This window comes from Oryzias latipes, chromosome 14, assembly GCF_002234675.1.
Source record: "Oryzias latipes chromosome 14, ASM223467v1".
NCBI classification, from domain to species: Eukaryota; Metazoa; Chordata; class Actinopteri; order Beloniformes; family Adrianichthyidae; genus Oryzias; species Oryzias latipes.
The window spans coordinates 6,041,960-6,177,948 of NC_019872.2; the positions used below are offsets into that span (position 1 = coordinate 6,041,960).

Consider the following 135,989-nt stretch of genomic DNA (forward strand, 5'->3'; position numbering starts at 1 on the left):
GAGCAGAGCTGGCTGCTCTGAAGACTATTTTCAGCAACATGAGAGCTCTGCACGCTAGTGGCCATCTCCACGCACAGCAAAGCTCTGAATGAGTGAGCAGATGTGGGGATGAGGGCCGTTTGCTGAGGTAAGGCCCGTGTGGGGGTCCCACAGCGACCCCTTCATCTAAAGGGACATGATTTAGACCATCCCACAGAGGGGAAGTTTTTACTCTGCTTTAAATTTCTTTGTTGAACCCATTGTTCATGTGGGGAATAAACCACCACTTTATAACACACTTAGATGAACATAACTATCGCACCTGAAGGTGGCGCTGTATTTCAAATATGTATAAATAAAGGTTTACACAATCAAACTCTAAACATACTTTACATCATATTTATTACTCCTATTTAAAAAAATGACAACCAAATTTCTTTTAATTTTTTTTAAATCATTTATTTTAATTTGTGATGCTATTATACTTTTGCAGTGACTCAAAAACAAAGGGGTGGGATCAGACAAGATTTCTCTTCAAGCACACTGTTTTGCTTTCTCTATTTATTTTAAACAATGTTTATTTTTCATTTTTGTTTTAAATAAATAAACTGAAACTGAAGTATTCTATAGTATTTACAAAACATACAATAAAAAAAAAACTTTGCAATGTAAATCCCAATGGATATATGGGCAATTTTAGACACTGCAGATCCATTGTGCTCCTTTTTTGCTGTAAGACATCAAGGAATGCTGTATGTATAGGTTCTACAATTTTTGCAGAAAAGGAATTAATAAAAAATGTCCTTATTTACGGCTTATACAGGTGCTCCACAAACCATTTCAGGTTTAGATTAAATCATTTATTTTATTTTTTATTTTTTCAATTATTTTTTGCTGTTTTGTTATACATGTTGTATGACCTAACTGTATATGATTAGCACATTTTTCTATTGGTTTCCAACAAATTCTAGTGTTTAAATGTTTTCATTGTTATTTTATTAAATGCAAGATGACCAGGTCTGCTAAAATCAGCCTTCACCATCTCTGACAATTTCATACTTCAGGAGAAGAAAGAATATTGAACTCCTGTGATGTTTTTCCTTGAGGGACACCCCACTGCAAACAAGGCAATAGTATTAACTCTATTATAGTACAGTTGGAGGTAGAGCCTTTAAACACCAAGCCCCTGTCTTATGGAATAAGCTCGCAGCTCATGTAAGAGAGGCCGACACAGTTTCTACATTCAAAGTTAGGCTCAAAACATTCCTTTGTGGACAGGCTTGTTGTCAGACTAGCTAGTATTCAGAGATTATTTAACTTACTGTTAACATGTTTGAATTCAACTTAATAACAATAACAGTTGTTTGTAGGCTGCTATAAGTTTGGAGATGGGGAAAGTATGGTGCACCGGGGTTCTATTCTCAACTTTCATCTCCTTCTCTCCTCCTCTATTCTTGATCATTAATTTATCATTCGGGGCGACAGTGGCTCAGGCGGTTGAGCAGGTTGTCCAATGATTAAACGGTTGGCAGTTCGATCCCTGCTCCCCCCAGCCAACTGTCGTTGTGTCCTTGGGCAAGACACTTCGTCCTCCTTGCCTCCAGTGTGGCTCCACTGGTGTGTGAATGTGCATGAATGATCCCAGTGATGGTCAGAGGGGCCGTAGGCCTGAACTGGCAGCCACGCCTCTGTCAGTCTGCCCCAGGGCAGCTGTGGCTACATCTGTGGCTTACCATCACCAAGTATAAATGAGGAGTGAATGAATAATGGACACAATGTAAGCGCTTTGAGTGACTTGAAAAGCGCAGATAAATCGAATCCATTATTATTATTATTATTATTATTATCATTCAGTTCTCCGTGTCTCTGCTTGGTGCGGTTCAATTTATGTGTTGTCCCCCAGAGGGAAGTGGGAGTGATTCCAGGCTGTGGACCTCTCCTCTGGCTCGTCTGTGCTCCCAGCCATCCCCCAACTCATCTGGATTGGCCCATCATTTGCTGGACTTTAAATATGTAGTTGTAGAGTTAGATAAGCTAATTCTTCTCTAAGAGTTCTGGTACATCACCTGTCTGTCCTGGGGAGGATCCGTCCTCATGTGGACACCCCTGAGGTTTCTACTTCTTTTTCCGGAATCCGTTTTATTTTAGGATTTTTTCCTGAACAAGAAGGAAGGTCTAAGCCTTCCATCTTAGCCTAGTCTGTTTAGTTTAGTTTAGTTTAGCCAATAACTTTTGGATTTTATGACCTTATGCTCTTTATGATTTCACGTTTATCATACAATTACTGCCATAGCCCCAAATTGTTGTAAAATTGGGCTATATGAATAAAATGGAATTGAATTGAATTTTAGTGAAAGAAAAAAAGATAAAGCATAGGGACTTTGACAGAATGTATGTTTTTTAAGGTTAATTAGTCTTGCTCCCTCACCATGCAGCCTTCAGTAACCCTTTTGTGTCTCCACCTCCTGGAGATGCAATCAGGTTCATTTGTTTACCTGCTTTTCCCTGCATACATGGCCTTTAATGTCTCCAATGCCAGTGTTCCAGTGGTTTACCTGCTAGCTATCCTATGTCCCAGTTCAAGCTCTTGACCCCAGTCTAAGCCAAAAGTCACATTCCAGGTCCTCAACCACACTCTTCTAACAAGTTACATGAAATTCCATTTTAATAAACTGGAGGGAAAACAACTACCTGGGAAAGTTTTCTACTGATCTAGTTAAAACTATTGAAAACTATAGCAAAAAACATTTTCTGTGCCTCAACTATCACAAAAAAATGCATGCAGGATTGTGGAGACTGTACATCAATACAAGCTATAGGGTTTCATTTTATTTATTTATTTTTTTTTTTTTTTTTAACTTGTCCTGTCCAACAGCTAGGCAAACAGATGAGAGCTGAGGGCCTCTTGTGTTGGACATATTTTATTTTAACAAGAGGGGTTATTCATCTTCAGACAAACCAAAGGTATGTCTGAATAAACCCCTTTTGTAATTGAGGCCAAAATTTATTAATTTCAATCATGTTTGAAAATCTTTGGTGTTGGACCGGACGGAAAAGGAAAGAGGGGAAGAAGAGAGAGGGACGTTAGAGAGAGGGGGGGGGGGGGTAGGAGGGTGATAATAGGAGGGGAAGGGGGGTAAGACCATGAAGCAGCATAGAGCAGACAGGTTTACTGGTTGTTTATCGTTACGGTACGGTTCAAATGAAGTACAAAAAGGGCGGGGCCTGTTCACACACACTCAAATATTATCAACACACCTGCTAGCCGCAAAAATGTCCACATGTCAACATGCACACAAAACAGATAGTGTTCACGAACGCATACCTATGCCTTTAAACCAACTAGTGTGAAATCTTTCATTCATTCAATCATGCAAACTATTAGTGCAAAGGTGAGCTAACACCTGTGCTCAGGTGAGTGTTTATGTTCTTCTAAAATAGATGGTGGAATGTGAAAAGAAGGAGGAGGAGCGCCCAGCCACCCCCACACCCATACCCCCGCCGCAGCAGCAGCGGCAGCCGGAATTCCCCCAACGCCACACGGGAACAGGCAGGGAACAACCGCCCCCCGGGCGACCAAGACCGCCACCCAGGCCAGGGCCAGCCGGACCGCCGCGAGGCCCCCAGAGCCAGAGAGCAGGGAGGCGCAGAGGGAAAGAGAGCGCCGCCCCAGCCCAGCCAGGAAAGCAGCCCCCCGCCGCGCCAGAAGAGCCCAACGCAGGGCCCCACCGGAGAGGGACGCCCACAGCCCCAGACGAGCACCCCACCACCACCCAGGAGTTCCGGGCATCCCCCCGCCCCGACCCCAGGTACGAGCCAGGACCCCCCAAGGGAGACCCGCTCCGCACTCCAGGCAGCCACCCACCCGGCCCACGGTTGGTCCAGGTAGGAGCAAGGGTTTCATTTTATTTATTCATTTTTGGTTGCTGGTGTGCCTTCTGATTTTTGTCAAGGAAAAAGTGTACCAAGGCTCAAAAAAGGTTGAAAAACATTTATTTAGTACATCGATTGTTGTTGTGATTTGGGATCATCCATCCATCCATCCATCCATCCATCCATCCATCCATCCATCCATCCATCCATCCATCCACTTAACCCACAATTTCTCTTTTATGGTCACAGTGCTGCCAGAGCTTAACCGAGCAACTGCTGGGCGAAGATACAAGATATAACCCCATTTTGGGGCTGTATCAGTTTTGTATCTGCTGGAAAACCTGAGAATTCATGTTAAGTCAGACGATGCCACACTTTCTTTTGTCCCAGTCATTTGTGTTTATTAGTTTAAACTTAATATAATGCTGCCATTTTTTTAACCATCCCGGTTTCTAAATTCTTTGTTACTTATTCTTCTCCTTTTTCATCGATCAGGGAAGTGAAAGATAACAATTGCGTCACCATGAAGAGTTCCAGCAGCCAATGGTAGAGAGACTGCTTATAGTTACTCTGCCATCCATTTGTAGATCATATTTCTTCCTACAACTTGATTTACTTCAAGACATTATAAAATCCAACAAATGAATATTGTTGTTTATGTTAAGCACAAACTTTACCATTTACTGCAAGTCAGATTCTTACATGAACCAACCTGTTTTTTATATTATTACATAAGTTGGTGTGTTGCTTGTACAAGCAGTTCCAGTAAGTATTATTGTCCCAGGTTTCGAGGCATAAAATCACTTTGCTCATTCCACTTCTTTTCATTTTTCCTTAATATTCATCAAAGCAAGAACAGATGGTGGAGTTGTGTGTTATTATGATGTAGGACTTTGTCAATGACATTGGTACAAAAGAAGGCCCAGTTGTTCCATAACCTTCAAATGTCAGTGTGTGGGATTGTTAACATCAATTAAAAACTGGGACTGAGGCAAGAAAAGAATTGTTTTGACCTGCTCAGCTGTTAATGTCTGATTTGCTAAACAGTTTAACATTCCCAAAGGGGCTGCAGCTCTTTCATTTTTTCTCTGCATCTATTTCCCTTGCTTCTTTACACTAAAGGAAAAATAATGACTGCTTTTTGACCCCTTTTACCCAGCTCTGCATTTCTGCCTGAGCTGTGTTAATGATTTCCCATTCTAATGAATAAAAATTGTTGTCTCCAATGTCTGTCAAAGGATGCCTTTTGCTGTTTATTTTGGCTGGATTGTTGGAGTATCTACAGAATGCTAAAAAAACAGGAAGCACCTGCTGATCTTGATTTATGCATTTGTTTGTGCATACGTGAGACACACAGATGCTACATCTCAATATCAGCTGCTATGACCTTGACATTTGATTTTTATCACATTTTTAAAATTTCTATCATGACAAGAGGGTAACTACATGGTTTAGATGGAAATAAACTCAGTTTTAAAGTGGCTTTATTCTTTAAAGCCCAAAGAGACGACCTTTACAACCCTAAACCTTGGGATGACATGAACATTAGTTCACTGTCACAAGTTTTTGAATGACTTTTGCCTCCACTTCCCTTGTAAAAAAAACAAATTCACATTTCAAGCATGTGGTTTATGTCCGCATTCTCTATATGCTCAATATTTTCTTGATTTGATATCTCTTTTATTAAATCCACCAAAAAATCCTTCTAAATCTAATGCATTTTTGCACATTTGAAATACCCTTTCATTCTTTTTGCACATTGCTGTTGTTCTTCTTTTTCTTTCTCTTTTTTTTCTCTATTTTGCACTGAACTGCTGTAACAATTGAATTTCCCCAACGTGGGATCAATAAAGAATAAAGAAAGAAAGAATATTGACCCAATTTTTAAAGACAACATTTTTTTTACTCATTCTAACATCTAAAGCAAGATTAGTGTGGATCAGCATTTGAGGCCTGATAACATTCTCCTGCTTGTGGTTTCACTGTGGAGTCTGCACCTGGTCTGTTCCCAGCAGGGAACACCTCCTGTGGATTGACAACCTGATGTCCAGCCATCCCTGCAGTGACGCATTGGAAATTTACCAAAGTACATGGTGGTTCCTTGAAGCGTGGTGGTTGCAACGTCTTGCATCTCCCTTAGTGCTAAATAATCTGCAAGATTAAGAAGAAATGACCCAGAACTTCATATATTTAGACATACATACAATCTGTTAGCCAGCATTGTTAAATGCACTCCACCTTACCCACATACGTTTGTCTCTTGTTTTTATTTTAGGAAGACTAACTCATCAGCCTAGGCTGTAGAAGTTCTGTTAGAGACGTTTATTTTAAACTTAAGTGGAGCTTAAAAAAGTTACCTATTGTAAACAGCAACAGTTAAAAAAAAGATGAAATGTTATTTCCTGATTAAAACTAGAAGAAGAAGAAAACAGGTTACTTTAATGCAGGGTTCACCAACCTTTTTGAGACCGAGGGCTATTTCATGGGCACCAAGTGGTATGAAGGGCACCACTAAAAACCTCCTAGCCCCCCCCCCCCAAAAAAAAAAAACAACACAATTTGAGGACTTCCTTTTGTGTGCCCTATTTTTATTTGCTCATTTTACACACAAAAACATGCATGAATTTTCTAGACTCGTATTACAGGGGGGGGTCAAACTCAGTTGCAGAGGGAGCCTAATTTTCAAAACAGACTTTAGGTTGCAGCCGAACAAGATAAATATTTATTGAACACACTAAAGCTAAACTTTTAAACCTTTAAAACTTTAACTTAATTTTAACTTTTTAAACATAAATGTAAATAAAAACAGACAGGAATATTAATCCTCACATTAATGGATTACTCAACCACCTCAACCTATTCTCAAAATCTTTACATTACATGAATCATAAGAATGTCCAGAAATTGTGTAATTTATTTGATCTATTTAAACTTTTGTAATAGACCCTTACTTTTAGTGATTATTTTTTAAGTTATATTTGTTTACATATTTGGGTTTTCTTTGTCTACCTTTATCTCAGAATTGATATTGTTGTCATTGACAGACATGCCGTGGTTGTTTGTTGAATATTTGCTTCAATAAAAAAAAAAAAAAAGATTTTTTTTGGGTGCATTCCCTGCGGGCGCCACAAGGGGTGCTCGCGGGCGCACTGGCGCCCGCGGGCACAGGGTTGGTGACCCCTGCTTTAATGGAACTGATGGTGTTTCTCTATTTGTCTGTGATGGCTGGATTTCCATTTTTCCTGTTTTTCTTTACTATATACTAGTTGTATCTGAAAGAAATTATGATTTCAGCAACTGTCTCCTCAGTGATATGAACCATTGAGAATTAAATGTCTAAAATGGTCAATTCCGTGCTAAAGACACATTATTGTCAATGTTTGGTTTAGTCTCTATCTGAACGCTGCATGGTTGACTGCTTTACTGTAGCAAATTATTCAATGGTTTAAAAATAACTGTGCCAATTTTAACTCATTTTATTCATCTAGCTTTCATTATTTGTTTTGAGAATGGATGAGAAGGCTTTTTTTATTTAATATTGTTTTGCCTGCTTTTTTACTATCCATTGGCTGGCATTGAACTTTCCAAACACTTCATCCAAACACAAATATATAAATATAAACACAAAATTAAGAGTATGATAGGTCCTAATAGGATGCATTTTTCCTTTCATTCCCAGCCGTGACCCGACAGAGGGCATTAAACCCATTAGAACAGCTCTGGCATTTCTCTAGACGTTTCATGGAATGCAGACTTTCATTGCAAACCTCAGTACAATGCAAGTGCACCTTTTTCAAGCAATATATCTTGGCAGTGGGTTTTGACCTGTGAAGTTTAGATAACCACGACAAACGGAGTACATCAGGCAACCTTTATGCCTCATTACATTGCTGCTACCAGAGGAGGCGCCACCTGCTCCCCCTTCAAGGTTGCAGTGTCCTTCTCTGCCTGTTTAACACCAAAACAGCAGATAGTTGGCCCATTGCATGCTGACCTCCACACTCTGCTCCTCTTCATCTCATTCTCAGTGTTTCAACCTGCCCCTGACAGAAGTTTGTCATCGCTGCCAGAACTGCTGACAGGAGTCCAGGGTAGGAGTCAGCTTTAGCTACAGTTGGATGAGTGGAACGATGGAGAGAGGGATGGAAGGAGAGAAGGAAAGAGTGATTACTTGACACGCTCTGCCAAAACCCCTTTTTCTTTGAGTCTTGGCATCAAAAGTAGTGATTATACTGTAACATGGGATGATAACACAGCAGTTATCCTCTGGTTTTGCAGCTCTACCAAGCCACCTGCAGATTAAAAAGATCAAGAGGTTTGCACAGCGCTGAAGCTGGATGTCATCTAAAAGGCACACCTTTTGTAACAGCATACAAACACCAAAGTCTTGCTTCATAATACAGATACACGACATAAAATAAAGGAAAAGCTATTCCTATAAATCCTTTACTGCACAAGTTCAAACAACATATAGCAAAACAAGAGAATAGAAATAAATGAAAATCTGATAAAAAAAATACCTAACTGTTTGGTGAAACCATCCAAAAATCCAAAGAATTTTTTAGAACTTTAAATATTGTGAGTTGAATACTTTTTGCTGTTATTTTTAGGACATTTGGTTTTACAGAGCATACATTTGTGTTCACTATGTGTTGAATCCAAAATAGCTGCTCTCTGACTCTAAAGAAAATAAAAAAGGGAAACATTAGAGGACATAAGGTCTTTAGATTTAATTTTACCTAAATAACACAGGGCCTACAGGACGTTTGGGAGGATTAATAAAGAACAGGTGACCATAACATTTTTATAAAAAAGAAGAAACCTAAAACATTAATTCCCTTCTGTGATCAATTTTAAAATGTATCCCAATGGTCAAATAGAGGCATTGTCTTTTCCTTTTTTTTCACACCTAAACTTTTTGTGCAAAATCCATTCTGACTTGGAAATATATATATATACGTATATATATATATATATATATATATATATATATATATATATATATATATATATATATATATATATATATATGTATATATGTGTATATATATATATATGTATATATGTATATATGTGTATATACATATATATGTATATATGTATATATGTATATATATATATATATGTATATATGTGTATATATATATATATATATATATGTATATATGTATATATGTGTATATATATATATATATATATATATGTATATATATATATATATATATATGTATATATGTGTATATATATATATATATATATATATATATATATATATATATATATATATATATATATATATATATATATATATATATATGTATATATATATATATGTATGTATATATGTGTGTGTGTATATATGTGTGTATATATATATATGTGTGTATATATATGTATATATATATATATATACACACATCAGACCTCAGACCTCTCAGTCCAGAAAAGCGCAGTGCTAGGAACAGCTATACTGCGCATGATCTTCAAGCTCCCAGGCCTCTGGTAGAGGACCCGAGCTTGGGTGACAAGCCACCCGCGGAGGGTGAGAGGGGCATTTTCTTTTGTTTTTTGTATATATTAGGGAATCAGTTGATTGAAAAGTGTGAATCTGCATGTGTTACATATGTTTGGAACATCATGTCATGTACATGGTTCCATGTGTAAAGAAAGTGTGAGGATGAATGAACTTGATTCCACTGTTTTTAATTTTTCTTTACACTAACAAAACGTCAGGCCTTGTGGTTCAGTGTCCGCCCCGAGTCTGAGAGGTTGTGAGTTCAAAACCATGGTCAAGTCATACCAAAGACTCTAAAAAATTGGACCAAATACCTCCGTGCTTGACACTCAGCCTTAAGGGATTGATTTTGAGGGTTAAACTAGTTTCCCATGTCATGATTCCCAAGAGTGTGTGTGTCTGTAGCTCACAGCTCCCCCTGGGGGAGCAGTTGACACTCCTAAAGGCAATTGTAACTAAGGCTTTAATGAGCAATGAAGTGAAAAGACGTGAACCAGAGGGCAGAATGAACGCAATGTGCTGTCCAAAAATGAGCCACTGCTTATGACTGGCTTTGCCAGCACTTTCAAGAAAATCCAGGACTTCTGTCATCAGCTGGCGTGAGGGAAGCCTTAATCAAAAATGCAGAATGTGAGGTCAGGCAGCGTGTAGATTAGGGGTGTGCCAAAATATCGATATGGCGATATATCGTGATATTTAGTCCCGCGATAGATTCTCGATACGTCTTCATCAAGTATCGAACTTTTATTTACGTTTAAAGACCCTGTAAAATGTTATATTAACCATCCTTTGGTAAGACAATTCTTCGGAGGGTCGATAGGGGGCGCTCGTTGCGGGCGGACGAAGAAGAATACACATTCAAACAAAGATGGCGGAGGGGAAAAACGATAAGAAGCGAGAGCTGCAACTTAAAAGACGCGCCGACAGCATTGAAGCTGCATCACCCGGAGTTGTGTGAGAAGTGAGCTGTTGCTGGCCTGAAGCCGACACTGCTTCATAATAACCATAACATAACAATAATAAAAGTACATTTAAAAGATCATCTTGTATATTACGGAGCTGCTAATAGATGGGCTAGTGTCACTATGACTCTGAGATAAATTCACTCCTGAGCATGCGCTGTTCTGTCCGTCATGCAGCTGACCGGCTTTTCCAAACCCGTTGGTGATGGTAGATTTTTTCACGCTGCTTTTATGATTGTTTTTAACTTGACAGCTGCATCATATTGTAGTGGCAATCACGTGCACGTTGAGTCTAATGGCACCAAAGGATTCTGGGATGCAGCTGGGCATGCGTGTTTCTTTTTGTTGAACCATGATTGAAGTGTCTAATACCTGAATTGAGGTGCATGCTGTTTGGCTGCTTAGAGGTGTATTGAAAAATAGTTGGCTAGTTGCTTGGAGTTGGATTACGCAATCAACCCATGCACTAAGACCGGAAGCAAGTTCAAGGCGGCCGCCAAATAAATCCACAAATTAGCCGCGTCACTGAATAAGCCGCAGGACTGTACGCGCTAAACAAAAGTAGCGGCTTACAGTCCGGAAAGTACGGTATTCATTTTTATCCTGTTTACAGCAATTTTGTACTAAATAATGGCTGCTGTTCATATTCACTATTGTTTAAACCAAATTTTACAAATATTTCCAAATGAAAATTGTCATTGTTGGTCAAAGACAGAGTATTACTGATTTCAGCAATGTTACACAAAAGTCTGTTATTCATTACACCAAATAGGACACAAGTTGTTTATTATCATGGTGTTTAAAAAATAATTGGGTAAATATTTTCCAAAAAACAGTTTTTCAAGTTCTTCTTTCTTAAAGTTTGATATATCGAGAGTTGTTAGAGACGAGATATATAGATTATTATAATATCGCCATATCGTGATAGTATCGTTATCGTGAGCAATGTATCGCAAATCGTATTGTATCGTGAGGTACCCAGTGATTCCCAGCCCTAGTGCAGATCCTTGCTGGGCCTCCTACAGGAACATACATGATATGGTGCCTCTGTCAGACTCCTCCCCCCTTCCTCTCCGCTTGGTTCCTGATTCAGCCCAGCTGCGACCACTTACCTCATCGTCTCTTCTGCCTTCATAAGGAACTCCAGGATCATCACTCCTCGCCTGTCCGTTGCCCCTGATGGTGCATAGTTGGTCCTCAAGTCTAGTTCATGCTCTCACTCTACGTTTGTTCCACGTCTAATACCTATTTGTACTTACCCTCGGGAATCCATTGCCGCAAGTGGTCGCCTGAAGCTGTCTCAGCTGAAGAACCTTCCTCCTGACTTCACTCCTTGGTTACACCTCGAGCCTCTGCCGTTTCCTCTGTCCCCCCGGGACCCCCGCCGACGACAACTCACTCTGTAAGCCTGCGAAGGGATCCACCAGTGACGCCACCGAAGACTACGTTCCGCATTCTGGAAGCCACGTATCCTGCTCTCCCTCCATTGCAGACCTCCTTATTAAAACTTCTGACCTGCCACTCTCGTCCTCCTCTGTTTCTTCCGGGTTTCAGCGTCTGGGTCGAAAAGGGTTCTGTAGCCATCCATGACAATACACACCCACTCCAGCTCAAACACAAGAACAATGTTCGAAGCAGGAGGCCTTTAACAACCAATCAGAAGAGACCTCAACTCTGACGGGCATCACTTGAAACGTCACAGGGAGTTTTCCTGTGACGTCATTTCCGGGTGAGCCTTTCCTAGTTCTAGTCGTGTGTGACTGCTGTCCTCTTGTTTGGCATTAGCCTGACTACTATTGCTTACTCTAAGGGTTATCTGGGTTAATATTCACATTTAGCACCTTTTAGTAGCGAATTCACTACTGTTAAACCGCTTGCTGTTCACTTTTCTCATTTTGATAAATAAACCACTTCTCTTTACCTAAACACCGCTAGCCTTAGCTTAGAACCTAGCATGGCCACCACTGCTTCCGCCTTTTCCCCTTTCTCCTGCCCCATGTGCCATATGTTTAGTGACGATCCTGCCTCCTTTAGTAAAGATAGCGGTAGGTGTGTTAAGTGTAGTCTTGTGTTAGACTTGGAACAGGCTGAAGCGGTAGAAATGGAGGCATCCATAGAAACCTCTGTAACATTAGACTGCTTCACTATTGTGGATCAAGTGGAAATAGCATCAATTATTACGTCCTCCAAATCTTCAACGTGTCTGTTAGACCCAATTCCCACTAGACTTTTTAAAGAAACTTTTCCCCTAATTAATGATCCCATATTAACAATGATAAATACCTCTCTGGAAACGGGTTACGTGCCACAGTCTTTTAAATATGCAGTTGTTAAACCTCTTCTGAAAAAGCCCAGTTTGGATCCTCGCATCTTGGCCAACTATAGACCGATATCAAACCTGCCCTTTATTTCTAAAATCCTAGAAAGAGTTGTAGTTAAGCAGCTTTACTGCCACCTACAGGACAACAGCCACTTTGAAGACTTTCAGTCGGGGTTTAGACCCCACCACAGTACGGAAACTGCACTAGTTAGAGTCTCTAATGACTTGTTATTGGCCTCAGAAAAGGGTCTACTTTCTATTCTGGTCCTGTTAGACCTCAGTGCTGCCTTTGACAGTATCGACCACAGTATTTTACTCCATAGACTAGAGCAGGACATAGGGATCAGAGGATCTGCTCTCCACTGGTTTAAATCCTATCTGTCCGATAGGTATCAGATCGTTAATGTAAATGGCCATTCCTCTCAGTGCACTCGAGTCAACTATGGAGTCCCACAGGGCTCAGTCTTGGGACCGATCCTGTTTACGCTTTATATGCTACCCCAAGGAAACATAATCAGGAAACACAGCATTAATTTCCATTGTTATGCCGACAATACGCAGTTGTATTTATCCATGAAGCCTGACCAGAATGACCAGATAGAGAAAGTGAACGCCTGCATCAGTGACATCAAGACCTGGATGACAATCAATTACCTCCTCTTGAACCCAGAAAAAACTGAGGTCATTATACTTGGTCCTAAAAACCTCAGAGATGCTCTGTCTGCTCAGATAGTCTCCTTGGATGGCATAAGCATAGCCCCCAATTCCACAGTTAGAAACCTTGGGGTTTTACTTGACCAGGATTTATCATTTAAGGCTCATATATCTCAGGCGTGTAGAACTGCCTTTTTTCACCTGGGAAATATTGCTAAGATCAGAAATATACTTTCTAAGAGTGATGCTGAAAAACTCATCCATGCATTTGTTACGTCGAGGCTGGATTACTGTAACTCCTTGTTAGCAGCGTGTCCTAAGAGTTCCTTAAGAAGTCTCCAGCTTGTTCAGAACGCAGCAGCTAGATTGTTAGCTGGAACTAGCAGAAGAGATCACATCACTCCTGTGTTAGTTTCGCTGCATTGGCTCCCAGTTGATTATAGAATCAAGTTCAAGATCCTCCTGTTAACCTATAAGGCCTTACATGGTATGGCCCCGTCCTATATTAAGGACTTCATAGTCCCTTACCATCCAATAAGAACACTTCGTTCGCAAAACGCAGGACTGCTTGTGGTTCCTAGAATTAGTAAAAGTACGGTTGGAGGTAGAGCGTTTAGCCACCAAGCCCCTGTTTTATGGAATAAGCTCCCAGCTCATGTAAGAGAGGCCGATTCAGTTTCTACATTCAAAGTTAGACTTAAAACATTCCTCTTTGGACAGGCTTATTGTCAGACTACTTAGCATTCAGAGATTATTTAAATTAATGTTAATTTGTTTAAATTAAACTTAATAACTATTTCTTTTAAAAGGCTGCTAGAAGTTGAAGCTGGGGTAACTATGGTGCACTGGGGTTCTGTCCTCTTTCCTGTTTTTACTTCTACCCTTCCTCTTCTCTATTCTTGATCATAATTTATCATTTAGTTCTCCATGCCTCTGTTTGGTGCAGTGCGATTCATGTATTGTCCCTCTTTTCCTTTACCCTCCTGGGGAGTGGGAGTGCTTCCAGACTCCTGTTGTTTCATCCGTGCTCCAGTTCCTGACCGTTTACCTCGCCTTTGCTCCCGCTCCTACACCTGGCTGTGGATCCTGCCTCTGGCTCATCTCTGGCTCGTCTCTGCTCTGTACCTGACCGAGTACTTCGTCTCTACTCCTGCTCCTACACCTGGCTGTGGTTCCTGTCTCCGGCTCGACCCGCGCCTTTGACTGTCCCCCCAACCACGGCTGGATGAAGCTCGTCTGCTGGACTTTAAATGTGTAGTTGTAGATTTAGATAAGTAAATTCTTCTCTTTGAGTTCTGGTAAATCGCCTGTCCGTCCTGGGGGAGGATCCCTCCTTCATGTGGGCACCCCTGAGGTTTCTTGATAGGTGATAGATCCCCTGTTTCCAAGCACTTCCTCTATGTTCCTGTCAAGTTATGTCATGCATCCAAGATTGTTGAGTCCCAGGCCCTCATTGACTCTGGAGCTGAACAGAGTCTCATAGACCAAAGCCTTGTTTCTCGGCTGTCTCTGCCCACAGAAGAACTTCAAGTCCCGGTCAAAACCGCTGGTTTGGGTGGTCAGCATCTGTCTATCATCACTCACCGTACCAAACCCGTTCTTCTCGTCACCTCCGGCAACCATCGTGAGTCCACCCGGTTTTTTGTTACCCACTCCCCTCAGAACCCAGTCGTATTGGGGTTTTCGTGGTTACATCGTCATAATCCTCAGTTTGATTGGAGTAATCACCGGCTTACTGATTGGAGCAAATTCTGCCTCGCTAACTGTATGCTCTCTGCCATTCCTTCAGTGGACGTCACCCCGGTGATTACTCCTGAGCAGATTGATCTTTCTAACGTCCCTGAATGTTACCACGATTTACGCACTGTCTTTAGCAAATCCAAAGCCAGTTCGCTTCCCCCCCACAGGCCGTATGACTGTACCATCAACTTACTGGAAGGCGCCCCCCTTCCTAAGGGTCGACTATTTAATCTTTCCGGGCCCGAAAAGGCCGCCATGGAGAGTTACATACAGGAGGCCCTCACCTCCGGTCACATTCGTCCCTCATCTTCCCCCGTCGGTGCCGGGTTTTTTTTCGTACAGAAAAAAGACAAATCTCTCAGGCCCTGTATCGACTATCGCGAACTTAATCAAATAACCATCAAAGACAAGTACTCTCTCCCTCTCATTAGTTCCGTTTTCGACTCCATCCAGGAGGCCCGCATCTTTTCCAAACTTGACTTACGTAACGCTTATCATCTGGTCCGGACACTGGGGTTGGGGCGGTCCTTCCCCAGCGGGAGGAGAAAACCGGGAAGCTCAAACCCTGTGCTTTTTATTCTAAGAAACTCACTCCCACAGAAAGAAATTACGACGTGGGAAACCGTGAACTACTCGCCATCAAACTTGCTCTGGAGGAGTGGCGGCACTGGCTGGAGGGAGCGGCACAACCATTTATAGTCTGGACGGATCACAAGAACCTTGCATACCTCCGTACTGCTAAAAGATTGAACTCTCGTCAAGCCCGCTGGTGTTTGTTTTTTGACCGTTTTAATTTTTCCATTACCTACAGACCAGGCAGTCGCAACATAAAACCAGACGCCCTTTCCCGCCAATACAGCTCCTCCGACGATCCTGACTCCGCTACCAACATCATCCCCTCCACATGCATAATTGGGGCACTCACCTGGGACATCGAGACTAAAGTCATTCAGGCTCAAGGTGAGGACACCGACCATCCTGATCCTCCTCCTGGTACCTTGTATGTGCCTCGATCTTTAAGGTGAGACGCTATTACCTGGGCTCATGCGTCTCGCATCGCCTGTCATGGTGGTGTAGCCAGAACTCTACATCTTCTCCGTCGACGCTTCTACTGGCCTTCGATGGCCAAAGACGTCAAAGAGTACGTGGCTGCCTGTTCGACCTGCGCCCGCTCCAAAACTTCCAACCGTCCTCCATCCGGTTTGCTCCATCCACTGTCCACTCCCAGCCGTCCTTGGTCTCACATAGCTGTCGACTTTGTCACTGGCCTTCCCGTCTCTCAGGGTAACACTGTAATCTTGACTGTCATTGATCGTTTCTCCAAGTTCGTGCATTTCATTCCCCTCCCTCAGTTGCCTACAGCCACTGAAACTGCTGACGCTCTGGTTCACAACGTGTTTCGCCATCACGGGCTGCCATCGGACATCGTCTCAGTTTTAATCAATGTAAAAGTAAATATATGTAAATAGTGCATTGGAAAGCCATAAAAACAACACAGAACGGGTGTCATGGTGCCTCTGTCAGACTCCTCCCCCTCCAGCTTGGCTCCACTCTGCTCCTGATTATTCTCCAGCTGCCGTCACTCAACTCATCAACCTCTACTGCTTAAAAGGAGACCCAATGCCAATAATCAGCGCCAGATCGTTGCCCATTTTGGTGACTAGCCTGGTCTTGTCTAGCTCTAGCACATCTTGTTGAATTTCTAGTTCTAGCACTAAATCTTGTTTCCTTGTCCCAGGAAACCGGTCCAAGAGTGACGTCAGCACAGTCTCCAGCCTGCTGTCGGGAGGGATCAGTGAACTGCCGCGTCCGCACCTCCAGCCGTGCCACAGACTATCCATCTGGATCACCTCTCGCCAACCCTCTTTGCCAGCCTCAAAGAAAATAATAAATCCTTCTTACCTGCCACGTCCCGGACCTCTTACTGGGTTCCAGCATCTGGGTTCGCCCTGCCTTGAAATCATGACAACGGGCTCTCTAATGTTATGTGTTTATTTTAAGTTTTTTGTTGTTATTTTTTTTTTTTTTACCCTGTATTTGCAATTTTTAAATAGAAAAATGTCATGGTGCCTCTGTCAGCTCTTCCCTCCTTCCCCTCTCTGCCTGGTTCCTGATTCGTCTCAGCTGTGTCCACTCACCTCATCAACCACCAGACCTTCATAAAGAGATCCTGAACCAGTGTTCATCGCCAGGTCGTTGCCCCAGATGGTGCATAGTCTGGTCTCATGTATTTTCTAGTCCATGTATTCAAGTTCTTGGCTAATGTCTTTTATGCCTCGCCTTCAGGACATTCCTGCCACGAGTGAACATCCGAGTCTCCCGTTTACCGGCTCCGAAGATCCTCTTGGGAACCCAAGAACCCTCAAGCCATGCCACGAGCCAACTCAGACCTCCAGCCACGCCACGAGGCATTGCAACCTCCAGCGACGTCACCTGTCCCTCTCCAGCCTCCAGCCACATCAAGATCTCAAGGAACTCTGAATAAGATTAAAACATTACTTACCATCTTACTCCCCTGCGTTTTCCTTCCGGGTTCCAGCGCCTGGGTCTGTCTCGCTAGCTTGCCATGACAAAAAAAATCCAGAAAACCGTTTTTTTTAACACTTGTGCTTTTACTCTTAATCAATGAAAATGAACCCGTGTGTTTTCATTTTATTTATTGGCTCCACAGATGGTGTTTGGTGCTTGTCCAGCTCTGCTGTGAAGAATTTGGCAGCAATCAAGCAAGAGGTCAACACTTTTTCTCCGAAAATCATATTTAATCCTACTATGGTATGGTTTGGTTTCCATGGAAACTGCAGTTATTTTTTTTGTGTTTTTTTTCTGGTGTTGCATCCACTTAAGATGCTGCAGCACATCATGTCTCAGGATTTTAGAGTAAAAGGAAGACGATTCAGTAGGTATGCGTCCTTAAGTTCTCAAACAACCGACTTCAGCTTATGCTATACGACAAACACTTTTAACTAACTAGTGCAAACATTAATTTTTGATGCCTAACATTAAACTGACTCTTTAAATAAGTTCAGAAGTTTTTGACTTTGTACCTTTCTGGCACCAAATGCTGATTAAAACTGTAAGTTACATGAACTTTACTCCAACTTTGAACTGAATCTATGCAGACACTGTTACCTTTGTACAATATGACAAGAAATGCCATCGCTCTCCTCAAAATGAAGCACATTTAGCTCTCAATTGCCTCTGAACACACATACACTGACATTGTTCTGCACATGCTGAGTTTCTTCTACTCTAAGTGGTTACCATAGATACCACATGGTGAGGATCATGAAGTACAGTGGGTCCATCTCACGTGGGAGAAATTCATATATTTATAGAAACATTGTGGTGTGGCCAGAAATTACTTTAAACAATGCACTTTTTAATTACTAAGAGATGAAGTGAAGCGTTAAAGAGGGACTGCAAGGGAGAGTGTGCAAATGTGGCTATGACTTTGGATTTGTACTTTTGTTTAATAAAACATGCTCAGAGGGAGAACTGACTACTGCGTGGAACAAAAGTACAGTGGCAGTGCGTTCTTATCTTGAAGTAGATCTGGATTCCTGTCTTTTTATTGTCTTTGTCTATATGCTCTGATTTCTTTATATATATATATATATATATTAAGGGAAAGTCACCAGGTTTACTTTTTAAGAACATATTTGACAAAGATAAGAATACCACCTAACCAAATGGTTCTGGTTCTAATCTGTGAGCTCACAGAGGGTCAACATGTCTGTGGGATCTGCTGTCACTGCATTCAGCTCTTTGTTACAAACTCTTCACAGGACGTAAAAGTGCATATCATGACACACTTAATTGAATCCTATTTTGTTGAATAATGAACTCATTAACAAACTCCAACTGCGTTTTTTTTTTGTTTTTTTTAACTTCTCATCAAGAGACACTGGATTTTGAAGCATGTTCGCTTATCTTCCAAGTAATTGTACTTCCTAAACTGGCATAATTGAATTTGCTTCCCACCAAAGCGTTGAGATGCATTGTTCTCATGGAACGAAGCATACCTAATTGCAATCCATCAAACTCACTGCGTCTTTATCATCTCCGTATAAAGCGGGAGTCTAACAAATTTGGAAGTGATTATATTTGGTTGAAATTTTGTCTGATAGATATAATTACTTCCTATTATTTAAGATTGTTCAGTTGACATTCGCTTTAATAGGAAATGACAAAAAAAACTATTGATTTTCGAACACTTTGGCGTCATACCGAGGTGTTTCTAACCACTATTAACCTTCATGTTCTACAACAAACATCTGTGTTGTACTGTGGGGTTTAGAGTGGAGCTTTCAGTTAGTAATCCAAGGCTGACGGTTCATTTTGTGTTTGCAAGTCAGTGTTTGTTTTGTTTTTTTTGGTCAATTACAAAACACATTTTTCAAATCAATCTACCAGTCAGCTTCTAAAAGCCAGTGTAACACTTAACCAGCCAGCGGGCTATGATGTGCATTAAAATGACTGCTCTAATAGCAGAGGAAACAATAACGACTAATAGGCTCATATGTACAGCATATATCACATAAGTGAGTGCTGATTTCCCATACAGATCCAGTTCATGACAGTTGTCTCTTCTGAGATTAATGGATCTGTGCACCTACATCATCTTGTGCTAAACTTGTGCTGCTTATAATATGTAAGAAATAGAGATTAGCTGTGCCTGCCTGGCTATATCTCGTGCTACTTATATCAACCATCTGCACAGTTGGATTAAATAACTGTGATAGGTCTGTGCCCTGCAAGTATGTGTTTGTTTGCAACATGCATGTGAGCTGGGAGCTCCACCCAAATTCACTCCAACGAGAAACTGAATCCTTTCCCCTTCGTCCGGGCTCATCCAGAGTCGTGGCCTGTGCCAACAAATCAAATGAGGTCAGAAGCCTCTCATGGTCATTGCACCACAGTTGGTCAGATGACTCGATGGGATCAAGTTGATCATGACACTAGGGTGAGATGACATTGTGTACGAGACAACTGAACTGGGATTGCTTGTGAGATTGCCTCCAATACAGTTCTACTATGGTGCGTCTCCTGCTTTTGCACTCCTACTCTGTAAATGTTCATAGGACCAACAAGGAGTCCAGTTTCCAGATGGCCAGCACATGTTTGTTTCCTTACAGCATTGTCCTCACAAAGATCTCTAATCAAATGCCTTCTGTAGAGACAGGGTTTCTTTGAAGATCTGAACAATCTTTTTTTTTTTTCACAGAAAACAATATTTCCTTTGTTTTCTTTGACTACAAAGCAAAATCCAGTGATGATGATTAGATGCATTTTAACAAAATCTAATCTTCATAAAAAAAAAGACAACTGAAAATGCCATTGATCTCCGAGCTACCTTTCTTCTTTGCATATGTTTTAAATCATATTTTGAGGTCATTATATAACTGTTTTTTTAAGCACAAAGAGACCAGGGTTGAAGAGATTATGTTGCGCAATCAGACTTCACATTAAATGCTGTCAGAAGCAAATCCTATATTTTTTCCCTCTCATGCATGAATTATTGATACTGTGAGTATGATACCACTTATAATGAAAAAGTAATACTACTCTTGAATAAAGCATTTTAGCGCATTGATCACAAGACCTAAAACTACAGACACTTGCTGATGCTGGTCAGAACACTTTAGATATTTTTTTTTCCCTTACAGGATGGAATTTTTATCAAGGTTCAACTCCTGCTGGTTTGCCTGCAGAATTTATGATTAACCTTTTTTTTTTTTTAACAGTGTGGGATCTGTTACAGTAAATACAGTTTCGCCCCTGGATAGCCTTTGCCTTTTGAATCATTTACCTTTTTAAAGATTAATAAGGTTGTTTCAATGATTGGAAAGTTGGGTTTTGCACTTGATTTGCTAAAAATCGCAGTTGAGCACAATCTAAACCACCTCCTGCTCCAGCACACATTTTCTTTTCCCTCCTTTTTGTCTGTTTATGCAGCTAAGAGAAAATGAAAAAAAAGGGCAAAAGTGTTTTGAAAGGCATAACTGACTGACCGGCAGTGTTTTATCCCCCTCTTGCTCTTTGTCTATGGAGTCTGAAGGTACACTAAATGTGCCTTCCACCCACTCCACTCAACCACCGAACCACTATGTGAATCATGCTTTATCTTTAGTACCAATTTTCATTTTTTTGTTTGCCTGTGCCCCGTTGGCTTCACACATGCAAACACACACATGCAGCAACAGCTGAGTGGGAAGTATTTGATGCATTTGCTAGAATTTCCACGGCACGCAGAAGAATCCCTGACTACACTGTCCATTAATGTGATGTATTTGTGCAAGCTCTTGTCGACTTCTCCCTTCCCCTCTGTTTCTATTCTTGCTGTCTTAGACAAATCAGCCCCGTAATCGTTGTTATTCCCATTCCACAGAATCACATGAAGTTGTTCCAATCGCACTTCAAATATTTGTTTTCTAAAAGAAAAAGAAAAAAGAAAAAAAATGTTTATAAAGCCAACATTGAAGCCCCCCTACCCCCTCCCGCCTCCTCTTCACTCTCTTGAAAACTCTTTAGGCTTTTCCAGCTGAGCGATTCAGGCTGAGGCGGGCGCAACCGCACTAGAGTGGAAGTCAAGTCGTGCTGGACTGGCGTGATAACCGGTTGCAACTAAAGGAACACCTGATTTGCACTAAATCATGCGTCTCCATGATGGAATATGTTGATCGCTAAAGTTGACTCTGGATTGTTAGTTTTCGGCTCTTTGCGAGGCATGGCTTTCCTTTTAACTTGCTCATTCCTGTTTTGGTGAGTAACTCTTCTTCTCTGCACGCGCTCGCACTTTACGCACGGCAAAAGCGGCTCGCGCACATAGAACCATTTATGGAAAACTCTGCCTTTCTTTTAACCATTTGTTTTGTTGAAAAAAGAAACAAACAAAACATGTGACTGGTGTTTGTGTGATTAGTTACAGCACGATCAGTGTTTGGGGAAATCAGAACAGTGACACCAGTATCTACTTGGATAACATCACGCGGATCCTGGATAGACTGCTGGATGGGTATGACAACCGTCTCCGACCTGGATTTGGAGGTATATGTTAATAACTGAGTTTTTGAACATACATTTATCCCCACTTTTTTTAAACAACTATATTTGGAATCCTTTCCGACGGAGAAATAGTTTTCCTCTGGTACATGCGCGCGTCTTTTTTCATGTATTCTCTGCGCTGCAACTGAAAGAAAAAGCATTCAAAATAGATAATTTAAAAAATAAAACACACATTCTTCTTTTCCAAAAATCCTCAGCTAACTAAAGTCATTTTTATTTGTTTTTAGTAATCTAGTTACATGATCATTTAGTGCATTATTGCATTAAATGGATTACATCTTTTTTATATATATATTTTTTGAGCACACTGCCTTTCATAATCCATTTTTTGATTATAGAAAATGTACTTATTGCTCTCCTGCAGGGCCTGTCACAGAGGTTAAAACAGACATATTTGTCACCAGCTTTGGACCTGTATCAGATGTGGAGATGGTATGTTGTCCATGCTTTATAACTGGCTTGAGAAATGATGCAATGATGAGGAAAAATAATGTATGATTTCCCAGGAAAGCAGTGCAAACATAGTATTTAACTCATGCTTCTCTTTGCCTTCATTATTCCAACGTTTGGGCAGGATGTCATTAGTACAGCTTAGGACTTTAATCTGGTTGACAATCCTCGACCATGAGAGAGAGAGGAATAAGGATGATGTTGGGATGGGCTGGTTATTCCTGCCATGGGATAGGCTGATTGATGTATGCCTTTTGAGCTCTGCACTGTGAAGGCTTTAGATATTGTTTGACAGCCTGCAAAAACTCTGTTATACTGATTGCAGTTGTGTTGATAAGCATGTAAACAGCCCTTAAAGTCCATCAGTTTGATGAGAAGTCAGAGTTGAAGCATGACAGGCTTTATTTTAAACCGTAAAAAAAAATCAGCTTTAGTTGAATTCACTTATTTCTTTGTCTTTTAGCTGTTGTGTGAATTTATAACATATTCAGGCTTGATGGTGGAATTACTTTATTTTTCTCTTGTGATCAATAAAAGTAGAACTTCTGTGCAGTGAAAGCCATTGTGGAATAGTCGGCAGAGAAACTTGGGGAAAAAAATTACAAACACAAACAAACCCAAAATACCCACAGAACACCTTGTATTGGCCAAACACAACAATGTTCCATCAAAATCATAGCTCAAAAACCCATCTGCTGGTCTCTCCAGGGGTACTAGATGATGAAGGCAGATCAGGAGCAGAGACATCTGATAGATTCAGTAAGTCGACTTTTGACCAAAGCTTCTCTTTGCAGGAATATACCATGGATGTGTTCTTTCGTCAAACATGGATCGATGAACGGCTAAAATTTGATGGTCCAATCGAGATCTTGCGGCTCAACAACCTGATGGTCAGCAAGATCTGGACCCCTGACACCTTTTTCCGGAATGGCAAGAGGTCGATTTCTCACAACATGACCACCCCCAACAAGCTGTTTCGCATTATGCAGAACGGAACAATCCTCTACACCATGAGGTAACACTGCTGGACACACAGGTCCAAACCCAGCCAAGACGAGAATAGAGCACAGACCTGGAAAGCAAATCTGATAAATATCCATCCAAGATTGTGCACAGACGTGAAAAGAAATGCAGAGAACCATTCCAGAAACATAGAAAAATGCCATGTGTTGTTGAAAAAAGGCCTTGAAAAGAATTCAAACCAACTGTACTCCTGCTCTGTTCCAAAATAAGACAATGAGGAAAAAAGAGGAAACACATAAATCATTAATTTTTAATACAAGATTCTATACACTCAAAAAACGTTCACTTTGAATGAACATAAAAAAATTATGGAAAGGATTTCCACATGATTAGATTGCGTTACGTGAACAAAAATGAATCATGTTGGTCCTACTTAATTTATTTAGGTTGGCTCAACTTAATGTAATTAGGTTGGGTCAACTTAATGTATTTAGGTTCAAACTAATAAATTTAAGTTGATTCAATTTAAATAGAGCAGTTGCACCCAACTTTAAATTGATATTGTTGCTCACTCTAAAAAGAAAAAAGTTGATCCAATTTAATTGAATCACTTCAATTGGTCACACCTAAGTAAATTAAGTTTATTTAAGTTGAATTTCTATTTATTTCTTTAATTTTATTTATTCATCTGTAATTGATATGTTGTTCCAAAGTTACAACCAATGGGTCTTTTAATTTTCACATCAAAGACATGAATTACCCAGCAAAGTCCATCACAAGACAGGAGCTCAATTACCGCGAACTCTGTGTTAAGTATTGGAACATTAACAGTTTGCCACACAAGGGGGTTGGTCATCATCCTCTACCAAACTTTAACTCATGGTGCAAAAAAAAATAAACATAACAGGTTAAATCACTAGTTAAAACAGAGTAAAACAGCTAGACAATAAAACCCATGGACAAAAACTCACACTTAGACCCCAATCTGCCCAGATAGACAAAGAAAATGGTATCCCACAATTCCTTGCGATTACTAATGCATCCAATGTAATGGTATCATGTTGGATCAACGTGATTGAAATTAGTAACTTTTAAATGGATTATTTTTATGTACAATCGACATGATTCATTCACGTAAGATTTACAAACATAAAATTTTCTGGTTGAAATGACAAGTTACTTTTTCGTTAACTTAATTGGCTGGTAATTTCCTTTTTTTGAGTGTAGGTGGATCACGTTTTTGAGACTCCCCCCCAAACAAAAACAATTTTTTTTTAAATAACTTATAAATGATATATGTACACCAATATATTTAAGAATATTTAGATTATACAGAATGTTGGTGGGGGTCCAATTTTAAAAAAAAAAGCAGTGATAGAACTTTAAAGAGAAATTTATCATAGGTTTAACACAGCTAAATTAAATCAATATTTACTTTTTTTTAAACAAATAAAAACATCAGTACATAAACTAAATACACTCGCTGTTAAAGATCTGCTCTGATCAACTTTTGATCTATTTTAAGTGTTTACAGTGGTCTTTTCAATTCAATTAAATTCAATTTTATTTGTATAGCCCAAAATCACAACAACAGTCGTCTCGATGGGCTTTGTGTGGATAAATATAGGGTAAACATAAAATAAAAATGATCATGAATACATACAATTCAATAGAAAAATTCTAAACTGAACTAACTAAACTAAACTGGGCATCCCTGCCCTTAGACCCCCCTTCGCGGTAAGAAAAAACTAAAAAAAAAACGGATACCGGAAAAAACAAAGAAACCTCAGGGGTGTCCACATGAAGGAGGGATCCTCCCCCAGGATGGACAGGCGATGCAAGAACTCATAGGCTACGTTCACACTGCAGGGCTTAATGCTCAATTCGGAATTTTTGAAAAAATCCGATTTTTTTGCAAGAACTTTTGTGATCTACAGTGTGACCGTGAAACGACGCAGAGTTGACCCGCATGCGCAGAAGAGTACTCAACAGTGAACGACGTCACTCGTTGTTTGCGGAAATAGCTAACATTAACATGGATGTCAACAACAGTGTTGTCAACAGCGGAGCTCTTTTTTCATTAATAAATTTATTTCACAAAGGAGCCAGCACAATAACAATCTTCTCATTTTTAAGAAGGCATTGGAGCCGGGATCATCTGTACCCACTGTTGTGGAATGGGAATGTGTATGTGTTAGGGCCACGCGCACGCGCGTTTGTGTAAGAGAGAGAAGAGCGCGTGCAGCGGGAGAGAATGGGGGGGGGGGGGGGGAGTGTGGGCGCGCATTCATGTTGTGTGTTACGGAGGAAGGACAACGGTAATAAAAGAAGGTTTCCCCCAAAATAAATGCTATGGACTCTTTATTAACCCGTTCTGGAGAATCCTGGAGAATCTAAGGATCAGAACAAGGAGGGGGAGGCGGAGGATCCGCCTTGAGCCCCCCGCGCTTCTGACCACGGTCGGAAAGGGGAGAAAGAAAAAAAAAAGTAATCGCGGGAAATGTTCAACACCATGCTCGGCCATTTAGCTGGAAATTTTTTCAAAAACCGCCTGGTTGCGATAAGAGCCCTGGAGTTTGGCCTGAATAGAGCTGTCACCCCAAATAATAATCCAATCGGTGAGCTCGCTTCCCTTCCACTGACTGATCTCAGCAGCCTCGTCCGCCATGGTTGCTGTTTATGTTCTCGTTCCCGCCTATTTCAACGCAGAATGATGACGTCTGTTGCGTATCGATGACGTACGATTCGGATTCAGGTGGCCTGGCCGGTCAGACGGCGGTCGCAATTGAAAAGATCGGATACGTTTCGGATTCAGGATGGCATACCCAAGTGGCCCTGGTCGCATTTGAAAAGATTGGATCTGTGTTGTTAAGACTGTCATGAAAAGATCGGATTTGGGTTGCATAGGGGCAAAAAAATCGGAATTGGGTTGTTTCAGCCTGCAGTGTGAACGTAGCCATAGAGAAGAATTACCTTATCAAACTCTACAACTGCATATTTAAAGTCCAGCAGACGAGCTTCATCCAGATGGTCTTTTAATGATGATTATGCCGTTTTAGCCAGAATCAAAACGTTTTTTTTTTTTATTTTAAAGAAATATTACATAAATACATTTTTTCAAACAGCGTTTTTTCATCTGCTCCTGATTCACAGCTATGTGGATTAAAAAATACTCAAAAATGCAATTTTGATCTTAATATTCTTTATTTATATCCTCCATCATCAGAAAAATGCCACAAGAAAGTGTTAAAAAAAAAACACCAAAAGCAATTTCATCAAAGTGGGTCTTTAAGCCTATCCTGCAGTCCTTTTCACCCGGTCACCTGGTCCTATTAAATGGTTTTTACTCCACTAAATGAAGCCACTCCGTCGAGGTTTGTTTACATTGCCGAACCAAGTGATTCGGGCCGCGAGGCGGTCTAGCAATGATCTATCGTGAGAACTGGAGGATAGCGACTGTGACTGCACCTGTGCTTGGATTCTTTGAATCATTAGTCTGTCAATTCTCTGGATCAACTTCAGCTATCGTTGCCACCATCTATCGCCCACCTAAACCCAAAAAGGAGTTTATCTCTAACTTTTAAGATTTTTTGACACACCTCTCCCTACTCTCAACAAACATAACACTTCTGGGTAACTTTAATATCCACATGGACAAAACCAACAATTCAACTACCAAAGATGTCATATCCTGTTTGGACAGTTTTGGTATTCATCAACACATCAATTCCCACCCACACCAAAGGACATATTTTGGACCTTGTCTGCTGCTCTGGTGTCTTGCCAAATGCCTGCAAAGTGGATGCCCTTCCTCTCTCTGACCACTCCCTAGTAACCTTCAATGTCAATATTGCATCCACTGGATCACCCCTCCACACACCTGATGAACTTGTCTCACATTATAATGACAATCTTCAAAGCATCCTGGATATCCATGCTCCACCTGGTTTACCCCCTCCCTCAGACAACTAAAAGTTAAAGGACGTGGACTGGAAAGACTGTACAAAAAACTGGTCTCTCCATACACACGGACATGTACATCAGTCACCTCTCCCACTATAAGGACTCCATCTCTAAACCCAATTCAGCATACTACTCCACTTTAATAAACACATGTGAAGGGAATTCTAAGGCCCTCTTTTCTCTCTTTTCCAAAAATCACACAGCCTACGAACCAACTACCAACCCATCTGTACACCTCGGACTTCTATGACACCTTGGCTTCCTTGTTCAGCGCAAAAATAGAGAACATCCATCAGGAACTATTAGTAAATCCTGGCTCTGATCCAGCTCCCTCATTCCTGTTGGACCCACATCACTCATTTTCATAATTTTCTCTACCATCAGTCAACGAAATTGCTGAGCTAATTAAACATTCTAAATCCTCTACCAGTCAACTTGATCCACTTCCTACAGTTCTGGTCAAAGCTACTCCTCCCTCCCTGTCCCCTCTTATCACCAATGTTATTCAGTCTTCGCTCACCACTGGAATTGTTCCCTCTCCTCTCACAAAGGCTGCTGTCACTCCTATTCTCAAAATAAAAAGGGATTAGACCCCTCCCACCTCAACAATTTCCACCCCATTTCTAGTCTTCCATTCATCTCCCAAATCCTTGAAAAAACTGTTGCAGAACAACTTCGCATGCATCTCTCTCAGAATAACCTATATGAACAATTCCAGTCTGGCTTCCGTCCCCTTCACAGCACAGAAAAACGGCTCTCCTCAAAATCTCCAATGATCCCCTCCTTGCTGCTGACTCCGGCCTACTCTCCATCCTCCACCTACCTGATTTGAGCTCAGCCTTCGATACAATCTCTCACACCATCCTCCTAGACCAGGGGTGGGCAATTCCAGGCCTCGAGGGCCGGTGTGTCTGCATGATTTCCAGATAGTCTTGCCCTACTCATGGCTGATTACCTGGTTCAGGTGTGTCCAGCCAATAATCTTGCCCTACTCATGGCTGATTACCTGGTTCAGGTGTGTCCAGCCAATTAGAACATGCCAGAGCAGGGTATGCTGGAAAACATGCAGGAATGCGGCCCTCAGTGCCCACCTCTGTCCTAGACAGACTGTCCGCCATAGGTGTCAGTAGCATACCCCTCAACTGGTTCCACTCTTACCTATCTGGTTGCACCCAATGTATTCAATTAAAAATATTCACTTCCCACACAGCTCCTGTCAACACAGGTGTGCCCCAGGGCAGTGTCCTTGGACCCCTGTTATTTATCATTTACCTTCTCCCTCTTGGTCAGATCCTCCGTAAATACAAGATTCACTTGCATTGTTATGCAGACGACACTAAATGCATTGTTTAGTTTCCTAAAACTAAACAATGATAAAACTAAACTACTCCTGATTGGCACTAAATCCATTTTAAATAAGCGTCCAGAACTTCTCCATTCATTCCCTTTGAAAACTCCTCCATTTCCCCCTCCCCTCATCTTCGACAGCACCCTCTCCTTCACATCATACATCAATAACATCATCCGATCTGCCTATTTTCACCTTCGCAGCATCCGTTGTCTTCGCCCTTTCCTCAGTCCTCATTCCACAGCCGTCCTGGTGCACAGTCTTGTCACTTCCCACCTGGATTACTGCAACTCCTTCTTTTTGGTTTACCACAACAAACTCCACGAAAACTACAACATCTTCAGAATTCAGCTGCCAGAATTATCTGTCAAACACCTTCCATCCAACACTTCACACCTGTTCTGCAGCAGCTCCATTGGCTACCAATCACAGGCCGAATTACATACAAAATACTTCTCCTGACTTTTAAATCCATCCACAACCTTGCTCCCCTTATATCTATCAGATCTTGTTCATGTCGCCACACCCACCCGTATACCCAAAGAATAAACCAAAAAAGTGTTGAAAATCTACCTAACTAAAACAAAACTAAAACGTTGGATTTAAATGCATAACATGTTTAGTTTAGAGTCTAAACTAGGAGTTGGCAACCTTTACCACTCAAAGAGCCATTTGAATCTGTTTCCCAAAGAAATTAATACACAGGGAGCCGCAACAGCCTTTGGAAAACCCGGTGTTTCCAGTGAATGGCATAATTTCACTCGTTTTTAAAGTTTGTGAATAGATATAAATAAATTATTTAATGGGTTCCGATGAGAACTATTTCCCAAGAGGCCACAAAACTAACAAATATGTCATAATTAATCAGCAGTTAATCCACTTCTCCAAAAGATTTTTTGTCAACAAACATTTTTTTTTCTCATCTGGATCAGGATGTTTTTGGGCAAAGCTGCGTGTTTATTCTGGGATGTCTCGCCACATTTGAGACTTTGTTGTTTGCTAATTCCTCATTACATATTGACGATACTGGTAAAGTTGTTAAAAGCAAACAAATCTGCTCAGTTGCCATTAAACGTACTGTTGTCTTCAGGAACTTCAGTTTTCTCAAAATCCTCAATCGTTGTCCCACCTGGGTCGGAACATTGTTGGAATTACACGCCGTGTCGTGGCGGTGACACAGGTCGACAGTCACATAGAACTTTACTTAGAGAATGTCTACATTTAGATGTTTTTTATTTTTTAAACCTAATACTCAGCCCGTTAGTTTTTTGTTTTGTTTATAATTATTTTTAAGAACCTTTCCTGTTTACTGCTTGCCGACCGTAGTCGTCATCACAGAGGGGCAGCTCCAAGGACGGGCAGCTCGCCTGGTTCAGACCTGCTCCTGGTTCAGACCTGCTCCTGGTTCAGACCTGCTCCTGGTTCAGATCTGCTCCTGGTTCAGACCTGCTCCTGGTTCAGACCTGCTCCTGGTTCAGACCTGCTCCTGGTTCAGACCTGCTCCTGGTTCAGACCTGCTCCTGGTTCAGACCTGCTCCTGGTTCAGACCTGCTCCTGGTTCAGATCTGCTCCTGGTTCAGACCTGCTCCTGGTTCAGACCTGCTCCTGGTTCAGACCTGCTCCTGGTTCAGACCTGCTCACAAAAATATTTGTGTATTTGTTAAAGACCCACTCCGATTATTTATTTATTTTAAAAGTGTTCCCAGTGGTCTTTTCATTATGTTTATGACATTTTTAGACAAAATTAAAATATAACCTTCGTCATTTTCTAGGACTTAGTTTCTGCTGCGTGGCAGGACTTCATTAGAAATTCAACTTTGAATTGTGGGTTGGACTGTTGGCGTGGAATGAGCCCGCTTCCAATTTTCATCATCCCATTAATCACACTCTTTCCCACTAATATACAGCCTCTTACAACTCCAACCCAAAATGGCGAGCAATCTTGGTGCTAACCAGTCGTACAGTTTGGAGCCAGATTCCAGCTAAGAGGAGAAAAACAAAGACGAACACGGATCTATTTGTCTACAAGTGGATGAATCAGAATGGAGCGGAGCGGGGAGCTTATGTCCCGTTGATTGAGATTTAATGTTACAGATACAAGCTTTTCTAAATGGCATTTTTCCATCCACTCCTGATTCACAACAATTTAAATAAAGAAACAGTCAGAAATGCAGTTTTAATCTAAATTTTCTTTGTAAATGTTCTCCAAGAGAAAAATGCAATACATTCATGTTAAAAACACCATTTTAATTGGCGTGGGTTTTTGAGAAAATAGATTTTGTCTGTGCTTTTGGTTTTGCCTTAAATTCAAGAAAGGTTTTCAAAATATTCCCTCTGAAAAAAAAACAAAAAAAACAACAGCATATAAAAATAACTAAAGAATAGCCATGTAAATAAATAGTTTTCAGGTGTGGTAAAGTAGGAGTTTAGCTTTGAAGGCCTTAAAGTTGATATATTGTGCTTTATAAAAGAAGAAATAATATGTCAAAACCTTTGAAACATTGACATTTTGTTTGTTTTAAGAAATCCCCCATATGGATCTTTAAAAAGATAAATGCTATCACTTGCAGCCATTACTAAGCTAGAGTCAGTATCTAAAGCTAGCCCTTATATCTCCTCTTCTTCATTCTGTCAGATTAACTATAAATGCAGAGTGTCCTATGCGTCTGATGAACTTCCCGATGGATGGACATGCCTGCCCACTCAAGTTTGGGAGCTGTGAGTGTGTTTTCTCTTAAGCCGCGCTGCGTTGACAGATGGTGTCACTCTCAAGTCATCACTGTGTCACACTTTAACTGACCATCTGACAAGACATCTTCGACGTGTTTTAAAGCTTGAAATCAAGAATGCAGCACTTTGGGGATTTAAAAATACAGTAAACACGCTGCTTCAACAGCATGTTGACTTATTTATTCGAATGTTTGTTTATTTATTTGGTTTCTTATTTATAAAGCTCGGAAACACATAAAAGTTTAACACGTAGAAGCCTCAAGTGGCAAAATGAATTTCTGAATGTCTATCTAAATTAAATCTGTTTGGAAAATGAGGGGCGTCCACAAAGGTCTTGCTTGTTTGTGTTTAGATGCTTACCCAATCAGCGAGATTGTGTACACATGGAAGAAGGGACCTTCGTCGTCTGTTGAAGTTCCACAGGAGTCTTCCAGTTTGTTACAGTATGACCTAATAGGTCAGACTGTATCGAGTGAGAGATTGAAATCAAACACAGGTAATTAGAAATTTACTAAACTTTTTAACAATTTGTTCAATCCATATTGATAATATATTAATATATTAATAATAATAATATATTTTATTTAATAATTATAACTTTAACTGACTTGATGTTTTATAACTTATGCATTTTGTTAAATGTTGCATTTTAATGCAATATACTTTGTGATTAAAGGTTCCGCTTTTTTCCACTTTTGTTTTTCATTTTGTAAAAGGTTAAGATTTTTCCTTTAAGGAAAGTGACATTTTATGTTGCATCTCTTGCAGGTGAATATGCCATCATGACCGTTCACTTTCATCTCCAAAGAAAAATGGGATTTTTCCTGATTCAGACGTACATTCCCTGCATAATGACTGTCATTCTGGCTCAAGTTTCCTTTTGGATTAATAAGGAATCGGTTCCTGCTCGAACTGTTTTCGGTAAGTACTCTTATGAATGTGTAAAACTCATTAAAATTGATTGCTTTCATACTATATTTACTGGTAAACAAAGGGGTTCAAACTGATAAAAAAATGTTTAACATCATTATTTTATCTTGGAAGAAAAATAATTTACAGTATTCAAAAGCAATCTTTGTGCCTTTTGCCAAAAAATTGCAACCAAATGTTCTTTCAGATAATTACGTTATCATTTATGAAGCACTGCAAAACCATTGATGGAGACTCTGTCATTGGAAAAACACAAATCATTCCACCTAATTGGCTCTAAGAAGATTAAATGTTGACTAAAGAAAAATCAAGATTAGAATCAGAGTAAAAATGAAAGCATTTTTGATTCATTTTTTTCATCATGAACAGCTGAAACTGATGTAGAAAGTTTGGTCTCTGATGTACAAATTAACAGTATTGCTCCAGGTTGGGGTAGTTATTTTATTGGTTGTTGTTCTGGGTGAGTTTATTTATTGTTGCATTTGTGTAAGTTAAGACATAAGTCAAAGTGTGTGCAGAGAGCTTCTAACAGCTAAGAAACAGAGGCTTGAAATAGAAATTCAATTCAATTCAGTTTTATTTATATAGTGCTATATTACAACACAGTTGTCTCAACGGGCTTCACTAACTGTACATAACATAAAATCAGTTAGAAAATACAAAAGCTGATTGCTAAACTAAACCACACAGACTAAACCTCACGGATGGGAATCACAAAGATGATTTTTGGGACAAGTTATATGACTGCATCTGGAGAGCAAGGAAACAACAAAAATGCTCATGGCTGCACAAGCAGACAAAATGGTTATTGAATCTTTCTGCTTAAGAATGAGAAAACTACAAGTAGTTCATGTTTGCACTCGTACTTTCCAGAACTATGAAACCTATGGGGTAAGATATCTGTCAATAAAACACGTATGCATAAATACAAAATTGTGGAAAAAAATGCAACAAAAAAAATTAATACAACATTTAGTTTTACGTTTGACATGTGTGTTTAGAGCAGTGTTTTTCAACCAGTGTGCCGTGGGAAATTGGCCTCATTAACTGATCTAAAAACATTTCCCATCTCCAGGATATCAGCTCTTTGTTCTTTCAAACAGCCCATGATAAAACACTGAGTACTTAGGAATATGAAAGATCGTAAAATACTTTTTTTTGTGTTTATTTGATTCTATTAAAGACATTTTGATAAAAATGACGGTACCACGATTTAGCCGCAGCTTCAGCTGTTTTCGGAAAAGTCCCGCCCCTTTAACTGTCTCCACCAATCATTCTTGGAGGCTTAATCACATGTCATCAGTCTGACCAATCAGAAGTGGTTAAAGTCTTCACTTCCTTGTTCCGATTTAGCTCATAAAGTCTCTCAGTTCCAACAAAAATATCAGCTAAAGCTCGTCTTCAGCGGTGTAGCTTTCAGTGGGATCCGGTATCAGACCGTGGAACAAGTGAACAAAACAATGACATCGTCTCAGCGAACAATGGGCCTTTTTTTGTTAAACGTCTTGAAACCACAACGAACACACAACAAACAGTTTTTAAATCTTCTAACTTAACTTTTATTACATCTTTTAGAAAAAAACAGCTGCAACTTCCAGCTTTTTCTGCCACATTTATCACAAAAATGCATGTGAGATTGCGGAGGGACTGTAGATCACTACAGACTATGAGTTTTTCCTTTTTTAATTTTTGGATGCTGGTGTGCCGCGGGATTTTTGTCAAGGTTAAAGTGTGCCGTGGATAAAATTTTTTTCAAAAACACTGGTTTAGAATACGACTCATTCTAGTCCTGAATACGAAATTTCATGTTACCAAATACATCACAGCGTCGGTCACAGGCAATTTGACTCCCGAAACATTGATTCAACTGAGTGAGCATGCGCTTTGGGCCTCATTTATTAAGCTTTGAAGGAATTTAACTTTTTAGAATGTTATTGATCCCTTGGTAGGGAAATTATCTTGATACCATAGCTCAGTTGAACAAAAAAACACAGATTATAACGATGTCCTGCTTCATTTTCTGTTGTTTAGCGAGAATGAACAATGCACCGGACCCGGAAGTGGTGGATAAAAAGAGCAGCAAACATCTCTCTTAGGTTTAGAAAAGGTCCATGGTCATCAAAAAAATAATAAGAGAATGGTGAAATATAATTAGAAAAACCCGAACAGGCAGCGGGATCCCCGCTTCCCTGCTGCCATTGCTCCCCCGTCTGCCCGCCGGCGGGCAGCGACAGGGTAGCTTGGGGAACTCCCTGCTATGCCAGCCAGTTTGTTCCCAGCAGGCGGGTGCGTTCATTCCAGCCCATCGACCTGTCCAGATTGGCCCAACAGTAGCCGGGACAAGCTCCAGCAGCATCAAGACCCTGAAAGGGAAACGATGGGTTAAGAAAATAGGTGAAAAATAACAAAATCAAGAAATGTAACTCGGAGCTAAAGTAGGCTTACTGGTGGCAGACTGTAGTGAAAGTTAAAAAGAAAACAATTTTTTAAAAAAAGACAGAAATGTAGGTTTTCTGATGCTACTCACGTTTTTAATGTATTTATTTCATTTGATATTTTTTCCTGCAGTAACGGTTGACTGCCATTTAGCCTAATTAGCTCAGAGTTAGCTAAGCTGTTTTTGTTTTTGTATGCTATTAGTGTTAACCAATTTTGACAGACATGCACCTTGTTAAATTATTTATTTATTTTATAGCTAATAAGCAGAGTGGCATTTCTGCTACTGCTTTCAGAGCTATTTTTCGCCACTTTTGAGTCTGAACCTATCAGCTGGTGCGTTGTTTAGACAATCAGCTGTTGATGCCTTGCTTTGACGAAATACAGTGAGTTTGCTGTGTTGGTATCTGTTTTATTCAATTTTCAACAGAGCTATGGACCAAAAGTATTCAACAACAGAAAAGTTAAACATTAAACTAAATGTTGTATTCATATTTTTTTGCAAAGTTGTGCAAGAATTATTAATTTTGTGCACAACTTTTTCTTTATAAATAAGTTTTGGTTTTGACGTGTTCCTCTTTAATCCCGAATCCAATACTGGAGTAGGCTTTTGTGATGTGCATTTCAATAAAAGTTATTTGTAATAAAATACGACTTACCAGGCTAAACACTAACACATGATGTACTTGTGTTGCTTTAATATCCACTTTTTAACTTTGATCCTATTGTAACAAAAAAAAGTAGTCAGTTTGTTTTAACATTCCGAGACTTGTTCCTCTTTCATTTGGGTAAAGTTGCACAGATTACATATATATGTGGTCATGCAAGGACTAAGAGGTTGATGCTATTTACTTGGACCTCTTCCGAGCACTCACAGGTTATGCTTGTTCACATCACATTACGCTACATTTGCCACCAAGCGCTAGCCTCGGGAGAAGAGATGTTTAGAGACAGGAAGAAAGGAATAAGAGGAACTGAGGGAGGCGATGCAGGGAAGCAAAATGACAAGAAAATGTGTGAAAGTGCATGCACATTAATATAATTTCTCATTCTGTTTTCATGAATGTGAAAAGAGAGCTAAAACAGGTTATTGTTTAGACCTTTTTGGTTCAGATGTGAGTCATTGGCCCTACAAGCTTGGAGGAACATGTATTCTAAAATCTATTTCATGAGTTTCTAAGATTCGCGATATCTGATTAGGAAAATATAACCTAGATTCTGTGGAGGATGCATGTAAAGAGAAAAGAAAAAAAAGATGTTCTACATTAAGTTATAGTGTTTTGTGTGCTGGCTTGTCAACAGCCCCTGTAAGAGTTGAGTCCCCTGAGCACAGGTCTTACAAGCTTAATTGAGAGTGGCCTAATTTGTATCTTACTTTTTTCCTATAAAAGCACATGCCCCAAGCATTCAATTTCTGTCCTGTCTTTAGACTTCATCCCCCTCTCTCCTACACTCTTTTCCCATTCTCCTGCCTCTCCTTTTTTACTTTGACAGCTGTTTTTTTCCTACATACCTCCCATCTTTTTGCAATCATTCATCTTGTTCTTGTGACTGTGACAGTCAGTGTCAGTTCGCTGTTGGAGGAGGCTGTAAACGTGGCATCTAAATACTTTTAAGTATTGGAGTGCTTTGGAAAAGCTTTTGAGACTTTATTTGGTGCATTAAATCTCTCTGTAGGCTTCAACATTATCAATGCACAGCTACAAAACACTTTTGACAAAGCGTTGTTCAAGGGCCATTTTTCCTAGAATAGATTGACACTTTGCTAATGGAATACATTGGTTTTTTTACTTCAAGAGTAAGATTTTATCATTTAGAAAAGAAATCTAATGCCAAAGTACATTTTGATGCCTTTATTTGGAGAAAAGAACAGAAAAAAATTGTGCAACACAAGCAAAAAAATATATATTTTTAAATGCTATGTGGGTGTAGGATTTACCTCAAAAACCCACTCCAACTAAACTGGTGTTTTTCTGTGTTTTTAATAGTTTTTTTTAGCATTTTCTGCATGATGGAGGATTATATATATTATATATATTAAATGTGTGTTTTTTAGTATTTCTTTTTTCAAATCTTCATGAATCAGAAGCACGTAATAACTCGTAGTTTGAAAAAAAAGTTCTCAGTTGGGTTGCAGCAACTTTTTCAAAACTGATGCTGAGGAATGGAGCCTCCCATCTCCGTTTTGTTGCATCCACTTAAAGATAAATTGATCCATGTTTGTCTTTTCTTCCATAGTCTGAGCTGGCTTCTGGCTCTAAACTGTACAATTGAATAGCTTTAATATTTCTCGACACTTTTGTTGCACTGCTAATGTTAGGTTGTGGTTGTCAGGGGCTGTAAGCTAGAGTAAGCGAGTATAAATAAAGGGATATCAGCAGAGGGTTACTTCCGTGCCAACGGTCTTGTCTGCAACTTTAAAGCAAATTTTGAATGAATTCCTGCCACTCAGCAGAAACTATGTCCTTGAAAACAACACAGTTTTTGCATAATCATATTTAAAAGACCACCGGGAACGCTTTCACAATAGGTAAAAATAGTGTTGGAGTGGGACTTTAAGTTAAAAACATTGTACTGTAGATATTCTAGTGAGCATGTGATTAATTAGTGGATCATTAGATAGTAGCATTAGCAGGAATTTAAGATTTATGCTTTATGAGACATGAGTTCTGAGGTGTGGGTGGGACTACCCCCGCCTTCCCTGTTGCTGAAAGCTCTCTGTTTACATGCTATCTTGCTAGTTTACAGCCCCTCTCAACCACAACCTGAAATTACAGGTGCAACAAAAATGGTGAGTGATATCAGAGCCATCCAGCTTTTCAGTTTTGAGCCAGATGCCAGTTCAGACGAGGTAAACAAAGACGTATATGGATTCATTTGTCTGCAAGTGGATGCAATGGAATTGGGGCAGAACAGGGAGATTGTGGCACACCCATTGTATCTGCAACATCCCAAGTACAATCTTTTTCAATTGTACTTGAAATCTTTTAATCTTGTTTTTGTCTGCTACCGATTCACAATGATTTGAATACTAAAATAAAATAAAAAAAAATCAAAAATGCAATTTTAGGCTTGAATTTCTTCATAGTCTACATCAGTGTTTTTCAACCAGTGTGCCGCGGCACACTAGTGTGCCGTGGGAGATGGTCAAGTGTGCCGTGGGAAATTGCCCTCATTAACTGAAAAACTAAACATTTCCCATCTCCAGGATTTCAGCTCTCTGTTCATCCAAACAGGCCCTGATAAAACACTGAGGAGTTAGGAATATAAAAGATCGTAAAATACTTTTTCTTTGCGTTTATTTTATTTTATTAAAGACATTTTGATAAGAATGACGTACCGCGATTCAGCTGCAACTCCGGCTGTATTTTGGAAAAGTCCCGTCCTTTTAACTGTCTCCACCAATCATTCTTGGGGAGCTTAATCACATGTCATCAGTCTGACCAATCAGAAGTGGTTAAAGTCTTCACTTCCTTGTCCCGATTTAGCTCGTAAAGTCGCTCAGTTCTAACAAAAATACCAGCTAAAGCTCGTCTTTATCGGTGCAGCTTTCCACAGAATCCGATGTCAGACCGTGGAACAAGTGAACAAAACAAGGAAGCTCAGAGACGCGATCTTTGCCGGCCGTTTAATGCACTACATCTCCCATGATGCATTGGGTTGTGAGAGTGACAGCGCTCAAGGAGATCTGTTGTTAAACGTCTTGAAATCAACGAACACACATCAAACTGTTTTTACATCTTCTAACTTAACTTTTATTGCATCTTTTAGAAAAAAACAGCTGCAGTTTCAAGCTTTTTCTGCCACAATTATCTCAAAAATGCATGTGAGATTGTGGAGGGGCTGTAGATCAATACAGACTGAGTTTCTCCGTTTTTTTTGTTTTTTTAAATTTTTGGATCCTGGTGTGCCGCGGGATTTTTTTTAAGGTTAAAGTGTGCCGTGGCTCAGAAAAGGTTGAAAAACACTGGTCTACATATCCTTCATCAGTAAAATGCCACAAGAACATGTTAAAAAAAATTAAAGAAAATTTCTTTTGGAGTGGGTCTTTAAGCATAGGCAAGGTAAGCAGGTTCACTTAATGGTAGGGTATCTTGTTATAAGGGGAAATGAGGGAAGCACCCAGGCACAAAGAGGAGGAGGAGGCAGGAGGTCCCAGGAAACAGGAGCTTTAATAACTAAACTAAACAAACCAAAGTACCACTGCTGAGCAGGACTGAAACACTCGAAAACTTGAAACACTAGAAAGACACTGAAAACGTGGAACATCAAAACGACAAACTATGGACCAGCACAGGAGGAAGGGAAAGACAAGATTTAAATACACACAGCCAAGACGAGACACAGGTGAACACAATCAGGACAGATGGGGAAAAGGAAAAACTCGCAACCAACAGAAAGCAGGAAATTCTACAAAATAAAACAGGGAGTTAACTCAAAGCATCACAGAGCAAAAAACAACTAGAACACAAAAGCAAAGAAACCAAAAACGTGACATATCTATATCAAAATGTGTGAATGGAGAGAGATTGCATGTGGTTGTTGTGCTAGAGCATAAACACTCACCAGGGTTCATCTTCAGCCTGCTGGAGCTCACCACATGGCCTTCAGAAGATGTCCTAGCTTTTAAAGCATGACATGAAAATATATATCATTTTAAAATAAAATAAAATCAATTCAATCTAGCTTGAAGGATGCTTTTGCCTGCCATTATCTTTTTAATTATTGGAAAGAAAAAGAAAATGGAGAAGCAGAAGCAATGCTGGAACCAGCCCCCTAAATAGTCTTTTACATCTAATGAACATCATGAAAAGGGTCTATGCGTTCTCTGATCTATATTCAGCAGTGGAGTTGGTGTTTTAAGCTCCACCTGAGCTGAAGATGAGAAGGAGAATTAGAAGTATCATTTTTACAACCTCTGCGAGCAGTTGTTGATTTTGACTTCCATTTGGTTGCAGCAAATGGAAGGCTGTGATTTCTGCCACTTTAAAATAATGGTTATCTGTGGGGCTGCACCTTTTTGCAGTGTTCTAGAAAAAATCAGGTTGAATTCTAAATGCAGCAACTTCATATGAGCCTTGAGAGGATCCTCAATGTTATGACTCTGGCTACATTTGGGAGTAAACGCCTAACATGAAGAAAAACGTCCCATTGATTATTCGGAACTTCGTAGTAGAGTTATGAATTACTGGGGCGTTACAGTGTTCTGGTTAAAAATACTTAATACTTGTGAATACTTGATTCTGATTGGCTTCTGGGTGTGGATTAAAAAGAGATAATGGACAGTAATAATGCATACGTTCCGGTCACATAGACAAATGTTCTCTATCACTGCGGTGGCTTCTTTGAAACAAATTTTTGCTTCATCTTCTGGACAAAAACAAGTGATGGGAGGTGAACTTTCTCTCTGAACTGATGCTTTATCTAACCTATCATGACGATCAGCATATATATCACTTTCCTTTGCCGCTGCAGTCGAGGTCAGTGCCTGCTCAGATATTACCATGACAACATGCCCCATAAAATAGTCAGCTTTTTTGAAAAAGTGATTCAAACCAGAAGAATTATCAAGAATAAAGTACTAAAAATTGATTGAATGTTTTTCTTTTGTAAATGACCATGGTATAACCGGGATAATGGCCTTCAACGTGTATGATAACTGACACCTTAGATATCATAAATTAATGGACTTCATGGAAGCAGGCTTCCACGTTGTTCGTTAATTTCTGATAATGGACAACTCGTTGGCCCTTATCCCTTAAATATATACACACCAAAAACTAATTTCATTGTGCCTGCTATTGCTGTATCAACAATTTGGTGATAGCTATCATATTTAATGCACTGCAGGGTGCAATGAAGGTTTTATTTTCAAACTTGTGTCATATATAAGGCACACCAAACTATATAGGATGGCCCGTTTGACACGGACGCTCACCTTCATGAAACAGAGTGGTTCTCGGCACAATGTTTCCGGGCGAGTGTCAACTAGCGCAGATCACATGGTTGATGACGTATGAAGTGCCAAATACATTGTTTAGTCGAACCACGGTTCAGATGTCACTTGTGTTTGAACAGTTGGGCGCGTTATTCTCTATAAGTACAAATGAATCCCGAACGTTTCACGACCAGTTCTATTGTTTCCCCTGTATTGGAATCAGTGTCAGTTCATTGCACTTTACCATGGCTCCTGGTAAAAAACGTACTGTGGCTCAGGATCGTTTCAACTCGGTTTCTCCTAATAAGATAATACACTTTGAATACAACTATGTTTTGGATGATCACACTGTTCCACTATTTGGAAATAGCATGGGTGCTTAAGCACAAATACAAGGTACATGTGCATTGAAATGAAAACCCCAGGTTAAATGTGTCATTCTCCCTGCTTCCAGGTATCACAACCGTCCTGACCATGACGACCCTCAGCATCAGCGCCCGCCACTCCCTTCCAAAAGTTTCTTATGCTACAGCAATGGATTGGTTCATAGCCGTTTGCTTTGCCTTTGTCTTCTCTGCTCTTATTGAGTTTGCGGCTGTCAACTACTTCTCCACGCTTCAGGCCAATCGGGAACTGCGGAAAGCAGCAGCCATGAGGGCGGCAGCTCAAGAGGCAGCAGCTGTGGCCGCAGCTGCGGCCACTGGAAACGATGGCGAGGTTTCATCAGTGAGTCTTTCTCCCTGTGTTAACACACGCCATGCAGTAACATCACATGTGATTCCCATAGTTTAAAATGAACAAGCTGAGGATGGTAGGCGGGTCTTATGGTTGCCTTAATAAATACATTTCTACATACATTTTTACTCATTTGTTTGAATGGCAAAATATTTCTAATCTAAAATACTTACTGTGGAACTACTCAAGATGTAAACACGTTTCTAAATATAGCTGGAAGTTATAAATCCCCAATCCATGTAATGCCTTAAAAATAAAAGTATCCAGAGATTACTGCTGTTGTACTTGGACAGGCCGTATAAACTGCTGAGTTGAGGCAAACAGATTGCATGCAGTCACTCATCACGTAATGGTATGTTGTGTTTTTTTTTCTGAAAAATGACAATTCATTATCTAAAAGGCAGTAAAATTGGATTTACATCTTGTGCTTTCAGGGATTTTTCTTTAGATGCTTAAAACATTTTTTATGTAATGTTAGTTAGAAAACGACTTCGTGGTCTGAAATCTTAGCTAATAAAAGCACCTGAACGTTTTAAGTTTAATGTTTGAAGACCGAGTAAACCAAAAAGACTTGTGTACTCAATAGTTGAAAAAACAGGCTTGACCTTTTGAAACATTATTGTTGTTTTGGGAGCCATCTATAACCCAGAACAATGGTATTTTCAGTAAAAACCTCTTATGTTTAGTTTTTCTTTTCTATTTTGTCAAGATATGTGAATGTTAGCTCAAAACTCACTTAATGCTCGAAAAAAAAAAAGCGTGTGTATATGTAAATTAAAATGGTTGAAGAAAGATAAAACAGGGTGGAAATTGAATATTTGGAAAGTGAATTATAAAATTTAAGAAAAATATTTAAAATGAAAAACAAGATTCCAAAAGTAGGTCATCCGCAACAGGTGAGATTGATTAAACCTGCATCCGCACGCCTGTGCGCGCATGGTGATTTACGTGTCGTGCAAAAGCGGTGATCACTGGTCAGACAGTGAACAGCGAACTGAAGGAAGCAGACGTTTGGGCCAACCATCAGATTAAAGAAAAATCCCGAACAAGGCACCTAAAAAAGTGGAGAGGCAGCCGGTAAGATGCGGAAGTGATCGGGGGTTGATGAGCTGTTTCAGGGGCGCCTTTAGAGATCAGCTGTCTATCGCGTTATCGGTGCGCTTTAGACGTGAATTGTTTGAAATGTATTTTCTATGCCTGTTTGATTAATTGATCACGGTGCATTGTTGTGTGAAACTTGATCATTTGAAATATGATATTTTGGTATTTGAAATTAAATTATAGTTATTTGTAATTTGATTGTAAAACAGAATATATTTTCACAAGTATTATTTCTGTACAGGTTTTTCACCTTGCTTGGTTTCTTCTACTCATTAACACTGGAAAAGGTGTCCGTCTAAAGTCAAATACAAATAAAGAAAAGAGACACGTTCATGGAGTTCTTGATTCATGAGTGGAGTCCTGCTGGCATTTCCTCCATTTGACGATTTCCCCTTCAAGTGGGGCAAAATAACTTGACAGTGAATATAGTCAGCTTCTGTTAAAATCTCACTCCGACCATGTTTTGATTAATTTAAAAAGAATTTCCAGTTTTTTGTCTTTATTGAAAGTTTACGTAGGATAAGAAGCACTGTATGAATGAGTCAAGACTGTGACAACAGTCAGATTAGATGCTCCATATGGCATAGAAGTGTCTATTTACTGCATTTTTTGAGAAGGACAGATGTTTGACAGGTTGTTTGTGTTTTCTGTCAGTTTATTTAATTCAAACAGTCAAAAGAAAGATTTGGAATATTTTTTTTACAGAAGTGAAACATCAGAAATAATAGCACAAACAAAGATTAGATGGTTTGTAAAGGCTGCGTTTATTTTGTTAAGGTTTTCATTCCATCTGTGCATGAAAAATGTTGTTTCTCTGATAGTGGCTTGGTTAGTTTTTGCACTTAAGATACAGACACACAGGACCCGTCCAAGAACCTGCGTTTAGCGGGTATAGCCCATAGTGTTCATTCTGGACGAGGAGGGAGGGGTTTCTTCTTTCACTTGCCAAGTGCTTGCCAATGCATGTCTGCCACCTACAATTGGAAGAGGCTTGGTGCAAAATGTCGAAGCAGAACAAATTTTGCGAATCCTGCTACAGGCTTTTTCTTTTACAGCTCTATTCCATTATATGAAAGGCTTGGTGTCATACTGTATTTCTCTCTGGGAAAAATTTGCAATTATTAATTTCTCCATGATCAATTTTCAAATGGTTTGCACTGCCATCCATGCCCCACTACCAAATCTAAGTCCCTGATTGGTCAAAATTCAACTAGGTTTAACTTTCAACTTGTGTTCAATGATCACTTGTTTTGTACGTACAGCCCAAAAATGGTTGTAAAAACTCGCATAGCTACACGTGAATGCAAGAATTTTGAATGCCCAAAACATGTGTTTACATAGACTTTTCATTGGAAATGGCCGCTTGAACGTGCATTGCTGAAGGCAGTGTGAACATAACTTTAGAGTTTGACTTGTCTGTCACAATCTGACTGTCACAATCAAGTGGTCAAAAATCTGGTGTGTCTACAGTAGAGTTGCCACTATTTCTGGTTTAATTCTCAAACATATAAAAATAAAGAGAGACTCCATGTTGAAGAAGTCTGGTTTTTAAACTGAACCTCCTTCAGTAAGGGTCATTTTCCTTATGCTTAAAATCTCATTAAAAATTCAGAATACTCTTATTTGTTATGATACATTGTTGGGATAAATAACTGTGTATTTTCTTTCACTGGATATACTTATTAATCTTACTTATGCATTGACAGTTGGTCAGTGAAATTCTAAAATGGTGTGGAGTGGCATTCTTAAGTGGAGTGGCACTTACAACACATCCTCTTTGTATTGTTCCGCATATTTACCCAGTAGTAGAATTACAACTCGATGCCAAGTAAAATGTTTATGGGTCAGAAACTATCACCCTACCAACACCTTTTTTTTTTTTTTTACTGTACTTAAAGCATCCTCACACTGCACAGTTTGTTTCATAAACCTTTATGAAATACAAATGCAAACTGTACCTTTGGTCAGGCCCTGCGACAGACTGGCTACCTGTCCAGGATGTCCCCTGCCTTCGTCCACTAGTGGCTGGGATAGGCTCCGGCAGCCTCGTGACCCCGAAAGGGAACAAACAGCTGAATGAATGAATTAATGAATCTGTGGTCAGTCTTGTAGAACAAAACTTAGTTTGCAGCAGGGCCTTCTGCATAAAGAATAGTAAATAGTGCAATATTTTTGATTTATTGCACCACTGCATGTTTATCAATCACATCAGATGTATTTTGGACTAGAGTCCACCTGCTCAGGTCAGCTGTGGTTTCTTGACTGCGCCTAAGTGAGGGTTGCAATGCTTGAAGCTGCCAGTCACACTGGGCTTTGAAAGTCAAATTAACTTTGAGACTTATCTTGCACATTGTGGGGCTTTATTTGTTTCTAAATATGATCAATTATGGCAATCTACATTTGTAAATACTCTCCAAAGTCTCTTCTTGACAAATTATCTAAAGGTAAAGGTTTTACCACTCCGGTTTAGCTGCTTATTGTTGACATGAATTTATATTAAGGATTTTGTCTATTACATGACTTGATGAAACACATATCGGACATTTTGAAGTTTCCCACACGGAATGTCACCCTTAATGCAGACGTTACGCCAAGCTTCACTCTTATCAGACAAGAGCAGGTGTCAGAGGTCGCTGTTGAACCTGATAATTTTACAGAGAGAGGCTGTAAAGCTGATGAATCTGTTTCTGCTGAGGCGGGATGCCAGAGAGATATTTGGCATCACCATTGTGACTCACTACATCCAACCTGCTTTGTCTTAGCGGTCCATACTACTGTTGGTATGGTGAATGTTTGTGTTGCTCACTTTTTAGTAGTGGTTGACCCAGAACAGTTAACACATGTTGCGGTGCTTACTTCTTGGATGGAGTGACGGTCTTTTTCAAAGTGGGATGTGGTAGAATGACACATTCAGGCTGTTAATGAGCAGCTCATGAATATGAAAAATCTATTTGAAGAAGTGACTTCAGTTCGGCTCCCAGAAGGACCATTTCACATGCCATTTTTAAGAAATCCATGTTAACTATACTCCACTACTCATAACAAAAAAACTCAATTCTCCCAGTTTAGTTTAGTTTAGTTTAGTTTAGTTTAGTTTAGTTTAGTTTAGTTTAGTTTAGTTTAGTTTAGTTTAGTTTAGTTTAGTTTTCCACAATATGTCAAAGCAAAAAATCCCCTTACAGTACAGAATGTGGAAAAAATGGAGATCCCTGAAGCAGCTGCTTATTATTAGGGGTCCAGCATTTTATACAAGCATAAAAGTACAGAAGATTAGAGGCGGAAGGAAAAGAAAAAGAAAAAAGAAAAGAAAATAATTAAATAAATAAAATACAATAATAGTATGAGAAAATGATGGTAATATAGTGGAAAGTGTTGTTCAAATTCATTGTCCCTATTGTCCAACATAAACTGAGGCGTGTGGCCATATAAGTATCAACAAAGGAGAAATCACACACGTTAATAGGTGGCTTCGGTCGGAGCAGCATTTGTACAGTATGTTGGCAGTAATAGCAATTCCAGTTTCCTTTTAAACATGTATATTGTAGCAGACTGTTTAACATCATTGTCTAATATATTCCAATTTTGTGGACCTCTAGTACAAACAGAGAAGCTTGTACATTGTAACTTTCTGTTTTTGCCTTTTAGCATATGCTTTCCCCTGGTGTCATGGTGATAAGAGGGCAAAAAAAGTGGCATGAGGTCACACAAACGACTAATTTATTAACTACACTGTACATTGTGCGTGCGTCATGATACGTGTTAAGTTCCGGTAACTTCAGAAGGCTGTATCTGTGGAAGAGTGGATCCGTTGGAGAATTTGGCGTGGACCAGGTTATTGCTCTTATTGCTTTTTTTGTGTAATCTGGAGTTTTGTCGTGTAGGTAGAGAATGTGTTATTCCATATGATGTTACAGTAATTCAGGTGAGGCTCAAACAGGGATCTGTATAATGTTAGCAATGCATCTGATGAGAGCATGTGCCGAATCTTATAGAATAAACCAACAAATTTAGATAATTTTTTAACTAGTTCTTCTATCTGTTTTTTAAAATTTATAAATTGATCTATATGGATTCCAAGAAATTTTATTGAGTCCACCTGTTGTAAAGATCGCCCATCTATATTTATGTTTAATTTCCTGTAGGTGGATTTGTGTCTGGATGTGTGGAATATGATAAAAAAGGTTTTGCTAGTGTTTAATGACAAGTTATTGCATTTGAACCAAGTATCTACTTTTACTATTTTTTCATTTAGGAGTTTTTCTAATAGGTCCATATTTCTATGTGATATGAATAAACTAGTATCGTCTGCAAAAGTATTTTGTGGATGGCGCCGTAACAGTAAACGCAATCATTTATATAAATTATGAAGAGAAGTGGTCCCAATATGGATCCTTGTGGTACACCCGTTTGAATGTTGAGTTTCTGTGATTTTAGTTCATCAACTTTTACATATTGCTCTCTTCCACAGATATAACTCCTGAACCATTGAAGCACTAATCCCCTGACCCCGTAATGCCTTAATTTGCTGAGTAGTATTTCATGATCTAGTGTCAAATGCCTTTGAAAGATCCAGAAAAACCCCAATACCATATTCACCTCTTTCAAAGGCGTCATTAATTTTTTCTACAAGATCTAAGATAGCCATACCCGTGGTGCTGTTTTTCCTAAAGCCATATTGTTGAGACACTAGTACATTGTGTTTTACAAAATAGTCTGATAATCTTGAGTACACAACTCGCTCAAATACTTTGGAAAGAATTGGCAGTATTAATGTGGGTCTATAATTTTTAATATCATATTTGTCCCCAGACTTATATATGGGTATTATTTGAGCTGTTTTAGTCATTTTTGGGACTTTGCTATGTGTTAATGAAAGATTAATGGTGTAAGCGAGAGGTTCTGTTGTGCACATATGAACAAGTATTGCCATTCCTCCATTGCCAATCATTCTTTTGTTTTTGTTTTGGTCTAAATCAGGGGTCGGGAACCTTTTTGGCCAAGAGAGCCATAAACGCCACATATTTTGAAATGTAATTTCGAAAGAGCCATACAATAATGTAGTGTCCTTTTCCCACACTGAGACTTAACCTCTTTTAAGGTTCTTTATTCTGGTTAATGCAGGCTGTAACAAATGCCGTAAATTAATTCAGCAACTCCTGAATCTCTCCCGCCGAGACGAGAGCGCTTCTCCCAACTTTATATTCCCCCCTCCTGCTCCAGCCCTCCCATTTCCCTTATTTGGCCCATGGCTGAACACCATTGGTCCAAACTACCTAATAACAGGCTGAGCGACAGAACTGAGAGCCAATCAGATGCGTTCAATGAACTTCAGAACTTTCAACGCGGCCCAACAGCCGCTCAGTCCGCGACAATATGTTTAAAACTAAAAATACAAATGAATGTGTGCATTTTATTTAATTTCAACATTTTTAAAGGACAATAAGTCTGTGGATTCTTTTTAATAACATTGTTATGCTGTTGCTTATAAATGATGAGTATTTCTCGTGGTAGTTCTGATGGTCTGGTCTGGTTGATACGTGGTGAGTTTCTGCTTCATGCAGGCGTTGAGACTTTAAACGTGATCGTAGGTCTGAATGTTCTGTAGATGTGAGACAGACATGGAACCAAACACACACTCACACACTGCAGTGAGTGACGGGCAGTGGGTTTTACGTTTTTACAATCCCTGCGCGATTCACCTACTGGCCGTGCCCACACACCTCACCCCCACCCTCTGCTTTCTTCCTCACACATCCCGTCCCCGCAACTGCGCGCTCTTTCTCAGAGACGGGAGGGCGCAGTTTTAGGCACGGCAATTCACAGGTTTCCAGGTGGTACAAACTCTGTGAAATAATAGATAATAGTAAACTGATAGCGCTGGCGCAGATTTTTCTCTCTAAGCACCGCTACGACTGCGCGCTTCTGGCATCGCATCGCGCCCGAGAAGGACTGGTCTAATGAAAAAAAAATATAATTAAGGATTTGTCTGCGAGCCACATGTGACCATCAAAAGAGTCATATATGGCTCGCGAGCCATAGGTTCCCGACCCCTGGTCTAAATAAATGAACAATACAATCTCCACTTTATCCACAGCTACCTCCTCACATTAACAAAAAAGACTGAACACAATCAAAGTTTTTACATCTATGTGCCTAATCTGAAGTAAATTATATCTAACCACATCCAGTTTGCTCATCAATTGTAGAAAAAAAGTATTATCCAACCATCTAGTGCCATTATATCATCCATCCATTCCTCTCTCCCAGTCCTCCGCTCATCCCTGTAACTGTGTGATAACCACAGAGACTGACATGAGGGAACAGCCAGTGGCTCTGTGAACGATGTTGCAGCAGATTATGTAAGAGCCATAGATTAAGGGAATAGCCAGCAGATCACTGCAGGCTCACTAAAAGGAGGGCAGGCACCACAATGAAGCAGAGAGGGGCCTGAAAAACCAGGCCACTTTGAAGGAGAAGGTGGATAGATTGATGCGAGGGACAAGCATGTGTTTGCGGTTGTGGTGTGGGAGTGGGTTAAGGGAAAGATGGAAAGGAAGAGATGCATCGGGAGACTCTTCACCACACACAGGACAGAGAAAGGTAGACATTTGGAGCAGGAATAGTCTGCTATGCATGGCTGTAACCTGTAACTGAGGTCAGTTGAGCTGTATTGAAACTATGGGCTTCAGGAGATGAAATATAATATGTGTTAGACATAAAAATAATACATTTACAAAGAAATTAGAAAAGGTGCTTTACTTGCAGTGACTGAGATAGCTATATGAGATTCAGGGAGTCATTAAGAAAACACTATTTCATTACCAGAAAAAAAGGTAAAATAAGTTTATTTGGGCAAAACTGCATATGCCAGTTTGATAGAGGGGGTGTGATGCTTAACTTTTATTCAAAGAGTTTCGTTTGTATTTCATTGACCTTCAACAACCTTTGACAACTTTGGTAGAAGAGTCTATGTCTTGGGACATTTTTGGGGGTTTTCTGTCTCTTTTCTTGAGTCACAGCACCTTGTGACATTGTGCCTGGAATTTGAAGCATGTTCAGAAAACCTACAGTATGTAATTCAACCTACACAATAAATCTTTTTTATGCCATGTTCACACAGGGGATGTGTGTTCAGGAACGCAGATTCTTGAACATGGCTTTTAACATATAGTGTTTAGAATCCAATGTGACCATGTTTACAAATGTCATAGTGGATGTTTTTTCTTCTTCATAATTTTATTATCAACCTCAAAAAGTATATCACCTAGCTTGCTGCAGAATAGCTACAACATGTCTTTCCACATTCTGACTGACTGATCACGCCTGATCCATAGTGTTTGTCATAGGCTATGTCCGAATTCCATTAGTACTCACTACATAGTGCACTACATAATGCACTATATAGTGCGTTCACTATTTTGTAGTGCTGTCCGAAGCTACAATTCCAAAGTCGAGTGCCCTAGAAATTTTCTAGAATTATCTGCGAAAATCCAGTGTTTAATGACACTCAATAGATTGGCGATGCTAGGCCGCAATGCATTGTGCTAGGGTTGGGCGATGTCCCTTAAACTGGCAGTTGACGATGTTTGCAGTAAACCATCGGGATGGACGATGATACCGTCGGGGGGGGGGGTAATTTTTCGTTATTATAAATATTATATAATTATTATTCGTTATTTTACTTTCTATGTTTTATTTCCCAACTAATGACTCATCCGCGATGATCCAGTATAAACTGAGGGAAGTGTCTTTAACAAAAAATAAATAAATAAATAAAAAATAGGAAAGAAGTTGTCCGTTCCCGCACTGAATTAGTCAAGTGTACCGGTGGAGCGCGGACTTACAGCTTTGTGTTTGAGGGGAAGGGGGGATGCTTTGTTACGTGTGCGCTATGTGTGGGAGACTTAGGACTGCGATCCGTCTCACAGCTCTAGGTGAACGAGCTAGGAGAACCGGTCTGAAAGTGTGTATCCGGGCAGAGCTCGGACCGTCAGCACACACAGCGGCTTTGGGACGGTGTGTGAGCTGTTCAAAGCAGAAATGTCGCTCATTCCTTTGAAACCGTAAACAATCACGTGGATTTGTGTTTCCAGTCGTGTCAAGACAAAATAAAGGCTGATGTTATTCCCACATATTTACGTGCAGCCAAGATGCAGATTGCAGAATGTATTTTATGTTCCTCCAAAGCAAATGTTGTTAGCCAGTGTTAGCATACTGCACCCTGGCTTCTTTCCGGCTCCGTTCTTCAACAGAAAAAGCACTGACTACACTGATTAAAATTAAAATGATGAGCTAACAGGCGCTTCATAATAACCGTAACATTAATAAAAGCACGTTTAGAAGATCATCTTGTATATTACCAAGCTGATCTATCTATGTAGATAGCCGCTCGGCCAAAACTAATTTCTTCTTCCTGTATTTCAAACACTACTGCGCATGTGCGAATGATTTATCCCGACCGAAAGTGTGACCCCATGTGAACGTTTGTTAAATTCTGAGCCCATGTACACGGTTGAATTCTAATCCGACCATTGATCCGATCAAGATATTTGCACACGTAAGCGCGGTTTATGTTGGGTACTCGCAGCCTGGCGGGGGCGTGGCATTACGATGGTGTCTCTCCATCGTGAGGTCAGTCACCAATCACGATGGACGATGGTATCGTCGATTTTCACTTCGTGAAATCAGCGATGTCATATTCGCCGTTTAAAGAAGCAGTGATCATTTTGTCGAAATTGTTTTTAAAATTCAGGGCACTAGGTATACACACACTATATAATTTTTTCATAGTTTGGGATTAGGGCAGACATAGCCTACAATTTCAAAATTGAGTGCCCTAGAAGTTTCCCAGAAGTCTCTGCAAAAAACCAGTGCACATCGATGCCCACTAGGGAAATATAGACAACGATGCATTGCTGTTGAACTATTTTGTGACACATATGTGTGTAGATGTGTTTTTTTAATGAAACCATCTACGTTTTCATCTTCAGAACACAGTGGATTCATAAATAGTCATCATTAAATGCTTGTATCAATAAGATTTTCTTTCATGCAATCAGTGTCGTCGTATTTCCTGTTTTAAAAAAATTAAAAAAGTAGTATCCAAATTGCTTTTAAAAACCAGGGCACTAGATAGTCCCACACTGTATAGATTTTTATTAATTAGCTAGTAGGGAGGGAATTTGGACATTGCCATAGGTTTTAAAGGCTGAAAACCAAAAGGGTATGTTGAATAAACTCCTTATCTATGAATATATTATTATATTATACTATGTTATTATCCTATTTATCTACATTTTTTGTCATTGCAGATGTTTTACATCAAAATATACCAAAAGGCTTTCATGTTTTCATTTTATCTTTACTTCAAGCAGCGGGTCAATAAAGAAAAAAGTAGGATCTTGTGAAGCCCCTTTTCATGAAAGTCATTAATTAATGACAACTCTGCTTGACGTCACGTTTCCCACATACTAATGCACAACACACACACGTTTATAAAGATGTCAAATAGAAACTTTTTCTATCCAACTTAGTATTTTAAACTGAGAGTGAATCTTTAGTGAGGAGCATGTTATTCTCATACTTCACAAGTGAAAGAATCCTACTACCTTTTTTTTAACAGCACATACAAAGTAAGTACAGATCTATATCACCAACAACCTCCAAAAGTGATGCACAAACATACGCCGACCAAGCTCCCACATAAATGAACCTCTGTCCACTTAATACGATGTAGTACACACGTGGCATGACCTTATTTCAAATGAACACCTACACATGCGATGAAAAGCAAACAGACACAATGGTGTGCAGCCCTATAGCTGCACATTTATACATGCATCTGTCAATGTTTATCCTCCCTCTGTCAAAGTGATGGAAATTAGAGCAGTAGATGAAAGGAAAGAGAAGCGGATCCCTTTGGGATTTGACCACCAAGAAGCCAAGCAAGCCTGTTGTCATCATCGAAAATAGCTTGTCATTTGGATCAGCTGTGCTTACCGTGCATGCAGCACTCAGTCAGAAGGCAGTACATGTAATCTAAACTTGTGCTGTGATACTCACTCACAGGGGCTTCACCGTGTTATTCAGACCTAATGTAAAATTGAAGTGGAGTGTACAACTATATGTTTCTTACAATGTGTTCCCACTTCATGTGATTCATCAACACATTTTCTCACTCATCTCTAGAAGAAAAGAACAGCTTCGGTTAAAATTAAACCAAACAATCGTTTTCGTCCTGATTGTGTGCCACAGGCACATGTGTGCAAAGCCTGAATACAGCTTAATGCCCAGTATTTGAAAAGCTGAATTATGATGCACATTAAAAGGTCCAGATGGTGTCATTTATTTTTTAAAAGTTTATATGTACATTTACCAACATGGCTTGCTCTCTTATTAAAAGCAAAGCTGATATGGAATAGATAAAGAAAATCTGGTTGATGAATATAAAAGGTCATAAAAATGCTCAGTGCCAGTTGTTAGAAGTTGGTGCTGTGATATTTCATTATGAGACTAAAAGGTCGCATGAAGAGAATTGTTGTAGTTGTTTTTAAGACAACCAATAATTAACTTTTAGGGGGCTTTAAAATAAGTACAACACATTGTTAAATATAGTCACAAAACAACATTGGCATTCTTGAATACAGTATATTTCTAAACTACCTGTAAGGTTTTTCTTTCTGTTTCAGTAACAAAAAGTACCAGAAATGTAGCCATTAAATCATATTTTGATTGAAGACATTGATCATATTCTTGGTGGTCCTGATGCATTAATAGTAGTAATAGTAGAGTAGTAATAGTAGAGTGTCAGGGCTCGGGTAATACCAAAGACTCTAATATGGTACTTTACCTTTGTCTCATTAAATCATTAATGCATGAAGCTAAAGAGCACAGAACTGCATGAGGCTCCAAAGCCTGTGGTCCTGACATACCTAACATTGCTGAAATGATAAGTTTCTAAGAAATAAATATGAGTTGTAATTGTTAACATTGTTGTGATAATTACAGTCTATTTTTTTTAATTATTTCTTGTCTTGAAAAAATGGCATCATGCTACATTTTACACTGGAGAAACTTTGTTTAACCTGCTTATCTCTCCTGTTTGCTTCATGTAGGTGGATGCCAGTAGTGTGCTGAAGAAGAGAATGAACTCCACCCCACTGTTTGAGCGTCCTGCCAAAACATTTCCAAACCCACCTGTCAATGCTCAAGCTTTCCTGCAGCAAGGTTCAGCAGTCCCGGCCAACAATGTTCTGACTGGCACCAGCATCATTGACAAATATTCCCGCATCCTCTTTCCTCTTTCATTTGGCGCCTTCAACCTGGTCTACTGGATTGTATATCTCACCAAGGACACTATGGAGACGTCCAGGTGAACAGATGGCATGACTGTTACAAAACATTCCAGCATTTGTTTTCTCTTCATAGATTTTTGCATGACAAAGAGAGTGGCTGTATTTAATTTTTATTAATTGTTATTCTTTTCTTTACTAAGTATTTTTAGTTCGGGATTTTTTAGTCACAGAGAAAAAGCATAATTCTTAGAATAAATTAACAGTTAAGTGCTAAAGAAAACTTTTAAGACAAAATGATATGATTTCTTTTTGAATATAGATGCTATAGTGGCCTAAGTAAAGGTATATTTTTCCTCGGATGGCAGCATTAACTCAAAACAGTATACTGTCGCTGTGAAAGCAGCATGTGCTGCCTTCAAGGCAACATCTTTTCTTGTGATTTAATGTAGGAAAATGCAAATCTATATTCAGCACGCATACAAAAGCGTGGCTGCAGAAAGGAAGTGGTTACGGGTACTGGAGCAGGTAGCCTGCAGTGCTGACCTGCCCCTGATAGAGATTTGGACTCAACAAATGGGAAGACAACGACCCCTTACTGTTGTAGGAGAAACGCAAAGCGGTCAAAAGGAAATGAGCAATTAAAAAAAAGTCACACATCAATAAAAGTGTTGCATTAGGGATCAAACTCAGAGGTTGTTTTCATGTTTTAAACCCACATGTAATCAAATGAGATACATCATTAAAAATATTGGAATAAATAAGCCATTTAAGCAGTTGCAATGTGCATTTAAAGTCATTGCAAACGTCTTACTGCAGACCAAAATAAAAAAAACATTTTAAAGATACAAGATGCTGTTTCAATAAATAAACAAACAAATAAATAAAATAGATTCTTCCTGGCAAATTTGTTGTAGACTTCCAGTCTAGTTCAGAGAATGTTTATTCAGTGTCATTTAGAGACAACTCCCCCCACCTCCTATTTTAGTGTTATAGAAAAAGTATGAGACCCTAAATGCACCTAACATGTTAAATCGTTGTTTAATGAAACTATTAACACATCAAAACAACACAAACTGATCTTAATTTAAACTTCTTTGTCTTTAAGCAATACTGGATCTGCAAAACATTTTTGTTTCATTCAAAACATTACATAATGAGTATATTATGAAGCAAATCAATAAACTAACAAGCTACCAGTGTTTTCATGGTAATTTAGGGTATTCAAGATTTATAATTACCGTTTTACAAGTGTTGTTTTCAAAATAAGCTTAAAATATAGAAAGATTCCTCTAATTTGTTCATTTCTAATAAACATGAGAATCAAATACGGTTCAGCTCATAAGAAAAGTGCAATTTATGAAGTGTTAAGATAATGTCTGTTGATTTGTTTAGAAGAGCCACTGAACAAAAGTGTATACCTGATTGCACATCACCACACTTTTGAGGGTTGGCTATCATGTGTTCACATCTATTGTACATGCTGCCAAAAATCCAAGAAAACGTGTTGAGAACAAAAACCGTCAAATTGTACTGAGATGTACATTCAAACATTTATGAAGTCTAGTATGACTCTGTTTTCTGAGACGCTTGATGAATTAACATCCAATCTTAGGATAGACAACTAGTGTCAAAAACTATAGAAAATGAGTTTGCGTAAGCCTTCAAAATGGCTCCCTACCAAAAATATTGAGGCCATCTCTCAACACACAGCTTGGCATGTTAGAGCTTTGATATTAGAGGAGAATTTGGCAAGGTGACCCTGGAGTCCAGCATCTTTTATAATCTTTCATCAGATTTCCATCAACATGCTTTTCTATGTGAAAATAAAAGACAAAGACTTTTATTTTTTAATTGATTTTATATTAAATAAGCACATTTTCTAAGCTGTTTTAAATTTATTTGCATTTCTACTTTTGAAGTTTGTATAGTAATTGATGTTCTTTTAATAATCTGAAATATATTGATTTACTTTTTATTCCAGATAAATAACAAATATTGATTTATTCTTCATTTAGCTTTAAGTAAAACAATCTTAGAAGTTTATTTAAATTATTCCGTTGAGGGATTTCTTTATCATAAGTATGCATGAAACAGAAAAAATATATAGATGTATGGTACTAAGCAATCCCACATCATTATCCTTCCACCACCGTGCCTAAAGGGTTTGAGATTATCCAAATGTCTCCTGGAGGTTCTAGTAAGTGAGGTTTATTGTAAATCTTGTGGTAAATCCTTTCTTTTATTTGAAGCACGAGTATCCTTTGTTTTTTTAATGTTGCCAATATAAATTGCATGTTTCAGAGTTGTTTTCCTCTTGCCCCTTCTGAGAATGATGGTTAGCAACAGTTGTTCCTCTAAAATAGTTGACAATCCTTTTTTTCTGCTTGACATTGTATCGTATTAAAAAACTCCTAAAAGTTTTCGCTGAAATGCTGCTAAAAGGTCGGCCCTTACACAATGCTGTTACAAAAGGTGATTTATAGAATTTTTATTGTGCTTTGTTACCTTATTCTTTGCAAGAGAGTAGTTAACATTTAAATTGTTCATTGTGGATTGTGGTGCTTGTTTGCTTAAAGTGTTATATATATTGTAAATTGAAATATTAAGTTTTATTACAGAATGGAAATATCTTTTTGATATGTAGTAACCATTTTAGTATTTATGCTGATGGACATTGCTTATTATACATTGTTTTTTTGGTGGCTGAGCACAAGAAACGCATTGCCATTGCAAAATACTACGTGAACTCATTTATATTAGATGGTCCTCCTTTATAGATGAGCTAAACCAAACAGAATGCTTTGTTTCTTGTCAGTGACAATGAGTATGCCTGTGCATCTGGAAGGCCACGGATACACAAGAGTATAAATGTGCCGTGCCAGCAGAGTCCATTGACTGCAGGTTATTTTAATGAATAGAGCCATTCAGGAACAGACATAAAGGAAACAGATTTGTTAAAAATGTCTCCACCATGAGAGGTCCTAGCTGTTTTGCTGAGTGGTTGCTGGTCGTGTCGCAGGCCGACTGGTGTTAGTGTTTAGGCAGAAGACGATGAGCTTTACTTCGCTCTGTTTGCTATCAGGCTGGTTTTGAAAAACAACTTTGTCTTTGTTCCTCATAAATCAAATTCACCAAATGCAGTTTCCAGCGTGACTCCTGTTTTTGACTGCGGGGCCAAAACAGTAACTTTTGTGTAATGATCATTCAATTACAGGCCACTCAGACAGGGGGTGAAGAAGACCAATTGAAACAGTGATTCCCTATCTATCATATATCCCTCCTGGGCTTTGTGGGGATTGCTACATCTCCCTGTGTCACCTTGTTTGTTTGTGCTTGCATGAATGCATTTAACAAACATCCATCTATGCTCACATCCTGCTTGTGTCCCCACACTATTGAGAAACATTTAAGAAAAAATATGTTGAACCTGGAAAATGGTTTCAGAGTTCTTGTTCCAACTGTGTTCTGTGCAATATTACGCCACCGTTCCATCCTTTTTATATGCCTTCATTAGAGTCTTCTGGGGATGGGGACTGGCTCAAATCTTTTCTGGTGACACCAGAAGTGCAACACAAGAAACTCAAGCTAACACGCTTGTGTTTAAGTTATGCATTCAAACCAAGGCATTCCGTCTGATTGCAAAGTCCTTAACCTTTACCCATTGATTCTGAAAACCATTTTGCTATGAGGTGGAAGTGCAGTCTACCACATCAATGGGCTACCTTTACATACTTGCCCTTATACTAAATTTCCTTATCAAGTCCCTTCCAAATTGCTCTCTCCATGGTGCAATGCATGCTCTCTGTTTCTGTTTGGACAAGGAGGAACAGATCAACAGGCTTAGTGGAGTCTAACTAGCCAAGCTTTTTGTATTAGTCATCCAAATTGTACAGACCAAAGGTTTTGTCCTTCAACAAAGCTGGAAGAAACTACATGGACTCTGTGGATTTCTACAGACACTTGAACAATTGCAGCATTACAGAAATAGGAAACCTGTCCAATAAGAAGGGATGTGACCAATAAAATGTCACATTTGTTCTTTTAGTGAATCATCAGCTTGATAAAACCACAAGCTGTGCATTTAAAGGACTAAATCTTAAATGTCATCATGTCATTGCCAACATAAATATTTTCCCTTAATCTCTCTTGTACTACATCCAAACACAAACACTGATTTGGATACCACACTTTGTCAGTAAAAAGGTCTTGATATTAAATTTTGATTAACACAAATGATAGCCTTGTTTGCATTTCACATGTTTGCACAGTGTCAACTCTCAACCCAAATACCTGCTCACCTTTCTACCATCCAAAATAGAGAAGCACCCTGCATGTTTCTGCCAGCAGCCATGTAAACTCAGTAACAGGAAATGACTGTCAGTGCTGTCAGGAGCGTCTCCTCTTTTAACACATCAGGATGTGGAGGTGTGAACCACCTTGGTGAAGTTCATGCCAGCCTTTTAACTTAGTTCTTTTTTTTGTGTGCATGTGTGTGTGTGGACGGTATTAGCTGTAAACAAAATAAAGCCTGGAAGAGCAACTCTGAAAGTAGCTATATAATAGTAGTTATATCACACAAATGTATGTTTGTTTAAATGAGCTGGCAGATGTTGAAGCCTAAGACATGTAGTAGGTGTGCATGTGTGGGAAGAATACTTTCATATGCATTATGCCTTAAAATAACAAGGGAAATGTGTCTTAACTTTATTTACTAATTAACCTTTTTCTTTTTCTTCTTGCATTGCAGGGACACCATCTAAGAAATTGTCTTCCTGGAAAATGTTTATACGAACTCTTATGAATACAAAAAACACATACAGTCACCTTTATGCTATATATTCACAAATTAAAATAGCAGAGAGGTGTTTGCCAGGCACTATTTTTGTGCTGCCTTGGTGTACTGAATTTCTTTTTAAGTTGTCCCACAAAAGGGAGTAGCTCCTGCTGCCAATTTGACCAGGGAGCTCAAATCCATGCAAGTCTCCAACTTTGGAAGAACTTCAAACAACCAGTACTTTTATTAATTACACTTCTGCACTGTTGAGAAAGAGGACCTACATTTGAGGACCTTCTTATTTTTTATAGCTATTTAAAATTGTGTCTATCTTGTGTTTTCAGTATGTTTTCTTGGTGAATGGGACATTGCCTGTCAGGTTGTATGTTCTCTTTTTCTTTGTTTCCTTCAACTGTAATGTGAGCATGCATTTTCAGGCATTAGTGTGACTTGCATGTGCACTGGACATGGTGCATTCCCTTTTTTTAGGTAGAACATGAATAAGGAAACTGTGTTGCGGCTGCATCTGTTGAAGCTCAGTAACGAAAGGTTCTGCAAAAATGTATTATCAAATTTGTATTTGTTTTTAACCTTTTTTTTATTATTTGTTTAGGCTCTGTAGTAACGTACATTTTGTTTGGAGTTTACAGAGTGGGAATGTGTACATGTTTTTTATAGTAAATTTCACAAAAAACTGTGGCCTGCAGGAACATTTCCTTTCACATGTATATGCAAATATTTACATGTAAAAGCTGAAACATGTGCATACAAGTCTTTAAAGATTGGAGATTTTCATGATGAAGGGATTAACATATATGTCCCAGATGTCCTAAAGACAGAAATAAACTTAAGCCTCTTTCAGACGTGCACTTTTCTACATTGAAACTGACGTCAACTGATCATGTTGGCTTCGTGTCAGTTCATGTTATCAAGTACAACCTGAGCAGAAATACACAAAAGGTAATCCTAAATGGTAAACACTACTTAAAAAATTATTGTTGGCTGAGAATGGACAGGTATGTAGTCGTTAACATCGGAGGACAGACAAAATCTATGTTTTTCTTTCATGGTCTTGGCCCAATAGGGGTGAAACGACTTAATGGATGAATCCAATTAAATTCCCACAATCCAACCAGATCTGTCTGAGGCAAGTTGTTAATCTTGTTTACATGTTTGTTTGTACACATTTAATTTACACTTGTTTATCTTGGAACAAGTACAAGGAATCTGGAAAACTTCACCCCCACTGTTTTATTACCCAGGTATTTATAATAATAATAATAATAAACTTTATTTATATAGCACTTTTCGAAATCCAGATTACAAAGTGCTGTACAGTTAATATGAGACAAAATCAGTGTTAAAAACATTTTCCAGTATGGAGAAATAAAACCAGCACACATATGAGATGGTGATAGTGGTTAGAATCAATAAAATAGATAAATCAGTCAAATCAATAAAATCAAGAAAACAATGAAATCGATAAAATCAATAAAATCAATAAAATACAATGTTTAGATTTAAGAACCAATAAAATCATTAAAAGCACGCCTATAGAGGTAGGTTTTTAAAAGAGATTTAAATACTGGTAGGGACCCAGCGAGCCTGATCTCTTCAGGGAGACTGTTCCAGAGTGTTGGGGCTCTTACAGCAAAGGCCCTATCTCCCCTGGTCTTCAATCTAGATTGTGGGACTGTTAAAAGGCCTTTTGCCAAAGATCTAAGATTGCGACCAGGTACGTAAGGAGTGAGGAGATCGGCTATATATTTAGGGGCCAGACCACAGAGTGCTTTAAAAGCAATCAATAAAATCTTAAAATCTATTCTAAAACGGACTGGGAGCCAGTGCAAAGACGCTAAAACTGGAGTGATATGGTCTCTCATTCTGGTTCCAGTTATGAGTCTGGTGGCAGCATTTTGGACTAACTGGAGTTGATACACACTCTGCTGTGAAAGGCATGTGTAGAGTGCGTTACAATAGTCCAAACGGGAAAAAATGAAAGCATGAATCACCATCTCAAGACATTTTTTTGATAGGAGGGGGGTTATCCTGTATAACCTATGTAGTTGCCAGAAACAAGATTTGACCACTGATTTAACATGTGTCTCCAGATTAAGATCAGTATCAAAAATCACCCCCAGATTTCTGCAGCTTGAAGAAACATTGTTCGATAGAGACTCCAATTTCGAAGCCACACCATGTCGGGCCTCAACTGAACCAAAAATAATCACGTCAGTTTTGTCCATGTTCAACTGCAGAAAATTTTGGGCCATCCAGGTTTTAATATCAGCAATGCGGCTGTTGAGATTATTTAAAAGACCAAGGTCACCAGGTTTAAAAGATAAGTACAGTTGAGTATCATCGGCATAAAAATGAAAATTAAGGTTATGTTGGCGTATTATCTCCCCCAGTGGTAACATGTAAATTGAAAATAGCAGAGGTCCCAGTACCGAACCCTGGGGAACGCCACATGTCATTTTCACCTTGGATGAGCAAGAATTGCCGATGAAAACATTAAAAAACCTGTCCGATAAATAAGAATAAAACCAGTTAAAAACTGTGCCAGAAAAACCAACCCAATATTTTAAACGTTGTAGTAAAATGGAGTGGTCCACTGTATCAAATGCTGCACTGAGATCTAAAAGAACTAAAATCGATATTTTTCCTGAGTCTGCAGCCATTAAAAGGTCATTCATTACTCTCAGCAAGGCAGTCTCTGTGCTGTGGTTGGCCTTAAACCCAGATTGAAGGGTCTCAAATAATTTATTTTTATTTAAAAAGGAAATTACCTGCTCAGCTACTAGCTTTTCCAGGATCTTAGCCAAAAAAGGTAGTTTTGAAATTGTCTGAGTCACACTGGTTGAATTTTTGGCTGAAGATGTCCTGTATCGATTTTAGGTCCGTGAATCGAACCAAATGGGACAGTTTAAAATGAATCAATATTGACTACAACTGGCAACCACAAATTATGATATGTATCAAAATATTATTAGCCATTTTACCTTTGAACCCCTCAAACTCACAGTTGATTGGCGAGTCTAAAAATCCAAGATGGAAACTTTGGAAAATGCTTCAACATTTTATTGAAGCACCACAGCGGAATGGTTGGGTTGGATGATGCTCTTGTCATAGTGTAGCTAGCAATTGGAAAATCATTTGGTTATATGGTTTCAGTTGATGACTTGGTTGATAACCTTATCCAACCATATGCAGCTACTTATCCCTTGTGCTATCCTAGGCACTTTAACATTGGGAGTTGGGTCATCTAGACCAGTGTTTTTCAACTTTTATTGAGCCACGGCACACTTTAACCTTGACAAAAATCCCGCGGCACACCAGCATCCCAAAAAAAAAAGAAGCAGAAATTCATGGTCTGTATTGATCGACAGCCCCCCCCCCCGCCGCAATCTCACGTGGATTTTTATGATAATTGTAGAAGTAGAAGTTGCGGCTGTTTTTTCTAAGACATGAAATAAAAGTTAAATTAGAAAATTTAGAAACTGTTTGTTTGTTGTGGTTTCAAGACGTTTCACAAGGTCGACTCAGTATGCGCTGTCCCTTTAAGCCAATGCATCATGGGAGATGTAGTGTGAAAACGGCAGAAAAAGGGCAGAAAGACTTGCGTCTCTGAGCTTCATTGTTTTGTTCACTTATCCACGGTCTGATACCGGATTCTGTGGAAAGCTACACCGCTAAAGACGAGCTTTAGCTGGTATTTATGTTAGAACTGAGCGACTTTATCAGCAGAATTAAGAACAAGGAAGTGAAGACTTTAAGCACTTCTGATTGGTCAGACTGATGACATGTGATTAAGCCTTCAAGAATGATTGGCGGAGACAATTAAAGGGGCGGGGACTTTTCCGCAAACTGCTATAGCTGCAGGTACATCGCGGTACCGTCATAATTATCAAAATGTCTTTAATAGAATTAAATAAACACAAAGAAAAAGTAATTTTAAGATCTTTTATATTCCTAATTACTCAGTGTTTTATCAGGGCCTGTTTGGATGATCAAAGAGCTGAAATCCTGGAGATGGGAAATGTTGTTAGTGCAGTTAATGAGGGCAATTTCCCACGGCACACTTGACCATCTCCCACGGCACACTAGTGTGCCGCGGCACACTGGTTGAAAAACACTGATCTAGACCCACTAGACAGTGCTCTGAATCTTTTTTCTTCAATGATTTGTGATCTTCACTGGTGTCCATGGATTACATGAAATCTTTCCACCTTTATCCACCTTTGTCATGGTAGGAATAACACGTCAAAGTAAGGGTGGGGTCATCTAAGATAGCACAAGGGTTAAAACAATATTGTAGACAAGAACAAAGAAACATGTTTGTGTTTTTGATAAGTTCCCATGAGTCCTAATTGTGATGAGTTTAACTTATCAAGTGAAAATTGCTTTGTTCAGACTCATTTTTTTTTTATAACATCTTTCCATTTTTGTACTCTTTTTCTAAGTGTTTTAGGGTATAGAGGGCTCCAGTGTAATGGTGACTGGTTCATTTCAAGCAAAAGTCTTATATGTTGAATCACAGAAACAGACAACAAATGTGCTCACCTGACATCGGGACTCAAACCACTGACCTTCCATTTTATAGAAAGACCTGCTTCTACTGCAACCATGAACATCCTATGTTAAAGGAAGGAAGGAAGGGAAGCAACAAAGAAAGCCAGTCACCCCATAAGCTACTTTTTTGCTTCCTTCCACTATATTGAATTTATGAAGCCTGGCAATAACTTCTTTTCTCCAGGGAAGATTTGTCTTTATAGACCAAAATCATTTTTATTGTTTCTATTTATTGTGGCATTTTTAATTGAAGTTAAAGGATTCCTGCGCTGGTTGCCAATTATTTTTTGAGATAACGGGCAATCCTAGCAGTTTTCATTAAAAACCGAAAACCCAAAATTGAATCCATCATTGTCAATAACAAAGAAAGCCAAAATCATTTATAATCCAGTTTGTGCGGATTTGCATAGGATTATAAACAGTTTCCATTTAAGTGAGAAGGATAACATGTGAAGCCCATGTGGTTTCTAAAAATAAGGTAGTGTGTTTACTTCTTGGTGTCATCCATCATAGAGGAGCATGTTCTCATTAAAGGATGTTTTTTTCTATATAAGAAAAGCACCATCTTGAATAGAAAATAGGAACAAGTTCAGAGTAGCTTAGCTGTTGTCTTCGCAACAAAATCATTGTTTAATATATTTACATAGTATATATTTTTAAAGTCTTAACAGAATGGGATACTTTGGTTTAGTTACCATGCAACTAGATACCAAAATGAAACGACTGAATAAATTTAAGAAATATGCAATAAAATCAGAATGCAGTGCAATTAGGGGGAAGCATAGCTTTGACTAACTTTCTGTACATTAGCAGCTGTATAGCATCAGTATATGCAACAATGTTTTAAAACTGATTTCATGTTATCTAAATACAACGTATGTTTTAATATGCATGACAAGAGAGATCCTAGTTGATCTATGTATTAATAAAAAACGTTTTTTTTAAGTTGAAGCTTATTTGAAAACACACAGAACAAAGTCTAAATGCAAATTTAACTTGGGCTTTTGTGCTTCTTCAGTGGACATTGAATTGTGTCACTATAACCTTATGTTGTACAAAAGATTATAGAAGACCACTTGTTGGATGTACTCTTTTTTTTTCTTTAACGTGCATAAAAAAGACCAGAAAGAATGTTGGTATCAAAATAAAGTTTCCAAGTTTCTTGTTTTCTTGCATTGTCATTGAGGTTCTGTATCCTCCTGTGTGACATTAGAAAGCCTATAAACACACACATCTTCTAAGCTGGTGGTTCTACCACAGTCCACCCACAAAGAACTAATGATGGCTCCATGCACTGGAGAAACTGTTTTCTGTTTTCAGACTTGTTATTTTGAAATCTGTTTATGAATGTAAGCAGGTTGTTTGATAAATTAAAAAAAGGATCTCTCAAAATAAGAAAACAGGGCACACAAATGACCAAAAGTGCAGTGCCGGTAATTGTTCATCAATAATTTTTATTATGAAGGGATAATTTTACCAACAAATCTGTCACTTGTTATTTGCCAAAATGTTATGGTTACACTATTTTTCCAGCACTCAGGTGTTTGTTAGAATTTTGATTACATTGGATTTCTATCCAAAGTAAGTTGGTCGGACTGGTTTTAAGGACAAAGTTTCATGTTTGTTGATTTTGCTTTGACTTAATTTATTCTTGCATCCTTTCCTTCCTGTTAAAGTAGAAAGATCTCATGAAATATGGTACGATCTTGAACAATCCACCAATTTCTGATGTTCATACACATTTTGGCAACATAGCAGTAAGAAGGCAAAGATATGGCTGCCAACTTGTTATATGTAATCAAAAAAAGATTCTACCAAAAAATAAATAAATGACTAACTTAAAAATTCTCAACCATCAAGACATGTGCAAAAAAAAAATGCAAAAGCACAAAACAGTTGCAGCTCTGATTGTCATGACTCGCTATTCTGGACAGACCCAGACGCTGGAACCCGGAAGGAACACAGGACATTGAGATGGTGAGTAAAGAGTTGAATTCCTGAATGGCATTCGTAGGTAAGTAGCTGAAGGAGCACAGGTATGGCATCAATGGTGGTTAGGTAGTGAGGCTAAGGCTTGAGGCCAAGGTGAGGTTGAAGTCTTGGCGTGGCTGGAAGCGTGGCTTGGCTGGAGTGTGACGTGGATCAGATTGCTCTTGGTAAATTGAGACTCAGGCGAACACTTGTGGTCTATGGTCCTGTAGGCGAGGCAGAGATACAAGATGAGTAAAAAGTGAGGGTTCACGAACATGGAGACTAAAACTAGAGCGACCAGGTCAAGCACCATACAGGGCAACAAACTGGCAATGAATGCTGGAGCTGGATCTCCATAACCCTTGTGCTATCCTAGGCACTTTAAAAAAAAAAAAAAAAAAATATATATATATATATATATATATATATATATATATATATATATATATATTTAAATATATATATATATATATATATATATATATATATATATATATATATATTTAAATATATTATTGAATAATTTGAATTTTCTTTAAAGTAAGAGTTAATCTCTGATTAACGCGTCTTTAACACATTTGCCACAGAAGCACATTAAACTTGCACCATCTCTTATGCCCAGTGGGGAAGAGAAAACAACTTGGATTTGATTTAGGAGCAAGACCTGGTCTTTGCTGTCTCCAAATTAGGGATTAACTATTCTCTGTCAAATGCAGATCTCCCCAAAAGAAAACTGCAATTTGCACAAGTTATTGTCAAATCTGTTTTCCAGTGCCTGTGTTTTCTGTAAAAATTCAAAAAAATACAAAGCAAATAAAAAAATCTAAATAATACTTTTCAATTATTTTTGTTAGGATTTGTTATTTAGTTAATTTCATTCGCTGCTTAGTTAACTAAATCAATTCTATAGGTAAGAAGGTATCTTTAAAGTTGCAAATTATACTAATACTAATACTAACTATACTAATTAATTGGCCTCTTGCATCACAGAGACGTCAATGCAAGATGTTCAATTTAATTACTTATTTACAGTTTTTTAAGGTATTTTTTAAAATTATTTACAGTGTTTAGCGTACTGTTGGTGTTGCAAGGCAGTGATGGAAAGCATTACCATGTTTACATTCACAGATAAATGCACAGGTGTTCAAATGCAAAGGTGACACCACCTATTTTTTTCTCTTTTTTTTATTTCAAGAGTATGGTAACAGAAAACACAAATGTCTACATAGACATCAGTTTAAATATATTAGGTATTTGTATTAATTTTGTTTAATGGAATTCTGCTAATTAGAATGATATTAGTGTAATAGATCAAGTTCTTTGGTGGTTTTGATATCAGTCTGGAAAAAAAACAATGGACAGTTTTGCCTGCATTTGGGCTGGTGAATTGGGTGGCGGCAGAAGACTGTAAATGTTGCCTCATGTGAGCCACTATAGCCAATCACAAAAGGGTACAGTGCCATCTGTTGGTGCATAATTTGAATCCACTCTCATCCCTGTAGCCTCCTATTGACTACCTCTCCCTCACCCCCACAGATCCACTGGCGCACAACTCCTACACACTGATTTACCATATGGTTTTACACATGTACAGCAACATAGACGGTTTGAGCAGAACACACTGCAAACACAAGACGTCCTGTGACTGAAATCATTTTTTAATTGTATTTTTTAAAAGGCAGACTGATGAGCTTTGACTTATTACATTTTCTGTTGCATTGTGGCATTACCTCCACAGCCTTTTATGGTGTGTTTTTTTTTTCTTTTTCCAAAAATCTAAGGTTTTGTTTATTATCCTGATAGTTAAACTGTAGAACTACTGTGTTCTCCAGCACATGCCAAAATCAACCCCTATTGGGGATGATGATGAAACAGTAAATAAAATATTAAAGTGATGTGCAGAAAATCTTCAACCAATATTTTGTGTGTGCCCAAAGAAATGACTGGAATCCCAGAATCCAGAATATGTGGTCTTTAAAAAAACAATCCTTCTTTGGTGCAGGATGTTGTCTAATAGAATTTTGTATGTCTTAAAAAAGTTTTAATAGTAACAAAAATAAAAAGCACAATTTTCTCAAACAGTCATTTTTATTAGTAATAATAATAGTATATTGGTAATGAAATAAAATCTTCTCAAGGATTATTTCTATTAGTGTTGGATTTGTACAGTTTAACATTTACAGCAGATTCACTTTAACAATACTTTTGTTCTTTTAAAGCATTTTATCCTCTAAAGAAGACATTTAAAAATGAAAACTAAACAAAAAAGTACAAATTCTTTGGATTTGACAAATCTAAAATATAAATGATTAGTAGGGCTGCAAGGTGGAACAGTGGTTAGCGCTCTTGCCTCCCTGCAAGAAGACCTCCGGTTCAGGTTCTGGCATGGGGACCTGAACCTGAACATCAATGGGGGACCTTTCTGTGTGGAGTTTGCATGTTCTCCTGTGCATGCGTAGGTTTTCTCCGGGGACTCTGGCGTCCTCCCACCATCCAAAAACATGCTTTGAAAGTTAATTGGTTACTCTTAATTGTCCCTAGGTGTGAATGTGAGAGTGCATGCGTGGGTGTGTGAATGTGGACACTCTACCCTGCGACAGATTAAGTGGCCGGGATAGACTCCGGCAGCCCCGTGACCCCGAAGGGAATAAATGAAAAAAGATTTAATAAAAAGTTTAATAAAGGTTGCCTTTTTCGTATCTATGATTGATAAACCTTGAGCTTGGGAAATGAGCTATAGCTAATATTTGATTGGTTAATTATGTCACCAATACAATGTCCAATACATCAACAATTTAATTACATTTTGCACCGTGTATCAATCTACCAGTAGTTCACATGGATTGTGAAGGTAAAGAGAGGTTTTTATTTAAAGATGGAATATTTGAGTTTCTGTTAGGTTGAGGTTTGGTCACGCAGTTACAAGCTAATTTCTCACCATTCAGTTGTGGATTCGATTTTTCATTCTTTTCAGCAAAGTTTATGCAGCTTAAACTTTTTGTGCAATTTTTAGTCGTCTCTATTTTTAATAGTATCTTGTTGCTGCTTCAGAAAATAAAAAGTAGAATGACAAAGAGGTTCTTCCTCAGTGTCCTCTGTTGGTTCTGAATGAAATTGTCTCAAATTATCGAAAAACATTTAGGTGCCGAAGACCCTTCTGAGAGTGCCTAAATGTGTTTTAATTACAGTCATAACTGTGATAATGGTTTCACAAATTTCACTTCAAAGCTTCTGTGTAAATTAAATGTACAACTTTGAGAGATCACTTGAGCCTGTAATGTTGCAACCCATGTCATCTGATCCTCCTCCAATTTCAAAGATATGTCCAATATAATGGAATAAGCAACAATAGGTGTACATTCATACACCTATCACTGATAGGGATTCATATGAAGATCATAGTGTCATTTCCTATGTGTTGCAGAATCTGCTGAGAATTTGTTAGGCTCATAAAAACAGTTTTGCTGATTTATTGTGCTAAATGAAATAGCATGAGTGAAACTGTAAAAATAAAGTTTGATTTTTCTAGTAACTAACTGTTCTTTAAAACTAATTTATAATAATTTAGAAATGCACGTGACTTTATCAACAGATGAGAAAACAGAAATCATGTTTTTGTTATGTATCCTAATTCCTGGTATGCTGCAATGTTTTTTTTTCTTTTTCATATAATGATGACTTAAAAAGTTAGGACAGACAGTAAGATTGCTTTGTAGGAAGTAGTGGCATTGTCTTTGAACAATGACATACAGTACAGAACAAAAGTTTGGACCAACCTTCCCATTCATTTGAATGGGAAGGTGTGTCCAAACTTTGAGGGGCTGTAAGCTAGCAGCAGAAAATATACGGGTAATTAGCTGGATAATGCAACTTACTCAGTATTTTTAATTTTGGCTAAAAACAATATAATCATAATTAAAAGACCACTGGTAACTCTTTTACATTGATCAAAAGATGACTGGAGTGGAACTTTCTAAAACGATTTATGCATACAAGGTAGCATTTACATGCGCATTGGAAGTAGCACGAGTGAGCAAATTATTCTAAGATGCGCATCTGTTTAAAATGATCCTCCAATGTGAAGAGTTTCACAATGGAGGATCGAGCGGCAAAGTGTCTAAGTGTGACAAGTAGAAGGATTCATCAACTTTTTACAGAAGTGCATAGACAACCTGGGAAAAGAATAAGTAGGAGAGGGACAAAGGGAGCATATAAAAAAGGAGGAGGAAAGTGAGCAGTCAGCTACAAAGATGGGGAGGTTAGAGGAAAATTAGGTATAAATTGAGAGGTGAATAGTGGGGGAGCCCAGTAGGAGTGAGATATACTGTGGTATGATAAACAGAGAGGAGAAGGTGTCATTGGATTTAGATAAATGATGAATAGATAACAGGAGTACCCGAGCAAAACCTCAGCTTTCTCGTGCTGACATGCCAACCTGGTCCTCAAGAAGAAATATAATGGCACTCTCCAGTCAATAACCCAGGATCATTGAATATCATTCAGAGAAGAAACAGTACCAGGCTCCCTCTTCCTCACCTCATAGAGCCATGGAAACACCTGCAGCTTTGTTTTGTGTGGATGTGGCAGCTGAATCAGATTTTGTTCCATCTCTTTTTTCCCCCTGAAGGATGTAATGTTTCACGCACAAAGATCTCCAGTAAATTATATAAAATAGCTGTTGACAGGAGATACGTGTTGATAGGCTGGCTTTTGGATTGGTTGGTCTTTTCAACTGTTACATAGATTGTCAGGTAACGCTTCCTTTTACAGTACAGTACTTACAGTGTACTTAATTGGTATTTACATGGTACTTATAGTGTAACTACTGGGTACTTTCAGGGTACTTACATGGTACTTTTTATGGAATTTACTGGGTACTTACAGTGTGTTTACATGGTACTTTCTATGGTACTTTACTGGGTACTTTCATGGTACTTTTTGTGTCTACTCTGTACTTACATGGTACATACTGTGTATTTATATGGTACTATTTGGTTCATACCTATGTGGTACATACTGGGTATTTATAATATTCTTACTGGGTATTTACATGTTGTGCAAAGGTGTCTTTTATGGTACTTACCACATGTAAGAACAAGGTAAGTACAAATAAAGTACTTTGACCTTTAGGTCTGCACTCGCTGCATGTTTCATGGTATTTACCATGAATTTACCACAGAAACTACCCCTTAAGTACACTGAAACTGTAACTGTAAAAGAAAGTCAGCCCTACTTCCACTCAACTACATGGTACTTTCATTCCTAAATACTGGGTATGTTCACTTGAATATTACTTGGTACTTACCCCTTAAGTACAATGAAACTGTAACTGTAAAAGAAAGTCAGCCCTATTTCCACTCTATTACATGGTACTTTCAGTAGTAAATGCTGGGTACGTTCACTTGAATATTACTTGGTACATACCCCTTAAGTACAATGAAACTGTAACTGTAAAAGAAAGTCAGCCCTATTTCCACTCTATTACATGGTACATTCAGTAGTAAATGCTGGGTATGTTCACTTGAATATTACTTGGTACTTACCCCTTAAGTACAATGAAACTGTACTGTAAAAGAAAGTCAGCCCTATTTCCACTCTATTACATGGTACTTTCAGTAGTAAATGCTGGGTATGTACACGTATTACCATCCCGTACAGTGTACATACACACTTGGTCTTCTGACCTCACCACATGAGACAATGCTAACCTGTTGGTAAAGGTAAAGTAACTACATTGTAAAAACATATTCTGGCCTGATTACTTCTTGTAACATGAGGCAAGTTTAAAGAGAAACAAGACAGCAGTGAAAACAACAATCTTTAATATGATACATGTCTGCAGCATACAAAGTGTCATCACAATGAAATAGGTTTTAAGTACAAAACAGTGCAAAGGAGAATTCTAAAAAACACATTATTGGCCTGAGGGTCGTGCTTTTTGTCCATCAAAATTCTTTCAGCAGAGTTTGGTAACGGTGCAGGACTTCTTCAGGGTTTGTAACTGCAAGAAAATTCACAATATGAGCTCAAGTGAACATAAAAAGCAGAACGGCTTTGATGAAGTACAAAATATATTTTACTTATTTAATCATTTCTGTAATGAGTTTGATAAATTTCTGTGAATTATTTTTCGCTTTGACTGTAATGCTTGAAATTAATCAATTATCCTCATTTATGAACATGACAATAAATTATTCACAACTTTATATTTTAGTTACATAAACAAGAACAACAAAAAAGAAATCAAAGAAAAAAAATCAAAATTGCCATAAAAAAATCTAATTTGTTTAGACAAAGAATGACAAAAGCAATGTTTTAATTGGCAATTGCTGTGTGTATTTCTTCTTTATAAATATTATTCGCACCTACTATTTGCATTAGCATGAAAAACATTGCAGTGTAAAAGAAAAGGAAAAAAGAAATAAATAGGCAATTTCAAATTCAACACAGTTATTCACAAAAATATGTTTTAATTTTCAAACAGTTACATTCACTGTGTTGGGTGGTATTGTATCTCTCTCATATTTGAAAATAAATAAATAAAAATAAAATAAAAACGGCGAAAGAAAAGAAAATGGGGAAAATGCAGTTAAACTCTTCATTAATGTAAATAATATGTCCACTTGGTGGATTTAACTTACTTTAGCTTACTCTTCTGTGGATTCGTCTGGAATGTCTTCTTCACCATAGCTGATCTAACTAAAGCGGTAAAAAGACGGAAGTACGTCATCATTATTTTAAATAAACGCCTTTCTTTGATTTTCCCAGAAAGACGTGCGCTCAGTCAAACGAGCACAGAACAACAGACTTTATCATTTAGGCTACGTGTTTGTTTTACAGGTGCCTCTCTCCTGGTAAGTAACAACAATGTTTGTAGATTTTCATTACAAACTTTGAAAATGTATACATGAAATAACTGAAATTATTGGAGTAAGGTAGACATGCTCTTACGTCACGTTTCAAACACAGAGATAGTGGCTTGAAATCACGAGGTTAGCTTCTTTATAAAGTTTGATCAGTTTAAATATTTGTATGTAATTTATCCAATATTTTAAAAATACAAAAACACTGGCTTACCTGCCAGATGAAGAGAAATTCAAACTGTTGCGCGCGCCTCGAGGCTCTCCGGATTAATCTGCACGTTCACTTTGGGGGTAGTTGTGCTGCATTCAAGTGCGCTGGGAATTTGCAACGTTACTTGCCCCGACCTAGTTAACAAAAACACACACTCGGGGTGTTTTTAGTATTAAAAGTAAATATTTAGCCTTGTTGTTTTACATATTTTCCTGACATTATATAATATATATTAAAACAAGTTCATTTTTAGAACAATATTTAAAAAAAAGTTAAGTTTTGAATAATTTATTATCATGTTTTTAAATGAGGATAATTGATTAATTTCAAGCATTACAGTCAAAGCGATAAAAAAATCATAGAGATTTATCAAACTCATTACAGAAATGATTAAATAAGTAAAATATATTTTGTACTTCATCAAAGTCGTTCTGCTTTTTATGTTCACTTGAGCTCATATTGTGAATTTTCTTGCAGTTACAAACCCTGAAGAAGTCCTGCACTGTTACCAAACTCTGCTGAAGAAATTTTGACGGACAAAAAGCACGACCCTCAGGCCAATAATGTGTTTTTTAGAATTCTCCTTTGCACTGTTTTGTACTTAAAACCTATTTCATTGTGATGACACTTTGTATGCTGCAGACATGTATCATATTAAAGATTGTTGTTTTCACTGCTGTCTTGTTTCTCTTTAAACTTGCCTCATGTTACAAGAAGTAATCAGGCCAGAATATGTTTTTACAATGTAGTTACTTTACCCTTACCAACAGGTTAGCATTGTCTCATTTGGTGAGGTCAGAAGACCAAGTGTGTATGTACACTGTACGGGAAGGTAATACGTGTACATACCCAGCATTTACTACTGAAAGTACCATGTAATAGAGTGGAAATAGGGCTGACTTTCTTTTACAGTTACAGTTTCATTGTACTTAAGGGGTAAGTACCAAGTAATATTCAAGTGAACATACCCAGCACTTACTACTGAAAGTACCATGTAATAGAGTGGAAATAGGGCTGACTTTCTTTTACAGTTACAGTTTCATTGTACTTAAGGGGTAAGTACCAAGTAATATTCAAGTGAACATACCCAGCACTTACTACTGAAAGTACTATGTAATAGAGTGGAAATAGGGCTGACTTTCTTTTACAGTTACAGTTTCAGTGTACTTAAGGGGTAAGTACCAAGTAATATTCAAGTGAACATACCCAGCACTTACTACTGAAAGTACCATGTAATAGAGTGGAAATAGGGCTGACTTTCTTTTACAGTTACAGTTTCAGTGTACTTAAGGGGTAAGTACCAAGTAATATTCAAGTGAACATACCCGGTATTTAGTAATGAAAGTACCATGTAGCTGAGTGGAAATAGGGCTGACTTTCTTTTACAGTTACAGTTTCAGTGTACTTAAGGGGTAGTTTCTGTGGTAAATTCATGGTAAATACCATGAAACATGCAGCGAGTGCAGACCTAAAGGTCAAAGTACTTTATTTGTACTTACCTTGTTCTTACATGTGGTAAGTACCATAAAAGACACCTTTGCACAACATGTAAATACCCAGTAAGAATATTATAAATGCCCAGTATGTACCACATAGGTATGAACCAAATAGTACCATATAAATACACAGTATGTACCATGTAAGTACAGAGTAGACACAAAAAGTACCATGTAAGTACCTAGTAAAGTCCCAACAAAAAGTACCATGTAAGTACCTAGTAAAGTCCCATAGAAAGTACCATGTAAACACACTGTAAGTACCCAGTAAATTCCATAAAAAGTACCATGTAAGTACCCTGAAAGTACCCAGTAGTTACACTATAAGTACCATGTAAATACCACTTAAGTACACTGTAAGTACTGTACTGTAAAAGGAAGTGTTACCGATTGTCAATATAAGGTCCTCTGTTTTGTTTTGTTTGTTTTATTGTTTTGAGAAACCAGATTTTAGAAGGTTTTATTACTGCTACTATTTAATGCATCATTAACAAACTTGGTATTACATCCAGAGCAATCTGAAAAGTAATAGGATACATTTTGCTGAGCTATGTTGAAAAAAGATTATTGTAAGAAAGAAACAGAGAAAAGAATAATTTAGTGACTAAATAAATACCATCACTGCAATTTGTGCTTTTAAATGGTCATAAAGACTTTAATTTAGTCTTTATAAAAATGTATTCCAAAAACACAAATGAGTCCATTGCTGGTTAGGGATTTTCTGTTACGTTTAGACAAACTTATTTAATACAACCCTTTGCCAATGGCAGTAAAGTAACACTAAGTTTTGGAGTGTTTTGATTATTATTATTATTATAATTCTTCTAAATTAAATCATTGATAAGTGCTTTGGTAAGTCCTCAAACTCCAGTTTAAACCAAACCATCTTCGCCCTCATGCTGCATTCACGCTGGTCTCAGAAACGAGTAACCGCTTCAACGTACATTCACACCGGCTGCATCGACTTGCGTTCAAGTGGCCACTATCAATAAAAAGTTTTATATAAATGTGCATAAACCTGCGTTTCAGGCTTCCGCATATAGAACAGTTGCGTTCATGCACTGGTACGCAAGTTTTTAAGCCCCACGTTTAGTGACACAGATTTCCGGTGTGTACATAGCTTCATTCATTCATCCACAGATCTTACAGCAGTGGCTAAGAAACCCCAACTTGTCATTTCTTCTACTGTAACAAGTATCATTTATCTGGGTGATTCAGGACAGATTAGTGCTAATATTAACTAAATGCGAACACATTGGCTGCAAAATGGGTTCAACATGAGCCATGCTGCAGTCAGCAAATTTAGTAGGCATTAATAAGCCATCTTTGCCAGTGCATATGCAAATTTTAAATAATATATTATTTATTGATGATTATCAATAATGATTTTATCTTCACTCATCCATGATCCTGCACCATCCATGATCCCCACCTCCTATCTGGGTAGGCAGTAGACTTCTCCTGAGATGTTTTCCCACCTATGCAACGTCTCAGCAAGTTCTTCCATACCTCCTTCTCCCCGGCAGCCTCCTCTAGCTTTTCAAAAACAACACCCAGCGGCAGGTCATGTACATGCTTTTACCGCCTTTCCATGATGGGATACAGTTGCCACTTTCTTCAGATGTTCAAACAGAAAAGGAAAGCCATTACAGCCCCCTGATTTTTGTTTTTTATCACGATTGCTTGGCCGCAGTTCACAGCCCATCACCACAGGTGAAGGCATCAAAATAAATTTACTAGTAAATTGAGGAATTTGTGTTGGTAAATGGCATATACTTGTATAGCGCTTTTCTACCTACAAGGACAAAGCGCTTTTACAGTCACAGACGCATTCACCCAGTCACACACACACTCACACACTGGTGGCCGCGCCGCTGCCAAACACAGGCACCCGCCTACCACCAGAGGCAAGGTGGAGTTCAGTGTCTTGCCCAAGGACACTTCGATTCATGGGCATGCAAATCAAATCAAATCAAATCAAACTTTATTTATAAAATAAATGCAAGGCGGGAATCGAACCTGCAACCTTACGATCATGGGTCGACCGCCCTACTGCTTCACCACAGCCACCATCTCTTCCTCTATCACAATGGAGTGCTTCAGGTATTTTCATTTTTAGTTTTAAGTTTAATCACCCTCAACTTTTAAAATTGTGTAACTAAATATAGCAGAAAATTCTGTACTAACAGTGTCTTGTTTACAAAAACAGCACAAAAAAAGATTATGCAGCAGCTGTGCTACAGCTGTGCAATAACATGTTACCAGTGAGAGGTAGAAATTCATACCCAAAAACAGACATCCCATTGCTTGTAAGGTCGAACGTTTCATGCTCAGTGCTTGGAGTAACTCATTAAAAAAGTAATGTGTGACAGTCGCATTGTACTTTGTGCTGTAACTCAGTAGTGTAAGGAATTGCTATTGGATTTTTTGTCCTATTTTATAAATCACATCTTCCATAACTTGAGTAACACAACAGCTCAACTCCCAAAATAATTCCTCGAAGCAGTGAGATTATGAGACATTAACAAAGTAAAAAATAAATAAATGAATAAAAAAGTTAACCTACAAAATCTTTTCCTATCTGTTTTCAGTCACTTTAAGCTTTTTCCTTTTAACCTTAATTGATTTGCTAAATGCACAGTTCCACTTTATAGAGCCAAACATTTTACCTTAAAATGTTCTCCACCTTAATAAGTGTTTTTAGTTTTCTTATTTATCTTTTTTTCTTTTTTAATGCACATTTAGTTGTTGGTTCTGTTGTTGTAAGCCAGCCAGAGGAAGTAATTTTTTCCTTCATTTTTCAGGTTGTTGTTGTTCACCTGTCTGCATATTATCCCCTCAGGGGTCGCCCCAGCGTATCAGCTTTCACTGATGCACACAGGTGGGTTTTTGGCAGAGATTTTTACGCTGGATGCTCTTCCTGACACAACCCTGTATTTTATTCGGGCTGGGGACCAGCACAAGGAGGCTCAAATTTGGCCCCCATGTAGCTGCATAGCAGCACAAGGGTCTTGCCCCAGGACCCACACTGGCATGACAACTCTGAGGCAGTTGTATTGTTAGGTAAGGGATGACTTTTATTTATTGTATTTTTGCATAATGTTACAGTTTGCAAGTAATTACAGTTTACACAACAGCACTTGACACTTTTTAACGCTTGCGCTATCCTAGGCACTTTACCATTGGGAGTTGGGTCATCTAGACCCACTAGACAGTGCTCTGAACCTTTTTTCTTCAATGATTTGTGATCTTCACTGGTGTCCATGGATTACATGAAATCTTTCCACCTTTATCCACCTTTGTCATGGTGGGGAGAACACGTCAATGCAAGGGTGGGGTCATCTAAGATAGCACAAGGGTTACATTGTAAATTTCTAAAATAACTTTTAATAAATTAGCTCATTATAACATTATTTTGTTTAAAAACAGCGAGAAGCTTTTGTTTGTTGCACAATATGTATGTCAAATATTACACAGCAAGAGTTAAAAATTGGTTGTCTTTTGGTGAAGTTCTTGCATTATGGATCTGCCTTTTCAACGCAGCAGTTTCAGACACAGCGTCACACGTTTCGTGTTCCCCCAGAGATCAACCACAGTGAGGAGAGGAGAGAGTGAGGACGTGTTTACCAGCTGTGTTTTGGTGTCTGATGCTTTCGGTGTCTGATGTTGCACAAATAACCAAGAAACAAAGAACTCAAGCTTGGGAGCATTCACTGCTCTCATGATAAGCTAATTAAAACAGCTTCCAATTAAGGTGCTTTAATTATAGTTAAACAATATGTTTGTGGATGAGTGCAAACACAAGCTGCTGTTGATTTTTTACATTTATGTAGCTCCATGGATTGAACTGTTTTGTCCCATTTTAATTTTACATCTTGATTTTTTAGAATATACTAACAGATCATATTTGTTTAACAAAGAACTCATGTGCTTTTGACCTTAAAAACACACACATTTTTGTATTTATGTGTTTTACAACTAATCAACTATAATTCAAAATGATAATGAAGCAGTGCAAAGGTAATTGAACTATACGCACATTGACATAGAAGTGATTTAGAAGACTTCCGTTTGGGATCAGTGCACCACAGAAAATAAATCAACATATTTAAACTCATTTGAATCTATTTAATTAGTGACGATCTTGCAAAAGCAGGCCTTGAACTGCATTTAGCCCCAGTGACCTCTGTCTGAAATTGCACTTGGTTTGCTACATCATGGAAAGGGGAAAATTGTGGAGATGTAGTCTAATTTTATGAAAATATATTTCCTGGGTAATTTGACGAGGAACATCCTGTTCTGATTAGACCCGGACATGGGGGACGGTTAAAAATAACTGCCGAACTGGTGACAAACGACCTCCTTCTGTGGACTCCAGTGCTCACTCACTTATGGATCAAAACATGACACTGGACAAATGAGCAACAGATGCTTAATTTTAATGAACAGTTCAATTTGACGTCAGAAAGAGTCAGTATGTCAGATTTCAATATGATCCTACAATTTGTAAATTGTGTCTCCACAAAAATGGATTTAATTAGTTACACTTTGGAAAGACAAAAAAAAAGTGTTATACTTTGCTAAATATTACATGGAAAAAAAAAAGATAATTTAATGACATTTTAAATAAAGGATTTTTTTCCCCTTTTTTGATGTAGCTCTACATTATCATGTTTGATTTTGCACTTAGAAGAGTATTTTGATAGAGAACAAAACTTGCAACCAAACCAATAATAACCAAATAATAACTAAACCAAAAATTACATTTATGGAAATATTTTATGAATTATTATGGAGAAAAACAAATCTCTAAGCTTAAGCTCATTTGACACTGTTGAACCCTTCTCTGCAGAAAAAGTTTGTACAAGACTCAACAATGCTATAATCATCCCCTTAAGCAGCTTGAATATCCCTTTGCTATTGCAGGCATGGAGGCATGTTGGCCTTTTTTCAGCATTAAAAGGCTTTCATGAAGTCCCCACATAGCAATACCTCCAAGCAAATCATTAAAATTCATCTTGATACCATGGCAACCAAGTTTTCTCGTTGTGAGAAGTAAGTTGGAGTCTGCTGAACAGCTGGGTTTCCCACGCTGACAGGTGAAAGGTCGTCTCATGTTTTCATATATAGTCATATATATAAAAGCACTGATAAAGCCATGCACAGGACAAAATGTAAACATTTATTAAACTAGTCCAGAATAGTTTTGTTCACTTTCACAACTTACATTCAGTGCTTTGAACAAAAGACATCACTTGTGAAAAAACAACAGTGAAAGTGACGGAGTGAGATGAAGTATGAGAAACCATTTGTCCTCTGAAGGGGAAAGTCTATCTGCATACATATTCTGAAGAACCAATACCACTTGTGAATATAAGATATTAGTCTAAATGGTGTGGGAAGTACACATTTCTTTTTCATATGTGCAAGGAGATTAAGATACATAGCTTGTAAAAGCTATGGGTAATTCTCCAACATCCTGTAACCCATCCAATAGAAAGATTTATAATAAACAGTAATGCATCATCCAGCATTACATAAGGTGCATATGATTTTTGCCTTTAATATCTCTATATATCAAAGGGAAGTCTTGGCTCCAAGTACTACATAAGTAAGCTTTATTGGTAGGAAAAATTTCCTATTTAACATATTTGATTTTCTCACTGAGTTTAGCACATTTACTATTCTGCTATTTCTCAACAGAACTCTCACTGCACACAGGTATTTTAGTGTGAGTCAGAGGAAAAAACAAGTCAGGCTTTCAAAAGAAAAATCAGAAGTCTGGTTTATGTAATTTAAAAAAGAAAAACAACAAACATTAAATGTAAAGTCCCCATTATGTGTGAAACCTATTCTGAGCATTTGACCCACCACAGAAGGGAGCGCTGAGCTGCTGCTCCAGCTGTACTTGTGAACCATTTGGTGGTTTAATCTCATATTTCAGACCTAAATTCTGAATGTCAGGCAAAATAATTGGGCAAACGTATTCAATCCTGATGCACCACCTTCTTTATTTGTGTCCCAGAAAACGACTACGGTATAATTTTTGATTCAGCACATTCTTTTAAGCAAAGAACTACAAACAGGCTGGGCAGTAACCTAATCTGCTCATGAAAACTATAAGAAGACCTGAATTAAAAGTTAAAAAGGCACAATATATCCATGTCGTAGACATGATCTGTGTCCGTTTTATACATGTGCTCATCACAATGTCGCCAGTCTGCTTTGTTCTCCCTACTCACTGTATCCAATAGAAATAAGCCACGTTAACGTTGGGAGTGGGGTCATCTGGAACCCACTAGGCAGTGCCCGGAACTCTTTTTTTCCCCCAAAATATTTTGGGTATTTTCACTGGTGTCCATGGCAGACATGAAATCCTGTCCACCTTTGTCATCGGAGGGATAACATGCCAATGTAAGGGTGGGGTCATCTGGACCGCCACACGATGGCACAAGGGATACAGACAAACAATTAACATGAAAAACTCAAAATATTACAATGAAAAACTATTTTTTCAATTATAAGATTCAATGCTTTTCAGTCCGAGGTAAAGATTTTTAAAGGTTATATAAAATATAGTAAAAAAAGTACTTTAGGAAAAAGGATGTTCTTGAAAAAAATGACACGTGTACCTTCAGCCCATGGCAATTCATTGCAAGTGCAGGTGTGCACTGACAAGAAATGTTAAATGATAATGGAATAACCCCCCCCATGTTAGATCTGTTCCCCTTTTTTTGGTTTGCATATGTTAAGTGAAAGATTGATGACAGCGGTCGTGCTGCAGAAAGAACCTATGCTAATGAGAAGCACAGGAGGCCTCCCCTTGGGTTTAGAAGACGGGTTGAATCTAAAGAGACAGCAGTGACTTCTCACACAGCAGGCAACCAGTGATTCTACTGAAAAACTCAGCCGAGATGTTTGACGGACAGGTATTGTGGTTATTTATTTATTTTATTTTTTTCCTACGCAAGTCCACACACAGAGGTACATCTATTTCGGAACTGGTTTAAAATGTTTTGAGATACTGTCAGGAGCAACAGAATTTATTTGACACAAATAAGGTCAAATTCATATTACCATGGTAACCCACCAGAAGAGACCAGCTGGGCCATCTGCTCCTCAGCTAACTTTGAGTTGGTTCTCCCACACCTCACACCAGCTGCCGTTATAAAAGAAACAAGTGTTCACTCAAGCAGCAACATCCTGAGGAAAAGAGCATCTCTAGAATGGGATTCTGAGGGATGCAGTTGTGTAATTTGGGAATTTCAAGCTTCCATGTCTTATTTACTTAGTTCTTCTTCAATTTTACTCCTTTATTGGGGGCTGCAAAAAGTCAATTTAAAGAAGATTAATGTTTTATTATTATTATTTGTCTCGAGGGATCCAAGTAGCAAAAGCTAAATCACAATATTAACAACGACAGAATACATTCAATCCTTAAAAAGGAATGTGAATTTAAAGTGAGAGACTATGAAGTCAATAGATTAATCGTCATCCAAAGAATTGCACTTGCCAAAATCTTTTTTTTTTTTGTCAATCATAATTACAATTGGCAATTTCTGTAAAGTGCTATGTCAAAAAACATCTTTTTAAAAAGAGACAAATGTGATTTAAAGAGTTTTGCATGTTTAACTGAATATTTGAAGTGACAGTTCTATGGTCCTTATTTTAATTACATTTTTGAGTTGATTCCAGTTCAGTGTATTTTCCCTTGTTTTGCTTGTTTCTTTGTGCTTTTAAAAACTATTTGGTTTTGCAGTTGATAATCCATTTTTCTACTGGTAGGTAATTACAAAATGTAATCTGGAATTTGTTTCTCAACAATGAAAGAGCAAAATCTCATTATCAATTATTTAGCATAAAAATCAATTTTGTCAAAACTCAACTTGCAATCTATTAATCCTCTTCTCAAGGGTGGTGATAGGCAGAGGATCGAAAAGTTTTCATACTTAGTTCTGGAGGGAATATAAGGGGACGCTGAAACAACCATCAAAAGTGACAGAATTAAGAGTCCATTAACAAAAAAAATGTTTATTTAATACATTTCGTTGATAAGATAAAAGTTTAAAGGGGTTAAACTGATGTCACACCTCTGTTGTAAACCAGCTTGCTCCTCTTTTCAATGCAAAAGTCTGACAGAAAAACAGTGTTATCCGGTTCTTTGATCGAGCACAACAAATTGATATTTCTCTGAGTATTTTATGACTATATTGTACATTCTGAGTTTCCGGATGAGCTTAGGGGGTTTAGATCCTAAAGAATTGATTACATAAAGTCTTCTGCCAAGGTTGTTGGCTCCTTGAAGATCCCTGGGAAAAAAAAACAAAAAAAAAACCTCACAGCTCACTGGAGCAGTACATTCATAACATGGATGGGCTTTGGAACGGATGAAGTGGGAGGGAAAAGGAAAAAGTGAGGAAGATAACAAATCAGAGGTCAAATAAAGAGGGCTGGCAGAGTGAAAAAAAATCTAAAGACATCACAGATGACCAACTATATTATAGCTATCTGACTCAAAACATGGAATAAAATTAAACACCATGCTGTTAACAGGTTTGTAAATAATAACTCTTATTATCATTGTTCATATATAAAAAAAAGCTTTATAAATTGCTAAAAAGTGAAATCCATGTTAGGTTACCGGTAACCTAAAAAATGCACTATAACCCTTGTGCTATCTTAGATGACCCCACCCTTACATTGATTGACGTGTTCTCCCTACCATGACAAAGGTGGATAAAGGTGGAAAGATTTCATGTAATCCATGGACACCAGTGAAGATCACAAATCATTGAAGAAAAAAGGTTCAGAGCACTGTTTAGTGGGTCTAGATGACCCAACTCCCAATGTTAAAGTGCCTAGGATAGCACAAGGGTTAAGCATTTGTAATCACCACACAAAAGCTGTTTGCTTTTTCAAATGCTTGTGTGTCACGATATACTAGTATTTCTGATAAAAAAATACATAATGTGAGTTAAGAAGAAAAACTGGTTCTCAGGATGTGTATAAAAAAATAGCTTTTCTTTGCAAACATATTGAAATGCACCAAGCATTGGCATAAAGGCCAAAAAACGCCCCTCTCACCCTCCTGCGGGTGGTTTCTCCTCCAAGCTCGGGTCGTCTACCAGAGGCCTGGGAGCTTGAGGGTCCTGCAGTATCTTAGCTGTTCCTAGCACTGCGCTTTTCTGGACTGAGAGGTCTGAGGTCTTTCCAGGTATCTGTTGTAGCCACTCTTCCAGCTTGGGGGTTACTGCCCCGAGTGCTCCAATTACCACAGGCACCACTGTCACCTTCACTTTCCAGGCTTTCTCCAGTTCTTCTCTGAGTCCCTGGTATTTCTCCAGTTTCTCATGTTCCTTCTTCCCGATGTTCCCATCGCTTGGCACTGCCAAGATTTATGTCAAGACATCTTTAAGTTATAAAAGATGGTTGAGCTTATGTAAAAGCCTTATTTTCCCATTAATGGGTGGTCTTAAAGAGCTGAACATGAAAATAAATAAATAAATAAAAAGGGATTTGTTATAAATGGCTAAAGGTTTTATATCTTTTTTTGTTGCTTTGCTTTAATTTTTACATCTTGTATTTTTGTATTGTCTTTCATAATCTTTTCCTGCACTGCAGCAGGGCTGTGTATGCAGGCTTTATATGTAGGCACAGCTGGAACATTTTTGATGGGGTTTCTGCAATTTTCAGCTCCGGTTTCGTAACAGGTCTTTTGTGTTGATTTATGAATCATTCCTCAACTAGGTTGCAGGAAAAATGATTTTTCTGTTTTGGAAGTCATTACATAATGATGAGCATAAACATCACAAGTTTATTTATTTTTTAATAAAAAAAAACTTGTTTAAAATGAGAGTCAAATGTATAAATATTGAACATCTGAATAAAAATTAAACTAATGGTAAAGCTGAACGAGAACATTTATAAAAAAGCACATTCATTAAACAGAAATGATTAAAAAAGCATTTGTCACAGAAGAAAATGACTTCATGCAGGGAATTAAAGTCATTCTAAACATTTTTTTTTATATATAATAGAATATAATGGGCTTCTATTGACATTGTAACATGCACCGTAGATTTACTTTGTTAATAGTTTAGGGCGACATAGGAATTGAAGAAATGAATAAAAAGTTGGCTAAAAAAAGTGTATACTCCTTAAAGCCTTTTGTTGAGCATCGAAAAACACAGATGACTTTTGCAGCTGTGTTCTAGATCAGAGAATTTTGAGTTTGGTCCATTATGCTGACAGTGCTCAGATGAGAACCTGTGCCAGGGAGAGCCTTAACCCTTGTGTTGTCTTAGATGACCCCACCCTTTCATTGACGTGTTCTCCCTACCATGACAAAGGTGGATAAAGGTGGAAAGATTTCATGTAATCCATGGACACCAGTGAAGATCACAAATCATTGAAGAAAAAAGGTACAGCGCACTGTCTAGTGGGTCTAGATGACCCCACTCCCAATGTTAAAGTGTCTAAGAGAAGACAAGGGTTAAGTGCAGTGAAGATTTGATTTTTTTCAAATACAACCAGGATTATTTAAACTTCTAAAACAAACGTTATCCTCACAGAACCCACAGAGGCTCATCTTGATTTCCTCAAAACACTAATATTGTATTTTCTAAAAAAGAAAAAAATTATGCCACGAAGTCAATGAAACATATTTTAAGAAAATAAAACAACTTGCAAAAAAAGGTATACTTATATGGTGCTTTACTCCCTTCTTTGAAGGACCAGAGCTTTTTACCGTCACAGTTCCATTCACCCATGCTCACACACATTCAGACTGTTGGCATCTCCACTGTCGAACACTCTCACCAACTGATAACCTCCAGGACCAATGTGAGGTTTCCCATGGACACTTCTATACATGGGCAAACAAGGCGGGAACCAAACCTGAGATCTTTCAATCAGAGGTCGACTGCTTTGCACCAAGGTCTCCGTGCTTGTTGACAACAACCATGTCAACTAATATATATATGTATTATATATATATATATATTTTTCAGTTGTTCTTCTCACGAAAAAGTCTTAATACTGTGTTTTTCTGTCTTCTTTGCCCTGTACCCACGTCTCTCTCTGCATCTGAACGTCCTCTGGTTTAAAAACGTCTTTTCCAGTTTCCCAGTTTTGCAAAACTTTCCAACCTCTTCCCAATGCTGTGCAACAAAACGTAATTTTGCAACATAAAATTGAGTTTAAAGTGCTGCTTTAAAATTTTAAGTCAAAACGACAAACATGCTGTTTGCATGACCTTTTGTAGTATTGAATTAAAGTTTAATGTTTAACCAAGTTACTAGTTTATCAATCTAATGTAGATTTGAAAGTAATTTTGACTTCGTTTGGTCGTTAGAACTTAAATATGTTTATTAAACTCTTTTAAGTATCTATGTAAAGCAATGGGTTTCAATCAAATGAACTTCCAAATTTTAGTGAAAAGAATTGATTTATTTAATTGATTAGACCTAAAGTAGACTGACATAATTTAAAACACCTTAAATTAGAACTGCGATATTTAAACACAAAAAGATTCCTTAAAAGAGAAAATGAGAAATGTTCAAAACAAGCTGGATTTGAAGAAAAACAATACATTTCAAGTGCAATTCTTTTAATGGTGTAATGAACCAAGCAAGATAACATCAGGAAGGACTTTTCCTGCTTCCACTCCAACTCATTTCTATAAGGTTACGGAAATAAAAAATTACCTCAAAGAGGACTTCAGTAATTAACAACATGAGTTTAAATATTTTGAAAACATCATTATCTGAACCACAAGAGCAGGAAAATAAAATGCCAGAATAAGACAAGAATAAGACAATTCTTACACTGATTGTAATATTGAGCAAAATCTAGATAGTTTTCTGCAGGAATCTGTTTCTCAGACCATTAATCAACGAGAAGCACTGTACCCCACCAATGTTCATGAAGACCTTTTGACTGACTTTAACCCTTGTGCTATCCTAGGCACTTCAACATTGGGAGTTGGGTCATCTAGACCCACTAGACAGTGCTCTGAACCTTTTTTCTTCAATGATTTGTGATCTTCACTGGTGTCCATGGATTACATGAAATCTTTCCACCTTTATCCACCTTTGTCATGGTGGGGAGAACACGTCAATCAATGTAAGGGGGGGTCATCTAAGATAGCACAAGGGTTAAATGTGTATTATAGCTCCTTGGGATAATCTACGTTGACTGCAAAGAGCAGGCCAATCATCAGAGCAATGGCATGTTGGAAACTTCTTCATATCACCCAATATTGGAATGCCACCTCCAAGACAAAATGAATCACTGTTAATATAACCTCCATTTATGGTTTCTTCTTATGAGCAAAACTCAAACATTTTGTCGATTAGCGCAGTTAAAATTGGACAGGCCAAAACAAGATTTTACTCATCATATACCTCATCCCACACGGTAACATTGTCTGTAAATCAGCATCAAATCAACAGATCATGTCCAAAAAAATTTAAATTTAATGGAAAATTTTATTCATTTCCATAATTTCATTAAAAAAAATAAACTTGTAGTTCAGGGCCCACTGCTATGACAAAAAAACTAAACTCTGCACTAAATCAACACTTTTCAAAGTTAAACATTTCTCAGTCAGTATTAAATGTTCCTACCAGGTTGAAGGGTCTTCTCTGGGTGTCATTTCTTATAGCCCTCAATCATTCCAGTCCTAAATCAATAACCTCCCTCTGTCAGCATTTTTCCACCTTCAAAAATTTGCCATCTATTCCCCCCTCTCATCCTCTATTCTGCCTCTATGCCTGTCCACATCCCTGTCACCCCATTGCATCGATTACTGATAATTTATTTAATTACTTATTTATTTATCTATTTATTTATTTATTTAAAAAAACTCAATTTTAAACTCCAGGTGGCCCAGAATGACTCCTTACCACAATCCCATCACCCATTCTAAGAAAAACACAAAAAAAAAACTGCACCGAGTCCCTATTCATTTTTGAATTCAATTCAAAATCCTTCTGCACACTTCCAAGGCTGTTTGCCCCCATGCCATCCATATTTGTTTGTCCTCCTCCAAATTGCAACTTCCACCCACTCCCTCGGATCCTCGTCCTCCATCCACCTCATTCTGCCCTCTGTCCGCCTCGGCACCATGGGGAGCAGAGTTATTTGGGTCTTTCTGCTTCCATACTCAAGAACTCACTCCTTTCTGAAGCACTAATTCACTTCCTGTCTGTATGTCAACTCTCAGAACTCAACTCTTTTGAAAAGATTTGTAAAATGAAAACTCTTCCATTGTTTTGTTTAAACCTGTTTAATCTTATAGTTATTGTCTCTTATGAAGAGTGTACTTGAGTATTTTGATTAAAGTTATTAAGATAAAATAATATTAATATCTATACTGTATGTATTCCAAAAAGCAGACTATTTGTGGAAAATTAATAAAAAATGGTTTAAATGTTGTTGCTGAAACAGCAATAGTAAGTACATTAATAACAGCCATAGAGTAGAAAAAAACTTTTTTTAATACAACAGTCCAGCTCTTCTTTTTTCTTTCCTAAAAAATTCCATACTATAATATACAATCACAACAACCCCTCTGTAATGGTTATGCAATCTTTAAATTGACTCACAACGCCTGGAACATTTTTTCATTAAAATAATAAAACTTTGGTGGTTAAAATGAAAGAAATTGACAAATCAGGTTAATCTTTTACAGAATATATGTTAAGTTGACAGAAGCTCTTAATTAAATATTAGAAATTAAAGGTACCATAACCTCTAGTTTTGTGTTTTTGTTTTTACAAAATTCCGTTCCAACATAGGATTCTTGCTCAAGATTTTGTGAAACCCATTCGGCTGCAAGTGGCATTAACGCATCCACTGCAGCTATCCGGGTCAACATCATGCCTTATTACCTCTATAATTCCCAGTGGTCACCTCTCCCTTGACAGTGTGGTCTGGTGCCGTCCATCAATCATGGTCAACTAGCTGTGCAGAGACTGAATTGAGGTTCCAGGGGACTGAAAGGCGTTTGGGAACAAACTAATGTTTCCTGAACATGCTGCACTTAACAAGTAATGACAGATATGTGACAGCAGAGACAGAAAATTTACAAAAACGCCATAAATGTTTCTTGAAACTACTTTCCCAGAGCTTGTTTCCTTCGTTATTTTTCTTTCTTTGTTTTGTAGACATTCCTTGCGCACGAACACACCCACAAGTTGCATGGTCAATGCTGTCAGTTTAGATCTGCATCAAACCAACATCAATTTTCATTAAGCATCCAACCTTGGGTGTCACCTCTAAAACGTGGATGACACTCGCCAACACAGTGAGCTGAGACTAGTTGTTGAAAGTGGATGTCTTCAGTAGGAGTTGTTTTTCATTACTTAGCACCAAACAAAATCATCTTTTATTATGATCAAATATTGAATTTTCATGTGGAACAGGCAGCATTTATATAAAGGCTTCTTAGATGGCAAATGAACAGATCCCTACTTTGTTTACAAGACACCGATGACAGTGACACACAGAATCAAAAAAGGAAACGATGCTCTGATTATTGGTAACTGTGGCTCAATTGTTTGAGTGGTTTGTTTCCTAATCACAAAGTTTAAACATCTCATTTCCAGCTGACATGAAATTCTGTTGCTGTAGTAATTAACCCAGGAAAGCCCACGATATCAAAGAATGGACAGAAATTTATTTTTTGTTGTTTTTGTTTTTCTTGATTAAATCAACAAAAAATTATTTGCAAATTGTTTTTTCTTTTTTTTCTTTTCAATAATGTTACATTGGGTGAAATGGTGCTGGTTACAATGTCAGTTTAAGATACCAAAATATGTGTGCTCAAGAAAAAAGCACCTTACTTACCCACTGTCTCAAATATGATCCACACATTTTTAACACAGTGTAACTGTATCATAAATAATTGACTATTAACAAATTTTACATTATTTCAATACAAGTAGTCATTTAAAAAGTAAATAACAAAAGATGACTCATTCTTAGTACAAATTTAGCAACTTTAACCACCAAAAGTGTTTTAGGATGATGAACTACGTGGCAGAAAACATGGACCAAGTTATATACAATGGGTTTTTAAAGTAAGTTTGGATCACGTTAATGAGATAGGGGGTCTCGGAAATGTGTGAACCAAATACGACACGAATGGTTCTATAAGGTCAAAGTGTTTCTGTGTGAATGAAGTGAAATTTGAATGAGGTAAAAAGTCTCAAGATCTGTGTAATCCATTCATTTCCTCATTTACATCAGATTACACATAAAAGAAACACTTGTGAGGAGTGAGGAGACTAGTATAAACTAGAATACGAATCTAAAGTTAAGCATCACTCTGGCCTTGGGTTTCTAAGAAATTATATCTCTATGTATCACCTTGAAGGTAGTTTGTGTTTTTTTTTTTTTTTTTTGGGGGGGGGGGGGGGATGTGTGGCACATCAAACTTGTAAACAAGCTCTTCACAGTAAGAGAAACTTAAGTGCCTCCAGATCCTCCAGCTGTTTTCAGACATGCTTGTCACATCAGTCTCTTTTCTCTTGCGCTTCAAGAAAACTCTGCTGTGGGTCACGGATGAAGGCAACTTCTTTGACAGGAAGCAATACTCCTCCTGCCAACTGCTGAGACTTTTCCATGATGTGGCTAAAGATGGAGCCTGTGGCTGCTTTTCATTTCCCTCATACCACCGACATCATTGTTATGGAGTGGCATTGTTGGGAAGCTCTGAACTTTTATCTTTGTTAGTGACTCAAAATTGAAGCGTGTCTATTTTCAACCTTCAAGTCAGACAGGTCTCTTTTTTTTCTTTAAACTTTGTAGGATAGGAATTACGTTTCATAATTGAGTGTTTCTCTACTGACTCACTTTACTATATATAAGTTCTACAACAACAATGCTCATTCTGCGATCAGTGTGTGTGCAGATCACTAACATCTGACTTCTGACCTCCCTTAATGAAAAAGTAACACCAGGGAATTGGAAGCAACAATAAAAACTTCACCTGAGGGAAAAGTCAACACAAAGCCTACAGGTGAAAGCTGGCAAAACCTTTGAATTCTGTATGAGACGAAGCACAAATGAGGGCAGTAAAACTAAGTAAGGAGAGCAGTGTTGACTTTTTTTTTTAACACTAAGCTACGTATAGCAAAAAAAAAAAAAAAATACATGAACAATGGAGTGAACATATGCACCTGCAGTATGATGGCTAAAGTCATTTCTGAGTTAGTTTGAGTGACTGTAATGGTCCACTAATGGCCTTTTTCATGATGATGGGAAGGATGTCTTACTTCACTCCTATGTTTTTCACCAAACACAGGGGTCTGCAACCTTTAACGTTTACAAAGCCGTTTGGGCCTGAAACACGATGAAGGGATGAAAGAGCCACATGTGCCTCCGGACAGTTAACACTTGGGGTAAAGACAGACTTTTTGTGACACTTGTCAACATTAAATTAGGAGCAGGAACCCTTAACTTATTTTCTTGTGTATTAACCCTCGTGCTATCCTAGGCACTTTAACATGGGGAGTTGGGTCATCTAGACCCACCAGACAGTGCTTTGAACCTTTTTTCTTCAATGATTTGTGATCTTCACTGGTGTCCATGGATTACATGAAATCTTTCCACCTTTATCCACATTTGTCATGGTAGGAATAACACGTCAATGTAAGGGTGGGGTCATCTAAGATAGCACAAGGGTTACACTTTATTTTGAAGTTACCTGATTGTGTAATAATAGTGATCTGTTATTTATTGTTTTTTCATTTAGTTCTAATTGTATTACAAATCTAGCTTTCATAAACAGTAAATTAAAATGAGTTGGGCTTTTGTTTATTGCTGTTTTAACCCGAAAAGAAAAATGTATATATAGTGCGAGACAGAACTAAAAAACTGACACAATAAAATATAAGGATATAAAGTCTCCCTTTACTTAAAATAATCAAGAATCCCCCCCCCCCTTTTTTTTTGTTTTTGGTATTGTTTCATTTTCATTACTTTTTAGAACTTTTACAAAATAATAAATATTTTCATTCTTATTATTAGCACTGCTAATTTCAAACTACAGACTTTTTTACCTGTCCTGCCCAACCGCTTGCTTTTATATTTTACTTTTGACAACTATCCTATTTGTTTAATTTTAATATTTTACCTCAGGTTTAATTGATTTGGATTTTGTCATTTTAGTCCTTTGCAAACTAAACTGGAAAGCTATAAAATATATTTTCCAAATGTTTGACCACATTTTTTTCTTCTTTTTTTTGTGGTGGGATTTACATTTTCTGCTAAAAAATGATGCGATGATGCACTGTGCTACCTCACCTCCATAGTACATCAAATGCGTGTTGCATTCAAACCATCCACCTCTAAAAGTCCCTGGTTAACTAAAAATGTTTTTATTACTTACTGACTTTATTACTGGGATTGTAAAAGTTAATTACTCCTGGGCTACAACAGTGTACTGTATGCATCGAAAACCGTAAACTTTAATGTTATTTATGAAAGTTTTGTTTTTTATTTTCAAACAATCTATGGTTGGCTTTTTTTTCCCTCTCTCTCGCTGTATTGGATATTTTTGTGTTGCTGCTTGCAGTCGACTTCGAGCATCACTGCAGTGTTTTTGTTAAGCTTTAAAAATATGCTTTAGTTGATCTCTGACCCTGGAAAAAATGTTGTTGGCAGAAGAAACCCAAAATGTTGAACGGATTTCAATCCAACATTAAACTCTCATGTTTCATGGAGGCACATTTTTAGAGCTTTCTAACATCATGCATATTTTATTTTCAAGGAATTTTAACAGTTTCTTGAACTTTTCGACAAACGCGATATGTTTCTAAGTTTCCAATGAAACAAATTAAATAATGGGGGAAAAAAAGTATTGGTTTTATTGTGGCATCTTGTAGCCACAATAGCGCCTCCATACACATTTACAGTTTTGTTGAATTACTAAATGATGGGCTCTAATGAGTTAGGAGATGTGTGAAGAAAAATCGCTCATTTTTTTTCCATTCCCTCTTTTTACACCAACACTTTATCTCATGCACGGTGGCACATTACAGCACCATCCGTTTCTCTCAATCGCACAGACACACACAAACGTGGACACAAACGCATACACGAATACTCCCACACCTCCAGAAATAGAGGCAGAAACAGTCTCTGTGAATCTCTCAGCCCACGTGTTGATAATGTCACCTTTTTGGTGTTTGATTACCTTGCGCTAACAATCACAGAGCATCTTTCCTTCCCTGTCTGTCTCCATCGCTCTTCTTCGCTTTTATTTTGGGATTAGTGGATGTTTGAGAAAAAAACACCAGTTTGAAATAATTGCTTTAATTGATAGTGCTACGCTGTAATTTCACATCTGGGACATGAAGGGAGTTTTTAGATCGGTGCCGTAAATTGTAAACTTGATCCAGAAAAAAAAAATAGTGGACAAACAGAACTTTAAAAACCGAGGACACATTAAGTATAATCTTATATAATTTGTATGATAACAGGAGAGATTAACATCCTAACAGGATAAAATTTAGGCAAAGACTTTGTTTTTATGTCAGAAAAAACAAAAAAAAACAAGAACCTTAATTTATTATTTTTTTTATAAGGTTAACTCATGGTTCAAAAGATGATGTAGGAATTTAGTTGTCGTACATATACTGAAGCAAAACATCTCAGAAATATTCCATCTATTTGTGACAGATAACCTAATATTATTCACAAAAGCTATTTCTGTTGCCAAGACAACAGGGTGTGTTACAGGGGTATCAGGATGACCCAGATGCAGGACCAGAAGACATGCCACAGTGAGAACTAAAGTATTAAATAACAAAACCCATATTACAAAATCATCAAGAAGAGCTAGAGCTAGAATTGAACAAGCTACACTCCGACACATAGCGCATGTACAAAATCACTTAAATACAGCTCAAACAAATTAACCTAAAGTGCAGGCAGCTGTACACCACTCCATGGAGGGCCACCAGGGAGGGGGCAGAGTCCTCCAGGAGAGCCACAGACAACCTGCACAGAGACACAAGAATGAGGAAGGCAAAAAGCAGACTGACACTGTGTCAGAACTCCCCCCTTACGTCCAGCTACCAGACGGACGACACGGGCGGTCCAGATGATCCTGGTGGAACCGGGAAACCAAGTCCTTGTCCAGGATGTGACGTTCAGGGACCCATTGACGATTACCCGGACTATAACCCTTCCAGTCCACCAGGTACTGAACGACCCGATCCACTCTCCGCGAAGCAAGAAGCTTATTGATAGTGTAGACAGGGTCACCATCAACAAGACAGGGAGGAGGAGGACCCGTAGTGGAGAGTACTCACTCTCTCTGGCTTCAGTTTGCAGACATGGAACACCGGATGAACTCTCAGGGTGCGCGGTAAGTCCAGCTTCACAGCTGCAGGATTGATGATCTTGCTGATGGTGAACGGACCGATGAAGCGAGGATGCTGCTTCCTAGAGCGACCCTTGAGGGGGGTGTCCATGGAGTTGAGCCAGACTCTGTCCCACACCTTATACTCAGGAGCAGGAATCCGTCTACGATTGGCAACAACAGCAACTCTCCTGGTTCCTCAACAGCAGTGTTCTGAAAGTCCTCCAGGTGCGCTGACAACGGCGTACGAATGCCGCTGGACCAGTTGTGGATGCCAGCTGCTCCTGATGGGGGAAGAGAGGAAGCTGGTATCTGTAAGCAGCCTAGAAAGGTGAAAACCCAGAAGAATTAACCAATGAGTAATGGGCGTACTCGGCCCAGGTTAATTGGTTAGACCATGTACTGGGATTCCTGGAGCACATGGTTCGATGAGTGGTTTCCAGATCCTGGTTATAGCGCTCCACCTGGCCATTTGTCTGAGGGTGAAATCCAGAGCTCAGTCTAACTGTGACACCCAACAACGTGTAAAATTCCTTCCAGAATCCGGACACAAACTGAGGATCTCTGTCAGACCCTATGTCCTCTGGTAGACTATGCAGGCTGAAAATGTGTCTGGACACCACAACAGCAAGCTCCTTAGCTGAAGGGAGTCTCTGCAGGGGAATAGCATGGACCAACTTGGAAAACGGATCCACAATAGTCAGGATGACAGTTTTACCTCTGGAGTTAGGCAGGTTATGAAGTCCATTGCAATGTGTGACCAAGGACGAGAGGGCACAGGTAAAGGCCTTAGAAGACCTGCTGGCGGTCTACATGGAACCTTCACACTGGCACATACAGAACATGAGGAGACAAAGGTTCTTATGAAGACATAGAAGGCCACTAAAATCGCTGTGCAATCAAAAAAGCAGTCCGTATAACAACTGGGTGACAAGCCAGACGAGATGAATGTCCCCATTTCAGCACCGGAAGAGTGGAGGGGACAAACAGACAGCCTGCAGGACATCCAGCAGGAATAGCAGAGACATCCTTTACCAATGCCTTAACTTTGCGTTCTAGACCCCAGCATGTGGTACCCAACACTATAGAGTGTGGAATGATGGGGCCACCCACTCCATCCTCCACCTCTTCCTTCTGGTACAAGCGAGAGAGTGCATCAGGCTTAAGGTTCTTACTGCCCGGTCTGTAAGATAGGGGGAACCTGAATCTGTCAAAAAATAGGGACCATCTCACCTGCCGGGAGTTTAGCCTCTTGGCGGTACGGATATATTCCAAGTTCTTGATGTCAGTCCAAACTAGGAGGGGGTGTTCAGCCCCCTCCAGCCAATGTCGCCATTCCTCGAGGACCAATTTTACCGCCAGTAGTTCTCTGTTCCCCATGTCGTAGTTTCCCTCCACAGGAGTGAGCTTGCGGGAGAAGTACGCACAGGGATGGATCTTACTATCAGATGCTCTGCTCTCTGTGACAAACACAGCTCCCACTCCAATGTCAGATGCATCCACCTCCACAGTGAACTGTTTTGAGGTGTCTAGTTGAACCAGAATGGAGCTGTTGAGAACCGTCTACTCTACTGAAAACGCTTTGCTGGCCCCTTCATTCCAGACAAAACGTACCTTTTCAGAAGACAGCCTATGGAGAGGTGCAGCCACGCAACTAAAGCCCTGGATGAAACGCCTGTAGAAATTGGCAAAACCCAGAAAGCGTTGTAGTTGCCTTCTGCCAGTAGGAACACGCCACTCCAGAACTGCCTGAACTTGGAGTCATCCATTCGAATGGCACCCGGAGTTACCACATGCGTTTGTTAAACCAAAGGGCATGACAAGGTATTCAAAGTGTCCACTAGGGGTATTGAAGGCTGTCTTCCACTCATCTCCCTCTCGGATGCGCACCAAATGATATGTACTACGGAGATCCAGCTTAGAAAAAATGTTAGCACCCCTCTGTAAATCAAAAGCAGTGTTCATCAGTGGAAGGGGGTAGGTGTTGCGCACTGTAATACAAAGAAGAACCCTCCCCCAGCAGGAGAAGAGAAGGGTCGAATGATGCCGGCTTGGAGACCTTCCAGTAGGTACTCCTCCATAGCCTTTCGCTCAGGGGAGGACAAAAGGTAAATATGTCCTCTAGGTGGCTGTGTCCCTAGGAGTAGGTCAATAGAACAGTCATACGGCCGATGAGGTGGGAGAGATTTTGCACGAGCCTTACAAAACACCTCTCCAAAATCGTGATACTCAGGAGGAACCCTGCTCAGGTCCGGAAGTGGATGCGGACGAGGAGTAACTGAAGAACGAACAGGAACAGCAATTAAACAGTTCATCAAACAAAAGGGACTCCAGGACAACACTCTCCCTGAGGACCAGTCAACGTGTGGAGAGTGTTTACAAAGCCAAGGAAAACCTAAGATAACAGGAGGATTCATAGTTTCTACAACAAAAAAAGATATAAGTTCAGAATGGTTACCAGACACAGTCACAGTAACTGGTACAGTTCTTGCTGAGACCTTATAAATTGTTGTCCCATTTATAGCATTTATTAGAAGTGTAGATGATAGAGGCTCAACAGGAATTTTAAGTTTGTTAACAACCTCCTGGGAGATGACATTATCATAAGATCCAGAGTCTATAAGAGTCTCAAACTCACCCTTCTCCAGAGCATGAGTCAAAAGGAGTTGGGCTGAAGGACGAGAGGGCAATGAAAAAAGTGAAGAACGACTCACCAAGGGTCCTTTTATTAGAACTTGGAGTTTTACCATACAGTCTCTGATGTAGTGGCCAGATTGACCACAGTAAATGCACAGACCATCTTGCAAACGCCTCTGTCGTTCTGAAGAAGAAAGACGACACATGACGAGCTGCGCAGGACTAGGAGGAAACATGAAAGATGAGGAGCCAGAGCTGCAGAGATGAGATGAAGGACTAGTCCCTGGGATAGGAACGGGGTCGTCCTTACTGTCACAACCTTAACGTATCCGCTCATTCCTCCTGCGATCAATCCGGAAGGATAAATCGATCAGCTCCACCGAATGATCCAAAACGCTGCGTGCTCTTTACTTGAGTTGGAGCAGCCGGGAAGCGGCTGCACGGTGAGGCGTAGAAGAGTCAAACACATGGAGACACTGGGCAGAAAATTCTCTGAAAGAGCGACAGTGAGCTGCTCCTCTGTCCCATTCAGCCAACCCCCACTTTTTTGCTCTTCCAGTCAAGAAGCTGTGAGCAGTGTTTTTCAACCTTTTTTGAGCCACGGCACACTTTAACCTTGACAAAAATCCTGCAGCACACCAGCATCCAAAAAAAAGAAACTCTTAGTCTGTATTGATCTACAGTCCCTCCACAATCTCTTGTGATAATTGTGGCAGAAAAAGCTGGAAGTTGCAGCTGTTTTTTCTAAAAGATGTAATAAAAGTTAAGTTAGAAGATTTAAAAACTGTTTTATGTGTCTTCGTTGTGGTTTCAAGATGTTTAACAAGGACGACTCATTGTGCGCTGAGAAGCTGTCACTTAAACCCAATGCATCATGGGAGATGTAGTGCGAATAGCCGCTGAACGCAGACAGAATCGTTTCTCTGAGCTTCATTGTTTTGTTCACTTGTTCCACAGTCTGATCCCGGATTCTGTGGAAAGCTGCACTGCTAAAGACGAGCTTTAGCTGGTATTTTTGTTAGAACTGAGAGACTTTATGAGCAGAATCTGAACAAGGAAGTGAAGACTTTACCCATTTCTGATTGGTCAGACTGATGACATGTGATCAAGCCTCCAAGAATGATTGGTGGAGACAGTTAAAGGGGCGGGACTTTTCCTGATACACCTGTAGCTGCGGCTAAATCGCGGTACTGTCATTCTTATCAATATGTCTTTAATAGAATCAAAAATCTGTGCACTTCCTCAGCTGGAGGAAGGACCTCGCTAGCACAGTTTTGTCCTGCTGGGTCTGACATGGTCTGAGTTTAATGTTACGGGGGTATCAGGATGACCCAGATGCAGGACCTGAAGACATGCCACAGCGAGAACTAAGGTATTTGATAACAAAACCCATATTACAAAATTATCAAAAAGAGCTAGAGCTAGAATTGAACAAGCTACACTCTGACACAGAGTGCAGAAACAGAATCACTTAAATATAGCTCAAACAAATCACTTAAATACAGCTCAAACAAATTAACCTAAAGCGCAGGCAGCTGTGTACCACTCCACGGAGGGCCACCAGGGAGGGGGCGGAGTCCTCCAGGAGCGCCACAGCCAACCTGCACAGAGAGACAAGAATGAGGAAGGCAAAAAGCAGACTGACACTGTGTCAGGATGAACTATGTCCAGGTCAGAACTTTGAGTTTTCTTTTTTTGTTAAGTAATTCAATTGTTTTAATGACCAAAGCTAGCATCTCTGCTGCATTTTTACAAAACAGTTTGACAGGAAGGGGCCAGGAAGGGGAGATTACCAGCATTTTTATTCCGTTCCTCTGCCTATTTATTCCTATTCATATCATGGGCTGGATTCTAAAACTATTTCAGTCATTTTTCCCTCACTGACAGTTGCTCTAACATCCCACATTGTGAAAATGGTGAACAAACTGTTGCAGGCCCACACACAGGAAGTGAACACACAGTAGCATCTCAGGAGCCAGGATGGTCTGGCAAGAAAAAAAACAAAAACAGGGGACTTTGGCTGACCTTCCTCACTAACATCTCAGATGTTCAAAACAACTTGAGGTGCTGTCAACATCCTTGTGCTTGTGAGGTGTGCCAAACGAAGACTACTTCCATCCTGGGCAAGAAGAGAAGGTGGTGAAATACAGATGCTTGGTTTTGCACAGACAAGTGACTGGAGTGGAAAAGCTACGCTGGAGCTGCATTAAACAAGACAGACTGTTCTTCTTTAGAAAGGGAAAGGTTGTCAATCTACTGTACAGTATGTGCTTTATTTACAGCTGTTGGTCGTCTATAACATTGATTCTTGACGGATGAGGCCAAGATTCTCCTCAGGCCATGATGGTTGCAGTTGCAATAGGTTAGAGCTGCAGTGGAAAACTGCCTAAAGGAAGAATAAGAAGGAAGTTCATGGTGAAGCAGGACACAGGGGTAGTTGGTGTGAGTGGGAGGATGAAGAGGTTGATGGAGGTGGATGATTTGATTTGGCAACCCCTAAAGGTATCGGCAGAAACAATAAGGAGTAGTTCATGTAGTAACAGTGACAATAACTCAAAAAAAAAAAAAAACTATGCTGGTAGGATGCAGCAAGACACAATTAAAGAAACAAACAGTACAGATTTGCTTTGATTAATTTTAATTTTTCTCTTTTTTTAAGTTTAAATGAGCAAAAGCTTTTTAGTAGTGTACAGTCTCCCTTTATCTCAAAAAGATTAATAGTGTAGTTCATTTACTTCATTTTTGTATATAGATTGTTTTTCTGTTAGCTTTTCAATTATCTTAAACTAAATGTTTTATCCAAATCACAAGTGTGATACTTAATCCCACACACTTTCATTCCACATTCTCTTTTTTTTTTTAAACCACAGCACTGACAGTTTCTAAAAGTATCCTTCCACCTACCTTCCATTTTATTCAATACAGATTTCTAATTCCTCATCTTTGACCCTTAATTTGGAAACGCCACTATCCTGTAATACTGGAAATCAAATATGTTGCTTTAATACATTACCAGATATTTTAACATACTGTTACACTGGAGAATGAATCATTCAGTTCACATCCATTCATTTTCTTAACCAGCTATATCCATTTTAGGGTCAGGGGGTCGCCGGAGCCTGTCCAGGCTATTGTTAGGGGAAGGCGCGGAACACCCTGGACAGGTCAGCAGTCTGTCGCAGGGCCGGTTCACATCCTCTGTAAATATAGCTGTTTTTTGTAATTAAATCCACCTGAAATATCTGATGCAACAGGTGTGGCACTAAAACTGAAAATAGTAATGAGAGGCAGAAAAGAAATTGGCAAGAAGTGATTATGAAAATGTTCTAGTTGCAGTTCCTGTCAAAACACTGCTTGTTAATTGGTAGCAAGTGGTTCAGAGGAACAAATAACTAACAAACAAATTGACAAAGTAAAAAAGAAACTAGCTGACTTTAAAAACAAAACATGCCTCTAAAAATAAATAAATGAACTCGGAATGAATACTTAAAAATGTATTTAATAGATACAGTTCTGTCATCACAGTGTATAATTTGATATACACAAGCATGGGTGAAAGGGTCACTGAAGGAGCATCACACTGGTGATTTACTGTAAGACCTTTCTGCATGACATGATTGGCAGCAGTTGCTAAAAACATCATCATCCAAGAAAAGTATTTGAAGAAAGGCAAGGAAGCAGTTGAACAGATGGCCGGTGAAATTTTAATGCCCAGGCCAAACTAAACTGTTGCTGTGCTTGGCTAAATCTGAGGGTTATAATCAGTGTTATGTAAACTGATGAGTGTGAGTGGTGGTGCTGCTGCTGCTGCTGCTGCTGGTCTGCCTCCGCTCCGTGGCATTGCTTGCCTGCTTCCACAGTCCTGCCTGCCTGTATGGGGATTGTTTGTTTTCATGAGCGCGTAAAGGACAGAAAGATGAGAGCCACTGTGGATGTAGACCAAATGAGATGGAATGATGAAAAAAATAAGAGGTAGAAGGTAGAGACGTAATTGTCATTTAATTAATATGTTCACATGTATATTAAAAAAGAAGCAGCGGAGCACTTTACTGCAATAGAATGCAATTCTTTTATTGTCCACCAGAGGCTGGCTAAAGAAAGTTGCATTGGGTGCAGATGAGTGAGACATTGTAGTAACATTTATTTAAGAGATAAGAAATATAACAAAAAAAGAAGCCAATTTTTCTTCAAAAAATACTTTAACTTGGGTATATACATTTATAAAAGAATAATAGTGTGACAATTTATTCCTAATTTAAGAAAATGTTTTTATTGTTGTCTATACATTTTTAACTCTTGTTGCTCTATTGGTTCCGATGCATTTGCAGAAACAATTTTTGTATCCATCTGTGAAGTACTTTTTTTACTCCAGCAGATCTGTGCAAATGGATTTCTTTTGCATTAAGGCTTTCTTTTCCAAAGCACTTGAGAATTCCTGCTCTCATCTTTCACTGACCTCATTATATTTTCTATCAACCTCTCATTGGGAAAAGACAAAGGAAGTAATTTCTTTGACGACTTGAATAAAGCTCTTGGATAAAGTGGGAGGGCGCATTTCAATCAGTTAAACTTGAATACAACATACACTTAAGAAAACTTTGAGACAATCTTCAAAGCTGGCGTCGCATGGCGAAATAAAAAAGGAACCTAAGATTCAAGTTGTTTTTAATATGAATCCAGATAATCATCACATGTGTACATGCTAACCATTGAGCTTCAAAAACTGATGCATACCATAAACGAACAATAATTTGAATATTATTTGTTCAAAATGATCAAAAATGGCAGCTAAAAATGCATCTGGTTCATTAGCTTCATTTGTACATTTCCAGAAGCTACAATAAACTTCATGCCTGCATTTATTGCTATGCATGTCTGACAAAATGGATCTCTAACTGATTTGTAAGAAGGAAATGATGAATGTATTGATGGTGCACAGCAGCAGACTTATAAATTATGTATTTTAGGTGGGTTCACATAGATGATCTAATTTTAAGAACTGAACTCTGTACTTTATATTCACCCTTTTACAGCATGTAAACAAATAATGGTCTCCTTGGAAGGTATGTAATTATATTTGTTTCAAAATCCAATTTTTGCAGCTCAGCTTCTGTGCCGAAATGCCAGGAATAAATTTTCCTAATCAAGAAAATATGGAGACTAATAAGCTTTAATTTAGAATTCATATGTTGTATTATACTGCCATATGAGGACATGTGTAGGACATCATAGGATGCACTTCCATGCATTTGCAAAAGCAGACACTTCTATTTGGTTAATTTCTAAAGATAAATTTATTGTGACCCACTAAATATTAATCTATTCTCTAATTTCCTCTGCCTTGTTGCTCAGTATGCACATTTTTGTGTTGTTGTTTTTTGTTAAAAACTTGCATTGTACAGCTCCACAAATGGATGCTAGTGCTTTGTATGCATTGCTTTACATGACTGTCAATATTTTTCATGCTAACCAGCCTCATTGTACTACAACATAAGTACCAGCTCACACCTCATCTCAGCCTCTTATCTTCTGTGTATATAATATTTTCTAAAAGTAGCTGCATAAATCCCTAAAACACCTTTCAAATAAACAGATTTAAACAAAGCACAAACCAGGCTAATCTTATCAACCTCCTTTTTTTAAGTAGGTCAATGCAGATCAACATTCTCCATGCGGTGGATTTTGAATAAACTGCCATAAGCATGTACGACCTTGGTGTTCACATGCAGTTTGCTTCCTTCTGCACAATAAAGGGGTTTTGACACTATATTTTTGACACACCTATAGAAGTACAGTATATGGACAGCATATGCGCCCTTTATCAGTGTGCATACCATTTTATACAAAGAAGTGTGTATGACTTGGTGTGTACCTTTGCATGCATGCGATACACCGGACTTGACCTCAAAGAGTGAGTCAGAGAAGCTGATTGCAGAGAGCAGCTCGCAGAGGGGGAGCCTGCCTTTGTCTTCTGCAGCAGCAGCCCGATTTCTTCCTCAGGATGACTGATTGAGGCAAGTCACTCCTAATGCTCAGCAGGATGGGAACTACAGACTCCAGTCAAAGTAGCTTTTCGTCCACTAGGAAAACTCAAAACGACAGGTGCCCAGCAGTTTCAAGACATTAACATCTGGCTTGAGCATTCCAGTCCACTTGAACGATTTCTTTATTCATTTACAGGCGCTTTGAGGATTTTAACACTTTGACTGACAGTGTTTTAGAGCTGAAAGATGAAACCAGAGGAGCGTTAGTAAGTGAATTCCACACTGTAGAGTATAGCTGCATAAGCAGTCCATGAACAAGGAACACCAGTGCAATTTCAGTCGTGTGGCACCTAGAAAATATAAAGCCTAGGAGGTGAAAAAGCCAAGTGCGAACCAAGCTTTAGTACTGTAATTAAGCTGAGGTACTGTACTTGGGTTTATCTCTTCCATTCTTTTCTGCTGGAGACACTTGGAAAGTTAATCAGATGGGAGCCATGCATGTTCCTACTGGCTGGACAGAGTTGTGACTTAAGGACTGCAAGAGCAACTGGCTAGAAAAGAAAAAATCTAGGGGAAGAAAAAAAAAAAAAAAATATATATATATATATATATATATATATATATATATATATATATATATATATATATATATATAAATAAATAAATATATATTAAAGTCCCACTCTGATTTTTTTAACAATTTGATTTTAATTTAAAAGTTTTCCCAGAGCTGTTTTATTTAGGTTATGCCATTTTTAGCCCAAAAAAACAGAAACAAAAACCCAAAACAAAACACTGTCCTTTTCTAGGACATAGTTTCTGCAGAGTGGTAGGTGTTCTTTAGAAATTTGCCTCTGAGTTGTGGGCAGAACCAGTGTCGTGGACCTTCACCCATAACTGAGCACTCTGTTTCAATCCTGTCCTGCTGGCTTACAGCCCCTTACAACCCCAATCAAACATTACCGGTGTAACAAAAAAGGCGAGTAATATTGAAGCCAACCAGCACAACAGTTTGGAGCCAGATAAACAAAGACATACATTGATCTAGTCGTCTAACATCAAATTGAAGCAGAGCAGGGAGCTTGTGGCCCGCCCAGCATATACGCCAAATCTTTTCTTTTTAAAATGGCATTTGTATGTCTGCTCCTGATTTACGATTTGAATAAAGAAATATTCAGAAATACAATTTTAAGCTTAATTTTCTTCAGACATGTCCTCCATCATTAGAAAAATGCCACAAGAACATGTTAAAACTCAAATTCTTTTCATTATGTTTATCATTAAAGTAAACTCTGACTGAAACGCCTAGCCCTGAAAAGCTAATTATTTCAAGTAAATCATAACTCCCCTCAGGTTAACAGGCAGATCTGACTGTAGTTCCAAGAACTTCTGAAGACAATTGAAGAACTTGTGAAATAGTTACAAAGGTGGTCTGTGATGTTCAAGTGTGAGCCAAAACTATCCCTGTTTTTAAAAAAAATATATCACAAACCAGGCACACATGAACTTATTCTGTGTGGAATTCAAAAAATGACAAGGTGTACTGCAGGTTGCAGGATCCACTGATGAAAAGCTGCAACGCGTGGCTTCTAAAAGTCAATTTACCCCAGAAGGTCAAGTTCGTGATAAATGAAAAACAAAAAAAAACATCAAGTAGAAATGTGATGCATTCACAATCAGAAAAGGGGAAAACCTATTATTCTATCATATTATTCAAAATTTAGAGGAACCCGTCACAGCGAGTGATAATTTCCCCAAACCTGCTCATTTCCCACCTAAATTATCCTCATACCCACCCACCGACACGCATGCACGTGTAACGAGAAGCGGTTACACACGCACGCAAATTCCTTTCCTTCATCAACCCAGAGATGGAGCTCTGTGCAGGCAAGTCAGCTGTGCTTTGCTGTCTGTATTCACCAGTTTGTCCTTCTGCATTGTTTTTGGAAAAGGAGGTCTGTGGCGCGCGCGGAAAGACTCCAGTTTACCCAAACGCTCGATGTTAGGGACGACCGTCTCTCTTACTTTTTTTTTATTTTTTACTTTGAAACCTCCATTGAAAATTACAAATAAATAAATAAATACACGGGCACGTGTTTGTGCACGGCTGCACGTGCACGCGCGCACGGGCATCAAGTCACATGCAGCGACTGGATTCGAGAGAAAAGAGGCTGACCATACTAATTGCATCTAAACAGCTCTTATCATAAATATTCATATTCAATTGTGAGCGCGCGCCTGCAGCAGCATCAGGTTCATAGAAACTTGACTGCATCAACCGATATCTATATGCACGAACAGTAGATGGACCTCTGTGCATTCCGAAGATACGGGGCACAGAAGTCCGTGACGTCCTCATAACTAATCACGCACATGCGTTACTTTAACCACGCGTGAAGAGGCAGCATACAGGCTCATCCAGGAAACGTTGCACTGCAGACCAGACTGACGTGACTTCACTGCCAGCTCACTCTGCCTCTGCCTGTTCTAATGAAAATTAACCCCCTGCAGTCAAAATTCAGGGCGTAAGAACGACGTTCCCCTCCGTCAAAAGCGTGATGGAAATATTGCGCGCTGACAAACGACCCTTAATTTGACGTGGAAATTGTCAATAAGACTATCCTTATTGCCCACGTCCACCCTCATCCTCAGTCCTTGGTGATTAAAATGTCCCCTGATTTGTAGTTTAAGTTGCAAAACGCAGATGACTACAGAAAAAATTTCCGCCGCGTATCACAGCGCCGGCTTTCCCCCCTCTCTCATTCTTGCAGATGCACGCAGCTCCGCGCTCCTCTCCTCGTCGTTCTGTGCTCAGTCTGGAGCGGCGCGGCTGTGGCAGCACAATATTTGGCTGTAAACAGTGAGACGGGAAGCTGTATTCTCGATGCGAACTGTGGGCTTTTAGGAGACGGTGAGTGTTTACAGAGGGATCTAAGGTTTTCTTCAAATTCAGGAGGTGTCGTTTCCCTTCTCTGAATCCGTTTTTCCTCCTTGTCGCAACTACTTAGTATGCGTTTTATGACTGGTACTCTCGTCCTTATGATGCATTAGATGTCTTGGATGAGATGAAATGACAAATGAAAGGAAGGAGAATTGTATCTGTTTGGTAATCATCACATAGGAGTCGGAGACGCAGACGGATAACGCACGATGGGGGTAAAACAAGGGAACCCGGTTGAAAATCTAAGCGGATTTTTATTTAGCAGCCACTGAATAGAGATTAGGGCGACAGCAGTGGAAGTTAAATTGTGCTGCATATAAAATGGGCGGGCTAGTCTTTGTGTTACGTTGGCACAGCCTATTCTAAAATTAAACAGGCTGCGCTTGGACATGCCCTGTTGGCAATACCTTCATCTAGAGGCACGATCGATGGACAGGAACCTTTAGATTATATAGAGTCCACAATATTATTTTTTTAATATATATATGTATTTTTTCTTTTTAGTTAAGCAGAACATTTCTGTTGCTGACAGACTGAGAGTTTAACTCACCACAGAACCACCAATGAACAGTGAGAGAGACCTGCGCATATCGTCACCAGCCGCTTCTCCAGACTCGAGCTAAAAAAAAAAAATCGCCAGATCTCAGATCACAGTGGATTTTCTTCTCATTCAGCCCGGCCAGAAAGGATATTCGCAAAAGTTTGAGGATATAGTGAGCGGAACCTAACATACCCATCTGCTGTAAGTGCTATTCTCCATTCTCTTACCTATTTTTAATTCTACAGAAGGACAGGGGAGTAACGGTCGCATATTGACAGAGATGGTTTGTGTTGGTGGACAGAATCGAGTTTTACTGGGGGGCTTATGGGAGACAGAAATGATCACCCTCCGTGGGCGTATTTGACGACCGTTCTTGGGATTCAGCACCACGGACAGCGCACCGAACGAACCTGCGTCGGCGCACATTTGCTTAATTACTCAGCTAAGCACGGTTCTTGATCGTCATGGATGCATTTTGACCAGCCTTGCGGGGATGCCAGTTGCATGATACATTTCTGTCGAGTTCAGTTGTGTCCATAGGTTGTAGGGAGGAGGGTGACATTTTCTCTGAATAACTTGGAAAGTGTGCTGGTGCGGGATTTTCTCTCCCCCCTCTTAATCTGCATCATCCTTGCTTTTTTTTAATCCTTGTCATCTACAGGATTTGTTGTATTCATGTTTTATTTGGACAGAACACTTCATGTCAGACTAGTCAAAGAACCACAAACAAGTGTTGGGGGGGATTTTCCTTTGTTGTTCTGAACATTTTACTCATCATATCGTATATTGAAGCAGTGGTCCTACATTGGGAAGACAGATCATGCTTTTCAAATAAGATGGGATTTTTGCATATGTGATGTGCATGCAAAACAGTGCAGGGTGTTGCTTGCATACTTTGTGACCCAGCTGACATAGCTTCTTTTTGGGGAGGAAGCAAGCATCCTTTATTGGGCGGATTTGCTTTTGATCTTGCGGTACCAACGCTCAACTCCGTGGGGAATTAGATGGGAGCGTTCACAGGTGCCATGAGCTTGCACACTGCGCTGCACAGTCCATTATATGTCTTTGCCTTTTCTTCCAAATTGTTATGCGTTTCAGATGCAGCCCCACCATATGCATGTGATCTGGCTGTCTCACACCCCTCTGTCATTATGGAAAGCTGTCGTTTAGATGTGATCTCCCTTATGGTGAGGGTGCCGAAGATCTCTCTGCCAAAGTGACATCTAATTTGAAATGATGATTGTGCAATGATTTATGGTCGTGTTGCCTCAAGTCGGACGTGTGACATGACCATTAGGCTGGAGTCAGTTAGCTGTCAGTCAAGTCTTTGATAAATGTTCAGATCCAGCATCAAATATCTGACATAAAGACCCCCCCCCCTACAAGAACACAGCCAGCCTCCTCATCAACGTTTTGGCATGTCTTGCCTTGATGACACTTTGATCTGATGAAGCATTTCCGATATTGATCCACAACTGCACTTCTGACGATGATATTCGCTTTCTTTGTTCTTAACCTTCTGCAGTAAGAGGTCCTCATATTGCAACTATGTGTGGACGGAGCAGGGTGGTGTGTCTGTATCTGTGGGCTTACTTGTTTGCCACCAACAGCGTACTGGGTGGAAAAAGGTAAGATCCAATTTCCACTTCTATACCAAGCCCTAAATGCATGTTCATATGTACCTGGACATTGCTGAAAACCTTAAACTGAATATTTTTTTTTTGTAGCCCAGGAAATATGTTCAGGTGACATTACCATAGGCATTATTTATGCCTATATAATCGAGCTCTTTCTGAGTACCTCTAGTTATTGAGCTCAGAGGGAGAACTGGATGGCATTGGTGAAACTACTGATGCGGTGTTGTCAAAAAAAAAGGATACTTACCTCTCAGTGCTCCTTGCCAAGTGCTCAGATGGCTAGTAAATTTGACTGTATATCTGAAAGCCCGCCAAGGAGGCAAACAGTTATACACCTGCCGGGCTGATACTTTGTCTTCCTGCCTGGTGCTTTCTTGATTGGGTTATAGTCTTGCAGGCCAACATCCACTGTGGGTTTAAGTGGGGCATCCTCTCAGGAAACTTGCATGCTTGTAATTGCAGAGGTAATAAGTAATGCATCACAGGGAGGAGAAATGACGAGCCACAAAAGCTTTTATCCCCTTCACCGTGTCAGTACCGCTCCCTGTGAGGAGAAGCATCTCAATTCTCAGTTTTCTGACCTGGACCGTGTGCTGTGACAGTGCTGTGCTGATAGATTTGCCATAGATTACTTTGCATGTGTTTTTTGACAGCAGCTGAAGTGATAGCAGGGTCAGTGTGGAGACACTTCTCCTCAGTGTCAACACCGAAATGTCGGATGTCAGCTACCCAGAAGCAGAAAAGCACAGAGAAAAAAAAATACTAGAAAATTGGATTCAAAATGACAGAAAAAAGATCCACTGTCATGTAAAAAGAACTGCTCTCTATTCAAATACAAAATGTTCTTTTCAATTGTTGCACATTTTTGATTCATTTGAAAAATGTAACTTAAGAATCGGTAAGAACAGGTAAATGAAAGGGAAATTATTTTTTTTAAACTTCGACGTCCTGTGGAGCCCAAGCTTTTCGTCCCTCCGGAGGTTCTTGTGGAGAATTCCGAACCCTGAGGAGATTGAACGGATCAGGATTTTCTTCACAGCTGAATAATTCAGCAGAACTGTCACAGGCACTTGACTTAAATGTTGATATCTTGAGAGGATCCAGCTTGTCTTTTTCAGCAGCCTCACTCAGGAAAAAAAAACAAAAAACGCCACAATATATGTCAGATATGAGTCAGATTAACCCTCCCCGTGCATCCTGCATTAAATATACGATCCACTGCTCATTACTGTGGATTGATTGGATCTAACTCATTAATCACAACTGTATCTTTGCTTTGGGGTTTTCTGGCTGCAAATGGAGGCTCTTATTTACTTGGTCTGATGAGCCACACATTAGAGAAAATATGAAGGCATTGAAGTGCTGCAGTGACAGTACTGAGGGACCGTCACCACAAACTGCAAGGCAATTATCACCCAAAGATTTACTGTATAATCCAGTCCCCTCTTTTTGAAGTCAAATATCACACGTTCACGTGTGCACCTTTGGGGATTTCTGCGAGACACAGCCATCAAGGGGACAGAGAACTCGGCTGCAGTACGTTGCCAACAGAAAAAGATGGGCTCATAATTAGATATGTGGCTGAAAGGAGAGCCAGAAAAGAGAGGGGGATGAGATTTACGGTGAAATGGACAGAGGGAGTGGGAGCAAGGCACACAGGCAGCACGAGTGCAAGCAGCACTGTTGCTGTTCAGATGACCTGTAGATGGGGATGGTGTACAGGGTTTTAAAGGAAACTAGCCCCTGGATGATAAGCATACATTCTTCCATATCATCCTCTTTTTTTCACACAAAATGTTTATTTGTGCCTGGTGTACATCCATTGTCTAAACTGCAGTCCTGCACATTTTTCCAGATGTGCTTAGGTCTCTGTTTATTGTGTGCAGGATGTTATCCTCCATGAAACTAGAAATTGGTATGTTATGTCGAAGTCAAATAATTGCAGTGTGTCCATCTTTGGCTGTTATTTGTCTCATTTATTGAAATGTGCAGTTTCTCCACCTATTAAGAATTTTAAAGCATGACTTTTTTTTTACCGACTATTCAACATACTTGTCTTATTAGTTATGACCAGAAACCCTTGCACATAAAGTCTTCTGCAATCTTGCTGCTGGATTTTGACGGATTTTTATCCTACTTTTATTTTCAATTTTAAAATTGCCAACTTAAATTTCCAAAATGGAAATAAAAAGAACTCAAAACTTATACTAGATGTAGCTGGCACCCCATAGATATAATTTGTGTTTTCTGTTTTCATTCATAATTGGCTTCACAGACCCGACTGAGAGAGATTAATTACTGTTTTTGAAAAATTGCTCATCAAAGTTTCTGCTTCTGCAGTTCCGGTTTTAAAGAGTTCCTTTTTTTTATTGTGCTTTGACAGAGGAGAATGTTTATGAAACATGGCAGATGTGCATTAACTCCTTTATGCAAACGATTGCAGTGCATGATTAGAGAGCCCTGCTTTTAAGAGATCATGTTCAGATCTGCAGGATCCCCTTCAGCCCTGTAGCTGCAATATTGAGCCGCTCCTGTCAAAATGGTTAGTCCAAACAGTATGTACACCCATCCCAAACGTTGCCGCCTTTTTCTCTCCCTTTTTCATTTTATACTTTCTTTATCCTGCTTTTTTATTTCGGCATAAACACATTTTTTTCTTCACTCCTCTCCGAGCTGCTAATGTTCCTTCCCTCCAGTTGCAGATCCCTGCTAACTAATCTTGGTGACCTTTCCCTCTCCTTGGAGCTTTTCAGCTAGCAAAGCTTATTTTCCAGAATTTTCTGTTTATTTTGCATCCAATCAAACCAAAATCCACCAGAACGACGATTAGAGAACCAGACAGTTCCTATCCAAGACCATAGCCTCCGAACAGGAAAATGTTCCGATATTCAAACCTGCACGCTGTTTTACTCGTATCACGAGCTGCCTTCATGCTATTCCAACTCATGATTCTTTCCTGTTTAGAATCAATTAAAATCTGTGCTTGTGGAGATGCAACTTTTGTTCTCATAATTACTGATCAGTGTTCATGGCACTGCTTTAAACAATTAGTGTTGTTCAAAGAGCATATTCAACAAGAACCTTGTTGTTTAAAACCATATTAGGCTGTGAATAATGTATTATAACTGCTCAATATGCTCCAAATTGTGTACAAATGTAGGTTTATTTAGTTATTATTTCAAAATAAAACCGCTTCAATTTATGTCATCTCTGACAGGTCAGCACAGCAAAACCTCAGAATACAGAGTATTTTACTTATACATCTCATATCAGTCAATTTTAAAAAGCTCCCTGTCACATTGTCTGAATTGTAAATTAGGACAGAAATTACTCAGTGTCGTGGAATTTACATGTTTTCCAAATGTGATTCATGATGCTACCCATGCGCATCAGCGCACCCTCCCTGCTTCCCCTCTGTGACATATGATTCATTTGCAGGGTTTGTTGTTATTCTCCTGGCACTTTTGGCTGTGGTTTTTGGTCTTTAGCTGTGACTTAAAATCTTCCTCCTTCTTTGCCAGCTCTGGGCAGAACGGCATGACAGATGAGCAAAAGGATAACACTACAGTGTTCACGAAGATCTTGGACAGCCTTCTGGATGGCTATGACAATCGCCTAAGGCCGGGACTGGGAGGTCAGTAAACCGATGCATAGAGATTGTTTGTATAATGACTTTTTGCCCCATTTGGTTAGTTTCCTTTTTCTTTTCTAAAATGCAAAGGCCATCTTATATAAACGCTTTTCTACTCATATGATTGCAAATAGATAATATCCACATCGCTAAATATGAAGGCATTCTTGTTGTCATGCTTCATGTTATCATCTTTTTTTTTAAACGCTTTATACTTCAGTCATTCTTTTGTTGAAAACCCATTGTTTGAGGGAGATGCAAAATGACAAACAGGCTCAAAAGCAAATCCAGGAAATGGAGAATGAGACGAAAAAGATTTTATAAAGATGGAGGATAAGAAAAAAAGAAGGATCCTGGGAAAAAAATCAGTGTGATGGAAGCAGAGGATTTTATGTGGAACGATGCAGAAGGCGTCAAACAGACAAGCAAATAAAATTGGGTTGTCCTTAAGTTCAGCAGCCAAAGGAAAGAAATTATGGATTATGATGGGTATCATTCAGATATCATCAGTTTGACAGTCATGAGAAACTAAACCTGACACTCATGGGCTGACATAAATTCCCCCATTTCCTGTCCTAGCCTTGTTTTTGGAAATATGCTAAATTATTAAAATGATTCAATTTGTGGTTCTGTGACTTACAGACCAAAAAGCTAAAAATGTTTCTTTAACATCCAGAGTGAACATTTTTGTTTGCTTCCTTTTTTCTTCTGTGTTGGAATATAAGAAATGCAAAATAAAGTGATCTGATGGGAGGCTAAGGCCAGGTGTTCTTGTGTTAACCAGCAGTTTGGAGCTAATGAATGGTGCTTATAGTCACTCACTCTGGCAATTTCCTGCTTCAACAGAGCGTGTAACTGAAGTCAAGACTGACATTTTTGTGACTAGCATCGGACCAGTGTCGGACCATGACATGGTAAGACTCTTTCTGCCTCTGTAAATGTCACTCGCCCTTCTCCCCACCTTTCTAACCTGCCAGGCCTTAAAACTGTAAAAAAAATATTTATGGAGTTGATGATTTATTACATCCTCTTGTTTTTCTTAAATATACCGGTCAAATCTCTACTGTATTTGCTAGTGCTCCCCACTGTATATGCAGTAAGTTCCAGCACTGCTATTTCAAGTTATTGTCAAGTTGCACCATAAAAGTATATTCATTAATTGGCTAAATGATTTTTGGGTGAATGTTGCAACAAAAAAAGGCAAGGAAATATATGTTTTCATCTTGCATGTTAAATGTATCAATTAAATTTAAATATTTGTCTGATTCACTTTAAAATATGCTTCTCATGTGTTTTTAAGTACCTAAATGTGAGCGTTAAAATGAAAAATAATATACATAAGAATATTTTAAAGTATAATATTAAGATATGCTTTATATAGATGGAGATTAAATTAGAACAGTCACCAAAACATTTAAAGAGTGACCTATCCTTTTATAACTGGGATTCCATTTACTATGAGTCAGATGTAAACACAGCTTAAAACTCCTTTATAGAAATATTCATTTCATGTTTTGACAAAAATTGTCTTATTAGAAAATGTCAAAAGAACAAACCTTTAAATACTCCATGGTTAACAAATGGACTGGTAAATGCATGCAAAAAGAAAAATCATCTATACAAACAATTTTTGAAATACAGGACCACTGAGGCTGAACTGAAGTATAAGAAATACAAAAAGAAATTAATACATATTTTGTGAGAAAGGAAAAAGAGTACTACTATGAATTACTAAACAGTAACAAAATCAACATTCAGGGTATCTGGAAGACATTGAATAATATAAATGGGTGTAGTAAAAACCCTTAATCCAGAGTATTTTGTGGAAGATGGCATGGTTATTAGTGACCAAGAAGAAATTGCAGATTTCATTGTTTTTATGTGAATATTGGACCTGGACTAGCCAGAAAAATTGAAACTGTTGATGAACCACCATGTGATTTGATTGAGACAAATTCAAATACAATGTCTCTCACACAGAAAGAGGTATTGGAGACCATCAGGACATGTAGGAATAAAAAGTCCCAGGATGCGGATGGTGTTGATATGAGAACAATTCAAAATGTTGCTAAAGCTATTATCAAACCCCTTATTACTGAATAAATCGGTAAAGTATGGAATTAGAGGATTAACACAAAATTAGTAAAAAATATATCTAAAAATAGGAATATTATATGCGGTGTACTTCAAGGTTCAATTCTTGGACCAAAGCTGTTTTTAATTTATATTAATGATATTTGCAAATTATCGCAAATTATGAAATTCATACTTTTTGCAGATTATACTAACATTTTATGTTCAGGGGAAAGCTTAGAGAAACTTCTAAGTGACATAACTCAGGAACTTTACAAGTTAAAATATTATTTTAATAGAAACAAATTATCATTGAATCTAAAAAAGACTAAATGTGTGCTGTTTAGGAGAGAGAGTAAGGACGTGCCAGTGCAAATTAATTATTGATAATACACCAATTGAGAAAGTGCAAAAAATACAGCGGTGGAAAAAACTGTTGGTACCCCTCAGTTAAAGAAAGTCCACAATGCTCACTGAAATTACTTGAAACGTTCAAAAGTAACAATAAATTAAAACTTATTGAAAATTAAAGAATCAAAATCAGCCATTACTTTTGAGTTGTTGATTAACATAAATTTAAAAAAAAAACAACTAATGAAATAGGGCTGGACAAAAATGAATGTGCCTCCATAAAAGACGGAGAACTAATTGTCCAGGGGGTCATGATGAACTCGGGTATGTCCTTTAATTGACATCACAGCTGTTTTCAAACCCATAATCAGTCAGTCTGCCTATTTAAAGGGAGTCAAATAGTCCCGTTGCTGTTTGGTGAAAAGGTGTGAACCACACTGAACATGGACAACAGAAAGCCAAGGACAGAATTGTCCCAGGACATTAGAAACAAAATTATGGAAAAACACGGTAAAGGTAAAGGCTATAAAACAATCTCTAAGCAGCTTGAAGTTCCTGTGACCACAGTGGCACATATTACTCAGAAGTTTAAGACCCACGGGACAGAAGCCAACCTCCCTGGACGTGGCCGGATAAGGAAAATTGATGACAAATTGAGGAGACGGATAGTTGGAACTGTATCCAAAGAGCCCAACCTCCAAAGACATTAAAGGTGAACTCCTAGATCAAGGTACATCAGTGTCAGATCGCACCATTCATTGTTTGAGCCAGAGTGGACTTCATGGGAGACAACCAAGGAGGACACCACCGTTGAAAGGAAATCATCAAAAAGCCAGACTGGAATTTGCAAAAATGCATGTTGACGAGCCACAAAGCTTCTGGGAAAATGTCCTTTGGACAGATGAGACAAAACTGAAGTTTCTGGTAAGGCACATCAGCTCTATGTTGGTAGACTCAAAAATGAAGCATCCAACGAAAAGAACACTGTCCCTACTGTGAAACATGGAGGAGGCTCAGTTCTGTTTTGGGGCTGCTTTGCTGCATCTGCCACAGGGTGTCTTGAAGTTGTTCAAGGTCAAGTGAAATCTCCAGATTATCAAGGCATTCTGGATAGAAATGTGCTGCTTAGTGTCAGAAAGCTTGGTCTCAGTCGCAGGTCATGGGTCTTCCAACAGGACAACCATCCAAAACACACAGCCAAAAACACCAAAGAATGGCTAAGAGAAAAGCGTTGGACTATTCTGAAGTGGCCTTCTATGAGCCCAGATCTGAAACCCAATTGAACATCTGTGGAAGAAGCTGAAACATGCCATTTGGAGAAGACACCCGTCAAACCTGAGAAAACTGGAGCAGTTTGCTCATGAAGAGTGGGCCATAATACCTGTGGACAGGTGCAGAAGGCTCATTGACAAATACAGAAACCGTTTCATTGCAGTGTATTTATTGATGATAAGCTTTGTTGGAAACCCCATGTCCATTATTTGCGTTCAAAAGTGGCTAAATGTGTTGGAGTGATGAAAAGATGTAGCTTGATGCTCAATCAATCTGCTTTATTTATTTTTGATCATTCCTTCAAAATGGCATATTTGAATTACTGTATAGAAGTGTGGGGAAATTGTTACAAAACAAATTTGGATCCAGATTCGTTCATAAAGTTAAATATAATGAGCACACCAATCCACCTTTTATTAATATATTTCATTTAAAATTAAAGGATTTGGTAGATTTTAAAACTCCCCAAATTATGTATAAAGCATCAATAAATCTCTGCCAACTAATATTCAATCTATGTTTCAAAACATAGATGCTGTTAATAAATATAAATTGAGAGGAACCAACAAATTCTATCAACCTAAAGTAAGGACATTCCTAAAATGGATGTTTTATCTCAGTAAAGGGTGTCATACTCTGGAAAAATCTGTCTGATGAAATGAAAACTTGTGAAAATATTGTTCATTTTAAAGGTATGTTTGAAAGATACATAATGAATAAGTACCAAGACACAATGTAACAATGATGAGTGTGTGTATTCTTCTTTTGAGTTTGTTTTGGTTTTTGTTTCTTTTTTTCAGCTGAGGCATCTTGTTTTCTTCTTCCTTTTTTATAAGGGGTGTGGTATGTGGTTGGCGCGTCTGTCTGTCTTTGTCATGTGTTTTCTCGTATGTCAGAATTGCTTAATCTTATTGTGTTGTTGTTACGAGTGTTGCTGAGGGGGGATTGGATTCTTATAACCATAAACTTCTTCCATTCCCCTTCCAATTCCTATAGACTTATTTTTCATTTTACGTATATTTTGATCTGATTTTTAATAAATCTTGTACTTACTTCCTTACTTAAGATCCTTTGGAGTTGCTTGTCACAAAAGTAGCACACCTGCTGAAAAAGCATGGGTACCCCCTGCTGTAGATAAACACAAGCACAGCAGTCTTTTTTGAGTTTGTAGAAATAAACTGCCATGTCTTAACGGCCTAACCCATAAAAGACAGATGATTTATTTTACAATGTCTGTAACAATTTACTCTAAAACTCTTGCGGCTGTTCAAACACAAAGATTTGATCTTTGGCCTGTGCACCAGAAAGCAATTAATCTCATTCAAGTGATTCCCTGCTTTTATGCGCACATCAAAATGTGCATACTGTTTGACATAATCTCAGATAATTGCATTGGATGACACAGAGGCCTGAACTACTTTTCTGTTCTGTTAGGTCAAAAAAACAAGGATTTTTTTATTTTCCTTCCAACTGTAGACTTTCCTTATTCTTCTCCGTTACCTTAAAGCTGTATTTCAGCTCACACTAATTATTGTATGAGAACCAAATGAAATAAAGAAAAGTGGAAGCACAAAACCTCCCGCTGTGCTTTAGTTTTCAGGCTGTCTTTGCTCTGTCTAGCAGTCACATGGAACAATTAAAAGCTCATTTCAGCCACACTCATTAAGTTAATTGAAAATGATAGATCTTTAAAATTTTGTTTTTTCTTCTTCCTTTTTCGTGCCCCAGAATTTTTTTCCACTAAAAATCAAATTTCAAGAATAATTCTTTTCATCACTTCTGTAACTAAAGTGATGCTAATTTACTAGCTAGCAACTCATTCTCTTGCTGCATACGTACGTTTGAAAGGAAAAGTCTTTAAACGTGCAACTAAAAGGGGAGGAAAAATGGATATGGGAACAAAGATGTTTTTGTAAAAAAAGAGTTTCCACAAATATGGATTGTCCATCCAAAAGAAATGACAAGTCAGACATACTTATGTCGTTCAGTTGAACAGAAGTTCCCTCTTCATGAAGTCCTTTAACTTCAAGGGACATTTACCAGCAATAAATTGGGCCCTGAAAAAGTCTAAATTTCTTAAAAATTAGGATGTAGAAATGCAGGAACATTAACAATAGATCCACAAGGCATTTTGTTTCTGGGCTGTTGGTACAAATTTCCAAAGGAAATTGCTGCAATAAAGAAAGTCTGGCCTTGTTTTACTTAGTTTTTGTTCTTAATGTCACCACCGTCCTGTAGGAGTACACCATTGACGTCTTCTTCAGACAGAGTTGGAAGGATGAAAGGTTAAAGTTCAAAGGCCCCATGGCCGTGCTTCGTCTGAACAACTTGATGGCCAGCAAGATTTGGACTCCTGATACGTTTTTCCACAATGGCAAGAAGTCGGTGGCCCACAACATGACCATGCCCAACAAGCTGCTGCGGATCACAGAGGAAGGCACGCTGCTGTACACCATGAGGTAGGAAGATGTACTGCGGCAGTGCAGCATGAGATTCCAGAACAAATATTTCATATATTTATGTAATTAAACAAGTAGGATATGCATCAAATGGTGGCTATAGGAATCGGAATAACAGTAGTAAATAATTTTTGCAAGTTTTGGGGTTAAAAAAATAAAACAGTCGGTTTTGATCTATGATATTTATTTTGGGCTAAACAGTGCAAGTCAGCAGGTTCGTCGTCACTTTTACATAAAAAAAGAGAAGTATTTGAGTATTTTAAAATATATTTTTTAATATTTCCACATTGCTAAACCGCATAAACTAATTTAACAGGTGTGTTTGCTTATTTCCAGCTTGTTTTTTGCTCATCATAGCTTAATACACTTAAACCATTGAAGTTTTTGGTCAAGGTTGACTAAAAAAAGTGTTTGATTCAAGCAAAACAGGAAACAAAGATTTCGTTAGGTCTAAAAGAGTTATTGGTTGTTTACTTTTTAGACACTTTAAATATGCCACTTTCATTAGAAGCAGTCATGCTTTTATCCCTGGCAATAAAACTGGTATTCACAATGAAAATGATATCTGACATTTGCAAATGAGCTGAATTGAGAAGCGTTTAGTATAGTAAAGTTAGTGGAGGGAAAATGATGCTCTAGCAAATATCATTTTAAACCTTGCTGCCCACCAAGAACTGATGCTATCGTGACATGTCTAAGGTAAAGCTCATAAAACATTTGTTTCAACATGTTCACGAAGATCGGGGGGGGAGCAGAGCTGATATTGGTGTCACAGATGAGTGAGATGAGGGAGAGACGGGAGATTAGTGTGTCACGGGTGGCCTGACGTGCTGTTCTCCACCAAGCTGCAGGGAAACAGACGTTCTCTGCTTGGGGAACTCGAGCAGTTGCATTCGTAGAGAAGAAAAAAAGAAAAAAAAGAAAAAATATAATCTTCCTTGAGTAATGTTTCAGTCCAAAATGTGTTTGTATAATATATGTCTATATGATTTCCTCTAGGCTTACTGTAAGAGCAGAGTGCCCAATGCATTTAGAAGACTTTCCAATGGATGCCCATGCTTGTCCACTGAAGTTTGGCAGCTGTAAGTAGCTTTTGCTTTTTTTAGTCATTTTAAAAATATTGAAAATATGTATATTTATATGAATGCTAGTTTGCATCACATCTTATGTGCTGTCACAGTGCCTAATTCCGCTGGCACACTGAGGAAAAGCTCCAACTATAATGGCCTCTCTTTCAGCCTTCTAAAAACCCTTCAAGGCGAAGGCAGAAGTGCAGCCCACTCTCCATAATATCGACAGGGCATCATACCAGCTGCTCACCACTGACAGCTGCAACAACCCTGTGCCATTCTTAAGACGACTTAACAAGAAATCCAATGATAGAAGTTGAAGACACGGATAGGCACTGGGAGAAATGCTGGAAGGGAGAAGTAATAAGGCTGGGGTGGCAGGGGGAGTTTGGGAACTAAGCGAACAGGAAAGTGAGAGGAAGTGTCACACTGCAGCTGCCCAATTCTTAGGACAGCTGTGGCGGCGAGAGCGAACAGGCCGAACCCTGTGTGTTTTTAAACTGAACTCACTCGCTAAATATTTTAGTGATAAGCTCTCTTCCTCATGCTGCAGTCTGCAGTTGAGCCATCCTTGCCTCTGCAGTGGTCGAGCCTCACTGCAGCTATGACTGGTTGAGTGGCCAGAGGGAGGAAAGACAGACTTGGTGGCTTTAAGGTCATGTTGTCCTGTTTGGATGTTTGCTGATTTTCTTAGAAGAACTTTATAGTACAAAAGAAAGGTTTGAAAAGATACAATGTGCTAAAGACAGGAGGTAATTGGATTTTAAAGAAAGTGAAAAATCATATTATATGAGGCACATAAGGCACAATAAAAGGCTTCTTTGCAAATGAAGCTGGACATAAGTGAGATGATGGCAGACTAGAGGAAATGAAACAGGATGGGGTAACGCAAAAGTCATAAATTCAGAGAAAATTATTTGTATTCAGTGGCAGAGTATTAGAAACAATAAAACTCCCTAACAACCAAATATTGTTTTTATGCTCCTTCTTATCAGATGCCTACACCCGAGCAGAGGTGGTGTATGTGTGGACTAGAGGGGCAGCTCAGTCCGTGGTGGTAGCAGAGGATGGCTCCAGGTTGAACCAGTATGACCTGATGGGTCAGAGCGTAGATTCTGGTGTGGTTCAGTCCAGCACGGGTAAGCTTCAGCTCACAAATGACACACGGTACTACTTTGGCCTAACATCCTTCCTATACCCCAAACAGGAACAGTAATTACTGTTGCTTTAACTGTTTAACACTGGAACTGTCGCTGACAAAAAAATAACACTCGCTCTTCAGCCATTTACGCAACTGACATAATTCCAACAGATTCAATGCTACATTATGTTAATTGCGTGAATGGCTGAATAGTTACAGTAATTCAAAGAATGTCAACACTGAAGCCAAAGCTTAGATGTTAAAGGGTTAAAATAAGAAAACCAAATGGATTCTAAATTAAATTAAGTTAATGAAAATAATCTTTATGTTATTCTTTCCAAAAGCTCAGCAGAAACAGCAGGGACTTAATTTCACTGTGGTGTCAAAAAACAAGGCCCTCAACATATCAGGCACTAAGGCTAATTCAGGTTAATATTTAATTTTAACAAGCTACAGTGAATAGTCTGTGCCATCAATGATATTTAGGATCGTTTGTTGTCATCTGTACTTTACCAAAATTTACAAAATGCTCCTTTAGACCTTTGAGATTATTTATTTAAAGTTTCCAACGTTTTTTCTTTGTTTGGTTGATTTTCGTAAACAAGAATGCCATGTTTGTGTGCCTAAAACACACTCACTTCTTTACGTGTAAAATGAGTAGGTATTATATGGTCTAGCTCAGGGGTCCCCAAATCCAGGCCTTGAGGGCTGATTTCCGACATATTTTCCAACAAACCTGCCATTGAAGCTCCTTATTTGCGGACCCCTGGTCTAGCTGGTACAGGTCCAAGGATGATGCTGGAGTTTCTTAAACAATGTGGAAAGAAGGCCGCATTTCCTATTATTTTCCATAATGTTGATCCAACTTGACATTCCAATGGTTTGGATGCTGATATCATGAACATTAGAAAGAACAAAGTAGTTCCAAATATTGCCATAGTCTATAGTTGGCTAAAGATAGATTCTTTGTTTACTTGAATTGTAGTATAGAATTTAGGTTTGAAAAAAATTAACCTTTAAACTTGAAATTAACATAAACTTTTCAGAAAAAGCTCTGGCATGTATATATTTTTTTAATCTATTAAGGACCCACTCCAATGAAAATTGTGTTTTTAACATGTTCTTGTGGCATTTTTCTAATGATAGAGGACATATATGAAGTAAATTGAGCCCAAAATCGCAATTCTGAGTATGTATTTATTCAGACTGTTGTGAATCTGGGGCAGTTGTAAAAAATACCATTTTAAAAATAATAATCATAATTACAAGACCACTGGGAAATACTTTTAAAATAAAAGAGCTTAAAAAAAAGATCGGAGTGGGACTTTAATTTGACTATTATAGGTCTTCAGTCTTCTATTTAGATCTTTTGGTCAACAATAATTCAGTGGTTGTTGAACAGTGTTTGACATAACTAATCAAATTGTCCATACCAAGCTCCATATTAGTTTTCTCATTCTCATTTCGTCAGAAAGTTTTAAAAAAGGTTCAAGTTTTTCCAGGCGGTTTCTAAATGCTTCCTAAATCTGCTAATACTTTGAGGTCTGATGGTTACTTTTATCTTGCAAACCACAGGAGAGTATGTGGTGATGACAACCCACTTCCACCTGAAGAGGAAAATTGGTTACTTTGTGATCCAGACATATCTACCCTGCATCATGACAGTCATCCTCTCCCAGGTGTCTTTCTGGCTCAACAGAGAGTCCGTCCCTGCCAGAACTGTCTTTGGTGAGTTGTGCACCCGTTTCCTTTCTAAACATCTGTGGCTTCAGAAATGAGCCCCTCACCAGAAGGTTTCAAATCTGTTGTTAGATAAATCAGCATGGAGGAAACAATGATGAGACATTTGGCTCTCGCTCAGAACTAAAGGAGATGAGAGTATGGCACTAAACCAGCTGGTATACTTATCGTATGATGAAAGGGGCAAAACCCTACAAAAAGACTTCAGCTGTGTACTAAATCATCGTTTTTTTGTTTGTTTGTTTTTTAATTAACTTCCTATCTCTATGAAGGATGAGTTTGTGAGGTTTGAAAACTCAGTTTCTGTAAAATACTGAAAAAATTATTCAGATTTAAGTTTGTCGAAATAAAGCAGAAAAATTCCCTTTTCAGTTTTCATAAAGCTGGGGTGGTACTCCATACCATCATCAGATTTTATTATGCATGGTGCTCTCTGATATGTGAACAAATGAGAATACACAAGAAGAGTGAAGCATTTGTGGAAAGCGTGACTTTTTTCCGTCTTGCCAAGAATCGCTGGAGCCAGGCCTGGATTAGCATGGCACAACATGGTTACTGGAAGCCCGGGAAAGTGGTCACTCTTTCTATAAACTCCTAAGCTCATTCATGTGTTGAGATGTAAGAAGTACAAGCTTCAGCATGCTTTCCTGGAGTCTGCCAATTACCTTGAAAGCTCAGAAAACAACAAGCATCGATGGGAATTGTTTATCTTTAAAGAACAAGATGGGAGGAGGGTTTGAGAATGTAAAGGACATTTTAAAGACATTTGAACATCTAACTGGACAATTGTTCATTGAGCTGAAGCTTATGGCACACTCTATTCTCTTTGCAGCAATTAGGTGAACAAGAGCTTTCATCAGCTGCGACAGAATTTTAAGCACAGCTCAGTGTGAATTTAGAATTACGTGCTCTGAATGTTAGACTTTAAGTCTGAGCGTGATGACAGTGTTATGTGTGAGCATGCGCAACATTGTGTGTTAGCGTGCGGCTGTGTGCGTTTCTGTCTGTCTGTCACGCTCTTACATAATGCCACCCAAAAGGAAAGCTCCTGCGAGTCCGCAGCATGCTCGGAAGCAGCACAGCACAGCAGCAGGCAGAATGTCCTTGAGTTACCTCACCCTACACACTTCCTTCTGACTCTTCATTTTCCTTCCCTTGCTCTCTTCATCTTCTCCTCGTGTCTGTGTCTCCCCTGGTCGGCTACTTTGAGATCCTCCAGAATTATTACATAGGCAGCCCATTTTGCAGCTGTAAAGGCTCCAGCAGGTTTCCCACTATTCCCGCAGAGCGTCGGTGTGTGGTTGTGAGTGTTTTCATGATTGCGCATTAGCATGTGTGAGCGTTGTGTTCCCCACAGCTTGCCTACCTGCAGTAAGCCGAGTTGTCACGTGTCGAGCGGAAATGAGGATGGCCCAGATTAGATTCAAACTATCTAGGGCATGTGTGTGTCCCTCATGCTATCATTTCTGGTCCTGCATTATGAGATTACATGCATGTGTGGTGCATGCATGCATGTTCCCACAGAGATACAAACACACATGAGCACACATGCTCGCCGTTGTGAGCAAAAGGCAGCGTAACACGCATCAAAGTGTACCGCCATCCGTGTGACTAATGCTCATCATCAGACAGCAGATGAATGAGCCTGTTTTCAAAGAGGTTATAATGTCAATATCACCATAAAATAAATCACTAAGGCGACACAGCAAGCATTTGAGATCTGTCATCGCTTTCTCAATCCCCCGATCTTTGAAAACGGATGTTTCTGCAGCACAAATAACATTTGACCTTGTGTATTTTCCTGTTTGAGGGTAGTCACATCCTTACATTTTGAAGAAAAAGCCATGCAGCAAGTTAGTAGAGGACGTTAATGACTTCCATAGCTTCCGATGCAACAAAGAAGATAAGTTATGTCAATGTATTCTTTTTAAGCCCAAATCTTTGAGCACCAGCTATTTATCACAACACCTGGTGCTTCCGACATACAAATAAGATGTTGTTAGACATTAAATAAATGATGCTTGACATTACTAGCTGAGGCCAGCAAATGGAGCTAGCATCATGTTGAAGTATGAGCATATCATAAGCTTCATGATAAGAGAGTGAGAGGGGGGCAGGCAGGGGTCGAGGAAGCTGAAATGGGAGATGAATTTTAATCAACAACAGTTTGATGTAAATTCATTCATCATTCAGCCTTGTTTGGTGAGGACAAAGCAACTTAATGGCTTAATTGAGGTGCAAACATTGCATAGATAGCTTTATAAGAGATTTGTTTTTTCCTTCTCTTGATTCTGCTTTATAACAGTATTGATATGATTATCTTTTTATGAATTTAAGAGCATTCCCAGAGGTCTTTTAATTATGATAATGCCGTTTTTAGCCAAAAATATTGTTTTCTAGGACATGGTTTCTGCAGAGCGGCAAGAGTTCATTAGAAATTTGCCTCTGAATTGTGGGCGGGACTGACGATGCAACATTAGCTCACTCCTCCTCCCTGTCTTCCATCTGTTTAGATGCCCTCCTGCTAGCTTACAGCCCCTCACAACCCCAACCTAACATTACAGGTGGAACACATAGTCAACAAAATTGAAGCTATCTAACCATCCAGTTTTGAGCCAGATACCAGCTCAGATGAGGAAAACAAAGACGTACATGGATCTATTTGTCTGCAAGTGGATGCATCAGAATGGACCGGAGCAGCGAGTTTTAGCTTTTTTCATCTGTTCCTGATTAACAAGGAATTGAATTGAATAAAGACTCAACAATGCAGTTTTGATCTTAATTTTCTTATGTGTAAATCTTGTACAGTAGGCCCATATATGTCGTCCATCAGAGTAATGCCACAAGGACATGCTATAAACATGAAAAGCACGATATTTATCGGAGTGGGTAATCTTTTTTTTTCTTTCTTTAAAGTAGAGGATCTAAAGGTAAATGTGGTATATTAATTTAAAATTTAAAACATGTGTGTCAATGCCAAAAAAAAAGAATCTATTATATTTTTATTTGCAAGATCACAATTTGATGTAGCGCACAGTTCAACTCTTTAGGATATCACTTTATTTTATAAGTTTCCATTCTAAAAACAAAAAGGTTAATTTGGTTTTAAAAAACACAAAACTAAGAATGTAAACTAAAGAGAAATGGAACATTCATTAGTAAAATTATGAATAGGCTACTTACATATAAAGTTAGTTTTAATGTTTTGCTTGAAAATAGTTACTTTAAGAGACATTTATGAATTTGATAAAAGCTTCTTAGTAAAGAACAATTTGACATCAATTAATTGTTTGACTCCAGTCCTAAAAATGACTTATCAAGCAGTCATAGTAAATTAACTGTTGTTCTTAAGAAGTGCTACAGGTGGTGATATTTAAAGCTAACATGAAATGACCCTTAGGAATAAGAGAAATAAAAAAGATAAAATAATCTACACTTAATATTAATTTTTAAGTCTTCACTATAAGTAAAAATACAGCCGGTTTAGCTCGTGCTGGTTTGCGGCGCCTTCCGTCCGTGAAACCAGGGTTGGAATCCGGGCTGCTCCCTGTTCCCTTCTCTACTTCTGTGCTGGTCCCAAGCCCGGTTGCTTTGAGAGGGTTGCGTCAGGAAGGGCATCTGGCGTAAAACATTGCCAAGTTTGCCATGCGACTCGTTCGCTGTGGCGACCCCTGATGGGAAAAGCCGAAAGAGAAACAACACTATAAGTAAAAATACACAGGAATTTAGTTGTTTTATTGCAATTAAAAAAACAGTTGATTTCTAATGTTTGTTTTGTATTTTTACTTACTAAATAAATGAACTAACACCAAACTACTAATCTTGTTACTCCCTCCCCAGCTCTTGCTGTTTTGATCAGTTGGGGACAGCGGCACTCAGAGGATTAGTTCTTGATTTTAAAAGCCAATAGAGTGGGCATTTGTTGGCTCTCTCATGCTTTTTAATGGCTTTGGTGGTTAAAGAGTGACACCTTGCGCTACAGTTTGCCCTGGAACTTAGATACATTGATGCTTACACACCTGTATGCATCAGGTGTTAGTCTGTGTTTGGTCTGCAACAAGTGACTTAATGGTTGTGTGGGTACACCGACGTTCCCGATGACCTGTTAGACCTGCATAGTTAGGATGGTGAGTGGTTTAAGTGTGGAAGGCAGTTTACACCCTTTGGCATTTTTAGCAAGGCTATTGCAGTATTTATTTATTTATTCTTTAATAAAAAAAAAAAAAAAAACTAAACAAGACTTTATTCCTATATAAACCCACCTAATCGAGTTCTATGTTAAATAGCCCTGCACGGGGCTCTTGCCTCACAGCAAGAAGGCCTTGTTTCAAATCCCAGCTGGGGGACCTGAAACAGAATCACCAGTGGAGGACCTTTCTGTGTGGTTTCTGTTTCTGGTTTTAGTGGAGTTTGCATGTTTTCACCGTGCATGTTTGAGTTTTCTCCGGGGACTCCGGCTTCCCTGCACCATCCAAAGACATGCTTCATAGGTTCATTGGTTACTTTAAATTAGCCATAGGTGTGAATACGAGTGTGCATGGGTGTGTGATTGTGACCCTGTGTCAGACTGGCGACCTGTCCAGGATGTAGCCTGCCTTTGGCCACAGGTGGCGGGTATAGGCCCGTGACCCCGAAAGCAACAAAACGGGCTCAGAAGATGGATGGATGGTAAAATACTCCAAAGTGGCATTTGTTGTCAGCATAGTAAGCAATGGTCTGTCCGTGTATTTAATTTTGGTTGTTAAATCACCTGTCAATCAACATGTCTGTTTATTTGATAATAAATGTAATTGAAATTGATGCAGTGATGCTGAAGGCGATGAGTCTCTGAGGGTTTTGTTAGGGATAAATAAATGAGTACTTGCAGCTGAGTTGGGATGTTGACAGAAATGCAACCCTTGGGATTAGTTGAGTTATTGACAGAATTATCCATACCAATGTCTCTCAACCCAGGTCCTTTGAATATTTGACTTTTTTTCATTCTTTCAGAAGCAGGAAACGTTAAGAACCTTTGTGAATTGGTCTCTAAGTAATACATAAAATATAAATTTTTATTTCATACTTTAGGGACACTAAATGTGTTAAAATGAAATAGTAGTGCAGATGCCAAGTCAGTAGCAAATAAGTCTTTTTGACAGAAAAAAAAAAAGGTTTGATCAAAACTTGGATCCACATCCTTAAATTCTCCCCTTCTTTTATTTTCTATGTGGTGACGCCACACTCTCCACCGGCTCTGGCTATGTCTGTATTCCCTCCATAACCTCTAAAACAAATAGCACGGGACTATCTATTGCCCCGGATTTTAAAAGCAATTTGGACATGTGCCCACTGCCCTTTTTTTTTTTTAATCAGTAAATGTGACGTCACCAATTTTCCAAAGAAAGAACCTAAAAACACGAGCATTTTATGACAACTATTTGTGAATCCACTGTGTTCTGATAATAGAAACATGGATGGTTTATGAGCAAAAAGTAAATTAAAATACTTTTTTTAACAAAAATCATTCAAATGTACGGAGCCCGTGTCCTGACATTAAGATATAAAAATATATCTTGTTCCCACTGATTAATATCTTGTTCCCACAGGTTATTATCTCGTTCGCACGAAATACTATTCCGTTCCCACAAGATACTATTCCGTTCCCACAAGATACTATTGCGTTCCCTCAAAATACTATTCCGTTCCCTCGAAATGATTAACTTGTGCGAACGCAATAATTATGTCGTTCGAACGCAATAATTAATCCGTTCGAACGCAATAATTATTCACGTCATAAGTCATTCACGCGGATATGCCCTCTGTACGCCGGCAAAACTAAGCCGCTTTCAGCGGTAACTTCCGTGTCTCTGTGACCCATATTCGTTCAAAAAAGGAACATGAAAAACAAAAATGATAACTTTATTACCGTCTCAATGAATATAAGAAAAATATCAAAAGATTTATGATAACTAGGCTGCTTTGTCATACGATAGCTCCTGCTAGGCTACTACTAGCTCCGCCGCAGAGCTCTTTGATGTATGCCAGCATTTGGGCAACTGGCTGGTCTGTTGACAGACAGCTGATATTATAGTTTAGGGTCGAATAGGAATAATAATATTCAGGACTTGTCTTTTATTAACTTTAGCAGTCAATCGCATTACATTCGAAGGCTACTATTAGGCTACATGCTAACTGACTAGCCGATCATTTCCTGTTATTAATTTACGTCATAGATTTACAGCAGATACCTTCACATTTCTGTCTGTGTGTGTCTCATTACATTGCATTGAAGACACGGAGGATGTTTAGAGAACAGATTTATTTATTTCAAAAAGCACAAAAGCATCCATCGTATTCACGTTCATTCACATGATGATGATCTGTGGTACGCCCTCAGTCATCTTGCTGCAAAAGCCGCTTCCTGCCGCTACTTCCGTGTCTCTGTGAGCATTCAATAGGGGTAAAAATAAAAGCAAGAATGGTCGATCTGTTATTGTCTCGATGAAAATCTGAAAAATATCATATTAAGCTGGCTGCTTCGCCTAAAGCACTTACCTTTAGCTCGTAGCATAACAACAACAGCGACCACCAGTGTGAGACTGTGTGTGAATGTGTGTGTGACTGGGTGAATGGGTCTGTGACTGTAAAGCGCTTTGTCCTTGTAGGAAGAAAGGCGCTATATAAGTATACGCCATTTACCATTTACCAACAGCAGTACGTCACGTTTCCCAGCATGCCATGCTGCGAATCATTTTTTGAAGTTTTGAAGAACATGCATTTACATCATCTAAACTGACACATCTTCCAGGTATTTGACCCAAAGTAGATTTTTTTGTATGATTTCACCATCAAAAATTTATAGTGCACTATGCTAGGAAGGCTAGAATGCTGGAGCAGGTCAGAAAGAAGACAATTTTCCTGAAAATTCACCCCCGCCAGGCAGGATTAGTCTGTGGTTTATCTGTAATAAAAGGATGATCATTTCACTTGTTTTTTCTTAAGATTGCTTGGATTTTGCAAAAGCTGACAATCAGGGGTTGTATCATCAGAGCAGATGACCAAATGATCGCAACAGTAACCTTGCAGTCCATAAAAAAAGAATAAGCCATTGTATAAAAAGTTGATCTGAACAAGCCCATAATTTAAGCCATGCCTGGAGGACTTTCTTTTCTGATCTATAGCCCTTTGCAGTCAGCTGAGAACCAGCGGCCTACTAGAATGATGGCTCTGACTGCCGTTAAATCACTTTTCTTATCTTATTCTCCCATAAACCTAATAACAAAGTGAGCTTCATGTGTCTCTCAGAAATGTACTTCTGAGCTGTTCACGTCACTTCAAACTTTAGCTTTGCCTGAGGCTGCTGCACCAGCCCTCCAACCGCAGATTGCCCGTTTGCCTCCAAGTTTTTTCCTTTTAATATCCAACTCGCCAAACGTGCTTTATCTTTCTCCACATCTTGACGTTCTTTTTTCCCATTACGCCGCGTGTGTGAGAGCGTTTATAAGTCACTCGGTAAATAAAGGCAAAAATCTCGTTAGACAATATGTAACGTATATATCATGTGTCAGCGCTTGTCCACACAAAGCTAATGAAGTAGAAGCAACCATCAAGAATTGAGTTACGCCACTATTAATCCAGTTAGAACTTTCCAGATCAATGGCTTTGTTCATTAACAGCCTTCAAAGCCTCAAGTGTGTTACTTACAACACGTCAAATAAAGTCATTTAAAACCAGCTTCGGAGCCGTGTTCTAATGAATCAGCTTGCTAGTGTTCTAAACGATTCCTAAATGGGCCAATCACCGAGCAGTCACAGAGGCGGGGTTACGCTCCCTGCAGGTGGAAAACCCAACTGCATTTAAATGGCAGTTTTTTTTATTTTTTTTTAGCAGAAATGCAACATCTGCTACACTTTCACACATGAATGCAGATGAGTGTAAACACACACATGCCACCACCTAATGCAGACTCTCCCTTTTGCATTGATGATCCAGTCCAGGAATCATTATCTTAAATCCAAAAAAAGCCAACTCAAAACATGTTCTTTTTTTATTTATTAATTTATGTGTTTTCCTCTGGTATTAGCACACTGCGGAAGATGGAAGCCCTGTTTCCATGACGACAGAGCTTGTCAAACACAGTAAATATGTGGGATACCAAGCATCAGAGCGTTTTTGCGAGGACTTGTGTAATACCCAGTGGTGCGCCTCAATCCTCCACCATAAAAAGAAGCTGATTTACTGGTAAACAAAATATGTGGCTTGCAGAAGTCTGGTCTCTCTTCCAATGTTGCACATTCATTTCTCTAGGATAGCACAATATGGGGTACACAAGGCTAAAAATCTCGTTTAACATTAAATCCATTTGAAAAAAAAGCATTTTATTAAAGTTCTTCTGAGTCTTACATCTTGAATTATTCTAAAAGTGTTCCCAGTAGTCTTTTAATTATTATTATGCTGTTTTTAGACAACAGTTTTCTTGGGCAAGGTTTAAGAGGGACAGGAGTTCATCAGAAATTTGTCTGAGTTGTGGGCGGGGCTATTGGCGCAGAGTAGGCATGTGCTCATTTTCACATCATGCCTTTGTTCCCACGCTCGCCTGCTAGCTTCCAGCCCCCACAACCGCAAACTAACATTACCGGTGCAACGAAAGTGGTCAGCAATATTGCAGCTATCCAGCTGTAGATGCCAGCTCAGACGAGGAGAACAGTGACGTAGGATGATCTAGTCTTCTACAAGTGGATGCATTGGAATGGAGCGGAGCAGGGAGCTTGTGGAATGTAGTTTGTACGTAAGCTTTTTCAAAGGCCATATTTGATCTGCTCCTGATTTACATCGATTTGTATAAAGAAAAACTCAATTATACCCAATTTTAATCTTTATTGTTGGGATATATCCTCCATCATGAGAAAAATGCCACAAAAACATGTTGGAACACCAAAAGCACCATTTTCATTGGAGTGGGTCTTGTAAAGCTTAAGCCCAGGATCATAGAGGGGAATTTAAATTTAATGTTTTTAGACATATATTTGCAAACAAGACACTATAAGACAAATGATCTCACAAATAAGATTAAAGACAATTTATTTCTGCCTTCAATTTTCAGATAGACCACTAAAGCTGATGGCTAATAAGAATTGCAGATAAGATCAAAGAGCTGTTAAAAGCCAAATTCTTGCACACGCCATTTTGACATAGCTCATGTGAATTTCTTACTAAAAAAAGGGATCCTTGCGTGGTGGTTGTGTAACATATCCTGGCCCTGAACAGCTGGCTCACCATCACATTGTAGTGAAACAGATGACCTCTTTTCTCCTCAAGAAGAGAAACATGTCATAACGCTCCTAATTACTCATTTTTCCTCTCTAGCTGTTTTAGGATAACACTGGTGCAACTGTCGGTCACAGCTGATCAGCTCTAGGACATATTGTACAACCGCTGCGCAGTAACTCACATGGATCTTTGGTGTGGAAAATGTAGTGTCTGAAACAAAAGATGCATCAATTTGTGCAAATGTCCACAATATGATGTTTGGTTGAAAATATAGCAGATTGATGTTGTTTTTAAGGTTACATTATTCGCTCTCAGTAGCTGTCACTTTGTTTTTTTACCTGTCAGATTTCAGTATTGTACCTCCAAGTAATTCCCTAACGCTAACAAAAATAGTTATAGTATATCCTTAAAAAACAACAACAATGGGTTTACTAATTTAGAAACAAAACATGAAACACGTTCATCTCTTTTGCATTCTTATTCTCAGTCCGAGGAGGCAAGCACTTTGTAAAGCCAGGCTTAGCATAATACTTTCAGAAAGAGATATTTGCACGTGAAAAATCATCACCTGATGTTTTCATATACTCCCTTGGAAAACATTTTTATACACATAAATCAAAAAACCAAGCAATGACCCACTTCTCAGTTGCTGCAGTGCACAACACACATTCAGCGATATAATGTAACCAAATTGAAACACACGCAAAGCAGTTATGTTTTAAAGGTATATCAGGGTGTTTATTGTATGAAAATGACATGGAAATCAATAGAACTGCATTTGTTTTGCTTGTAAATGAGAAGAAAAAGTCAATTTTAACACCAAATTACTTCAGAATAAATACATTTAACCCACATATTAGCGTTTTCCCCTTAGAGTCCTCAATAACTAGAAATGCTTGACAATAGACTTCTTATTCCTGCAATAAACTAATCATAAATGATTGGCCTATTACAAAAGTAATAGTAAAAAAAAGCATTTGGGGTTCAAGTTAGCAGTAAGTGATAAAAGCAGGTTAAAAAGAGTGGGAGGAAGAAAACTCTGTGACTCATCACTTCACTAAAAAGGGTTTGAGGTGAAAATTCCGATTTTTGTTTTTGTTTTTGTCAGGACTATTGCATGAGCAAAAACTCAGGATATTTATGCTAATCGTCTTAAGTATGTGTGTGTTAAATAACAGCACCAAGAAATAAGAACTTCACCTATTATTGGTGTCAGCAGCGAGTGATAAATGTACGTTAAAGGAAGGAACTCTGTGACTCATCACTTCACTAAAAAGGGTTGGAAGGAAAAAAATCAGATTTCTTTTTTTTTCCCCTCAGGTCTCTTGCATGTGAAAAAAAAATTCAAAAAAGTTAAATTTTAGTACTAGTACCAACGTTTTTTTGAGAGAATAAATGAAATTTTTAGCTTAGCATATTGATTCTAACTGTCTGAAGTATGTGTGAGATATTACAGCACCTAGAAATGAGAATTTCACCCATTATTGGTGTCATAAAACATGTAACTTATTACCAAAATACAAGCTAAAGAATTTTTGCCAGAAAACATTTAGGTTTTTTACTGTTAACAGTAATAAATAGATCTAGAAAATTGAAAGCATATAAATACATTTTCTCATAAGTGTATGTGCCATACAATGGATTACAGACTCATTCTTGATGGTTGAAGAGGCAGAAATGTGGGGGTGGTTGGTGGCATTTGTTCTGAGGATCCAAGTGGGATGACCATCCCACACAGCATTTGCAATATTTTCTGTCATCACTCCCAACTGATCAGTGACTAGTATGGGGGAAAAATAGTAGTTGAGACATCAATTAATATCAAATTTAATATCAAAAAGTGGTTTGTCATCAAAGTCCTGACCACAATTTTAAGTATTTGAATTTACTGATGTTTAATTTATTTTTTCACTTTTTATTTTATTTTAATTTCTTTCTTTGCAGCAAAAGATGTTAAACCACTATAAATGAATGTTGGTACCCAAATTCAGCTGATTTGCCTTTTTAGTTTTGAATCAACCAAAAAGGATTATATTTCTAATGAATTCCAATGCATTTGACTGAAAATCAACTTCCGGATTATCACTATGAATACCACAGTTAGTGTTCTAAGAATTATCACATATCTATTTTATCTGTCTCCTCCTGCAGGTGTGACCACTGTCCTGACCATGACCACTCTGAGTATCAGCGCCAGGAACTCTCTGCCTAAAGTGGCCTACGCCACAGCTATGGACTGGTTCATCGCCGTTTGCTATGCCTTTGTTTTCTCAGCACTCATCGAGTTTGCCACAGTTAACTATTTCACCAAGAGAGGTTATGCTTGGGACGGAAAAAGCGTTGTGCCCGAGAAGGTAGCCCTCTCCAATTTTCTGTCCTAACTTTCTGCTATATTGTACTAAAGTTTGACTATTTCTGATAAGTGAGAGACCAAACAACCTGACATTCTAATAAGATAAGAAAATGTTTCTAGATTATATAAAATTATTTTCCAAATATTATTCAAAACTCCAATCTTTAATGCATTTGTCATGTTGTTAGCTGGTGCTGCAGCAGAGCTGTGTTCGTATATATAACACGTCGAATCACGCAGAATACATTGTCTTGGTGTCTCCAGCTCATGTAGAAGAAAATTCTATTTGAAAAACATGACACAAACATTAATAGTTTGAGGTTCATCTGTGCTTTCTGTCTTTTTGCTGCACTTAGCAGCTCCACAGTCGTTTCTTGAACAAACCTAAGAAGATTGTTTTATTTTTTTGCCGTAATCACACAAAAGCCCAACTGGTATCTTTAAAATAATCATGTAACAAACTTCATTTAATAACCAATCTAATCTCATTACAAATGTAGACTAATGTTATTTTTCCTATGTTCTTTTTCTCCCAACAATATAATCAGCAAAAGAAAAAGAAGGAGTCTCTGCTAAAAAAGAACAACACCACAGCCTACCCGCCTGCAACAGCTACACCGTTCGCTCCCAACCCTGCCAGGAACCCAGGCTTGGCCACCATTGCCAAAAGTGCCCCTCCACCCCCAGATGAGCCCAAGGAGGAGCCAAAACCCAAACCCCCAGAGGCCAAGAAGACCTTTAACAGTGTGAGCAAGATTGACAGGATTGCCAGAATAGCCTTCCCTCTGCTTTTTGGAACCTTCAACTTGGTCTACTGGGCAACCTACTTGAATAAGAAGCCCAAATTGCAGGGGATGAATCCAACCTAATCCATGTTTCCTCCCTTTTCAATTCCATCTTATTTCTTATTCTTCTTACAAAATGTCTTTTTTTTTCTTATTCTCTTTTTTTTGTTTGTTTTTAATGATAAATATCGTGTCAATGCTGGTTTGAATTCCCATTTCTGAAATTGCTTCTGTGTTTATCTACATTTTGATGGTTTGAAAAAAAAAAGAAAAAAAAAAAAGAACAATACAGAAAAAAGAACAAAGATAACAAAAAGTATAAATGTCTGAAAGGGGTTTGTCAGGTCTAAGATGATGCCATACAATGCCACCATAAATATCTAGCCAAGAGAATGCTATTCTAAACTGCACATAGCCCAAACAGGTGGAGGGGCGGGGTATTTCTGGGTTTGTTTTTTATTTAATTTTCTTTTTTTTATGTGGAATCACTGGCACGTTGAAAGGCACTTCTGTACATGCATGGGCAGGGCATCTTGTTTGTTCATATTTATTTATTTATCTAAGTACAATGGACTGCTGGCTTTATTTCTTTGGGATCAGCAGTGCTCAGTCATTTCAAGACCTCTTCCATCCTCTGTAGATGTTTTATGAAGCTATCTCATACTTCAAGTTGTTTTATAGTTTCTGCAATAGCAATAAAACATGTCTCCGTGGACACTGTTTATTTAGGGATCACAGAGTACTAAGTTCCATTATCCCCGTGCTAAGCATTGAAAACATATTGATTTCTCTTATTGCATTGTAAATATTATCAATGTTCGAGATGTCTATATTACGTTTAAATTTTGCAAAGTGTATTTAACGAGTATAATATCTAAATTCATGGAAACTTACACTTTTTTTAAGCATAGTTTCCATAAAAAATAGTATATATTGGGCTTTGTCATGCTTAAGTGACTGTTTTTTACCCAGTTCACGTCCATGTTAAGTTGAAAATTACACAGCTGTGTAACATATACTAAGACTGGCTAGCTGCAAGCAAGAATGTGGTATTATCTCAAACCCTGGAGCGAGTTTTAAATTCAAAATCAAAAGTGTAGTTTACCTAATTTTATTTGGTTTTATTCACACCTCATCTGTGTCATTATGGGTATTTATTGAAGGACCCTTATTTGTCAAATCAAGATTTGTAGGTTCAGTTTGGGTTCAGTTCCTTTCACATCACAAAAGGGGCGGGGCACACTGAGACGAAGGAGAAGTGCCTTTTCCATTTTCAGAGTTGAAGCTGCGATGGCTCTTACTTTGTTGATTGACGGCGCATCTATATTGTCCATCCCACTGTGTCCCCTGACTGTGTTCACCATAGCCAACACCCCCATCTTCACTGGGTTGAAAAATTGAGACATAACACTCAGAAAGTACCAGCTACACTGCCTTCAGTATCACATGCCCGTTTGGAGTCATCTGTTGCTGCTTGTTGGTGAGCAACAGCCAGAGACAGGGACAAGGACGGAAGGAGACAAAGAGGAGGTAGAGGCTGAGTTGAAGTGGCACTGGGATCTTATGCTAGCCGGCGCTGTGTTTCGCACAGAAGACATGTCTTGTTCTATGATAGTGACGAAGATGAATATATTTTTGTAGCATGATGTCAATCTCTCTTCCGAGAAAAAACAACAGAAACAACAAAGAAAAGTTAGTTTTTGAACATTGCTTGCTTCCTATTCTATTCATTTGAAACTCTTTTCGGCAACGCTTCTTCTCTTATGTGGCGCGTAAAGATTTCTGAACAGTCCATTTTAAATTATGTTTATGTAGCAATATACATTAGTTAGCAAGGGCTTTTCTTGGGACCTGAACCTGACACTCAGTCTGGGGGCGATATCCATTGTAGCTTTGCACTTACCCCTCTGTTGTAGTTTCATCGGAGTGCTGTACCTGGATTTTTAGTGTGGTTTAAAAACCACAGGCAGGACAATGTCAACATTCTGGTTTCTAAAGCCTTCATCTCCCACTCTGACCTTCTTCAGCAGAGTCAGGAGTAGAGATGCAAAGCTCTGCTCCATGGGTTTTCTGTCTTTTAACTGTTTTACAGGACACAGAGCAGACCAAACTGCTTATTAGAAACATGGAGAATTCTCTGCGCTGGTAGAAAAAGATCAGGCAAATACACAAGATAACTGAAATAGAGATTAGCGGTTGTTGCTATTCTTATTTTTTGCATTTTAACTAAAGTCAATTCCCTAGAAGCAGATGTCTACTGCTTACAGCCAAATAACCTAAAGCAGAGGGTCAAGGAACAGTAAAGATCAGGGTAAAGATATGTATAAAGATATTTAAATTTTAAGCTATTGTATCTATATTTATTATCATGAAGAAAAAACATATATGTAAAATACATAATGCATACTGTATTTGATTCTATTACTAAAGATATTAGCTAAGATTATGATAAACATGTTTTTATTATCAACCTATTGTTATGCATTTTGCACATTTAGGAGAAAATAAACATGACATTTATGTAGTTCAGCTTTGTGCTATGCAAAGACAGCTTTGAACCACGCCACTGACCTTCCTACCCCGACCATTCAGCTACTTTAAACAGAAAATAGGAAAAAAAAAATAGCTTTGCTTTTTGTATCAACCGTGCAGCCATTAGCTTCCCCCTCCTCTGATCCCACCGACCCGACCAATCATGGCCATACAGGGTGACATCATAGAAAACAGTGGATTATCTCTTTTATTTGAATTGTCAGAGGTTGAGCGACCATGTCATTCATCGTGGACTGCACTTTTTCACCAGAGACATGCAATAAAAGAGATGGAGGCAGAGAAATCAAGAGCAAAACTGTAACAAGGACACCTACGGG

General features: G+C 38.6%; 2 protein-coding genes across 7 annotated transcripts; both read left to right on the forward strand.

The window, feature by feature from the left end:
* The first annotated feature begins 21,145 nt into the window (after positions 1-21,145).
* LOC101166926 (gamma-aminobutyric acid receptor subunit alpha-6-like) lies at positions 21,146-59,907 on the forward strand. Of its 2 annotated transcripts, XM_023962604.1 has the most exons (10): positions 21,149-21,805; positions 21,966-22,090; positions 22,473-22,540; positions 23,353-23,573; positions 31,468-31,550; positions 31,915-32,058; positions 32,331-32,483; positions 41,321-41,592; positions 53,817-54,073; positions 58,744-59,907. In XM_023962604.1, exons 1-10 carry the CDS (start codon positions 21,717-21,719, stop codon positions 58,754-58,756), a joined length of 1,425 nt encoding a protein of 474 aa, XP_023818372.1. In that variant the 5' UTR covers positions 21,149-21,716; the 3' UTR covers positions 58,757-59,907. The 2 variants fall into 2 exon arrangements, with proteins under 2 accessions (XP_023818373.1, XP_023818372.1); XM_023962605.1 differs by lacking the exon at positions 22,473-22,540 and having other exon boundaries at positions 21,146-21,805.
* Positions 59,908-104,565: 44,658 nt separating this feature from the next.
* On the forward strand, positions 104,566-133,843 carry gabra1 (gamma-aminobutyric acid type A receptor alpha1 subunit). 5 transcript variants are annotated; one of them, XM_020699617.2, is made up of 11 exons: positions 104,572-104,787; positions 105,322-105,559; positions 106,884-106,986; positions 110,517-110,629; positions 111,473-111,540; positions 116,561-116,781; positions 117,781-117,863; positions 118,847-118,990; positions 120,568-120,720; positions 132,133-132,335; positions 132,883-133,843. In XM_020699617.2, exons 3-11 carry the CDS (start codon positions 106,907-106,909, stop codon positions 133,201-133,203), a joined length of 1,386 nt encoding a protein of 461 aa, XP_020555276.1. In that variant the 5' UTR covers positions 104,572-104,787; positions 105,322-105,559; positions 106,884-106,906; the 3' UTR covers positions 133,204-133,843. The 5 variants fall into 5 exon arrangements, with proteins under 5 accessions (XP_011490669.1, XP_020555276.1, XP_011490668.1 ...); XM_011492366.3 differs by having other exon boundaries at positions 105,492-105,559; XM_020699618.2 differs by lacking the exon at positions 104,572-104,787 and adding an exon at positions 106,457-106,545 and having other exon boundaries at positions 104,810-105,559.
* The last annotated feature ends 2,146 nt before the right edge of the window (positions 133,844-135,989 follow it).

Coding starts and splice junctions, on each gene's coding strand:
- gabra1 (XM_011492367.3), top strand. CDS start 106,907: ATGTGTGGACGGAGCAGGGTGGTGTGTCTGTATCTGTGGGCTTACTTG. Junction 111,541..116,560: donor CAGTGTCGGACCATGACATG/GTAAGACTCTTT, acceptor ACCGTCCTGTAG/GAGTACACCATTGACGTCTT. Junction 117,864..118,846: donor TCCACTGAAGTTTGGCAGCT/GTAAGTAGCTTT, acceptor CCTTCTTATCAG/ATGCCTACACCCGAGCAGAG.
- LOC101166926 (XM_023962604.1), top strand. CDS start 21,717: ATGTTGATCGCTAAAGTTGACTCTGGATTGTTAGTTTTCGGCTCTTTG. Junction 21,806..21,965: donor ACTTGCTCATTCCTGTTTTG/GTGAGTAACTCT, acceptor TTGTGTGATTAG/TTACAGCACGATCAGTGTTT. Junction 22,541..23,352: donor CTGTATCAGATGTGGAGATG/GTATGTTGTCCA, acceptor TTCTCTTTGCAG/GAATATACCATGGATGTGTT.